Raw genomic sequence first — 144,179 nt, 5'->3', positions numbered from 1 at the left:
TGAGAGATCATCTTATAATGCTACCGTCAATCAAAGCAAGATAAGATGCATAAAAGATAAACATCACATGTAATCAATATAAGTGATATGATATGGCCATCATCATCTTGTGCTTGTGATCTCCATCTCCGAAGCACCGTCATGATCACCATCGTCACCGGCGCGACACCTTGATCTCCATCGTAGCATCGTTGTCGTCTCGCCAACTTATGCTTCTACGACTATCGCTACCGCTTAGTGATAAAGTAAAGCATTACAGGGCGATTGCATTGCATACAATAAATCGACAACAATATGGCTCCTGCCAGTTGTCGATAACTCGGTTACAAAACATGATCATCTCATACAATAAAATATAGCATCATGTCTTGACCATATCACATCACAACACGCCCTGCAAAAACAAGTTAGACGTCCTCTATTTTGTTGTTGCAAGTTTTACGTGGCTGCTACGGGCTTGAGCAAGAACCGTTCTTACCTACGCATCAAAACCACAACGATAATTCGTCAAGTTAGTGTTGTTTTAACTTTCTCAAGGACCGGGCGTAGCCACACTCGGTTCAACTAAAGATGGAGAAACTGACACCCGCCAGCCACCTGTGTGCAAAGCACGTCGGTAGAACCAGTCTCGCGTAAGCGTACACGTAATGTCGGTCCGGGCCGCTTCATCCAACAATACCGCCGAACCAAAGTATGACATGCTGGTAAGCAGTATGACTTGTATCGCCCACAACTCACTTGTGTTCTACTCGTGCATATAACATCTACTCATAAACCTGGCTCGGATGCTACTGTTGGGGAAAGTAGTAATTTCATAAAATTTCTTACGCACACACAGGGTCATGGGGATGCATAGCAACGAGAGGGGAGAGTGTGTCCACGTACCCTCGTAGACCGAAAGCGGAAGCGTTAGCACAACGCGGTTGATGTAGTCGTACGTCCTCACGATCCGACCGATCCAAGTACCGAACGTATGGCACCTCCGAGTTCAGCACACGTTCAGCTCGATGACGTCTCGCGAACTCCGATCCAGCAGAGCTTCATGGGAGAGTTCCGTCAGCACGACGGCGTGATGACGGTGATGATGTTGCTACCGACTTAGGCCTTCGCCTAAGCACCGCTACGATATGATCGAGGTGGAATATGGTGGAGGGGGGCACCGCACACGGCTAAGAGATCAAGAGATCAATTGTTGTCTAGAGGTGCCCCCTTGCCCCCGTATATAAAGGATCAGGGGGAGGAGGTCGCCGCCAGGAGGAGGGTGCGCCAGGGAGGAGTCCTACTCCCACCGGGAGTAGGACTCCCTCTTTTCCTAGTTGGAGTAGGAGGGGGAAAGGAAGGGAAGGAGAGAGGAGGAAGGAAAGGGGGCGCCGCCCCCTCCTTGTCCAATTCGGACTAGAGGGGGAGGGGGCGCGCGGCCAGCCCTAGCCGCCCCTCCTCTTCTCCACTAAGGCCCATCTTGGCCCATTAAACTCCCCCGGGGGGGGGGGGGGTCCGGTAACCCCCTGGTACTCCGGTATATGTCCGAAACTCTCCGAAACCATTCCGGTGTCCGAACATAGTCATCCAATATATCGATCTTTACGTCTCGACCATTTCGAGACTCCTCGTCATGTCCGTGATCACATCCGGGAGTCTGAACTACCTTCGGTACATCAAAACACAAAAACTCATAATACAATCGTCATCGAACTTTAAGCGTGCGGACCCTACGGGTTCGAGAACTATGTAGACATGACCGAGACACGTCTCCGGTCAATAACCAATAGCGGAACCTGGATGCTCATATTGGCTCCCACATATTCTACGAAGATCTTTATTGGTCAAACCGCATAACAACATACGTTGTTCCCTTTGTCATCAGTATGTTACTTACCAGAGATTCGATCGTCGGTATCTCAATACCTAGTTCAATCTCGTTACCGGCAAGTCTCTTTACTCGTTCCGTAACGCATCATCCTGCAACTAACTCATTAGTTACTATGCTTGCAAGGCTTATAGTGATGTGCATTACAGAGTGGGCCCAGAGATACCTCTCCGACAATCGGAGTGACAAATCCTAATCTCGAAATACGCCAACCCAACAAATACCTTCGGAGACACCTGTAGAGCACCTTTATAATCACCCAGTTACATTGTGACGTTTGGTAGCACACAAAGTGTTCCTCCGGTAAACGGGAGTTGCATAATCTCATAGTCATAGGAACATGTATAAGTCATGAAGAAAGCAATAGCAACATACTAAACGATCAAGTGCTAAGCTAACGGAATGGGTCAAGTCAATCACATCATTCTCTAATGATGTGATCCCGTTAATCAAATGACAACTCATGTCTATGGCTAGGAAACTTAACCATCTTTGATTCAACGAGCTAGTCAAGTAGAGGCATACTAGTGACACTCTGTTTGTCTATGTATCCACACATGTACTAAGTTTCCGGTTAATACAATTCTAGCATGAATAATAAACATTTATCATGAAATAAGGAAATAAATAATAACTTTATTATTGCCTCTAGGGTAGATTTCCTTCACTTGCGTGATCGTAGGAATTTTTTTGAAATACTGCGTTCACCAACAGTTGAACCATTTGATGTTTGGGTTTTGATTACATGGGACCTTTTCCTTCCTCTAACGGGTATACACATATTTTGGTTGCTGTTGATTATGTTACTAAGTGGGTAGAAGCTATTACAACTAGTAGTGCTGATCACAACACCTCTATTAAAATGCTTAAGGAAGTTATTTTCCCAAGGTTTGGAGTCCCTAGATATTTAATGACTGATGGTGGTTCACACTATATTCATGGTTCTTTCCGAAAAATGCTTGCCAAGTATGATGTTAACCATAGAATTGCATCACCTTATCATCCTCAGTCTAGTGGCCAAGTTGAACTTAGCAAGAGAGAAATAAAATTAATTTTGCAAAAGACTATCAATAGGTCCCGAAAGAATTGGTCTAAGAAATTAGATGATGCACTTTGGGCTTATAGAACAGCATATAAAAATCCTATGGGTATGTCTCCTTATAAAATGGTTTATGGAAAAGCTTGTCATTTGCCTCTTGAGTTAGAACATAAAGCTTATTGGGCAGTCAAAGAACTCAACTATGATTTCAAACTTGCTGGTGAGAAGAGGTTATTTGATATTAGCTCATTAGATGAATGGAAAACCCAAGCTTATGAAAATGCCAAGTTATTTAAAGAAAAAGTTAAAAGATGGCATGATAAAAGAACCCAAAAGCGTGAGTTCAAAGTTGGAGAATATGTTCTTTTGTACAACTCTCGTTTCAGATTCTTTGCATGAAAACTCCTCTCCAAATGGGAAGGACCCTATGTTATCGAGGAGGTTTATCAGTGTGGAGCTATCGAAATAAATAATGCCGAAGGTACTAACCCGAAGGTTGTTAATGGGCAACGAATAAAACATTATATCTCAGGTACGCCCATTAATGTTGAAAGTAATATTATCCAAACTATGACACCGGAAGAACACATAAAAGAGACCTTCCAGAACACTCCAGAATCGTAAAAAAGAGGAGGTACGTGATACGGTAAGTAAACGGACTCCGAAAAATCTGCAAAAATATTTTCTATCCATTTTGGAAAATAACAAAAATTAGGAAAATAAGAAACAACCAGGAAGGTACCTGGTGGGCACAAGACACCAGGGCGCGCCTGGCAGCCAGGCGCGCCCAGGTGGGTTGTGCCCACGTCGAGCACCTTCCGGACTCCGTTTTCTTCCGTTTGCTTGTTTCCCAAGATAAAAACCCCTTATATACCCCCCGAACCTATTGACCACTGTATCACGGAGAAATCTTCTGTTTTATTTTCTTGCTGTTTTCCTGGTAGATCCGAAAATATGTCATCCCAAGACTCTGAGGGTGAGAGCTATGTTGCTGATTTTATCGCAAACCCCAAGTCTTATGGGGATGTATAGCATTATGGCTGGACTTCGGAGGAAGAGGAAGACTATTATCCTAGGGAGAAGGAGGTGACGAGCTCAGACGAGGATGAAGCCCCATTGCCTCAACCTGGGGACAGGCATGTGGAATTCAAGAAGTCAAGCCTCCCAAACAAAGAAAAGAGGCCTAAGGTTCAGTTTATACCCTTCCACTTTTGCAGGAAAATAAGCAAGATTTATGCAAAAAGGTACTGGAGCTTGAGCAGGAGGTCGGTGAATTGAAGGAGGAAAATTCCATCCACAAGCGTAAGATGAGGAAGAAGGACAAACCCTCTACTACTTCATCACCAAAAGAAAATTGAGTATCGGGTATGGGCACTCCCCTTGGCTTCCGCTAAGCTTGGGAGAGGTGCCCCGGTATCGTATCACCCCACTATCTTTTGCCTTTACTTATCTTAGTTCGATCCATAGTTATCTTTAGCTTTAGATGAATAAAAGTTTAGTTCGATCCTTTCTTTTTGAGAGTTTGCTTTGTGATCTATTATCCTTGTAATCGTGTGCGAGATATATAATAAAGTTTAGTTTGAGTTTTTGCTTTCTTTACATTCATGTTCCAATAAAAAGAAAGGAAATAAATGAAAAAGATCATATGCTAATCTTATGGTAGGTAATCACACCACATAAGGAAAAGTATAAGTAGAAAATTTTATTAGAGATTGACAAACATAGCATTGGTCAATGATGCAACTCATGAAAGAATTAATAAGGGAAGAAAAGATTCACATGCAAATACACTATCCTGGAAATCTTTTGTGATTGTGAGCCCCCATCAAAATATTATATGCCAAAATTGTTGACGTTGGACAAGGAAGACAACGTAATGGTTTATGTTTGTTCATATTCACATAGAAGTTATATTGTCATAGATCCTTCAACATGTGGTGTTTGCCCCCCATCTTTGCTAGCCAAAAATTCCGCACCAAGTAGAGATACTACTTGCGCATCCAAAAACCCTTAAACCCAAATCTTATTTTCAAGAGTCCACCATACCTACCTAAGGATTGAGTAAGATCCTTCAATTAAGTTGTCACCAGTGCAATAAGGCAATAAAAAATGCTTCTAAAAGTGTTAGATCATTTAGTTAAGAGAAATTGAGCGTTGTACGAACTTGTGATAACAAAGAATAAAAGTGACAGACTGCATAATAAAGGCTGCTATCATAAGGGGCAATATAACGTGATGTTATTTTGCACTAAGGGGTTGAGCATACAAAAAAATAAGCCCATGGCAACCTCTGCTTCCCTCTGCGAAGGGCCTATCTTTTACTTTTATGTATTTATTTTTATGCAAGAGTCAAAGCTTTTCTTTCTATTCCTTCTTATTTTTCTCCTTTGGCAAGCATCATGTGGTGAGGAAAGATCTAGGCACATATGTCCAGTTGAATATGGGTGGCATGAGTTATTATTGTTGACATCACCGTTGAGGTGAACACGTTGGGAGGCGAAATTATAAGCCCCTATCTTTCTATGTGTCCGGTTGAAACGTTTTGCTCATTGATATGTCTCCAACGTATCTATAATTTTTGATTGTTCCATGCTATATTATATTCTGTTTTGGATGTTTAATGGACTTTATTATACACTTTTATATTATTTTTGGGACTAACCTATTAACCGGAGGCCCAGCCCAAATTGCTGTTTTTTTGCCTATTTCAGTGTTTCGCAGAAAAAGAATATCAAACGGAGTCCAAACGGAATGAAACCTTCGGGAACGTGATTTTCAGAACAAACGTGATCCAGAGGACTTGGAATCCACGTCAAGAAATCAACCAGGAGAGCACGAGGCAGGGGGGCGCGCCTACCCCCCCCAGGCGCGCCCTCCACCCTTGTGGGGCCCACGTCGCTCCACCGACGTACTTCTTCCTCCTATATATACCTACGTACCCCCAAACCATCAGAGGCATCCACGAAAACCTAATTCCACCGCCGCAACCTTCTGTACCCGTGAGATCCCATCTTGGGGCCTTTTCTGGCGTCCTGCCGGAGGGGGCATTGATCACGGAGGGCTTGTACATCAACACCATAGCCTCTCCAATGATGTGTGAGTAGTTTACCTCAGACCTTCGGGTCCATAGTTATTAGCTAGATGGCTTCTTCTCTCTCTTTGGATCTCAATACAAAGTTATCCACGATTCTCGTGGTGATCTATTTGATGTAACTCTTCTTTTGCGGTGTGTTTGTTGAGACCAATGAATTGTGGGTTTATGATCAAGATTATCTATGAACAATATTTGAATCTCCTCTGAATTCTTTTATGTATGATTGATTATCTTTGCAAGTCTCTTCGAATTATCAGTTTGGTTTGGCCTACTAGATTGATCTTTCTTGCAATGGGAGAAGTGCTTAGCTTTGGGTTCAATCTTGCGGTGTCCTTTCCCAGTGACAGCAGGGGCAGCAAGGCACGTATTGTATTGTTGCCATTGAGGATAACAAGATGGGGTTTATATCATATTGCATGAGTTTATCCCTCTACATCATGCCATCTTACTTAAAGCATTACTCTATTCTTTTGAACTTAATACTCTAGATGCATGCTGGATAGCGGTCGATGTGTGGAGTAATAGTAGTAGATGCAGAATCGTTTCGGTCTACTTGTCGCGGACGTGATGCCTATATACATGATCATACCTAGATATTCTCATAACTATGCTTAATTCTATCAATTGCTCAACAGTAATTTGTTCACCCACCGTAATACTTATGCTTTTGAGAGAAGCCACTAGTGAAACCTATGGCCCCCGGGTCTATTTTCCATCATATTAATCTTCCAACACTTAGCAATTTTTGTTGCCTTTTATTTTACTTTGCATCTTTATCATAAAAATACAAAAAATATTATCTTATCATGTCTATCAGATCTCACTTTCGTAAGTGACTGTGAAGGGATTGGCAACCCCTTTATTGTGTTGGTTGCGAGGTTCTTATTTGTTTGTGTAGGTGCGAGGGACTTGAGCGTGGCCTCCTACTGGATTGATACCTTGGTTCTCAAAACTGAGGGAAATACTTAGGCTACTTTGCTGCATGCTACCTCTTGAGCACTGCGTTGGTTTTCCTTGAAGAGGAAAGGGTGATGCAGGAAAGTAGCGTAAGTATTTCCCTCAGTTTTTGAGAACCAAGGTATCAATCCAGTAGGAGGCCACGCACAAGTCCCTCGCACCTACACAAACAAATAAATCCTCGCAACCACCGCAATAAAGGGGTTGTCAATCCCTTCACGGTCACTTACGAGAGTGAGATCTGATAGATATGATAAGATAATATTTTTGGTATTTTTATGATAAAGATGCAAAGTAAAGAAAGCAAAATAAAAACGGCGCCAGAAATAACTTGTTGTCGGGAGATTAAATATGATGGAAAACAGACCCCGGGGCCATAGGTTTCACTAGTGGCTTCTCTCAAGAGCATAAGTATTACGGTGGGTGAACAAATTACTGTTGAGCAATTGACAGAATTGAGCAGTTATGAGAATATCTAGGTATGATCATGTATATAGGCATCACGTCTGAGACAAGTAGACCGACTCCTGCCTGCATCTACTACTATTACTCCACACATCGACCGCTATCCAGCATGCATCTAGAGTATTAAGTTCATAAGAACAGAGTAATGCTTTAAGCAAGATGACATGATGTAGAGGGATAAACTCATGCAATATGATATAAACCCCATCTTGTTATCCTCGATGGAAACAATACAATACGTGCCTTGCTGCCCCTACTATCACTGGGAAAGGACACCGCAAGATTGAACCCAAAGCTAAGCACTTCTCCCATTGCAAGAAAGATCATTCTAGTAGGCCAAACCAAACTGATAATTCGAAGAGACTTGCAAAGATAACCAATCATACATAAAATAATTCAGAAGATTCAAATATTGTTCATAGATAAACTTGATCATAAACCCACAATTCATCGATCTCAACAAACACACCGCAAAAGAAGATTACATCGAATAGATCTCCACAAGAGAGGGGGAGAACATTGTATTGAGATCCAAAAAGAAAGAGGAAGCCATCTAGCTAATAACTATGGACCCGAAGGTCTGAGGTAAACTGTTCACACATCATCGGAGAGGCTATGGTGTTGATGTAGAAGCCCTCCGTGATCGATGCCCCCTCTGGCGGAGGTCCGGAAAAGGCCCCAAGATGGGATCTCACGGGTACAGAAGGATGCGGCGGTGGAATTAGGTTTTTGGCTCCGTATCTGGTAGTTTGGGGGTACGTAGGTATATATAGGAGGAAGGAGTACGTCGGTGGAGCAACATGGGGCCCATGACGATGGAGGGCACGCCCAGGGAGGGTAAGCGCGCCCCCCTACCTCGTGCCCTCCTGGTTGATGTCTTGACGTAGGGTCCAAGTCCTCTGGATCACATTCCCGAAGGTTTCATTCCGTTTGGACTCCGTTTGATATTCTTTTTCCGCGAAACTCTGAAATAGGCAAAAAACAGCAATTCTGAGCTGGGCCTCCGGTTAATAGGTTAGTCCCAAAAATAATATAAAAGTGTATAATAAAGCCCAATAATGTCCAAAACAGAATATAATATAGCATGGAATAGTAAAAATTATAGATACGTTGGAGACGTATCAAGCATCCCCAAGCTTAATTCCTGCTCGTCCTCGAGTAGGTAAATGATAAAAACAGAATTTTTGATGTGGAATGCTACTTGGCATAATTTCAATGTAATTCTTCTTAATTGTGGTATGAATATTCAGATCCAAAAGATTCAAGATAAAAGTTTAATACTGACATAAAAATAATAATACTTCAAGCATACTAACTAAGCAATTATGTCCTCTGAAAATAACATGGCCAAAGAAAGTTCATCCCTACAGAATCATATAGTTTAGTCATGCTCCATTTTCGTCACATAAGAATGCTCTCATCATGCACAACCCCGATGACAAGCCAAGCAATTGTTTCATACTTTAGTAATCTAAAACTTTTTCAACCTTCACGCAATACATGAGCGTGAGCCATGGAGATAGCACTATGGTGGAATAGAATATAATGACGGGGGTTATGTGGAGAAGACAAAAAGGGAGAAAGTCTCACACCAACGTGGCTAATAATTGAGCTATGGATATTCCCATCGATTGATGTTAATGCAAGGAGTAGGGATTGCCATGCAACGGATGCACTAGACCTATAAATATATGAAAGCTCAACAAAAGAAACTAAGTGGGTGTGCATCCAACTTGGTTGCTCACGAAGACCTAGGGCATTTGAGGAAGCCCATTGTTGGAATATACAAGCCAAGTTCTATAATGAAAAGTTCCCACTAGTATATGAAAGTGACAAAACAAGAGACTCTCTATCATGAAGATTATGGTGCTACTTTGAAGCACAAGTGTAGTAAAAAGGATAGTAACATTGTCCCTTCTCTCTTTTTCTCTCATTTTTTTGGGCCTTCTTATTTTTTATGGCCTTTCTCTTTTTTTTTCCTCACTTGGGACAATGCTCTAGAAAATGACGATCATCACACTTCTATTTATTTACAACTCAATGATTACAACTCGATACTAGAACAAAGTATGACTCTATATGAATGCCTCCGGCAGTGTACCGGGATATGCAATGAATCAAGAGTGACATGTATGAAAGAATTATGAATGGTGGCCTTGCCACAAATACTATGTCAACTACATGATCATGCAAAGCAATATGACAATGATGAACGTGTCATGATAAACGGAACGGTGGAAAGTTGCATGGCAATATATCTCGGAATGGCTATGGAAATGCCATAATAGGTAGGTATGGTGGCTGTTTTGAGGAAGATATAAGGAGGTTTATGTGTGAAAGAGCGTATCATATCACGATGTTTGGATGCACCGGCGAAGTTTGCACCAACTCTCAATGTGAGAAAGGGCAATGCACGGTACCGAAGAGTCTAGCAATGATGGAAAGGTGAGAGTGCGTATAATCCATGGACTCAACATTAGTCATAAAGAACTCACATACTTATTGCAAAAATCTACAAGTCATCAAAAACCAAGCACTACGCGCATGCTCCTAGGGGGATAGATTGGTAGGAAAAGACCATCGCTCGTCCCCGACCGCCACTCATAAGGAGGACAATCAAAGAACACCTCATGTTTGAAATTTGTTACATAACGTTTACCATACGTGGATGCTACGGGACTTGCAAACTTCAACACAAGTATTTCTCAAATTCACAACTACAAACTAGCACAACTTTAATATCACTACCTCCATATCTCAAAACAATCATCAAGCATCAAACTTCTCTTAGTATTCAACACACTCATAAGAAAGTTTTTACTAGTCTTGAATACCTAGCATATTAGGATTAAGCAAATTACCATGCTGTTTAAGACTCTAAAAATAATATAAGTGAATTATGAGAGAACAATAGTTTCTATAAAACAAAACCACCACCGTGCTCTAAAAGATATAAGTGAAGTACTAGAGCAAAAACTATATAACTCAAAAGATATAAGTGAAGCACATAGAGTATTCTAATAATTTTCGAATCATGTGTGTCTCTCTCAAAAGGTGTGTCCAGCAAAGATGATTGTGGTAAACTAAAAAGCAAAGACTCAAATCATACAAGACGCTCCAAGCAAAACACATATCATGTGGTGAATAAAAATATAGCTCCAAGTAAGTTACCGATGGAACTAGAAGAAAGAGGGGATGCCTTCCGGGGCATCCCCAAGCTTTGGCTTTTTGGTGTCCTTAGATTATCTTGGGGTGCCTTGGGCATCCCCAAGATTAGGCTCTTGCCACTCCTTGTTCCATAATCCATCAAATCTTTTACCCAAAATTTGAAAACTTCACAACACAAAACTTAACAGAAAATCTCGTGAGCTCCGTTAGCGAAAGAAAGCAAAACACCACTTCAAGGTACTGTAATGAACTAATTCTTTATTTATATTGGTGTTAAACCTACTGTATTCCAACTTCTGTATGGTTTATAAACTATTTTACTAGCCATAGAATCATCAAAATAAGCAAACAACACACGAAAAACAGAATCTGTCAAAAACAGAACAGTCTGTAGTAATCTGTAACTAACGCAAATTTCTGGAACTCCAAAACTTCATCCAAAATAGGACGACCTAGATAATTTGTTTATTGATCAGCAACAATTGGAATCAATATTTTATCACGTTCTGGTGATTTTTAACAATTATTTTTGTGAATAGAAAGTTTCTGAAATTTTCAGCAAGATCAAATAACTATCATCCAAGAAGATCCTATAGGTTTAACTTGGCACAAACACTAATTAAAACATAAAAACACATCTAACAAGAGGCTAGATCAAATATTTATTCCTAAACAGAAGCAAAAGAAAAAAAAACTAAAACTAAAATTGGGTTGCCTCCCAACAAGCGCTATCCTTTAACGCCCCTAGCTAGGCATAAAAGCAAGGATAGATCTAGGTATTGCCATCTTTGGTTGGCAATCCATAAGTGGCTCTCATGATAGATTCATATGGTAATATTATTTTCTTTCTAGGGAAGTGTTCCATGCCTTTCCTTAACAGAAATTGGAATCTAATATTTCCTTTCTTCATATCAATAATTGCACCAATAGTTCTAAGGAAAGGTCTACCAAGAATAATAGGGCATGAAGGATTGCAATCTATATCAAGAACAATAAAATCTACAGGCACATAATTCCTATTTGCAATAATAAGAACATCATTAATTCTTCCCATAGGTTTCTTAATAGTGGAATCGGCAAGGTGCAAGTTTAGAGAGCAATCATCAAAATCACGGAAACCTAGCAAATCACACAAAGTCTTTGGAATCGTGGAAACACTAGCACCCAAATCACATAAAGCATAACATTCATGATCTCTAATTTTTATTTTAATAGTAGGTTCCCACTCATCATAAAGTTTTCTAGGGATAGAAACTTCCAACTCAGGTTTTTCTTCATAAGATTGCATCAAAGCATCAACGATATGTTTAGTAAAAGCCTTATGTTGACTATAAGCATGAGGAGAATTTAGCACGGATTGCAACAAGGAAATACAATCTATCAAAGAGCACTTATCATAATTAAATTCCTTGAAATCCAAAATAGTGGGTGCATTGAGATCTAAAGTTTTAACTTCTTCAATCTTACTTTTATCAATTTTAGCATCAAGATTTAAAAACTCAGAATTTTTGGAACGCCTTCTAGGTAAAGGTGGAGCATATTCAGTCCCATCATTATCAAGATTCATATTGCAAAACAAATATTTAATAGGGGACACATCAATAACTTTTAGATCTTCATCTTTATTTTCATAGAAATTAGAAGAACACGCTTTCACAAAGCAATCTTTCTTAGCACGCATCCTAGCGGTTCTTTCTTTGCACTCATCAATGGAAATTCTCATGGCTTTGAGAGACTCATTGATATCATGCTTAGGAGGAATAGATCTAAGTTTCAAAGAATCAACATCAAGAGAAATTCTATCAACGTTCCTAGCCAATTCATCGACTTTAAGCAATTTTTCTTCAAGCAAAGCATTGAAATTCTTTTGCGAATTCATAAATTCTTTAACACTAGTCTCAAATTCAGAAGGCATCTTATTAAAATTTCCATAAGAATTGTTGTAGGAATTACCATAATTATTAGAGGAATTACTAGGGTAAGGCCTAGGGTTAAAGTTTCCTCTATACGCGTTGTTACCAAAATTATTCCTACCAACAAAATTCACATCCATAGATTCATTATTATTCTCAATCAAAGTAGACAAAGGCATATCATTAGGATCAGAAGAAACACTCTTAGTAGCAAATAATTTCATAAGTTCATCCATCTTTCCACTCAAAACATTAATTTCTTCTATTGCATGCACCTTTTTACTAGTAGATCTTTCAGTGTGCCATTGAGAATAATTAACCATAATATTATCTAGGAGTTTAGTGGCTTCTCCTAAAGTGATTTCCATAAAAGTGCCTCCCGCGGCCGAATCTAAAAGATTTCTAGAAGCAAAATTCAATCCGGCATAAAAAAATTGTATGATCATCCATAAATTCAAACCATGTGTAGGACAATTACGTATCATTAATTTCATCCTCTCCCAAGCTTGTGCAACATGTTCATGATCAAGTTGCTTAAAATTCATAATATCGTTTCTAAGATAGATGATCCTAGCGGGAGGAAAATACTTAGAGATAAAAGCATCTTTGCACTTATTCCAAGAATCAATACTATTTTTAGGCAAAGACGAAAACCAAGCTTTAGCACGATCTCTAAGCGAAAAAGGAAATAGCTTCAATTTAACAATATCATTGTCCACATCTTTCTTCTTTTGCATATCACACAAATCAACGAAGCTAATTAGATGGGTAGCGGCATCTTCACTAAGAAGGCCGGCGAATTGATCTTTCATGACAAGGTTCAACAAAGCAGCATTGATTTCACAAGATTCAGTATCGGTAAGAGGAGCAATCGGAGTGCTAAGAAAATCATTGTTGTTGGTATTGGTGAAATCACACAATTTGGTATTATCTTGAGCCATCGTGACAAGCAAGCAATCCAACACACGAGCAAAGAAGCAAGCGAAAAAGAGGCGAATGGAAAAGAGAGGGCGAATAAAACGGCAAGGGTGAAGTGGGGGAGAGGAAAACGAGAGGCAAATGGCAAATAATGTAATGCGGGAGATAAGGGTTTGTGATGGGTACTTGGTATGTTGACTTTTGCGTAGACTCCCCGGCAACGGCGCCAGAAATCCTTCTTGCTACCTCTTGAGCACTGCGTTGGTTTTCCCTTGAAGAGGAAAGGGTGATGCAGCAAAGTAGCATAAGTATTTCCCTCAGTTTTTGAGAACCAAGGTATCAATCCAGTAGGAGGCCACGCACAAGTCCCTCGCACCAACACAAACAAATAAATCCTCGCAACCAACGCAATAAAGGGGTTGTCAATCCCTTCACGGTCACTTACGAGAGTGAGATCTGATAGATATGATAAGATAATATTTTTGGTATTTTTATGATAAAGATGCAAAGTAAAGAAAGAAAATTAAAAACGGCGCCAGAAATAACTTGTTGTCGGGAGATTAAATATGATGGAAAACAGACCCCGGGGCCATAGGTTTCACTAGTGGCTTCTCTCAAGAGCATAAGTATTACGGTGGGTGAACAAATTACTGTTGAGCAATTGACAGAATTGAGCATAGTTATGAGAATATCTAGGTATGATCATGTATATAGGCATCACGTCTGAGACAAGTAGACCGACTCCTGCCTGCATCTACTACTATTACTCCACACATCGACCGCTATCCAGCATGCATCTAGAGTATTAAGTTCATAAGAACAGAGTAACGCTTTAAGCAAGATGACATGATGTAGAGGGATAAACTCATGCAATATGATATAAACCCCATCTTGTTATCCTTGATGGCAACAATACAATACGTGCCTTGCTGCCCCTACTGTCACTGGGAAAGGACACCGCAAGATTGAAACCAAAGCTAAGCACTTCTCCCATTGCAAGAAAGATCAATCTAGTAGGCCAAACCAAACTGATAATTCGAAGAGACTTGCAAAGATAACCAATCATACGTAAAAGAATTCAGAGAAGATTCAAATATTGTTCATAGATAAGCTTGATCATAAACCCACAATTCATCGGTCTCAACAAACACACCGCAAAAGAAGATTACATCGAATAGATCTCCACAAGAGAGGGGGAGAACATTGTATTGAGATCCAAAAAGAGAGAAGAAGCCACCTAGCTAATAACTATGGACCTGAAGGTCTGAGGTAAACTACTCACACATCATCGGAGAGGCTATGGTGTTGATGTAGAAGCCCTCCGTGATCGATGCCCCCTCCGGCGGAGGTCCGGAAAAGGCCCCAAGATGGGATCTCACGGGTACAGAAGGTTGCGGTGGTGGAATTAGGTTTTTGGCTCCGTATCTGGTAGTTTGGGGGTACATAGGTATATATAGGAGGAAGAAGTACGTTGGTGGAGCAATGTGGGGCCCATGAGGGTGGAGGGCGCGCCCAGGGGGGTAGGCGCGCCCCCTACCTCGTGCCCTCCTGGTTAATGTCTTGACGTAGGGCCCAAGTCCTCTGGATCACGTTCGTTCCGAAAATCACGTTCCCGAAGGTTTCCTTCCGTTTGGACTCCGTTTGATATTCTTTTTCTGCGAAACTCTGAAATAGGCAAAAAACAACAATTCTGGGCTGGGCCTCCGGTTAATAGGTTAGTCCCAAAAATAATATAAAAGTGTATAATAAAGCCTAATAATGTCCAAAACAGAATATAATATAGCATGGAACAGTCAAAAATTATAGATACGTTGGAGACGTATCACTGCATCACCCTTTCCTCTTCAAGGGAAAAACCAACGCAGTGCTCAAGAGGTAGCACTCATGTGCATCCGGTGAGTGTTAGCAATCATAGAAGAATATATGATGGTTCGGTATGTGGACTTGCCTAAAGGCTCCGATACGTGACCCTTCCTAAAAAGATGATGAATTGTAGTTGCAAAGTTGACCGAGAATATAGTTTGTTGGTTTCCAATAGAGTTTATGCTTTATACTTCGATAGTGTGATGAATGTTACTTATTCATGAGAAGTCTATGATAAAAATTTTATATTAAAGTTTGTTGCTGTTATAATAATTCACATGATGCTTCTATGTTCATATATTGTTTTATCGACACCTCTCTCTCTAAGCATGCGGACATGTTTTTTTTTGGTTTTCGCTTGAGGACAAGCGAGGTCCAAGCTTGGGGGAGTTGATACGTCCATTTTGCATCATGTTTACCTACTGTTATTTATAATGTTTTTATTCATAATACTGCTTTCTGGAGTAATTCTAATGCCTTTTCTCTCATAATATGCAAGATACACACAAAGAGGGAGAATTCCGGCAGCTGGAAATTTGGACCTGAAAAAGCTACGCCAGGCTACCTATTCTGCACAATTCCAAATGGGCTGAACCTTCACGAGGATTTTTTATGGAATAAATAAGAAATACTGGAGCAAATAACCACCGGAGGGGGGCCACCTGGTGGGTTGTGCTTAGCCCGGCCCACCTCTGGTGCCCATCTTCTGGTATATAAGTCATTTTGACCTAGAAAAAATAGGGAGAGGACTTTTGGGATGGAGCGCCGCCGTTTCAAGGCGGAACTTGGGCAGGAGCACTTTTGCCCTCCGGTGGAGCGATTCCGCCGAGGGGAACTTCGCTCCTGGAGGGGGAAATCATCATCATCATCATCATCATCACCAACAACTCTCCCATCTTGGGGAGGGCAATCTCCATCAACATATTCAACAACACCATCTCCTCTCAAACCCTAGTTCATCTCTTGTGTTCAATCTTTGTACCAGAACTATAGATTGCTGCTTGTGGGTGACTAGTAGTGTTGATTACATCTTGTAGTTGATTACTATATGGTTTATTTGGTGGAAGATTATATGTTCAGATCCAATATGCTATTTAATACCCCTTTGAGGTCACGGGAGAAATCTTGTTGCAAGTAATCATGTGAACTTGATATGTGTTCGATATTTTGATAGTGTGTATGTTGTGATTCCCTTAGTGGTGTCATGTGAACGTCAACTACATGACACTTCACCATATTTGGGCCTAAGGGAATGCATTGTGGAGTAGTTATTAGATGATGGGTTGTGAGAGTGACAGAAGCTTAAACCCTAGTTTATGCGCTATTTCGTAAGGGACCGATTGGATCCAAAAGTTTAATGCTATGGTTAGAATTCATTCTTAATACTTTTCTCATAGTTGCGGATGCTTGCGAGGGGGTTAATCATAAGTAGGAGGTTTGTTCAAGTAAGAACAACACCTAAGCATCGGTCCACCCACATATCAAATTATCAAAGTAGCGAACACGAATTGAATCAACATGATGAAAGTGACTAGATGAAATTTCCGTGTACCCTCAAGAACACTTTGCTTATTATAAGAGACTGTTTTGGCCTATCCTTTGCCTCAAAAGGATTGGGCTACCTTGCTGCACTTTTATTACTACTATCATTACTTGCTCGTTACAAATTATCTTGCTATCAAACTACTCTGTTACTTACAATTTTAGCACTTGCAGACATTACCTTGCTGAAAACCACTTGTCATTTCCTTCTGCTCCTTGTTGGGTTCGACACTCTTACTTATCGAAAAGGCTACAATTGATCCCATATACTTGTGGGTCATCAAATACCCAAATAATTTACTAGAGTCAACAATCTAGTTCACATCGCCATGTGATTAACACGCATAGTTCACATCGCCATGTGATTAATACCCGAAGAGTTTACTAGAGTCAATAATCTAGTTCACATCACCATGTGATTAACACTCCAGGAGTTCTAAGGGGAGATCTACGCACAAGTCAAGACATACCAAGTACCCTTCACAAACTCTTCTCCCTCGCATTACATTATTTTCCATTTGCCTCTCATTTTCCTCTCCCCCACTTCACCTTTGCCGTTTTATTCACCCTCTTCCATTCGCTTCCTTTTGCTTATCTTTTGTGTGTTCGCTTTTTGTGCGATTTGTTGCCATCATGTCTGAAACTGGGGAGGTTATCATTGATAAGGATAATAGTAATAACGGGGGAAACTTTGATGCTTTTTATGATCCTCATGAAGAACCTACTATTTTACACACTAAAAAGTTTCGGATTGGTAGTGGTAATATTATTGGAAAAGGAGTTATTCAAGATTTCTTTACTTGTGCCGGTGCCCTGCCCACTATGGGTGGGTCTATTCTTCATAGAACTAGTAGTCTTGCGGATGCTATATCTTTGCTCGTAGTTGAACTTGAGAGACAGTTTATTCATATGCATCCTTGCATACAAAGGATTTTTCTAGAATTTTCCAATATTGAGCATTCTTCTGTTAAGCGTGCGGCTACTATCTTTTTAGCACATGAGTTCAGATTATTAATGAAAGAGGCCAATGAAATTTTTGCGCATTGTAGGGTGGACGCTAGTCATCCTCCCATAGAAGCTATCCTTTTTAATCAAGAAGATGTAATGCGTTTACGATCTTTAGATCATGTTGCTTATAATGAAAATCTTAGAAAGAAGGTTCCTACCAATGTTCTAGTTGATAGAATCTCTGAACTTAATGATGATTTTTCTATACAGAATAATGGGTTAGGATTTCCTCTTGAACGTAGGCTCATAACTTTTTGCCAAAAGAACGCTTATAATGATGAATTAGTTGTGCAATATTAGGGGCCAAAGGAGGAAGCACTACCTCCCGAGCTTGATCTTGGGGACTTTTGCCCCATTAAATTTAGCCCTTTTGATTACTTTTGCCTGCCGCAAAGAAAGCTTGCTGCTGAACATAGGGAGTATGAGATGAGTTTTCGTGATTTGCCTTATCATTATGACAATACCTAGATCTATTCTTGTTTTTGTGCCTAGCTAGGGGCGTTAAACGATAGCGCTTGTTGGGAGGCAACCCAATTTTATTTTTGTTTCTTACTTTTGTTCCTGTTTAGTAATAAATAATTCATCTAGCCTCTGTTTATATGTGGTTTTATGTTTTAATTAGTGTTTGTGCCAAGTAAAACCTATAGGATCTTCTTGGATGATAATTATTTGATCTTGCTGAAAAAGACATAAACTTTCTACTCACGAAAACAATTGTTAAAAATCACCAGAAAGTGATAAATACTGATTCCAATTGAAGTAGATCAATAAAGAAATTATCTAGGTCTTCCTATTTTTGCAGAATTTTTGGAGTTACAGAAGTATGCGTTTGATACAGATTACTACAGACTGTTCTGTTTTTGGCAGATTCTGTTTTTCGTGTGTTGTTTGCTTATTTTAATGAATCTATGGCTAGTGTCGGGGGGTATGAACCATAGAGAAGTTGGAATACAGTAGGTTTAACACCAATATAAATAAACAATGAGTTCATTACAGTACCTTAAAGTGGTGATTTGTTTTCTTATACTAATGGAGCTCATGAGATTTTCTGTTGAGTTTTGTGTTGTGAAGTTTTCAAGTTTTTGGGTAAAGATTTGATGGATTTTGGAATAAGGAGTGGCAAGAGCCTAAGCTTGGGGATGCCCAAGGCACCCCAAGGTAAAATTCAAGGACAACCAAAAGCCTAAGCTTGGGGATGCCCCAGAAGGCATCCCCTCCTTCGTCTATGTCTATCGGTAACTTTACTTGAGGCTATATTTTTATTCAACACATGATATGTGTTTTGCTTGGAGCGTCTTGTATGATTTGAGTCTTTTGTTTTTAGTTTACCACAATCATCCTTGCTGTACATACCTTTTGGAGAGACACACATGAATCGGAATTTATTAGAATACTCTATGTGCTTCACTTATATCTTTTGAGCTATATAATTTTGCTCTAGTGCTTCACTTATATCTTTTAGAGCACGGTGGTGGTTTTATTTTATAGAAATTATTGATCTCTCATGCTTCACTTATATTATTTTGAGAGTCTTTTAGAACAACATGGTAATTTGCTTTGGCTATAAAATTAGTCCTAATATGATGGGTATCCAAGATGGGTATAATAAAAACTTCCATATATAGTGCATTGAATACCATGAGAAGTTCGATACTTGATGATTGTTTTGAGATAGGAAGATGGTAATATTAGAGTCGTGCTAGTTGAGTAATTGTGAATTTGAGAAATTCTTGTGTTGAAGTTTGCAAGTCCCGTAGCATGCACGTATGGTAACCGTTGTGTGACAAAATTGAAGCATGAGGTGTTTCTTTGATTGTCCTCCTTATGAGTGGCGGTCGGGGACAAGCGATGGTCTTTTCCTACCAATCTATCCCCATAGGAGCATGCGCGTAGTGCTTGGTTTTTGATGACTTGTAGATTTTTGCAATAAGTATGTGAGTTCTTTATGACTAATGTTGAGTCCATGGATTACACGCACTCTCACCTTCCATCATTGCTAGCCTCTTCGGTACCGTGCATTGCCCTTTCTCACCTTGAGAGTTGGTGCAAACTTCGCCGGTACATCCAAACCCCGTGATATGATATGCTCTATCACACATAAACCTCCTTATATCTTCCTCAAAACAGCCAGCATACCTACCTATTATGGCATTTCCATAGCCATTCCGAGGTATATTGCCATGCAACTTTCCACCGTTCCGTTTATTATGACACGCTTCATCATTGTCATATTGCCTTGCATGATCATGTAGTTGACATCGTATTTGTGGCAAGGCCACCATGCATAATTTTTCATACATGTCACTCTTGATTCATTGCCCATCCCGGTACACCGCCGGAGGCACTCATATAGAGTCATATTTTGTTCTTGTATTGAGTTGTAAATAAATAGAAGTGTGATGATCATCATTATTAGAGCATTGTCCCGTGTGAAAAAAAAGAGAAAGGCCAAAAAAAGGGAAGGCCCAAAAAAAGGGACAATGATACTATCCTTTTTCCACATTTTTGCTTCAAAGTAGCACCATGATCTTTATGATAGAGAGTCTCTTATTTTGTCACTTTCATATACTAGTGGGAATTTTTAATTATAGAACTTGGCTTGTATATTCCAACAATGGGCTTCCTCAAATGCCCTAGGTCTTCGTGAGCAAGCAAGTTGGATGCACACCCACTTAGTTTCTTTTTGTTGAGCTTTCATACATTTATAGGTCTAGTGCGTCCATTGCATGGCAATCCCTACTCCTCGCATTGACATCAATTGATAGGCATCTCCATAGCCCGTTGATTAACCGCGTCGATGTGAGACTTTCTCCTTTTTTGTCTTATCCACACAACCTCCATCATCATATTCTATTCCACCCATAGTGCTATGTCCATGGCTCACGCTCATATATTACGTGAAAGTTGAAAAAAGTTTGAGAATACTAAAGTATGAAACAATTGCTTGGCTTGTCATCGGGGTTGTGCAAGATGAGAGCATTTTGTGTGACGAAAATGAAACATGGCTTAATTATATGATTTTGTAGGGATGAGCTTTCTTTGGCCATGTTATTTTGAGAAGACATAATTGCTTAGTTAGTATGCTTGAAGTATTATTATTTTTATGTCAATATTAAACTTTTGTCTTGAATCTTTCGGATCTGAACATTCATGCCACAATAAAGAAAATTACATTGAAAATTATGCTAGGTAGCATTCCACATCAAAAATTCTGTTTTTATCATTTACCTACTTGAGGACGAGCAGGAATTAAGCTTGGGGATGCTTGATAAGTCTCCAACGTATCTATAATTTTTGATTGTTCCATGATATTATATTAACTATTTTGGATGTTTAATGGGCTTTAATATGCTCTTTTATATTATTTTTGGGACTAACCTATTAACCGAAGGCCCAGTGCAAATTGCTGACTTTTGCATATTTCAGTGTTTCGCAGAAAAGGAATATCCAACGGAATCCAAACGGAATGAAACCTTCGCGAGGATCTTTCTTGGAACAAACGCAACCCAGGAAACTTGGAGTGGAAGTCTGGAACTCCGCGAGGAAGCCACAAAGCAGGAGGGTGCGCCCAGGGGGGTAGGCGCGCCCCCACCCTCGTGGGCCCCTCGCAACTCCACCGACCTACTTCTTTCGCCTATATATACTCTTATTCCCTGGAAACATCCAGGGAGCCACGAAACCACTTTTCCACCGCTGTGATACGTCTCCAACGTATCTATAATTTTTGATTGCTCCATGCTATATTATCTTCTGTTTTGGACATTATTGGGCTTTATTATACAGTTTTATATTATTTTTGAGGCTAACCTATTAACCGGAGGCCTAGCCCAGAATTGCTGTTTTTTGCGTATTTCAGAGTTTCGCAGAAAAAGAATATCAAACGGAGTCCAAACGGAATGAAACCTTCGGGAACGTGATTTTCGGAATGAACATGATCCAGAGGTCTTGGACCCTACGTCAAGAAAGCTACCAGGAAGCCATGAGGTAGGGGGCGCGCCTACCCCACTAGGCGCGCCCTCCACCCTTGTGTGCCCCACGTTGCTCCACCGACGTACTCCTTCCTCCTATATATACCTACGTACCCCCAAACTACCAGATACGGAGCCAAAAACCTAATTCCACCGCCGCAACCTTCTGTACCCGTGAGATCCCATCTTGGGGCCTGTTCTGGAGCTCCGCCGGAGGGGGCATCGATCACGGAGGGCTTCTACATCAACACCATAGCCTCTCTGATGATGTGTGAGTAGTTTACTCAGACCTTCGGGTCCATAGTTATTACCTAGATGGCTTCCTCTCTCTTTTTGGATCTCAATACAATGTTGTCCCCCTCTCTTGTGGAGATCTATTCGATGTAATCTTCTTTTGCGGTGTGTTTGTTGAGACCGATGAATTGTGGGTTTATGATCAAGTTTATCTATGAACAATATTTGAATCTTCTGAATTCTTTTATGTATGATTGGTTATCTTTGCAAGTCTCTTCGAATTATCAGTTTGGTTTGTCCTACTAGATTGATCTTTCTTGCAATGGGAGAAGTGCTTAGCTTTGGGTTCAATCTTGCGGTGTCCTTTCCCAGTGACAGTAAGGGCAGCAAGGCACGTATTGTATTGTTGCCATCAAGGATAACAAGATGGGGTTTATATCATATTGCATGAGTTTATCCCTCTACATCATGTCATCTTGCTTAAAGCGTTACTCTGTTCTTATGAACTTAATACTCTAGATGCATGCTGGATAGCGGTCGATGTGTGGAGTAATAGTAGTAGATGCAGGCAGGCGTCAGTCTACTTGTCTCCGACGTGATGCCTATATACATGATCATACCTAGATATTCTCATAACTACGCTCAATTCTGTCAATTGCTCAACAGTAATTTGTTCACCCACCGTAAAATACTTATGCTCTTGAGCGAAGCCACTAGTGAAATCTATGGCCCCCGGGTCTATTTTCCATCATATTAATCTCCCGACAACAAGCTATTTCTGTCGTCGTTTTTATTACTTTCTTTACTTTGCATCTTTATCATAAAAATACCAAAATATTATCCTATCATATCTATCAGTTATCACTCTCGTAAGTGACCGTGTAGGGATTGACAACCCCTTATCGCGTTGGTTGCGAGGATTTATTTGTTTGTGTAGGTGCGAAGGACTCGTGTGTGGCCTCCTACTGGATTGATACCTTGGTTCTCAAAAACTAAGGGAAATACTTACGCTACTTTGCTGCCTCACCCTTTCCTCTTCAAGGGAAAACCAAGGCAGTGCTCAAGAGGTAGCAAGAAGGATTTCTGGCGCCGTTGTCGGGGAGGTCTACGTAAAAGTCAACATACCAAGTACCCATCACAAACCCTTATCTCCCGCATTACATTATTTGCCATTTTCCTCTCGTTTTCCTCTCCCCCACTTCACCCTTGCCGTTTTATTCGCCCTCTCTTTTCCGTTCGCCTCTTTTTCATTCGTTTGCTTGTCATTATGGCTAGTCCTCTATCTTCTCCGTTGTCTCCCGAGAATGAAGTTCTAAATTTTAAGCAAAGGGAGGGAGAAAATCTAAAAGACGCTTGGTATAGAATTTGCAATGCTCAAAATAGATCTACCAGGAAGCAATCTACTTCCGTTCTTCTTCGCAATTTTTATGTAGGCGCTACTCCTTGGTACAGATATATCCTTGATACCATTACCGGAGGGAATTTCTTGGGTAGCCATACTTTTGATTCTTATAATGCTATGATAGATTTGTTTGGCTCACCACCTCTTTTGGTTAATGGAACTATGTTAACTTTGGAGCATGTAATGCAAAGACTTGAAATTATTGAGAATTAAGTTGCTATCATAGAGTTAATTGAAAATCTGGATAAAAAGATCCACAACCAAATTACCCAATATGGATCTAAAGTAGGAGTCACTTTGAAAAATATTAAGGAGAAGGAACCCATAGTTAATGAAAGAATAAATCAAGATTCCACTAGAATCGATAAACTTGAGGGTATCATTACCAACTTGGGAACCGCTTTTTCTTCCGTAAAGAATAATCCAAGTCCTACAACTAAAATTGCCAAGCTTATGTATGTTCCTAAAAACAAGGGAGAATCCTCTAGTAAGGAAACTGCGGATCTCAAGTCTATAAGTATTCATCCCAATCTTTTTGCTATCATTAAGGAACCATTTGCTACAAATGAGTTTTTCGATTTTGTGCCTAGGAATTTGATAATTAATAAAAATAAAGAATCTCCTAAGGGTGATAGATGTCTTATTAAAGAGTTGCCTACCAAAGATGGCAATACCTAGATCTATCCTTGTTATTATGCATAGCTAGGGCGTTAAACGATAGCGCTTATTGGGAGGCAACCCAATTTTATTTTTAGTTTTTTTTTGCTTTTTGCTTCTGTTTAGGAATAAATATTTGTTCTAGCCTCTGGTTAGATGTGTTTTTATATTTTAATTAGTGTTTGTGCCAAGTTTAACCTATAGGATCTTCTTGGATGATAGTTATTTGATCTTGCAGAAAATTCCAGAAACTTTCTGTTCACGAAAATAATTGTTAAAAATCACCAGAACGTGATAAAATATTGATTCCAATTGCTGCTGATCAATAAACAAATTTTCTAGGTCGTCCTATTTTGGCTGATTTTTTGGAGTTCCAGAAGTTTGCGTTAGTTACAGATTACTACAGACTGTTCTGTTTTTGACAGATTCTGTTTTTCGTGTCTTGTTTGCTTATTTTGATGAATCTATGGCTAGTAAAATAATTTATAAACCATAGAGAAGTTGGAATACATTAGGTTTAACACCAATATAAATAAAGAATGAGTTAATTACAGTACCTTGAAGTGGTCTTTTGTTTTCTTTCGCTAACGGAGCTCACGAGATTCTCTGCTGAGTTTTGTGTTGTGAAGTTTTCAAGTTTTGGGTGAAAGATTTGATGGATTATGGAACAAGGAGTGGCAAGAGCCTAAGCTTGGGGATGCCCATCTCACCCCCAAGATAATCTAAGGACACCAAAAAGCCAAAGCTTGGGGATGCCCCGGAAGGCATCCCCTCTTTCATCTACTTCCATCGGTAACTTTACTTGGAGCTATATTTTTATTCACCACATGATATGTGTTTTGCTTGGAGCGTCTTGTATGATTTGAGTCTATGATTTTTAGTTTACCAAAATCATCTTTGATGTACACACCTTTTGAGAGAGATACACATGATTCGGAAATTATTAGAATACTCTATGTGCTTCACTTATATCTTTTGAGTTATATAGTTTTTGCTCTAGTACTTCACTTATATCTTTTAGAGTACGGTGGTGGATTTGTTTTATAGAAACTATTGATCTCTCATGCTTCACTTGGATTATTTTGAGAGTCTTAAATAGCATGGTAATTTGCTTAAATAATCATAATATGCTAGGTATTCAAGATTAGTAAAAACTTTCTTATGAGTGTTTTGAATACTAAGAGAAGTTTGATGCTTGATGATTGTTTTGAGACATGGAGGTAGTGATATTAAAGTTGTGCTAGTTGAGTAGTTGTGAATTTGAGAAATACTTGTGTTGAAGTTTTCAAGTCCCGTAGCATGCACGTATGGTAAACGTTATGTAACAAATTTGAAACATGAGGTGTTCTTTGATTGTCCTCCTTATGAGTGGCGGTCGGGGACGAGCGATGGTCTTTTCCTACCAATCTATCCCCCTAGGAGCATGCGCGTAGTGCTTGGTTTTTGATGACTTGTAGATTTTTGCAATAAGTATGTGAGTTCTTTGACTAATGTTGAGTCCATGGATTATACGCACTCTCACCTTTCCATCATTGCTAGCCTCTTCGGTACCGTGCATTGCCCTTTCTCACATTGAGAGTTGGTGCAAACTTCGCCGGTGCATCCAAACCCCGTGATATGATACGCTCTTTCACACATAAACCTCCTTATATCTTCCTCAAAACAGCCACCATACCTACCTATTATGGCATTTCCATAGCCATTCCGAATTATATTGTCATTCAACTTTCCACCGTTCCGTTTATCATGACACGTTCATCCTTGTCATATTGCTTTGCATGATCATGTAGTTCACATAGTATTTGTGGCAAAGCCACCGTTCATAATTCTTTCATACATGTCACTCTTGGTTCATTGCATATCCTAGTACACCGCCGGAGGCATTCATATAGAGTCATACTCTGTTCTAGTATCGAGTTGTAATCATTGAGTTGTAAATAAATAAAAGTGTGATGATCACCATTTTCTAGAGCATTGTCCCAAGTGAGGAATAAAAAAAAAGAGAAAGGCCATAAAAAAAGAGAAGGTCCAAAAAAATGAGAGAAAAAGAGAGAAGGGACAATGTTACTATCCTTTTACCACATTTGTGCTTCAAAATAGCACCATAATCTTCATGATAGAGAGTCTCTTGTTTTGTCACTTTCATATACTAGTGGGAATTTTTCATTATAGAACTTGGCTTGTATATTCCAACAATGGGCCTCCTCAAGTGCCCTAGGTCTTCGTGAGCAAGCAAGTTGGATGCACACCCACTTAGTTTCTTTTGTTGAGCTTTCATATATTTATAGCTCTAGTGCATCCGTTGCATGGAAATCCCTACTCCTTGCATTAACATCAATCGATGGGCATCTCCATAGCTCATTGATTAGCCTCGTTGATGTGAGACTTTCTCCTTTTTGCCTTCTCCACATAACCCCCATCATCATATTCTATCCACCCATAGTGCTATATCCATGGCTCACGCTCATGTATTGCGTGAAGGTTGAAAAAGTTTGAGATTACTAAAGTATGAAACAATTGCTTGGCTTGTCATCGGGGTTGTGCATGATGAGAGCATTCTTGTGTGACGAAAATGGAGCATGACTAAACTATATGATTTTGTAGGGATGAACTTTCTTTTGGCCATGTTATTTTGAGAGGACATAATTGCTTAGTTAGTATGCTTGAAGTATTATTATTTCTATGTCAATATTGAACTTTTATCTTGAATCTTTCGGATCTGAATATTCATACCACAATTAAGAAGAATTACATTGAAATTATGCCAAGTAGCATTCCACATCAAAAATTCTGTTTTTATCATTTACCTACCCGAGGACGGGCAGGAATTAAGCTTGGGGATGCTTGATACGTCTCGAACGTATCTATAATTTTTGATTGCTCCATGCTATATTATCTTCTGTTTTGGACATTATTGGGCTTTATTATACACTTTTATATTATTTTTGTGACTAACCTATTAACCGGAGGCCCAGCCCAGAATTGCTGTTTTTTGCCTATTTCAGAGTTTCGCGGAAAAAGAATATCAAACGGAGTCCAAACGGAAGGAAACCTTCGGGAACGTGATTTTCGGAACGAACATGATCCAGAGGACTTGGACCCTACGTCAAGAAAGCTACCAGGAAGCCACGAGGTAGGGGGCGCGCCTACCCCCTGGGCGCGCCCTCCACCGTCGTGGGCCCCACGTTGCTCCACCGACATACTCCTTCCTCCTATATATACCTACGTACCCCCAAACTACCAGATACGGAGCCAAAAACCTAATTCCACCGCCGCAACCTTCTGTACCCGTGAGATCCCATCTTGGGGCCTGTTCCGGAGCTCCGCCGAATGGGGCATCGATCACGGAGGGCTTCTACATCAAAACCATAGCCTCTCCGATGATGTGTGAGTAGTTTACCTCAGACCTTCGGGTCCATAGTTATTAGCTAGATGGCTTCCTCTCTCTTTTTGGATCTCAATACAATGTTCTCCCCTCTCTTGTGGAGATCAATTCGATGTAATCTTCTTTTGCGGTGTGTTTGTTGAGACTGATGAATTTTGGGTTTATGATCAAGTTTATCTATGAACAATATTTGAATCTTCTGAATTCTTTTATGTATGATTGGTTATCTTTGCAAGTCTCTTCGAATTATCAGTTTGGTTTGGCCTACTAGATTGATCTTTCTTGCAATGGACGAAGTGCTTAGCTTTGGGTTCAATCTTGCGGTGTCCTTTCCCAGTGACAGTAGGGGCAACAAGGCACGTATTGTATTGTTGCCATCGAGGATAACAAGATGGGGTTTATATCATATTGCATGAGTTTATCCCTCTACATCATGTCATCTTGCTTAAAGCGTTACTCTGTTCTTATGAACTTAATACTCTAGATGCATGCTGGATAGCGGTCGATGTGTGGAGTAATAGTAGTAGATGCAAGCAGGAGTCGGTCTGCTTGTCTCGGACGTGATGCCTATATGCATGATCATACCTAGATATTCTCATAACTATGCTCAATTCTGTCAATTGCTCAACAGTAATTTGTTCACCCATCGTAAAATACTTATGCTCTTGAGAGAATCCACTAGTGAAATCTATGGCCCCTGGTCTATTTTCCATCATATTAATCTCCCGACAACAAGCTATTTCTGGCGCCGTTTTTATTACTTTCTTTACTTTGCATCTTTATCATAAAAATACCAAAAATATTATCTTATCATATCTATCAGATCTCACTCTCGTAAGTGACCGTGTAGGGATTGATAACCCCTTATCGCGTTGGTTGCGAGGATTTATTTGTTTGTGTAGGTGCGAGGGACTCGTGCGTGGCCTCCTACTGGATTGATACCTTGGTTCTCAAAAACTGAGGGAAATACTTACGCTACTTTGCTGCATCACCCTTTCCTCTTCAAGGGAAAACCAACTCAGTGCTCAAGAGGTACCACGCCGCAACCTTCTCTACCCATGAGATCCCATGTTGGGGCCTTTTCCGGTGATCTACCGGAGGGGGATTCGATCACGGAGGGCTTCTACATCAACACCATAGCCTCTCCGATGATGTGTGATTAGTTTACCACAGACCTTCGAGTCCATAGTTGTTAGCTAGATGGCTTCTTCTCTCTCTTTGGTTCTCAATACAAAGTTCTCCTCGATGTTCTTGGAGATCTATTCGATGTAATACTTTTTGCGGTGTGTTTGTCGAGATCCGATGAATTGTGGGTTTATGATCAAGATTATCTATGAACAATATTTGATTCTTCTCTGAATTCTTATATGCATGATTTGATATCTTTGCAAGTCTCTTCGAATTATCAGTTCGGTTTGGTCTACTAGATTGATCTTTCTTGCAATGGGAGAAGTGCTTAGCTTTTGGTTCAATCTTGCGGTGTCCTTTCCCAGTGATAGTAGGGGCAGCAAGGCACGTATTGTATTGTTGCCATCGAGGATAAAAAGATGGGGTTTATATCATATTGCTTGAGTTTATCCCTGTGACGCCCCCGATTCAATCGTACACTAATCATACACGCAAACGTGTACGATCAAGATCAGGGACTCACGGGAAGATATCACAACAGAACTCTAAAAATAAAATAAGTCATACAAGCATCATAATACAAGCCAGGGGCCTCGAGTGCTCGAATACAAGTGCTCGATCATAGACGAGTCAGCGGAAGCAACAATATCTGAGTACAGACATAAGTTAAACAAGTTTGCCTTAAGAAGGCTAGCACAACCTGGGATACAGATCGAAAGAGGCGTAGGCCTCCTGCCTGGGATCCTCCTAAACTACTCCTGCTCGTCGTCTGCGGCCTGCATGTAGTAGTAGGCACCTCTGGTGTAGTAGGAGTTGTCATCGACGGTGGCGTCTGGCTCCTGGGCTCCAACCTCTGGTTGCGACAAGCAGGTAAAAAGGAAAGGGGGAAAGAGGGAGAAAAGCAACCGTGAGTACTCATCCAAAGTACTCGCAAGCAAGGATCTACACTACTTATGCATGGGTATCTCTATAAAGGGGCAATATCAGTGGACTGAACTGCAGAAAGCCAGAATAAGAGGGGGATAACTAATCCTATCGAAGACTACGCTTCTGGCAGCCTCCATCTTGCAGCATGTAGAAGAGAATAGATGATAAGTTCACCAAGTATCATCGCATAGCATAATCCTACCTGGCGATCCTCTCCTTGTCGACCTGTGAGAGAGCGATCACCGGGTTGTATCTGGCACTTGGAAGGGTGTGTTTTATTAAGTATCCGGTTCTAGTTGTCATAAGGTCAAGGTACAACTCCAAGTCATCCTGTTACCGAAGATCACGGCTATTCGAATAGATAAACCTCCCTGCAGGGGTGCACCACATAACCCAACACGCTTGATCCCATTTGGCCGGACACACTTTCCTGGGTCATGCCCGGCCTCGGAAGATCAACACGTCGCAGCCCTACCTAGGCACAACAACGAGGTCAGCACGCCGGTCTAAATCCTATGACGCAGGGGTCTGGGCCCATCGCCCATTGCACACCTGCACGTTGCGAGGGCAGCCGGAAGCAGACCTAGCAACCTCCATTACAAAGGAAGTCACGTTACGCGGTCCAATCTGGCGCGTGCCGCTCAGTCGCTGACGTCACGAAGGCTTCGGCTGATACCACGACGTCGAGTGCCCATATCTTTCCCACGTAGTTGGTTAGTGCGTATAGACCAAATGGCCAAACTCAGATCAAATACCAAGATCTCGTTAAGCGTGTTATTATGAAGTAACCGCGGACGCCGACCAGGGCCAGGCCCACCTCTCTCCTAGGTGGGCTCAACCTGCCCTGCCGCTCCGCCACAAAGTAACAGTCGGGGGCCGTCGGGAACCCAGGCCCACCTCTACCGGGATGGAGCCACCTGTCCCTTCAGCCCCCATCTCCGAACAGTATCATAAGTAATGTAACAGTATAAAGTATATAGCATATGCCCGTGATCACCTCCCGAAGTGATCACGGCCCAGTAGTATAGCATGGCAGACGGACAAGAGTGTAGGGCCACTGATGGAACACTAGCATCCTATACTAAGCATTAGGATAGCAGGTAAGGGTAACAACAGTAGTAGCAAGGACAGGCTATACATCAGGATTGGATTAACGGAAAGTAGTAACATGCTACACTACTCTAATGCAAGCAGTAGAGAGAAGAATAGGCGACATATGGTGATCAAGGGGGGCATGCCTGGTTGCTCTGGCAAGAGAAGGGTTCGTCGTCGATGTAGTCGATCACAAGGGTACCAGCAGCGGTCTCGGAGTCTACCGGAAAGAAGTAACAGAGGAGGGACACAATAAATAACAGAGCAATCAAAGCATCACAAAGCATAACATGGCAATACGTGGTGCTAGGGGTGACCTAACGCAGTACTAGGCGATACTGGCGAAGAGGGGAAACATCCGGGAAAGTATCCCCGGTGTTTCGCGTTTTCAGACAGACGATCCGGAGGGGGAAAGTTGCAGGTTCGCTATGCTAGGGACGCGTGGCAGACGAACGGTCTGCGTATTCGGATTCGTCTCGTCGCTCTGAGCAACTTTCATGTACAAAGTATTTTCATCCGAGTTACGGATTATTTTATATTAATTTATAAAGATTTAATCATTTTCTAGATTTCCTGGATTTAATTCAATTCGAAATTCGTTTAAATAATAAATGCTATGGGTACACAGAAGTGTACCCAAAGAGGTGCTAGTGAGGCTGACAGGTGGGGCTAGTTGACTGGGTCAACTGCCCAGTCAGGAGAGGTTGATAGTGGGGTCCAGGGGCTGAGTCAGCAGTCCAGTTAGCGGTCAACATATTGACTGTTGACTGGTCAAACTGGCTGGTGGGACCCAGCTGTCATAGAGACAGTGTAAATTAATTGTTTAATTAATTTTAACAAATTAGGTGGGGGCCACATGTCATTGACTTAGATAATTTTAAACAGGCTTTTAAAAGAAAAGGGTCCACATGTCATTTCTAGTTATTCAACTAACAGTTTTATTAGGTTCTATCTAATTACGTGGTTAGGGGATTGGTTAAACCGGGCGGGCCCACACGTCAGTGGGTCAACCCACTATTAGAACGTGCGTGTGTGCGTGCGCGTGTGCCCGTGGGTGAGTTCAGAGGACGGCGGCGCGCGCGGAGTCGGCTGCTCCGGCGACCAAAAGGGGCAGCCCGGGTGCCAAACGGATAAGTGCGAGGCGCCGCGTCGAGCTGGCTTCGTCTGTAGCTAGGAGCGGCTGAAACAGCGCCGGGGGCGACGACTATGGCGGAGCTAGCGGCAAACGGCGCTGGAGGGCACGGGGAGGAGGGGAAAAAGGCCGTGGAGGGCCGGAGGCTCACAGCGGAAGCAGCAGGGTGTTCGATGGAGCCGGTGGAGGTCGGGGTCGAGCGGATCGACGACGAGGTTAGCGGCGGCGTCCGACGGTGTCGGAGCAGGGGGCGCCTGTCGATGAGGGGACTCCGGCGAGGGGAGCATGGCAAGGGAGGCCGGATCCGCGACGAGGCCTCCGGGATCCGTCCCTCTCCGGCGAGGAGGCGGCTTGGCGCGGCACGGACGCGGAGGACCAGGCGGGTGCGGCCATGGCAGGAGCTTTTGCGTAACGGTGGCACGAGGACGACAATAGGCGGCGGATCCCCGGGCACGGGCGCGGGGACGGCGGCGGCGGTGGGGCTCCGGCGCGGTAGGGGATGAGGCGCAGGGGCCTGGTGCTGGAGAACGAGAGGGAGTGGGGTATCGGTCGGGGCAGTTGGGGTCAACCCCGATCTAGATCGGATCGGGGGAAGAGTGTAGTGGGGGGGTGCGACGGGCTAGGGTTTCTTTTGGGGGGGAGGAAGGCCAAGTAGGCTAGGAGCGTGCGGGGGTGGGCCGGCAAGCCGCTCGGCCAACTAGGCCAAGGCCCAATCGGGGGGGTGTTTTTTTTTGTGTGTGTGTGTTTTTCTATTTTGTCCTTTTTAACTTAGTTTCTATTTATTTTAGTTTTAATAAAATACGAAAATTGTACCTAATTTAGTAGAGGTAATTATGCCACTGCCACAAACATTTTGACACATTTAATACAGTAGTTTGTATTTGTTTATCATTATTTTTAAGAGCATTTAAATAATAGTTTTGCCGCTGATTTACTTATTATAGTGCAATTGAATATTCTACGGAAGTGTGGTTTCTCCACCAATAATTAGTATGGATTATTTCCCACATGCCAAACATTTTAGTTTTAATGTTTGAAAACATTTACCGTTAGACTTAATCCAAATCTGAATTTGGATCGGTTCTGAACTAACGCGAGATTAGCAACAGTAATCGAGGTGACATCGCATCATTAGCAGAGATTACTGTAGCTTAATTATCCGGGTGTCACAATCCCTCTACATCATGTCATCTTGCTTAATGTGTTACTCTGTTCTTATGAACGTAATACTCTAGATGCATGCTGGATAGCGGTCGATGTGTGGAGTAATAGTAGTAGATGCAGAATCGTTTCGGTCTACTTGGCACGGACGTGATGCCTATGTTCATGATCATGCCTAGATATTCTCATAACTATGCGCTTTTCTATCAATTGCTCGGCAGTAATTTGTTCACCCACCGTAATATATGCTATCTTGAGAGAAGCCACTAGTGAAACCTATGGCCCCCGGGTCTACTTTACATCATATTAGTTTCCCATCAACTAGCTATTTCTGTCGCCGTTTATTTTGCAATCTTTATTTTCCAATCTATATAACAAAAATACCAAAAATATTTATCTTATTATCTTTATCAGATCTCACTTTTGCAAGTGGCCGTGAAGGGATTGACAACCCCTTTATCGCGTTGGTTGCAAGGTTCTTGATTGTTTGTGCAGGTACTAGGCGATTTGCGTGTAGTCTCCTACTGGATTGATACCTCGGTTCTCAAAAACTGAGGGAAATACTTATGCTACTTTGCTGCATCACCCTTTCCTCTTCAAGGGAAAACCAACGCATGCTCAAGAGGTAGTAATCACATCATTTCTTGACCATATCACATCACAACATACCCTCCAAAAACATTAGACATCCTCTACTTTGTTGTTGCAAGTTTACGTGGCTGCTACGGGCTTCTAGCAAGAACCATTCTTACCTACGGCAAAAACCACAACGGTGATTTATCAAGTTTGCTGTTTTAACCTTCTTCAAGGACCGGCTGCAGTCAAATTTGATTCAACTAAAGTAGGAGAAACAGACACCCGCCAGCCACCTTTATCCAAAACTAGTTGCATGTCAGCCGATGGAACCGGTCTCATGTGCGTGGACATGTAAGGTTGGTCCGGTCCGCTTCATCCCACAATACCGCCGAATCAAAATAAGACGTTGGTGGTAAGCAGTATGACTATCACCGCCCACAACTCTTTGTGTTCTACTCGTGCATATCATCTACACATAGACCTGGCTCTGATGCCACTGTTGGGAATCGTTGCATGGAAAACAAAAAAAATTCTACGCACACACAATAATCTATCCATGGAGATGCATAGCAAGGAGGGGGAGAGTGTGTCTACATACCCTCGTAGACCGTAAGCGGAAGCATTTGACAATGCCGTTGATGTAGTCGAACTTCTTCGTGCTTTAACCGATCAAGTACCGAATGCACGGCACCTCCGCGTTCTGCACACGTTCAGCTCGGTGACGTCCCTCGCCTTCTTGATCCAGCAAGACGTCGAGGTAGTAGATGAGTTTCATTAGCACGACGCCGTGGTGACGGTGATGGTGAAGTTATCTCCGCAGGGCTTCGCCTAAGCACTATGAAAATATGACCAGGAGTGTAAACGGTGGAGGGGGGCGCCGCACACGGCTAACAATTGATTTCGTGTGTGCTAGGCGTACCCCTCCAACATATATATAGGTGGGAGGGAGGGAGGAGCATCCATAGGAGGCGCCCAAGTAGGAGGAATCCTACTTGGATTCCCTCCCAAGCCGCCCCCTGCCATATATACCTGAGGGGGAAGGAAAGAGGGGGGAGGGAAGGAAGTGGGAATCCTAATCCACACTTTCCTTTCCCTTCTCCCCTTTCCTTCTCCTCCTTAGGCCGGACCATATGGTGGACGCACCAGCCCCTTGTGGCTGGTGCGTTTCCCCTCTTGGCCCATAAGGCCCATATCTTTTGCCGGGGGTGCCCGGAACCCCTTTCGGTGACCCGATAAGTACCCGGTATCCCCTGAAACACTTCTGGTATCCGAATACCATCGTCCTATATATCAATCTTTACCTCTAGACCATTTTGAGACTCCTCGTTATGTCCGTGATCTCATCCGGGACTCTGAACAACATTCGGTCACCAAATCACATAACTCATATAACACTATATCGTTAACGAACGTTAAGCGTGCGAACCCTACGGGTTCGAGAACTATGTAGACATGATCGAGACACCTCTCCGGTCAATAACAAATAGCGGAACCTAGATGCCCATATTGGATCCTACACATTCTACGAAGATCTTTATCGGTCGAACCGTTATGACAACATACGTAATTCCCTTTATCCATCGGTATGTTACTTGCCCGAGATTCGATCATCGGTATCTTCATACCTAGTTCAATCTTGTTACCTGCAAGTCTCTTTACTCGTTCCGTAATACATCACCTAGTGACCAACTCCTTAGTCGTTTGCTTGCAAGCTTATGATGTGTATTACCGAGAGGGCCCAGAGATACCTCTCCGATACTCAAAGTGACAAATCCTAATCTCAATCTATGCCAACTCAACAAACACCTTCGGAGATACCAGTAGAACATCTTTATGATCATCCAGTTACGTTGTGACGTTTGATAGAACACAAGGTATTCCTCCGGTATCCGGGAGTTGCATAATCTCATAATCGAAGGAATATGTATTTGACATGAAAAAAGCAATAGCAATAAAACTGAACGATCATTATGCTAAGTTAACGGATGGGTCTTGTCCATCACATAATTCTCCCAATGATGTGATACCGTTATCAAATGACAACACATGTCTATGGTTGGGAAACCTTAACCATCTTTGATCAATAAGCTAGTCTAGTAGAGGCTCACTAGGGACACGGTATTTGTTTATGTATTCACACATGTATTTAAGTTTTTGGTCAATACAATTCTAGCACGAATAATAAACCTTTATCATGAATAAGAAAATATAATAATAACCATTTTATTATTGCCTCTAGGACATATTTCCATCAATTCTACCTACATTAAATAAATATTTTATAACTTTACATAATCAAATATAACAAGTCATATGTATTTCAGTTTTGGTTAACGTGTTAAATCTAAATATTTATGATCCACATAATCAAATCTCATTGGAATATATTGCAATCGATTCCAGCCGCAGCACGCGGGGTATCATCTTGTTTTTTATTTTCATAGAAACATAAGCTTTGTTATTGATAATATGAACATATTATAATTATGTGAAGATTTCTCTATATTTTAAACAAGAAAAAAATTTGAAAATCACATGGACATATTTTTTAAATATGCGGATTCTTTACAAAATTACACAAATGGTTTTGAAATGTATGATTTTTTACAAATTATTTACTAATTTTCATGAATTTTAAATTGCATGTTTCTTAAACCATGGTTCAAAAATGAAAATTAGAAAAAAGGAAAAAACAAGGAAAAATAGAAAAAAGGAAAGGAAACAAACATAAACCAAAAAAGAACTTTTATTTTTAAAAATTTCTATGTGTTTAAGAAAAAAGGTGGATTTTTTAAAAGAAATAAAAAAGGAAAAGAGAAGTAATAAAAAAGAACAGAAATATAAAGATAAAGAAAAAATCCAAAAGATAATGACCTAAACTGGGGGAAAATGGGAAAAGAAAATTGGTTCGAAATGAACTAGTCCCCTCTATGCATGTCGTGTGCGTTAGGGTGCTAGGATTTGTTGGGTACGTTGGCCGACCGTCGAGCGATAGAGTTTTTAACTGGGTCGTTTGCTGGAGCGAGATCGACAGACACTTGGACCTGTGGGAAGTGATGGATGCGTTGGTGGCCTCTAGATCCCAGACCTAGCCATTGACCGTTCAGGGTGACTCGGGGGTTGGTCAGTGGTGTGGCACCGACGACGACGACACGAAGTGTGCTGCATCGGTAGCTAGAGTGGGTGGGTGGCCACGGTCTATGGCGACTGTAGGGTTGACTGAATTTATGCACCATTGTCATCGCCAGCCTCTCGCACGTTGGCTCTAGAGAACGTGTGCGCGATTGAAGTTGCCAATGGCTTGGATCTCTGGTTTTTGGCCAATTCTTTATTCACAAGCTTGGATTTGGGAGCATCGTGAGTCCACGCCTGGGATATGCATGCGATTGATTGCCTCTACATGCCACAAAAAGGTGCATATTTCAGTTTTTCTATGACGATGGTGTGTATGCCACTCCATGCAACATCCACTTTGGGTAAAGGAATGGCGAAGGGCAACGAGGGTGACTTCAGTTTGGTGTTGCTTTTCAAGCATAGAGTCTCAAGCTCTCTGGTGAAACCCCTAGGTCCGAACTTCGATTATTATACCTGACAATGACAATGTTATGCACCGTGTCCAGGGCCGTAGCTAGGGGGTGGATAGGGTGGTCCATGGACCACACTGAATTTCTCCATATATATAGTTTAGTTTTTTTTAAACATTATATGATTATTGGACCACCCTGGCCCAATGAGTTGGCTATGCTACGAACCATGTCGGTGTTGAAGGGATTGCTTTGGAGTGAACTCGAACGATACTCTCTGAGGTGAAACCCAAGATTTGACCCTTCTAGTTGGATTCAGCGACAGCGTGACCTGCGCACCATTATTTTTGAAGGTGTTGCTTTAGATTACCTTTCTCGTGGTTCTTGAGTTATCAAGGACAGAAAATGATGTTGATGCTTAGCGCATGGTTAATAGTATAGCCAGCTGTTGGCTATATGAAATTGTCATGTCACCTAAAGCCATCCTGTATACTCACTTGTACAATGAGGTTGCATATAAGCTTGACTATTAGACTAGTATACTTTTTCTTATCTTCTCTCTTTCTCTATCATCTTATTTATTATTTTTGCTAGGAGCCTACTCCCATCCTTTTTTAGTCTCTTTTCTCCACATAGACACAATTGCCATTAGGCAAGCTATAAGTCCATTATTGAACTTGATCTTATATTTGTTAAATACTAGTCAATGTGTACGTGCAATGCACGTTAATTTGAAAGTATATTAAGTGCATGCGGATATTAAGTAGGATATTATTTGCATGTTATTATGTGATTAGGACTATATTTGGCATGAAATTAACTGCACGCTAAACGTGTTGAGTGCTCGACATTGAAGCAGTCTAGGTCGTTGGATTGACATGATTTGATGGCCGAGATTATTTGGATCTGCTCCTTTGGGTCTTTTTATATTGATGATATAGATAAAACTTTGTTCGCTATTTGTTCTTTCTTTTTGTCTTAATTTTTTTGCATGGTAGTACGTGTTTCATTCATATCATAAAGAACAAAGTACAAGTCACGTAAAGACCGACATGACAAAACTAAGAAGATAGCAGAACATCTCTGAGCTTGACAGCAACGCCCGTCATCTGCCTCCGGCACCACCACAGCAGCCGCCGAAAAAAAGAATGACAAATCACCTCCTCACCCGAGCTCGACGCGGCTTCATCGCTGATATGCAGCTTTACGGACCTCCAAGGTGGCTCACCAAAAGTGAAGCCCTTGCCGTTGAACGAATCAGACCGGGGCAACACCCCGGACACGCCATCAAACTCCTGATCTGGCACCCCACCACGACTAAGACGCCGAAGGAGAAACCATACCTGCCATCCACGAACCACCGTCCCCGTTTGTGAACGCTCTCCTAGCAATCACCGCCCCCATTTGTTTTATTTCCATGATGGCCGGTATCCCGTGGTCTTTATGCCGGCCGTATGTATCTTACCGCTGCCGCCAGTTGCATAATTACGGAGCGAGCGGGCGACGTGCAACAGCGAGAGCGAAGATTCCGAGCTCATCCACCGTCCTGCAAGGCCGTCTCCTCCTGGCACCAGCGGCGGCAGCATGTCTCCCCGTGTTGTCCCTTGTGTCATCCAGACGGTGGCCGTCGCCTCGCGGGAGAGCCGACGGAGGGCGGAGACGACGGCCGCGTAGGCTGCCTGTTGCCGTCACCGTGGCCGTCGACGCTCTCACATGCGCCTCGCTGCCCCGCCTTCCCCTAGCCTCCCTCCGTCACTGTGATACTGCCGCCACTGTGGCCAGTGGCGGAGCTACATGCAATGCTGAGGGGGCCGCGCCCCCCCCCCCCAGCCGTAGCGTATTTTCCGAAGGAAAAAAATGAGATCCGTAATTAAATTGATTGCAGTCATTTGGCACACCTAAACATGTATATTTTCTCTTTGCCCCCCCTTTGATTCTCCGCTAGCTCCGCCATTGACTGTGGCCATCCCTCTAAACCTCGGGCACCTTTTCTTCAACAAGCCCACACCCCCACCTGAACCGGTCAACATCCGGACTCCCCTTCACCCGCGACACAGCTGTCATGTCGTTGTCTGCTCCGCGTCGCTCTCGTCCAAGGCCTCGCCGGCGTCCCTGTGCCTCACCGTGCTGGCACCATACCATCTTGTTCCTGATTTGACTCACTCTAGTTTGAAATTAAGGCAACTTACCTGCTGCATTTAAATTTTGAGTATTTTATTTACCATTTCTGCATTGATAAAAAAATAGGCCGTAAAAAATCAGGCTTCTAGTTTTTTTTTAGATTTTACCATTTTCGTGGTGTTAATTTGTATCTCCCCTTTAGTGTGGGATGGTAGAAAGATCGGAACATAAGGTATTCATATTCTGAGTGAAATGGAACTCTCGAGTGCAAATTTCCAAGAGTTGAGGCTTTTGTGCGGGAGGCTAGGGGAAAATAGCAAATCGTACCCACTTTCGTATGTATGGTGGGTCGCTGTCGGAACGTTTACGTCGTACATTACACCCCCTTGCGTAGCGGGCTTGGCCCATTTTTTTAACTTCCAAAAAATAGTAACCAGCTGCGAAAGCTCATGTGTTGTGCTTTACTACCACTTCATGTTGTTGTTGCTGTGCGACAAAGTGCAACGCCTTCCATGGCCGGTTTCTCTTCTGTATTTTTTTATCATTTTTCTGTTTCTATTTATTTTTATTTCTTTTCCTTTTTAAATTCGCAAATCTTTTATAAAATTGTCAATTTATCTTAAATTCTTCACCTTTTCAGATTCGTGAAGATTTTTTCAAATCCATGAAGTTTTTTTAAATCCGTGAATATTTTTATAAATTCACAATCTTTTTTGAAATCCCTGAACTTTCCTCAAATGTATAAATGTTATTCAAATCCACAAACTCTTTCCCATTTATATGAAACTTTTTAGTGTTTGTGAACATTTTCTTTCTAATTTGTAAACAAAATTTTGAAAGCAAAGGAATTTTAAAAAAATGAAAAATATTTGGAAAAGAGAACATTTTTTTGGATTTGTGATTTGTTTTGGAAACGGGAACACCTTTTCAAACTCTGAACAAAATTTGACAACATGAGCATCTTTTTGAATTTATGGAACTTTTTATGAATTGTCGATTTTTTTTAAAAAAATTGAACATTTATTAATAAGTATGAACAAAAAAGTAAAACTGAGCGAAACATGGAAATATTCTGAACTCTTTTTTGAAAATATGACCAAGCTTTGGAAAACATGAAATATTTTGAAATTTTGGACACAATTTTGAAATTTATGAAAAAATAAACAAAAAATAGCAAAAGAAAAAGAATCAAGGAAAACCAAAAAGGAAAGAAAAAGAAACATAAACACGAAAATAGGAGAGAAGATAAAAAGAAAAACAAAAAGAAAAATAAAAGGAAAAAACGTTGTTCAGGAACCTCCTTGAAGGTCCCAAATAGCAACTTTTTTAGCGCACTTTTGTTTTTTGAAAATTTCGAATTTTTTCAAACCTGTGAACATTTTTTTTCAAAATCGATGAGTTTTTTCAAATGTGTGAGAGCTTGGGCTGGCCCAACAGGAGCGATCACATTAGTAGTGTACCGAATCATTAACATCTCCAAATGATCTGAGCCATCCAACGTCTCACACTGCTCAAATGATGTATCGATCACATCATTAATAATTTAAAACATGTAGTAATTGCATTAATTGTAATTTGAAAATAACATTAATTGTATTTAACACAATTAATCTTGGAATCAACATTAATTGTGATTAATATAGAAAATATATATTGCTGTCAAACTAGACGGGTGTGCATATACAATATTACTAGTTAAGGAGGTTGTGATTGTGATTCAGTAGTAGAGATAATAATAGATAATAAATGGTGTAGTGCACGCGATTAGCTATTTTTTATTGAGGAATAACAGATTTTGTTTTGGAGGGTTGTTGGAAAAAATCTTCAAACCGTCTTATAGGAAGGTGATCTCACATAGTATATGGTGTGATTTCTGAAGTCTGAATTACATAACATACGTGATTCAATTGAGTCGGCACCTGTCAAAGTAAGCAAAAAAATGAACAAGGAGGGGTGGACGAATCTATGCGGTTTTTAGTGGGAAGGGAGAAAAACCAGCATGGAGGGGGTGATGGGAGGTGTGGCGAAACTAAGCTAGAGGCGAGACTACCAACTCCTCTTTAATATAGTAGAGGTTTCATCGAACATCTAATGGGTGTTGAGGTGAATTCCGTTCTGTGTAGCTCACCTGGGTCGAGGTGGTCGCTGGTCCAGCTAGGAATGGCGTCGGGATCTTCCAAGGCAGGGGGATCCATGGGATATGGCCAAATCCGTCAGCACCATGCCGACTAAGTGTCGAGAGTCTGAAAGGAGTGGTGGTTCGACAGGTGGTCGTGGCAGCCGCTAATCGACGTCAATAGGCGACGGTGGTGTTCCGGCGACCATCTCGAGCAGCGGCGTTCTGACATTCGACAACGGCAGCAGGCGCGGAGGGCATCCCGAGCAGCGGGAATGAGCAGCGGGGCCAGGGTGGCTGAAGGAGTTATGGCAGCAGAAAAGTTTCGCCGTGGGGGTTGGGTTTCCCATGGAATCCAAATCGGTTTTGCAGCAACAACTAGTGGTGATGTATATTTGCATCGCTTGTTGCAAGATTTTGGGCATGTGATTTTTTTGCGACACCATATACCTATAGGGCATCTGTTTGGAGACCTTTTTTTCCTCTCACTAGCCAAATATACTCCCTTCGTTTTTATTTACTCTGTATATTAGAGTTGACTGAAATCAAACTTCATAAAGTTTGACCAAGTTTATAGAAAATAATATACCATAACAAATCTATATGATGTGAAAGTACATCTAATAATAAATCTAATGGTATTGATTTGTTATTCTATATGTTCATATTTTTGTTTATAAACTTTGTCAAAGTTTACAAAGCTTGACTTTGACCAAAGATAATACGCGGACTAAATAAAAACTGAGGGAGTAAGTGTTCTGGAGAGGCTAGATGCTATTAACATATATGACCATTCATGTTTTTCTTTTGAGAGAAATGACCATTCATGTGTACTAACTGTTGTTGGAGACCTCCTATTTAACGACATGCATGCGGGAGACGTGCACAACCCCCCCCCCCCCCCCCGCGCAGGATTTGGGCCGGCTCATGTGGTTGCACCCCAGTTTTTGTTCGATTGCTTCATAATGCTCAGGATTTCAACAACAACAAAAAAAATCAAATTTCATAAAACCTTCAAGAATTTTAAAAAGTATTAGATTTAACACATTTTTGCTAGATCAAAAAAATGTTCTCAAATTTAAAAAATCTTCATGCATTTGAAAAAGGCTCGTGAATTCAAATGTTTGCAAAATCAAAAAATTGAGAAATATGTTTGAGATTACGATTTTTTGTAATTTTTTCAAAAATATTCCACAAATTAGAAAAATGTTCACGATTTTCAATTTTTTTATGAGTCGAAAAATGTTCAATAATTTTAAAAAATATTGGCATGTTTAAAAAATGTTCAAGAATTCATAAAATTGAACACAAATTCAAAAAATGATTATGAATTTTTAGTCGTCAGTTGGAAAAAATGTTCACAAGTTTCCAATATAAGTTAAAAGTTTGAAAAAAATGTCTACAAATTTCGGAAATTTTCTCAAATTCATAAAATGTTCAAAAATTTGAAATTATTCGTGATTTTCATTGTGGGTTCATGATTTTAGAAATGTAATGTTTTTTAAAGTGAAAACTAATAATAAAAGAGCGAAATCCAATTTGGACCGGGAGCATGTGCTCCTGCATGCGAAAATGATTTTTAAAATGTCAAAAAAATTGCAACAAAATATTTTTGTATTCATAGTCACATCCATATGCTACCAGCAAATTCTTAGGGAAAAAGGTTAAACATTTTGGACTGTGCAAAAAAAATTGAACAACAAATGTTACCCCAAAATCTCACCCCAAGTTTGTTTTTTCACCGATGAAATACTATTGCTATTTTCGCATGAAAATTGTCAAGCATGCTTGTAACACTAACACAAACATCCAAAATAAATTCGGAATTTTTGGAAAACATTTTACTACTTTTTGAATTACTTTCATGCGGGAGCACGTGGTCCCGGGAGCCAAAACGCCTCCCCCGGAGAAAAAGAAACATAAAAGAGAAAGTGAAAAGAAAAAAGAAAAAGAAAATAAAAATGGGAAGAAAAAACAAAAACTACTTCAGAGAAGGTTCTAGAGCTTTCCAAAAGTGATGGGGAAAAAAACCCCAGAATGTGTCGGCCCATAGAGAGAACCATGCGTGCGAGGGGTATTGTGATTGATCGTTATTCGTCGATAAACCCCGGCATGGGCAGCCCAGCCCGATGACCCGGCCCGTAAAACCCGGGCCGAGCTTGACATTCGGCCGGGCTCAGGCCTTGTTTTGCAGCCCGAAAGATAGTTTTTGGGCCAGGCTCGGGCTTCACTTTTTCTGTATTTCGGGCCGGGCTTGCACGTGCGCACACTAAAAAACAGCGTTCGGGGCCGGGCTTGATTTCTGGCTAGGCTCGGGCTTGAAAACGGGGAGTATTTTAGGCTTCGGGCCGGGCTCGGGCTTGAGAAATGACGGTCGGGCTTTTACAAGCCCGGCCCAAAACCCGGCCCGGCACGCCGTTTGCCCGCGTTTATTCATCGACCTACGCAGGGAATAGGATATGCCTTGCTGTTGATATTGAACCATGGTGCTGCAAAGATACCCACAAGCTCTTTGCTTAAGCCCGACATAGTTTGTACTTCGAGGTGGTGAGGCCCATGACCTTATTCATCTTGCTTGTGGTAGTTTATATTGAACCTGCACAAGTGCCTTCTAAACATCGTTACTTCCATCTTGACCCGCTTCTTCTTTACCTCCCTCAAAACTTGCTCAAAAAGAAGAAGAAACTCCCTAAAAACAAGTTCACAGAGCTCCAACGGCCACCGAGGCGCCTCCTCCGACGGTCAGTGCAATTTACATGAAAGCGACAAGCGGCGGCGAGAGGACGCGGTTACAGACGCTCACTCCGTCGGTCTTCGTTCTTCTGCGTCTGCAGGTTGGATCTTTCGATCTACGCTTCTCTTCATTGGCGGCGGTTGTTGTTCTGGTGCGCTAATCCTATAGCGTCTTAGCACGATGACTTCCTGACGGTTACTACAAATAGGTTTGCCCGCCTCCGATGAGGGAGGGGCGATGACGGCGGCGCGTCTTCAGCTCACTCCATTGCTTGTAGTCATCGTTAGGTGGCCTACGGACCTGGATGCAATTTTTTACTTATAGTGTTCTTTGTAATATCTTGATAGTTGATGAATAGATTGAAAGTTTTCTAAAAAATAAAATAACTGTTGAAATTGGACCATAGTTCTGCAATCATAATGACAAGCTTTTTTGCTTAAGCCCAACACAGTTTCTATCGAGCATCACATTATTGGGGGCGCCTAACGGGCGCCTTCAGCGCCGGTTCCCGTTCTGGTGCCCACACACGCGCGAGCTGGGCCGACCAGCTTGCCTCGTTCGCTTGTTCCACTTCTGCTTGTTCGCTCCCCTCGCTCCCTCGTTCATTCTCCCTCGATCGCCTAGTTCGCTCCCCTAGATCAGTCAAGTATTGACTTTTGACGAAAAAAAATCGAAAAATTTGAAAAATTTCGTGAATTCAAGAATTTTCATAAAACTTGAAAGAAAGTCCAGGAACTTACAAAAAAGTTCACAAATTTGAAAAAAAGTTCATCAATAAAGAAAAATCGATTTTGAATTTTTTATTAAAAATGAAAAAGAGTTCATCGATTTTGAAAAGTTTCATCGAATTTGAGTTCATTGATTTTGAAAGAAGTTTATCAAATTTGAAAAATTTCATCAAATTTAAAGAAAATCATGAGTTTTGAAAAAGTTCATCGAATTTGAAAAAGAGTTCATCGATTTTGAAAAAAGTTCATCGAATTTGAAAAGAGTTCATCGATTTTGAAAAAAGTTCACTGAATTTTAAAAAAGGTTCATCGAATTTAAAAAAAGTTCATCGATTTTGAAAAAGAGTTCATCGATCTTGAAACACTTTCATCAAATTCAAAAAAGTTCATCAATTTTGAAAAAATTTCATCGAATTTGAAAAGAGTTCATCGATTTTGAAAAAAGTTCGCTGAATTTTTAGAAAAGTTATTCAATTTCAAAAAAAATCATCGAATTTAATAAAAGTTCATCGATTTTGAAAAACTTTCATCAAATTCAAAAAAGTTCATCGATTTTGAAAAAATTTGATCAAATTTGAAAAAAGTTCACCGACTTTAACAAAAGTTAATTCAGCTTGAAAAAAGTTGAAGACTTTGAAAAAACGTTCGCGCATTTATAAGAAAATAAAAAGAAAAGGAAAAAAGGAACCAGAAAAAAAACGCGTAGAAATCACGAAGCCGTGGAAAACTGGTTTGGGTGGCTCCCGCGGCCTACGTAATAAAAACAGGGGGAAGAAGTGAATAAAAACTTGCGGTAGGATGTCCTGCTGGTCAGTGCGCTGCTTTATCATCTGAGAGATCGCGAGTTCGATGACGCGCTTAGGAAAATCGATTTTTGCTGCAGTTTTGAACAAAGAAAGAAAGACACGGGCCGGCCCAGCGCGGTGCGAAGGGTATGCGTCCGTTTGCGGTTACTGAAGAAACGGACGCTTAAGGCGCCCGTTAGGAAATGCCCCCATTATTCGTCTTGCTGTGGTGGCTTATATTGGACCGGCCCAGGTGCCTTCTAAACACCTTTCCTTCCATCTTCGGCCCCTTGCTTCTTACCTCCGTCAAAACTCGGATCCAAAAAAAAGTTCACGAAGCTCCGACGGCCGCCGGCGCAATTTAGATGAAAGCGATGGGCGGCGGCGACGACGTTGACTGAGACACTCACTCCGAGAGAGATGGGAGGCGGGAAGTGCCGGTGCCGAGGCACCGTATAATTCGTGCCGATGCAGAAGGCATGATGTGGGAGGAGATCTACTGCCCCGTCCAAGACCAAATGAAGATCGAAATCCACATTAACGCCAAGGTAATCCCCTCTGATCACTGGGTCATTAGATGGTTAGATGAGTACTGTACTTAGAGGATGGGTTCAGGGCAGGATGCTAAAGGGTCAAATTATGTAGCATAATGGGTCTAGTTCCCTTGAAAACCAATTTTTTTGTGTGTGGAAAAGGTGGCTTTTATTCCTCAGAAACAGAATTACAGTCAGCTAGTACAACATGAGCAAAGAAAAAAAGACACGGGCCGGCCCAGCGCGGTGCGAAGGGTATGCGTCCGTTTGCGGTTACTGAAGAAACGGACGCTTAAGGCGCCCGTTACGAAATGCCCCCATTATTCGTCTTGCTGTGGTGGCTTATATTGAACCGGCCCAGGTGCCTTCTAAACACCTTTCCTTCCATCTTCGGCCCCTTGCTTCTTACCTCCGTCAAAACTCGGATCCAAAAAAAAGTTCACGAAGCTCCGACGGCCGCCGGCGCAATTTAGATGAAAGCGATGGGCGGCGGCGAGGACGTTGACTGAGACACTCACTCCGAGAGAGATGGGAGGCGGGAAGTGCCGGTGCCGAGGCACCGTATAATTCGTGCCGATGCAGAAGGCATGATGTGGGAGGAGATCTACTGCCCCGTCCAAGACCAAATGAAGATCGAAATCCACATTAACGCCAAGGTAATCCCCTCTGATCACTGGGTCATTAGATGGTTAGATGAGTACTGTACTTAGAGGATGGGTTCAGGGCAGGATGCTAAAGGGTCAAATTATGTAGCATAATGGGTCTAGTTCCCTTGAAAACCAATTTTTTTGTGTGTGGAAAAGGTGGGTTTTATTCCTCAGAAACAGAATTACAGTCAGCTAGTACAACATGAGCAACACTGTCTGGCACCCGGCGCAACCAACAAGTGGTGCTACCACCAGATCTTCCTATACTAGCTAAACTATGAGCAATTCTATTTTGATGACGCTCAATTTTCAACGGAATAAACCCACGCGACTCAAGAATTTTCTTGATTTCTAACATGAGATAACCGTATGCAGAACGGTCCAGTGAGTCATCAGTCAGTGCAGCAACAGCCATCGCGTTATCGGATTGGATCACAATTGGAAAATCCGACCATTGTATACTAATTGATAGTCCTTCAAGAATAGCACTAATCTCTGCTTCAAGTGCGTCTTTGCAGTTAAACAGGTACCGGCAAGCCGAGAAAATAACACCCCCCCCCTCGAAATCCCTAAGCACCATGCCGGACCCAGCTAGTCATGTCTCCTTCACAAATGATCCATCCGTAGATAGTGCAACCCAGCCTATGGGTGCTTTTGGCCAGGGTGCACGTTGAGCATTAACAAGAGCCGAGGTGACCACCTGTTCATCCATGGACATTTTTCCTTTAAGAATATCATCGATGCTGTACTTCTGGGCTTGATCGAATGAAGATAGATAGCTGCACAAAAAGTCTTTTGTGATCTCAAGGGGTGGAATGACTTTGTGATGCAGTTGGTCATTCCATAAGGACCATATACGCCAAAGCAACATGATTATCATGGTGCGTATCTTCTCAGTCCTATCAGCAAGCAGGGACATTAACCATTCCGGCCCCGTGTTGATTAACTTATCATTAGTTGGCAGTGGCCACACCTGTCTCATCGTATGCCATACCAAGACAGAACCTGGACAAGTTATTAACGCATGAAATGAGTCATCCTTAGCATCTCCGCACAGCCGGCAAGTTTCAGAGTCGCTGACGTGATGCTTTGCTTTGCATGGAGCAGTAGCCAGCGTGCCTACCGATACTTTCCATGCAAAAGTACGCATTTTATGTGGTACTCGGCCCTTCCACACCCAATTCCAACAGGGGCAAATGGTGCACATAATGGTTCCGATTGTCGTATCACTTTTGCTGCAGTTTTGAACAAAAAAAAAGACACGGGCCGGCCCAGCGCGGCGCGAGGGGTATGCGTCCGTTTGTGGTTACTGAAGAAACGGGCGCTTAAGGCGCCCGTTAGGAAATGCCCACATTATTCGTCTTGCTGTGGTGGCTTCTATTGGACCAGCCCCAGGTGCCTTCTAAACACCCTTCCTTCCATCTGCAGCCCCTTACTTCTTACCTTCGTCAAAACTCGGATCCAAAAAAAGTTCACGAAGCTCCTCAGGCCGCCGAGGCGCCGCCTTAGGCCGCCGGTGCAATTTAGATGAAAGCGACGGGCGGCGGCGAGGACATTGACCGAGACACTCACTCCGAGGGAGATGGGAGGCGGGAAGTGCCGGTGCCGAGGCACCGTATAATTCGTGCCGATGCAGAAGGCATGATGTGGGAGGAGATCTACTGCCCCGTCCAAGACCAAATGAAGATCGAAATCCACATTAACGCCAAGGTAATCCCCTCTGATCACTGGGTCATTAGATGGTTAGATGAGTACTGTACTTAGAGGATGGGTTCAGGGCAGGATGCTAAAGGGTCAAATTATGTAGCATAATGGGTCTAGTTCCCTTGAAAACCAATTTTTGTGTGTGTGGAAAAGGTGGGTTTTATTCCTCGGAAACAGAATTACAGTCAGCTAGTACAACATGAGCAAAGAAAAAAAGACACGGGCCGGCCCAGCGCGGTGCGAAGGGTATGCGTCCGTTTGCGGTTACTGAAGAAACGGACGCTTAAGGCGCCCGTTAGGAAATGTCCCCATTATTCGTCTTGCTGTGGTGGCTTATATTGAACCGGCCCAGGTGCCTTCTAAACACCTTTCCTTCCATCTTCGGCCCCTTGCTTCTTACCTCCGTCAAAACTCGGATCCAAAAAAAAGTTCACGAAGCTCCGCCGGCCGCCGGCACAATTTAGATGAAAGCGATGGGCGGCGGCGAGGACGTTGACTGAGACACTCACTCCGAGAGAGATGGGAGGCGGGAAGTGCCGGTGCCGAGGCACCGTATAATTCGTGCCGATGCAGAAGGCATGATGTGGGAGGAGATCTACTGCCCCGTCCAAGACCAAATGAAGATCGAAATCCACATTAACGCCAAGGTAATCCCCTCTGATCACTGGGTCATTAGATGGTTAGATGAGTACTGTACTTAGAGGATGGGTTCAGGGCAGGATGCTAAAGGGTCAAATTATGTAGCATAATGGGTCTAGTTCCCTTGAAAACCAATTTTTTTGTGTGTGGAAAAGGTGGGTTTTATTCCTCAGAAACAGAATTACAGTCAGCTAGTACAACATGAGCGACACTGTCTGGCACCCGGCGCAACCAACAAGTGGTGCTACCACCAGATCTTCCTATACTAGCTAAACTATGAGCAACTCTATTTTGATGACGCTCAATTTTCAACGGAATAAACCCACGCGACTCAAGAGTTTTCTTGATTTCTAACATGAGATAACCGTATGCAGAACGGTCCAGTGAGTCATCAGTCAGTGCAGCAACAGCCATCGCGTTATCGGATTGGATCACAATTGGAAATCCGACCATTGTATACTAATTGATAGTCCTTCAAGAATAGCACTAATCTCTGCTTCAAGTGCGTCTTTGCAGTTAAACAGGTACCGGCAAGCCGAGAAAATAACCCCCCCCCTCGGAATCCCTAAGCACCATGCCGGACCCAGCTAGTCCTGTCTCCTTCACAAATGATCCATCCGTAGATAGTGCAACCCAGCCTATGGGTGGTTTTGGCCAGGGTGCACGTTGAGCATTAACAGGAGCCGAGGTGACCACCTGTTCATCCATGGACATTTTTCCTTTAAGAATATCATCGATGCTGTACTTCTGGGCTTGATCGAATGAAGATAGATAGCTGCACAAAAAGTCTTTTGTGATCTCAAGGGGTGGAATGACTTTGTGATGCAGTTGGTCATTCCATAAGGACCATATACGCCAAAGCAACATGATTATCATGGTGCGTATCTTCTCAGTCCTATCAGCAAGCAGGGACATTAACCATTCCGGCCCCGTGTTGATTAACTTATCATTAGTTGGCAGTGGCCACACCTGTCTCATCGTATGCCATACCAAGACAGAACCTGGACAAGTTATTAACGCATGAAATGAGTCATCCTTAGCATCTCCGCACAGCCGGCAAGTTTCAGAGTCGCTGACGTGATGCTTTGCTTTGCATGGAGCAGTAGCCAGCGTGCCTACCGATACTTTCCATGCAAAAGTACGCATTTTATGTGGTACTCGGCCCTTCCACACCCAATTCCAACAGGGGCAAATGGTGCACATAATGGTTCCGATTGTCGTATCACTTTTGCTGCAGTTTTGAACAAAAAAAAAGACACGGGCCGGCCCAGCGCGGCGCGAGGGGTATGCGTCCGTTTGTGGTTACTGAAGAAACGGGCGCTTAAGGCGCCCGTTAGGAAATGCCCACATTATTCGTCTTGCTGTGGTGGCTTCTATTGGCCCAGCCCCAGGTGCCTTCTAAACACCCTTCCTTCCATCTGCAGCCCCTTACTTCTTACCTTCGTCAAAACTCGGATCCAAAAAAAGTTCACGAAGCTCCTCAGGCCGCCGAGGCGCCGCCTTAGGCCGCCGGTGCAATTTAGATGAAAGCGACGGGCGGCAGCGAGGACATTGACCGAGACGCTCACTCCGAGGGAGATGGGAGGCGGGAAGTGCCGGTGCCGAGGCACCGTATAATTCGTGCCGATGCAGAAGGCATGATGTGGGAGGAGATCTACTGCCCCGTCCAAGACCAAATGAAGATCGAAATCCACATTAACGCCAAGGTAATCCCCTCTGATCACTGGGTCATTAGATGGTTAGATGAGTACTGTACTTAGAGGATGGGTTCAGGGCAGGATGCTAAAGGGTCAAATTATGTAGCATAATGGGTCTAGTTCCCTTGAAAACCAATTTTTGTGTGTGTGGAAAAGGTGGGTTTTATTCCTCGGAAACAGAATTACAGTCAGCTAGTACAACATGAGCAAAGAAAAAAAGACACGGGCCGGCCCAGCGCGGTGCGAAGGGTATGCGTCCGTTTGCGGTTACTGAAGAAACGGGCGCCACCCGTTAGGAAATGTCCCCATTATTCGTCTTGCTGTGGTGGCTTATATTGAACCGGCCCAGGTGCCTTCTAAACACCTTTCCTTCCATCTTCGGCCCCTTGCTTCTTACCTCCGTCAAAACTCGGATCCAAAAAAAAGTTCACGAAGCTCCGACGGCCGCCGGCACAATTTAGATGAAAGCGATGGGCGGCGGCGAGGACGTTGACTGAGACACTCACTCCGAGAGAGATGGGAGGCGGGAAGTGCCGGTGCCGAGGCACCGTATAATTCGTGCCGATGCAGAAGGCATGATGTGGGAGGAGATCTACTGCCCCGTCCAAGACCAAATGAAGATCGAAATCCACATTAACGCCAAGGTAATCCCCTCTGATCACTGGGTCATTAGATGGTTAGATGAGTACTGTACTTAGAGGATGGGTTCAGGGCAGGATGCTAAAGGGTCAAATTATGTAGCATAATGGGTCTAGTTCCCTTGAAAACCAATTTTTTTGTGTGTGGAAAAGGTGGGTTTTATTCCTCAGAAACAGAATTACAGTCAGCTAGTACAACATGAGCAACACTGTCTGGCACCCGGCGCAACCAACAAGTGGTGCTACCACCAGATCTTCCTATACTAGCTAAACTATGAGCAACTCTATTTTGATGACGCTCAATTTTCAACGGAATAAACCCACGCGACTCAAGAGTTTTCTTGATTTCTAACATGAGATAACCGTATGCAGAACGGTCCAGTGAGTCATCAGTCAGTGCAGCAACAGCCATCGCGTTATCGGATTGGATCACAATTGGAAAATCCGACCATTGTATACTAATTGATAGTCCTTCAAGAATAGCACTAATCTCTGCTTCAAGTGCGTCTTTGCAGTTAAACAGGTACCGGCAAGCCGAGAAAATAACCCCCCCCTCGGAATCCCTAAGCACCATGCCGGACCCAGCTAGTCCTGTCTCCTTCACAAATGATCCATCCATAGATAGTGCAACCCAGCCTATGGGTGGTTTTGGCCAGGGTGCACGTTGAGCATTAACAGGAGCCGAGGTGACCACCTGTTCATCCATGGACATTTTTCCTTTAAGAATATCATCGATGCTGTACTTCTGGGCTTGATCGAATGAAGATAGATAGCTGCACAAAAAGTCTTTTGTGATCTCAAGGGGTGGAATGACTTTGTGATGCAGTTGGTCATTCCATAAGGACCATATACGCCAAAGCAACATGATTATCATGGTGCGTATCTTCTCAGTCCTATCAGCAAGCAGGGACATTAACCATTCCGGCCCCGTGTTGATTAACTTATCATTAGTTGGCAGTGGCCACACCTGTCTCATCGTATGCCATACCAAGACAGAACCTGGACAAGTTATTAACGCATGAAATGAGTCATCCTTAGCATCTCCGCACAGCCGGCAAGTTTCAGAGTCGCTGACGTGATGCTTTGCTTTGCATGGAGCAGTAGCCAGCGTGCGTACCGATACTTTCCATGCAAAAGTACGCATTTTATGTGGTACTCGGCCCTTCCACACCCAATTCCAACAGGGGCAAATGGTGCACATAATGGTTCCGATTGTCGTATCACTTTTGCTGCAGTTTTGAACACAAAAAAAAGACACGGGCCGGCCCAGCGCGGCGCGAGGGGTATGCGTCCGTTTGCGGTTACTGAAGAAACGGGCGCTTAAGGCGCCCGTTAGGAAATGCCCACATTATTCGTCTTGCTGTGGTGGCTTCTATTGGACCGGCCCCAGGTGCCTTCTAAACACCCTTCCTTCCATCTGCAGCCCCTTACTTCTTACCTCCGTCAAAACTCGGATCCAAAAAAAAGTTCACGAAGCTCCGACGGCCGCCGAGGCGCCTCCTCAGGCCGCCGGTGCAATTTAGATGAAAGCGACGGGCGGCGGCGAGGACATTGACCGAGACGCTCACTCCGAGGGAGATGGGAGGCGGGAAGTGCCGGTGCCGAGGCACCGTATAATTCGTGCCGATGCAGAAGGCATGATGTGGGAGGAGATCTACTGCCCCGTCCAAGACCAAATGAAGATCGAAATCCGCATTAACGCCAAGTTAATCCCCTCTGATCACTGGGCCATTAGATGGTTAGATGAGTACTGTACTTAGAGGATGGGTTCAGGGAGGATGCTAAAGGTCAAATTATGTAGCATAATGGGTCTAGTTCCCCTGAAAACCAAATTGTCTGTGCAGAGCATCAAATGGTGCACATAATGGTTCTGATTGTCGTATCACCTTTGCTGCAGTTTTGAACAAAGAAAAAAAGAGACGGGCCGGCCCAGCGCGGCACGAGGGGTATGCGTCCGTTTGCGGTTACTGAAGAAACGGGCGCTTAAGGCGCCCGTTAGGAAATGCCCACATTATTCGTCTTGCTGTGGTGGCTTATATTGGACCGGCCCAGGTGCCTTCTAAACAGCCTTCCTTCCATCTTCTGCCCCTTGCTTCTTACCTCCGTCAAAACTCGGATCCAAAAAAAGTTCACGAAGCTCCGACGGCCGCCGAGGCGCCTCCTTCGGCCGCCGGCGCAATTTAGATGAAAGCAACGGGCGGCGGCGAGGACGTTGACCGAGACGCTCACTCCGAGGGAGATGGGAGGCGGGAAGTTCCAGTGCCGAGGCACCGTATAATTCGTGCCGATGCAGAAGGCATGATATGGGAGGAGATCTACTACCCCGTCCAAGACCAAATGAAGATCAAAATCCGCATTAACACCAAGGTAATCCCCTCTGATCACTGGGCCATTAGATGGTTAGATGAGTACTGTACTTAGAGGATGGGTTCAAGGCAGGATGCTAAAGGGTCAAATTATGTAGCATAATGGGTCTAGTTCCCCTGAAAACCAAATTGTCTGTGCAAAACAGCAAATGGTGCACACATTGCTTCTGATTGTCGTATCACTTCGCTTACTTTTATCTCTCATAAGCAAGCATGATATTCAGGGAAGGACTTTCGGGATTTCGCATGTCTACTAGCAAATGTAGTAAGACTAGCATCGGTGCCTGTCCACAAACAGCCAACTCATATCCTGTACTAGATCATCATGGCGCGTTGCTGTGCCCGTCTATTATGATAGAATTTTTTATTAACTTTGTGCACTATAATGATGGAATTTCCAAAAATACATTTAAGACCTTACGGCAGAATCGGAAAGTAGTGTTATTCTTACTTCTCATCACGTCTATAGTTCATGAGAAAACAGAAACATAGGTCAAGAGAGGAACAAATGGTTATCTAACGCTTCTGCTCATTTGTGTTCTTACATTTCAACAATATTTGCATTTGGGGATACACATGCAAAGCATTAAAACATGGACTAATCGAAGTCCATATAACACTAAAATCTGGATGGTCAAAAGAACCGTTTGTCAAAAAACATGTCAGACTTATTCATAGAATAGAGATGAAAATTACAGTCTTTTCTTAGAAACTGTTGAAATACAAATATCATTTCTCACTGACCATTCCTTGCTTTTCTTTGAATGTGCCTTTGGCTTATGCATTGAGGAGCTCCTCTGATTGAAGAATTTCATATGATCTACAATAAGAAATGTTTTATTGAGGTAAAAATCACCTCCAAAGAGCTCAGTCAAGTGGTGGTAGGTTGTTAAGTAGTATCACATGCAAAAAAAACTACAGTCAGATGAAAATAAAGCAACAACATAATGTAAACAATAATATTATGGTGTATATTGATGTAGCATACAATAGCATCGCTATTCAGATAGCATATATTTTAATATCCGTAACAGAACATCACCTATCATACGTATCTAATATCAAATTTAGAAATTTAGTTTGGCCATGGAACAGCCTTACTGATTTTTTTTCAAGCTGGGAAATATAATATAGATCCACTCTCATGACATTGCTTATACATGCCCATAATAAAGTGTGGTACCTTTCCGCATTTAGCCACTTGCCTCAATACATGCAAAAAAAATTACAATAAGTGATCACAACATTAGACACATGTGGTTTTGATTTTTTTTCAAGAGAAACTGCCATAGTTTTTGTACGTGAGCGATATATAAAGTGATCATGAATAGGAACATATGGCACCTTCACTCATGTAAATGTAAGATCTTGATGTTTTGGCTTGCAGCTGCTCTGCCTACTCTTATTCCTGTTTCAACAAGCCTTGTTGCAAAGTGTTATTACTTTCCTGCAAACATGAAGAAACTTCTGAGGTGAAGCCAACAAGTGTCGGACAAGGAAAACTGAACAAATTGATGGCCGAAAAGTTACACATTTTGGTCAGCCGGCTCCAATTATGTTCCTGCTCCTTCCAATATCAACTTGAACATATGGACATAGGGCAAAAATGTTATGTAAGGTCCTAGGATACCTGCAGTATGATAAGAATCTTTGATCACCCGAGTTGTACAGATCCTCGCTAGTCAAACTAATAGCATTATTTTCTCCACAAAGCAACAACCATGATATTTCAGTTGCAAGTAAAGAATACCTGACCATAGAGAAAGGCAGCAAAACTGATCAAACCAAAAAAGACTGGTCTATATAAACATATAGAGTTTCAAATAACATAATAAATGCAACCATGGCGCCTCAAATGATAGAAGTGTATAATGCATTACTTGGCTACGTCTAGAAAGCTTAGCTTCCGTTCACGCAATAGGAAATATATAAAAAAATTGTTGTTTGAACAGAGTTTCAGAGTCCACCTTGACATCCTTTACTACATCAGAAAAGTTCTCCCTTGCATGAGTATATAGCATGATAAACAAATCCAAATACAGAGAGTGCTCATCTGACTCAGAAACTCTTTTGTACCGGGATCTCAGAAGCTTATCACACTTCTTTAGTAGAATCATTGTGAACCCTAAGAAGTCGCAGGAAACAATAGCCAAACATGTTTTTGCACAACTGGGACAGATGCCAATTAATGAATTTCGCTTTTACATTACCTAAGATTACCATGTTTTATTGAGTCATAGAATTTAACATGCTTCTGTACGAAGCAATGGAAATATGCTCATTCCGAAAACTCACGACGTGTGAGCTGTTACCTAGATGGGAAACTGCAAGAACAAAAGTATATAAATAGCACGGGAGGGAAGAAAAGTCAGGATCATTTGCTTTAATGTATCGTAACTCATAAGGTCAAATCCTCGGCAATAGCATCTGTTGTTCCTGACAGCATAAATGAAATTTAGAGTTAGCTTGCATATTGTCATTTACATTTTTTAATAGGAAGGGTTGTACGGTAATATGAATTAATGGCCAGGCATCAGACAACACGTGTGAGTTCAAATTTTATTTGGCAAAAAAGAAAATGATTGCAGATAGACAAACATCTCACCACAAAATAAATAACAGATTAGCAGTGCACACATCTTAAGATATTCTCTTATCATAGCCTGTGATGATAGCATATAAAAATGGTGTCCCTTCCAGAATCTGTGTTAACTGACACCATCAGAACGATATAAGAGAGTATAACACTTGAAGAGTGAGATTTACCTGGTGACCCAGCCTATCTCACGGTTCCCTCCCACTTCCAATTCTTTGAAGGGCGCCTAGGGTTAAAAAGGGGAGTTGAGGAGGCGCTGAAGAAACACAAAGAAGAAAGGGTCCAAACAGATTAGATCGGAGAAACAGATCATGGTGGTGAATCGAGCAAATACCAAACCTTTGAGTCGTGCGGAACTGGAAGATCGAGTCCAGCGGCTTCCATCCCATCCCTGCGACGCGAAGAGATGTTCCTCGCATCGTTGATCGAGCACGGCACTGCCTTCTTCACCTCTTTCCCGTCGCCCTACTCTCTGAGTCTTCCCTCGGCTCAGTCCCGACCCTCATCTTCCAGATCCAACCAAAGAGACGCTGGATGGTCGACGGGAGGTTGTGATGCCGCAGCCTGCCGTGGAGAGAGGATATGTCAGGAGCCGCCACACTAGGGTTTGCTCACGAAAGGACGGAGGATTTTTTTTTTGAGAACTACGAAAGGACGGAGGAGCGACGCCTTTTTAGGAAACGGATCACTTTTGATTAGACTAGCCACAATGAAGAGTAACATACACTAGTAACATACATATATCCTTAGACTATATTACTAACTTCATAGTGGGTAGTAACATAACTATAGTGTCATACAAAGATTCATTTATTAGGTTATAGACTCATATTGCATTGAGACATGTGATGTTACAGTAACTAGCTAAGTTACTGAAACTATCTCTCTCCTTATTAACTTATTGCCACATAAGCAAGTTTGCTGAGTTGGAGTCGATGTTACTGCTGAAGTTACTTCCATTGTGGCTCGTCTTAGGGAAAAAGGAGGAGCGACGCACTTCAACACAGTAGAGCGGTACTACAGAAAGCCAAATGGGCCCACTTTACACCAGACAACCGAAATTGTCATCAGAGTAGCGGCCCGCACCGTTGGCGCTCGTTCCTAGTGATCGGTTCGAACGGAGGTGGGATTGAGCGCTAATCTGACGGCCGAAAACGCCTTAAAGTGAAGATCCAACGGCTATGACCGCTAATGGCCTGTGAGGGCTGGAAAGGTGCATAGTTATAATGTTTCTAAATTTCTCCCTCGTGTTTCTTGGGTCGTGCAAGCATTACAGAGCTTGATATTAGTTTTCTTCATAATAAGTCGTCACAGCCATTACTCGTGTCCCTCGAATGTTTTATGGTAATGCTACCTCCTATCAAGCAAGGTGCCCCTGTTTGAAGGAATGCCTGTAACTTGCGCTTAAAGCACTGAATAGGAAATGCGCACCAAGTGCCTTCAAAACATCCTTCCCTTCCGTCTCTTCCCCCTTACCTACTGTCGTCGCCTCTACCCCCGTTACAGGATGCAAGCTAAAGGAGCTACCATGGTCGCTGAGCGGAGGCACTCCCCAGCTAGTCACCTGACACAATGCCGGCGCACGAGACAGGTGGCGTCGATTGGCCCGGTTCGATATGCTGACGCCGAGCCACCAGTTGGCGCCACTGAAGAAGTCGTGGAAGGAGATCTACAACCCTGTCTACGACTAGAAGAAGATCAACATACGCATGGACGTCAAGTTAACCATCCTCTGATCACATGGCATTTACACTTCTGTTATGCGTGTGATACCCTAGCTGCTGCAACAGATTGTACTGACTGCCAAAAAGAAAAGGAAGAATGCAGTTAGTGAAAGCTAGTAGCTAGTATAATCGGCCCAGTTTTCCTTGAAAAATATGATTATTTAAGAGTGTGTTGTCTAGATGGGAATTTTTCAAGTGATGATCGGTTGGATTAAATACCGATGAGTGTCTGTGTGTTCAGTTGAGCAGGATGCTGAACTCTCAAATTTACCAGTGTATTTTGTTCAGAACATTTCATTGCTCGTGCAGAATAGCATACTACCTCAATACACCGTGTTACCACAAGTACCACACAAAATGGTTCCAACTGCTGACCATTCCACTTATTTCTACCTTTTTAGTGATGAGCTTTTGGCTTCTGCATTTGCCCAATCATGGTTCACAAAGACAGCCCATGTGCTTGTACACAAATATTCAGAATCATCATTCAATCTTCATATATTTGGAGGTCAACATGACTAGTCAAAATTCCAATCTCACTTTCTATGTTGATTGTTTTTTTTTGACAAATGGTGAATTTTATTGATCAAAATGAACTATCAAGTGGCGAACAAATCCGTGATCGACAAACTACAACAATGACCATATCCACAGTAACCATTGCATGGCACTATAAGGACAACGCGATTCTTCAACAACAACACCATCAGGAAGAGAGCGGCACTCAAGCACCGCCGTCACCGAATCCTACCACCAAAGTTTGGACTCTAGGTTTTCACACTGAAAAACTAGTCTAAGCATATCTGAGCAATGCCTTCAACAAGGGAACCGCGCATAAACAGCACCATTGCCATGTATGACCACTCATGTTAGACATAGGTTTCACCTCTCGGAGGTTGATACCGGGTACTAGAGAAGTGTTTCCTTACTAAGAATTATTTTCGTTCATGATTAGAGAAACATCCAGAGGGGCTGATCGATCACGGTCTTAACTACCTAGAATTTTCTTTGGTGGTCTATTCCTGAAGTTAGCACCAATATAGTGAGCAAATACCTCTTCATTTTGTTTTCTTAAACAGTTTATGGTTGGAGGCAAATGACTCAATGGTAGTACAGAGCGTATTGCAATCATACAGAGAGAAGTAAGGGATCAATGGGTTTTCCCTTGGCAAGAACCCATTGGGATTTGGGATATTGCTCTGGAGTCGAGTACATACCATCAGCATTGATCTTTCTCTTGAAACCTACCCCTTCCTTTCTAGGGTACTTACGAAGAATTGACTTCTTAAGAACATCACAAAAGGTTTGGTGCCCTTTGAGACTCTTCAACATTCTTGTCTCAAGTAAATTATCCATCCTAGCATTTTCACCAATAAGTGTAGTGGTTTTCTTAGATGAGAGGTTGTTAACCACATTTGTAGTAGAAGATTCCGAGAAAATATTCTCCGAGACATTTGATGTTTAGCAGAGGAAATGGCATTCTTAGGATTTATGCATTGAGCAAGGTGGAACAAACTCCTTTTGTGAAGCACTATTTTGCTGGGCGGGGAGAGAATCATTTTCCATACTAACATCATCATGAGCCACCCACAGTGATTCGAGCTCTTGTTTCCTTTCGAGAAACTCATATGTAATTTCTCATGATCGGTTGAGAGAGATTCATGATGACGGGATAAATCCTCAAATTTTAACTAAAGACGCGAATGCTCATTTGTCAAAAATTGTTTTTTCTCCATCTCCTTAACCAACATGTTCTTCCTTAACAAGAGTTCTTTGATGTTTATTCACAGAGTCTTATTGTTTAGATGCAATTTTAGCAAGTTTAGCATGGCTGGTTTTTTCACAATTTCCTCAGAGAGAGAACCATCACTCAAGTTAGCATGAGATTTTCAAGAAGATACCTTTGAGGCTCTCGCCATGAACTAGTATGGAGGAGCAGGAGCTTCATCGTCCTTATCATCATTGTCGAAGAAGGAACTCAACACAAGTGTAGAAGCGCGGACAATACAAGCCATGCCACGGTCAGAATCATTTGCAGAGGATTCTTCTTTGGGGGCATCAGACTCAGAAACTTCTTCTTCAGAATCCATTTCTTTTCCAATATAAGCCTTGGACTTGTGAGAAGTCCTTTTCCTGTATGAATTTGACTTCAAGGATGATTTCATGGAAGAACTCTCTTTCTTCTTGAAATGCTACTTTTTATTCTTAACTTCATCATAATCTTAGCTCTTGCTCTTGCTACTTTTGCTGCTCTTACTGCCCATGTTGAACTTGCCACCATCCCTAGCTTCAGTTTCCCTTAGAGGACAACCTACGATGAAATGACCGAAGATTCTGCACTTGAACCAGGAATTGTCACTCGAGAACTGCGAGCTTGAGGCAGATTTTGAGTTATTATTTGAATTCTTTGTCGGGAAGGGAATCTTCTTTTTAAAACGATTGAAGTGTTTCATGATTAGTACGTGGTATTTGCCAATTCTTTCAAGATTTTCAGAATTTCCATCAGCATTTTCCTCTTGTTTCGGGAAAGAATCAACAACAGCTTCGAGAAAATGGCTTTTCGATAGCCGAGACAATACAATTCTCTCTTTTCCTCTTATTGCAACTCATGGGTATTAAGTCTCTCAATAACATCTACAGGGTCGAAACTTTTGTAATCTGGGCGTTCCTTGATCATCAGAACCAAAGTATCAAATGTGCTATCCAGAGACCGAAGCAACTTCACCACTTCATGATCAGTATAATCAGTTGCACCAAGTCCTTGAAGTTTACCAGAGATATCACACAGACGCTCATATATTTTTGAACATACTCATTGCCAAGTCTCTTGAAGCGATTGAAGTGCCTTTGAAGATTATTGAACGAGATTCTTTCTAAGAGGAAACACCCTCATTCACCTTCTCAAGTATATCACATATTTCCTTCAATGCCTTCAAAGAACTAACCTAACCAAATTGCACCATAGAGAGATGATTACAGATAACGTCATTAACCTAAGAATCAAGTTGCTTGTATGTTCTCACTGTAGGAGTGATATAGGGAGGGTCCTCAGTGACATAAGCATATTTCACAATTTTCCAGATATCTTCATCAATGGCATTTAAGCGGATGCACATCTTGTTTTTTCAGAAGCGATAGTCTTTCCAATCGAAGACATGTATCTTCTCGTCAGACTTGTAATTCACTGTAGTCGACATTCTCAAAACTACAGGTGGTTATACCAAAATGTGCAAAGACAAGGGATTGCATTGCTGCGATACCAATTGTAGAATCAGAAACCAACTAGAGGGGGGTGAATAGGAGATTTAAAATTCTTCCAAGAAATAAATTATATCAAAGAAGCACAACCTAAATCCTCTCTAAGATAGAAACTATGCAGTGATGAAACTGAAGAAGTAACATACTTAGAGGAAAAACTAAAGAACATATTGGGAAATATCTAATCGAACACACGAAGAGAAGAATAACTAAGTTGAAAGGGATAAACATCATGCGAGCATACAAACATAATATCATAAGTACTACGAGAGATAATACAAATCCTAGTATGGTAAGCAACACAGACAAAAATGCAATCGGTTTCGAAGAACTGAACACAAAAAAGTAATTCGAGGTAGAGGAATAACTCAGATGGAGAAAAACTAAAGCTAATGCAGGCAGCGAGGAAACTTGTGGTGCTCGATGTCGATAGGTGATTTGTTCGACCAGTTCACACTTCTGCCAAAGTTCTACGTTTAGTTGGAGGGACTTGTGACTGCACCCGGGAGCAAACCTCCCTTCGTCCTATTCTCCTCGATGTGAGATTCCTCGAACTCCAGTTAATTTACTCTTGGTAGATTCTTTGAAGGCAGTCTCTAAACCTTCACATACTCATCCATGGCAAACCACAATGACTCTTGTTGCTCAGACCAATGCATAATCGTCTAGTGGGTGTTCAACCCCACAAGAGTAATATGCACAAGCTTCATATCAATCTAGTTCTTCATGATGCTCAATCACTACATATAGTTTAGCTCTGGGATTTTCCCTCTTAGGATCTAGCAGTTCTCTTGTTGGATGGGTTACTCAGACAAACTCTCATCGGTTCAAATGTAGTAGCCAACCATTGAAGGTTGGGTTGGGGTGGTTATTTATAGAAGGAGCAATGCCAAAGTGTGAAATGGTCAATTGGGGCATGCGCCACTCAACGATCAACTGACACGTGGCATAATAGTCGTTTCAAACACACACGGCGACTTTACTTGAGGATCAAGTCAAGCCGACTCAATTGCCAGTCATTCTTTCTCTAAGTCTCGAAGAACTTCGTCTCGGACTCAGAGAATAATCACTCTGCACGAAGAGATTTCTCTCGCCTTCACTCGAAGAAATAGGTTTATGATTGAGCACACAATAAATACCTAAATCTCTACAAACTTGGACCCTCCTTAATTGTATGGTTTGCCCTATGACTCAATAGAGAAAAATGAAACTAGAGAAAACAACTACGTCTTCTCGCCATCTTCATTCTTCTCATAGCAGTCAATTGTTCCTCGAATAGCATACTGAGATAATTGTTCTTCCCAACAATTTTTAGGGGTTGTCTCCCACAAGTATAGCAAACTCCTCGAGAGCTCTGGCAATCTTCTCAATAGCTCAGGAAATCTTCTCAGAAGATTAAGCAATCTTATCTATACTCCTCAGGGACTTTACTTCCCGTGTGCACTCGTAAACACATTAGTCCCTTAATTGTTTTGTCCAAAAATCTTCAAAACACTACAGGGGGTATTAGATGTACCTACATGCAACTTATACCCCATCGGTGACCTGTATTTTATATTTATATAAAAAACTAGTGACCAAGGTGAATATATGACTCAAGTTCAGCGACTGTAGATGTATGTTACTTATTTAAATCGGTGCCCAAGCCCTCGTCCACTCATGCCCACTGATGGCACCGCTGCCCACACGTCAACACTAGGAACAAACCACACACTTTCAGTTAACTATAGCAGAGCAGCGAGATCTTCAGAACCACATGAGATATTGTGGCAAAAACCTCCAAGAAATGAGTAAAGGTTGAATGTAGATGCTATCGTGGAATTGTCACGGCAGATGTTCTTAGTGTCAGGACTTAGTCGCGAGGCCAACGCATCTATGCGGTAGCTTGAGAGGGGTTGGGCGGAATCAAGAGACACAACACAAGACAGGGATTTAGACAGCTTCGGGCCCCGGGAAACATCATCCGGTAATAACCCTACATGCTGTTTGAGGCTAGGTCTCATTATGATCATGAGTGAATCGCCGGCTCGGCCGGCTCTTTGTGTCTAGCCCTAAAAATTGTTTCTTGTCCCTTCTTTGGGGTGCCCTGCCCCTCCTTATATAAGTTAGAGGGGCGGGTTACATGTGGAGTCCTAGTAGGACTAGTACTAGTCTATCTTTTCTTACAAGTTGAATACAAGTCCGGGTCTTGCTTCCTCGTAAAGGAAATATTCGTCATCCCTTTGTTCTTAAGCCGGCCCATCATAAACGTGAGCCGGCCTTCTGGGCCTTGGGCCTTGTCTTCTATCTGACCCACCATCGGGGCCATCCATGAATCGTCAGGCTTGTGAGTCGTCAGTCCTCCGGCGGGTCATCGGTGAAGCGCCAAGTCCGGCCAGGTCATACTTCCGGCCGGGTCATACCGCGGGGTATATCCCCGACATTAGCCCCCGGTTTAATTTTGGATTTATCCATGTTAAACTGCTCCTGTAAAACAAACACAAGAACAAATTTGACAGGTTGTGCTTCGGGTTAAATATTCTTGTAAGCCGGCACCTGATCATCCTTAAGTCCTTGACATTTTCTCCTGGAAAATCCGAGTCAATAGGCCAGCTTCATAATCCATTTGCTGACATTGGCTCGATTTATGATTGCCAAAATTGCCGGGTTATAAATAAATGATGCCGGGTCATGATTGTTGCAGACACTGAGTTAATCTGGTCTGCTCCAAACCGAGAATTTAAATTTTTTTCTCTCTTATATGCATATCACCTGTAGCCCCCAAGTGCCGGATTGTCATGCTTGCAGCAACCTGGGACTTGTAATTGCCTTATACTCATCAAAACTTCAACCAGTGTAGCCCCCCAAGATGAAAGATCGAGGATGTCGCCTAGGGGGGGTGAATAGGCGCTTTAAAATAATTACGGTTTAGGCTTGAACAAATGCGGAATAAACCTAGCGGTTAATTTGACAAGCACAAAACCTACAACAACTAGGCTCACCTATGTGCACCAACAACTTATGCTAAGCAAGATAAACAACTAAGTGATAGCAAGATACATGACAAGAAACAATATGGCTATCACAAAAGTAAAGTGCATAAGTAAAGGGTTCGGCTAAGAGATAACCGAGGCACGCGGAGACGACGATGTATCCCAAAGTACACACCCTTGCGGATGCTAATCTCCGTTTGGAGCGGTGTGGAGGCACAATGCTCCCCAAGAAGCCACTAGGGCCACCGTAATCTCCTCACGCCCTCGCACAATGCAAGATGCCGTGATTCCACTAAGGGACCCTTGAGGGCGGTCACCGAACCCGTACAAATGGCAACCCTTGGGGGCGGTCACCGAACCCGTACACTTTGGCAACCCTTGGGGGCGGTCACCGGTACCCGTCAAATTGCTCGGGGCGATCTCCACAACCTAATTGGAGACCCCGACGCTTGCCCGGAGCTTTACACCACAATGATTGAGCTCCGAACACCACCAACCGTCTAGGGCGCCCAAGCACCCAAGAGGAACAAGCTCAAGGGCACCAAGCACCCAAGAGTAATAAGCTTCTCAACTTGTAACTTCCACGTATCACCGTGGAGAACTCAAACCGATGCACCAAATGCAATGGCAAGGGCACACGGAGTGCCCAAGTCCTTCTCTCTCAAATCCCACCGAAGCAACTAATGCTAGGGAGGAAAAAGAGAGGAAGAACAAGAAGGAGAACACCAAGAACTCCAAGATCTAGATCCAAGGGGTTCCCCTCACAAAGAGGAGAAAGTGATTGGTGGAAATGTGGATCTAGATCTCCTCTCTCTTTTCCCTCAAAAACTAGCAAGAATCCATGGAGGGATTGAGAGTTAGCAAGCTCGAAGAAGGTCAACAATGGGGGAAGAACACGAGCTCAAAGGATGAGGTTCATTGGGGAAGAAGACCTCCTTATATAGTGGGGGGAACAATCCAACCGTTACCCCCCACACCAGCCCCGCAGAGAGCAGTACTACCGCTTGGCCAGCGGTACTACCGCTCCCCCCCGCGGTACTGCCGCTGGGGCCAGAGCGGTACTACCGCGGTGGTCAGGGCGGTACTACCGCATACGAGCGGTACTATGGCCCCCACTGCCGCGGCTAGTACCGTAAAACCCGACACGAAAAAAAGACCCCTCGAATCGAGGCGGTACTAGCACGAGACCGCAGCGGTACTACGGCTGGGGGCTACCAGCGGTACTACCGCTCTGGAGCGGTACTACCGCTTGTAGCACCCAAGCGGTACTACCGCTCCGGCCCGTGGTACTACCGCTGGGACCAAAACTGCCATAACTTCTGCATATGAGCTCCGAATTGAGCAAACTCAAGCTTGTTGGATACAAGACGACGAGTAGCATCAAAACAGCGACTGGTTAGAGTAAGAAGAGGCAAGGAAGGTATGCCAACAAATAGAGGAGTGAAACCTCCAACCGAGAAGAACCGGCATAACCTTCCAACATCGAAAACATCATAGGAGATGCGAGTGAACTCCGTTTTCGATGAACTCGAGCTTGTCATCAAGATGACCATAAGCTCCAAAACTCACAAAGAGAAAAACCAAACAAGAACCAAGAAAGATGATGCAAGGATGCAATGGTTTGAGCTCTCTACGAATGATACGATCAAGCTACTCATCGAGAGCCCCCCTTGATAGTACGGCAATCGATCCTATAACCCGGTCTCCCAACTACCATCATGAGACCGGTAAAATAGAAAACCTATCAAGGGCAAACCTTTGCCTTGCACATGGTCCACTTGAGCTAGATGATGACGATCTTGACTCCCTCAAGTTGGACCACCTTTCTTGGTTGCGTTGGCTCGATGAAGACTAGTTGATTGCTCCCCCATACTCCACTATGGGTGAGCCACTCTTCCGCACATCTTCACAAGTCCATTGTCACCACAATGGACGGCAAGCTTCAAGCATTTGATCTCTTCATGATGCTTCACTTGAACTTGCACACCGCAACATCTTCACAAGTCCATTGTCACCACAATGGACGGCAAGCTTCAAGCATTTGATCTCTTCATGATGCTTCACTTGAACTTGCACACCGCAACCTAACCCCACAAAGAACTCTCACGAAGATCATGGGTTAGTACACAAAGCGTAATTGACAATGCTTACCACACCATGGGATCGCTTGATCCCTCTCGGTACATCTTCTACGCTTTGTGAGTTGATCAAGTTGATTCACTCTTGACTTAGTCTTGATCAACCATGAATCTTTTCAACTCTCTTCATTTGGATGATGTCTTGAAGATATACATGAATGATCACACAATCTTCTTCTCCAAGACATGCTTGCAATAAGCTCAACTCTCACATGACCAATCTTTGGATAATTCCTTAATAACACCTTGGTCACCACATAAACTCCTTGAAACCAACACATGAACTTCAAGAAATGCCTATGGACAAATCCTTCAAATATAACTCAAGGCAACCATTAGTCCATAGAGATTGTCATCAATTACCAAAACCAAACATGGGGGCACCGCATGTTCTTTCAATCTCCCCCATTTTGGTAATTGATGACAATCACTTTCAAGAGAGTTTATATAAGGAATTATGCATCACCATGTAATGCAACAACCAATAATGCATGCGTATGAGATGCAAATGCTTAGGAACAAAACCAAAGCAAGGAGAAAACTCTGAAGACTTCTCCACAAAACTCTCTGAAACTTCTCCCCCATTGGCATCGATTGCCAAAATGGGCGAAAAGCTTAGAAGGCCAATATAAAAAGTGTTCCTCCATAAATTGTGTATTTCTCAACAAGAGAGTGGAATGCAATACACATGTCCAACGGTAAATACTTGGAGGAAGACAAACTATATTGAGGCCCAAAGATTGCACAAGATTGATATGCCACAAAGACATAACAAAGAGAGAAACAAGCAATCAAGCAATCAAAAGATACCAATTGAAGCAAGCAATCAACGGATATCAATTGAGCCAACTAGACCAATGATCCTACATGCCACATGAATGAAATAAATTATGATATGAGCAAAGGAGTGTTCTAGAGAAACTAGAGAAGCTCCCCATGATTTGTGCACAATTTAGTTTTGTAATTGGATACAACGAGCACAAAATAGGATCGTCACTCCCCCAAGATCAATAGAACCTCACGACAAGTGCAAGAGAGCAACATAGTGTTCTAAAGACACTAGTGAAGCTCTCCATGATTTGTGCACTCCTTACAATATTTGCATTAGGATACTAAGTGCACAAAATCGGATCATCACTCCCCGAAAATCAATAGAAACTCACAACAAGTGCAAGTGAGCATGTAGGAAACAAAGCCTAGCACTTGCAACAAACAAATGGTTGAGCAACATATAAAAGAGGCAACTTAAGAGTAGGCTCAACCAAAATGATGTGTGTGAGTCATGGCAAAGCACTTGAGAAGACTAATGTACGAATGAGCATTAAGCATCAACATAGTCTTGGATAGTGGAGATACAAGGTGCATGACATGTCCTCCCCACACACACCAAGCAAAAGGGTTCACAAGCACACTTAAAATGCAAAATGAATAATCAACACTTGTGACAACCCATGGTGAAGATAGAAGATGAAAGCCTCATCAAGACGAGGGATACCAATTAAGATGGCAAAAGCCTCGTAGAGATAAGCATGAGGAAAATAATCTTCACCACACAGGAGTGCATCAAGATGCAACGAGATAAGACATGCACTCAAGGCAAAAGCTTTCACGGAGCCACCAAAGAAATAACAAGAAAGACAAGGTGGACGTGAAAGAAAGGATATCATCTAGAGATGTAATTTCTCTCAAGTGTATAAGGTTCTAGGTAGACGAGATCATGATGATATATATCTACAAAGAAGGATGTACACCCGAAATAGTTACAACACGAAGGAACAAGATATCCAAAAGGAAGTCATAGATATACCAATAAGATATTTGCTTGAAAGCATAGCACATGGCTAGATATGGTCTTATTGTACATAAATGAATTCCTACCACACAACCATCAAAGACATCACAACTAGCAACAAGAGATCATTGTTGGGATGCTTTGAGAAAGGAAACAAGTATCACAAGAGAGAATGAATAACATGCCATGATACAACCTACACAAGGTTGATTCAAGAAATGTGTGCATGAAGTATATGAAGATACTTGTTACCGAGTTAACATTGGAAGGATGTAGTAGATACCAATTGAAGGTACAAAGTAGTTCATTGATCATCCTAGCTTGACTCCAAAAAGCACATGGTGACAGCACCTTCCTTGTGAGTAGCCGAGCATCCATTGCATCTCCAATTGTTCCTAGAACAACAACACAAACAAAATGGTTCCCAAACTCATTGGGACCAAAGAGTTAGAAACACCAACAATACATAGGACAAACTCCACATAATTATGTGCATATAGATATGGAAATGAAATTCATGCACATCTCATCCAATTTGAGACTTGGTGGAGTTTTCCCTATATATTGGGTCAAAGAGAGAAAGCATATCAAGGAAACTACATGAAGTTAATATGCATGCTCAAGACTTTCAAGAACCGATACCAAAATACAAGGAAATACCTAGTGAAAAGAATACCAAATGGAGAAATCATCACTTGGAAGATATCATTAAAAGATACATCAAGGAATGAGATATCCATTGGAACCCACAAAATGATATCAAACTCCCAAAAGAGAGGATGGTTCCAAACAAACCAAGCTCTCTACAAAGTTTCATGATGGCACAAGTACCAAAAAGAAACGGCTTGCCGTCCACCAACACACACTTGATAAGGATCGCAAGATGAGTGTTTTATAGAAAATAGGATAGCTCCCCCAAGACTAGTGCATTATAGAGAATTTGCATTTGAATACAAAAGGCACAAGGTGGGATCACCACTTTCACTATATATAGAAAACACTAGACATGATCAAGAAATTAACAAGATCCACAAGTGGTATGGAAGACAAAGGGAATTGATACATTCCTAGGCAAGAGAAAAAAAGCAAATAAAAGCAAAGGCCAATGTAAAGATGATCAATAATTTCTACCACACATAAGTGAGTACCAATTGTCAAAAGACAAGAAGTATTTGGAAATAATTCCCGGTGGTAGATAGCAAGGATATCCGACATCATCTTCACACCAAACAAAAAGCAAATTGCAACTTGTAGAGCTAACATGCCACCTAGGAACAAAATAATTTACAATATCAATTCTAGGTGACAATATCTCAAATGTACACATTTTCTAGGCTAGTAATATACACATAGCATATTACTCCCCATAATGTGATACCAATTAAAGATAAACAAGAGGCAAAAAAACGATCCAACAAGAGATAATTAATGGACAATTTAGAATTTGAATTTCTCATGAGAAGACATACCACATAGCGACTAGATAATCTTGAAATATCAATACTAGATGGTATTACTCATGTACACACATTTATAGGATTGTGAGGTGCACAAAGCACATCACTCCCCCATAATGGGATATTCCATTAATCTCTCACAAGAGCCAACTAAGATACAAACAAGATGCACAACGGCTCAACGAACGACACACATGTACATGAAGTGCAAACCAACATACCTATACTTGATTACTCAAGATAAGCAATTTGGAGACACAATCATATACAACCACATGCAAGGAACGAAACCAAACATGCAACGGGGGCAAGTAACTTTCAATGTAAGCAATTTAAGTACAAGTTACCGCAAGGAGGAACATTGGATATAAGATAGAAACTTGATAATCCGAATGACTTGGCTTGAGACAATTAGAATGATGAAGTCCCCTTAATTCTTCATAAAGTAGCCAAGTCTCCAATGCCCTCCAACAACACCTATTGATCAAGTTTGAGCTAGTTGGTCCCCAACCAAGTTGGGTCCTAAGAGGTTAGTCACAATAGGCTTGGCTACCCAAATGGTTCTTTACTTCAAACCACTTTGAGTACCAACAAACTTGGCAACCACATTGCCAACCTTATCCTTCCCAAGAGAATAGACATCATCAATGATAATTGGGTTGGATAAGTTACCACTAGTGCATGAAGAAGCGACGTGACCTTTTTCACGACATAGGTAGCAACGCCTACTCTTTACTTTCTTCTCACTTGATTTCTCAACTTGAGAAGCATTAGCTTGAGTTTTCTTGGGAAGAGGCCTTTCTTCAACTTGAGGTTGAGAATGAGAGTGAACTTGTGGCCGCTTCCCTTGTTGCTTATCACTAATGGCCTTCTTCTTCAATGGGCAAGATCTAACATGATGCCCTTCTACTTTGCACTTGAAGCAAACAATCTTGGCCGAATTCTTGACTTGTTCTTGGCCCTTCTTTTTGTTCATCTTGGACTTCTTCTTCTTGTTGGAGTTGAATCCAAGTCCACCTTTGTCATTGGGGGATTTTTGCACTCTCAAGATGTTGTTGAGTGTAAATTTCCCTTCATGACTCTTTTCCAAGTCTTTCTTCAAAGAAGTGACTTGGGCCTTGAGCTCTTTGATTTCCTCTACATGGTTAGTCTCAACACAAGCACTAGAGGAAGTATAAGCTTCATCGTTAGAGCAACAAGGCAAGGAAAGCAATTCATCACAAGATGTACCAACATTGTGAGTAGATGAATTACAAGGACTAGCACATGGCAATATAGCATTTTGACTAGAAGTAGTGCTAGTATCCACATGAGGCTCACTAGATGTTACCTTAGAAATCATGGCCTCATGAGCTATCTTTAGCACATTATGGGATACTAGAAGATCATCATGAGAGCTTGAGAGCTTTTCATGGCTTTCTTCCAATTTCTCATAATTGCTAGATAGCAACTCAAGTTGAGCCCGAAGCTCAACATTCTCCTTCAAAATGGATGCTTCACAAGTAATAGAGTTAGTAGCACAAGCATCATCAATAATAGCAAGAGGAGAAGGCAACTTTACAAGCTCTTTTGAATATGAAGCTTTAAGTTGAGCATGAGACTCGGTGAGTTTGATGAGCTCACTCTCAATGACCCTTGAGCCATTTTCGAGGTGCTCAAAGTCCTCAAGGAGTTTAGCATGCACAACTTCAAGCTCCTCATTTTTAGTTTCAAAATCATTGGCCACCTCAAGAGCTCTATCACGAGATTCCCTCACTCTAGATAATTCTAGAGCAAAAGTCTCCTCAAGAGATTCCTTGGTGGTTTGTTCAAGTTCAAGAGCTTGAGAGAGGTCCGCAATCTCATTAGCGTAATCACGCTCATGACCTTCCATTTTATCAATGGCGACCTCATGCTCGTCAAGACGAGATTCCAACTCATCAATATATTTCTTGCCCTCAATAGCAATAGACATGATTTCCATGAAGTTGGAACGAGCAATTTTATTCTTAAGAAGAGCTTTAAAAATTATTTCCCCCTTAACTTTTAAGGAGGCAACATCATCATTCTCTTCATCATAATCGACATCATCATCACTCTTGCCATCATCAATATCATCACAAGATATATTGGGATTCAAAGTGGGAGATACCTTTGAAGACTTAGCCATAAGGCAAAAAGCAATCGATGATGATGTAGGATCCCTTGAAGCACCGTTCAAGACCACATCTTGTTCCAAGGGGTGTTGGGTTTCCTCTACATTGTTAGCACAACAACTCGAGGAAATAGATACATTTTTATCATGGCAACAAGACATAACAAGCATATCATCATGAGATTTGAGCAAGCAATTTCTACATGATATGCAAGGACTACCAACACGAGCATGTGAAACATGTAAGGTGCTCGAAGTGTTAAAGTCCAAAGATGAAGCATCGCAACAAGAAAGTGATGAAGGATTATCAAAACTAAGCCCACTATCATCATTGCAATGAACACCACTACTCACCATGTCATTACCTTGTGGCAAACCACATGTAGGTGAAGTAGAAGAAGTTGAGAAGACAACACGATCGGAGGTGGAGGGAGAACAATCATCCCCACAAAACTTGGACACGCCATATTTATCTTGAAGCTTTGTCCACAACTCATGAGCATCCCGGAAAGGCATGAGTTGAAATATAACTACATTGCTCAAAGCATCAAAAAGCACATCAGAAGCTTGAGCATTGAAATAAGAGTTTTTCTCATCCTCTAAAGATAATCTTTGTGGATCCTTTGGAGGAGAAAAACCCATATCTACAATTCGCTCTAAATTTGGGTCCATGACCCTAAAGAGATTAAGCATGCGAATTACCCAAACATCAAAATTTGTGCCATCAAAACTAAGAGTGTCAGAGAATCCTAAACCCCTAGTCGACATCCTTACTCTCTAGGCGGTTAAGCCCTATAAAGAGAGACGAGGCTCTGATACCAATTGAAAGATCGAGGATGTCGCCTAGAGGGGGGGGTGAATAGGCGCTTTAAAATAATTACGGTTTAGGCTTGAACAAATGCGGAATAAACCTAGCGGTTAATTTGACAAGCACAAAACCTACAACAACTAGGCTCACCTATGTGCACCAACAACTTATGCTAAGCAAGATAAACAACTAAGTGATAGCAAGATATATGACAAGAAACAATATGGCTATCACAAAGTAAAGTGCATAAGTAAAGGGTTCGGGTAAGAGATAACCGAGGCACGCGGAGACGACGATGTATCCCGAAGTTCACACCCTTGCGGATGCTAATCTCCGTTTGGAGCGGTGTGGAGGCACAATGCTCCCCGAGAAGCCACTAGGGCCACCATAATCTCCTCACGCCCTCGCACAATGCAAGATGCCGTGATTCCACTAAGGGACCCTTGAGGGCGGTCACCGAACCCGTACAAATGGCAACCCTTGGGGGCGGTCACCGAACCCGTACACTTTGGCAACCCTTGGGGGCGGTCACCGGTACCCGTCAAATTGCTCGGGGCGATCTCCACAACCTAATTGGAGACCCCGACGCTTGCCCGGAGCTTTACACCATAATGATTGAGCTCCGAACACCACCAACCGTCTAGGGCGCCCAAGCACCCAAGAGGAACAAGCTCAAGGGCACCAAGCACCCAAGAGTAATAAGCTTCTCAACTTGTAACTTCCACGTATCACCGTGGAGAACTCAAATCGATACACCAAATGCAATGGCAAGGGCACACGGAGTGCCCAAGTCCTTCTCTCTCAAATCCCACCGAAGCAACTAATGCTAGGGAGGAAAAAGAGAGGAAGAAAAAGAAGGAGAACACCAAGAACTCCAAGATCTAGATCCAAGGGGTTCCCCTCACAAAGAGGAGAAAGTGATTGGTGGAAATGTGGATCTAGATCTCCTCTCTCTTTTCCCTCAAAAACTAGCAAGAATCCATGGAGGGATTGAGAGTTAGCAAGCTCGAAGAAGGTCAACAATGGGGGAAGAACACGAGCTCAAAGGATGAGGTTCATTGGGGAAGAAGACCTCCTTATATAGTGGGGGGAACAATCCAACCGTTACCCCCCACACCAGCCCCGCAGAGAGCGGTACTACCGCTTGGCCAGCGGTACTACCGCTCCCCCCCGCGGTACTGCCGCTGGGGCCAGAGCGGTACTACCGCGGTGGTCAGGGCGGTACTACCGCATACGAGCGGTACTATGGCCCCCACTGCCGCGGCTAGTACCGTAAAACCCGACATGAAAAAAAGACCCCTCGAATCGAGGCGGTACTAGCACGAGACCGCAGCGGTACTACGGCTGGGGGCTACCAGCGGTACTACCGCTCTGGAGCGGTACTACCGCTTGTAGCACCCAAGCGGTACTACCGCTCCGGCCCGCGGTACTACCGCTGGGACCAAAACTGCCATAACTTCTGCATATGAGCTCCGAATTGAGCAAACTCAAGCTTGTTGGATACAAGACGACGAGTAGCATCAAAACAGCGACTGGTTAGAGTAAGAAGAGGCAAGGAAGGTATGCCAACAAATAGAGGAGTGAAACCTCCAACCGAGAAGAACCGGCATAACCTTCCAACATCGAAAACATCATAGGAGATGCGAGTGAACTCCGTTTTCGATGAACTCGAGCTTGTCATCAAGATGACCATAAGCTCCAAAACTCACAAAGAGAAAAACCAAACAAGAACCAAGAAAGATGATGCAAGGATGCAATGGTTTGAGCTCTCTACGAATGATACGATCAAGCTACTCATCGAGAGCCCCCCTTGATAGTACGGCAATCGATCCTATAACCCGGTCTCCCAACTACCATCATGAGACCGGTAAAATAGAAAACCTATCAAGGGCAAACCTTTGCCTTGCACATGGTCCACTTGAGCTAGATGATGACGATCTTGACTCCCTCAAGTTGGACCACCTTTCTTGGTTGCGTTGGCTCGATGAAGACTAGTTGATTGCTGCCCCATACTCCACCATGGGTGAGCCACTCTTCCGCACATCTTCACAAGTCCATTGTCACCACAATGGACGGCAAGCTTCAAGCATTTGATCTCTTCATGATGCTTCACTTGAACTTGCACACCGCAACATCTTCACAAGTCCATTGTCACCACAATGGATGGCAAGCTTCAAGCATTTGATCTCTTCATGATGCTTCACTTGAACTTGCACACCGCAACCTAACCCCACAAAGAACTCTCACGAAGATCATGGGTTAGTACACAAAGCGTAATTGACAATGCTTACCACACCATGGGATCGCCTGATCCCTCTCGGTACATCTTCTACGCTTTGTGAGTTGATCAAGTTGATTCACTCTTGACTTAGTCTTGATCAACCATGAATCTTTTCAACTCTCTTCATTTGGATGATGTCTTGAAGACATACATGAATGATCACACAATCTTCTTCTCCAAGACATGCTTGCAATAAGCTCAACTCTCACATGACCAATCTTTGGATAATTCCTTAATAACACCTTGATCACCACATAAACTCCTTGAAACCAACACATGAACTTCAAGAAATGCCTATGGACAAATCCTTCAAATATAACTCAAGGCAACCATTAGTCCATAGAGATTGTCATCAATTACCAAAACCAAACATGGGGGCACCGCATGTTCTTTCACAAGGGCCGGGTCATTATGCAATAATGAGCAGGGACTTTGTAAATATGATCATGTAAACTTGACCAGCAACATGTAGCCCCCAAGGGCCGGGTCAGTAAGATATTACCGAGCTGGGACCTTGTATATGATTCATTGATAATAACAGCATATGATGTAATCTCCACCATGGGGCTTGAACCCACGTCCACAAGGTTAACAGCTTTGTACCCTACCAACTGAGTAGTGGATCTTTCAATATAACGGATTAAGGCTTGTGTACCTTGAATTTTCGACAGGAGCAATTGGTAGCCCCCAAGGGCCGGCTCATTTAGAATGTGATGAGGAGGGTCTTCAATAAGTTGAGAAAAAAATGACTTTGCATTAGTCCCCAAGTGCCATGGTATAGGCTGGCAGTAACACAGCGAGCCAATTAGCTCCAGTCGGCCTACAGCTGGCCGACAGGACCCAATCAGCCCACAGTGGGCCGACAGGGGCCAGTCGGCCAGCTGTAGGCCGACTGGAGTCCAATCGGCTTGCTGTGGGCCGACTAGGCCCAGTCGGCCTGCAGTGGGCCGACGGTGTATTATTTTAGAATTTTTTTTATCCAGCGTAATATTTATGAAAATTAATTAAAAAAATGTATTATTTAAAAAAAATAGCCTCGATTCTGGTGGAGGGTCTGGGCTGCTCACAGGTTATCATCAAATCAGATTCATTGGAACTTATTCAGGCATGCAATGACATCATTGAGGTTTGGAGTCCTTACACTGCCATTTTAGCATACTGTTTTCAGAAGGAACAAAGAATTTGAGCTATCTCCTTTTAGCACCGTCAAAGGGAAGCCAATATGGTGGCACACAATCTGGCGAGACACGCCTATGATACAAATGCTGATTTTTTTGGGGATTCAAACCCCCTGGCTTTATTATTCCTGATGTAATGAACGGCATTTCTGGAAACCCACGACAGACGCTCCTTTGGTCGCTCCTGCGGGCGGCCTGGGAGCGAACCCAGCCGGCGCCGCCAGCGGCACAGCCCCCGTCCATCCTCTTCTCGCCGCCGCCGGAGGGCGTCGCTGGGCAAAGCCCGGGCAGCGTCGGCGGCGGCGGGGCCCTTCCCTCCTCTCGCTCGGGTTTGGGTGGTGCGGGCCGCTCGATTCAGCAGGGATTCACGCTCTGGCTAGGGCGCTCGCGCTCGAGGCATCGCGGCGAGGCAGCGCCAGCCGGCGCGGTGCGTGCGAAGGGGGTCGCGGTGGCCTGGTCGGCACGGAGGTGTGGGTGCGCGACGCTGGCAAGTGGAGGTCCGAGGCGAGGCCCGTGCGGCGGATCTGGCTGCCCCGGCGACGGCTTTGGGCGCCGGTGGGGCGTGGTGGTCGGGGCGCCGCAGTGGTGCGGCTGCGCGGGGCCGGCGAGTGGAGGTCTGTAGAGCAGCGGATGCAAAGGGCAGCTGGGGGTGGATCTGGCACGGCCGGGCGCGGATCTGGCGCGGCCGGGCGCATCAAGGGGCATGGCGGCGCGGGGAAGGGCTCGCGGCGACCGCGAGCAGCGCGGGCTCGGCAGGGGCGCGGCGTGTGCGGCTATCGGTAGCTGCACGCGGTGAGGATGTGGTGCTGCTGGAGGCTGCGCGGATGTGGTGCTGCAGGGGCTGAGCAGGGGCGGAGCCAGAAAATCGAGGCAATGGGTTCATGACTGATTTATTGTGAAAATTTAGTATGACATAATTAAGTACAATGTCCATTTTCACACTATCATATAAGGAGAGGCTAGCACCCAAATGCAAATATGATAGCACTTATATTTTATACATTGAAAACAAAACAGTATAACATTTGCAAAGGAAAACAGCAAAACATACCAGTTGGATGATACTATAAAAATCCCTTGTTTACATATTGTGAATAGAGTAATTCCAAAAATAACTTCATAGCTTCAGGTGCAGCTTATCCTTCCCGAAGACAGGTAAAATAGTCAAGTTACATTGAAAGTGTATAATACCATAAATCAAAAGAAGCATGTACAGTCACTCACATTAGAATGTGCTCCCTTTCGACCATTCCAGTCAATTAATTACCAATGCATCGCTCACAAATTGCCCCTCGTTATGATCTGTGAAAAGGGCGGCAACACAAATAATAGATGGATCATCTTAATATCAGTTCTCTGTATAGATGGATTTTTATTTTTTTGAAATCTGTAAGAGTACTTACATCAACTACGTTTGATGCATTTTACCTGCATCTAACAGGTGGCCTTGAAGTGCCTACATCATAATCTGAATCTGGTGATTGGTTTCTCTTTGAGAAATATTGCTCCACCGCCGAGATCAATCAAAGTTCAGAAAAAGTTAATTAGAAAATTAGGGCAAAGGCTAGGCTAAATATATAGAACATGTTTGGCCGTATGCATCGTTCTGATGCAGAGGCCGGGGAGTCCCCCCTTTTTCGAAAAAAGAAATATATAGAACATGTATAAGAAGAAGAATATGTGGTGATGTATTAGAGCAACTCTAGCAGACCTGGCAAAACGTCCGGCCCGCAAAAATTCCGGCGAGTATGGGGCTCGGGCCAATTTTTCGGCCAGAACAGAGCCCGCATACTCGCCCGGCCTGTAATTTTTTTGCCGCAGCCCGCAAACTGCACGCCCCGAGCACTATAAGTGCGGTTCCGCGACCCTTTTGCGGGTCCAAACCCTATTCCCCGCCGCCGCGAGCCACCCGATTCCCCTTTCTCCTCTACCAATTTCTCGCCGCCGGCGACCCTCCGCCCCGCCTCCAGCCGCCATGTGGGGGCGAATGTGGAGCTCCGGACGCAGCTCCGGCAGTAGATCCGGCCGTGAGAGGGACCCGGAGCGCGAGCGGCGCGAGGAAGCGCGGCGCTCGGAAGTGGATCAACCACGGGCTTTCGCTGCCGGCGAGCTTCGGCCGCCGCGAGATGGAGGAGTACGACCGCCGGCGCGCGTCATTCTCCTCCGCGCGGTCTTCCTACACCGGATCCTCCTCCTCCTCCGCCGCGGGCTTCCTCCCCGCGAAGAGGGAGTGGTCGGACGAGGAGGAGGAGCCGGAGCCGCCGGCGCCGTTCGCCTTCGTCCCGGTGAAGGAGGAGCCCGAAGAGCCCACTCCGCTCGGCCGCCGCGGAGTCGTCGGACCCGAGGACTACGTCGCGGAGTTTGACGCCATCGCCGCCGCCATCGCCGAGCGGAGCGTGCACGAGGAGGAGGAGCGCCAGCGCCACGCCGAGGAGCTCGAAGCCCTCGAGTGGCGGCAGGCGGTCGCCGCCAACGTCGCCGCCAACGAGAAGGCTGACGAGTGGCGCCGCATCCGCGCGGAGCAGGCAGAGAAGTACGTCGATCTCTGCAGCTCCGGCGAGGAGGATTGAGCGTCCGGCTCCTCCACGGCGTCATCCAGTTGCCGCGACCTCGCCGCCGTCAGATCCGACCCCCTAGTACTAGTTTAACGTAGTATGTAGTATAACTATGCTTGTAGTTTGTGATGAACTATGTAGTATGCGGTGAACAATGTAGTATGTGATGAACTATGTTTGTGCAATTTCTCCCATGAAAGTATTTTTTCAAATTATGTAGGTTTAGATACGGGGTCTGCTCGGCCGTGCATGTTTTTGACTCGCAAATGCGATCATCGTGAAACCGCAAACACGTTTTGCGGGTCGTATTTTTGCGGGGTCTGCTAGAGTTGCTCTTAATATCTTGAATTTGTATTGCATGCTGACCTGCTGTTGCTTCCTTGGGGCTGGCTGGCGAAGACTAGGCGATGCGCCGTCGCCGTGATGGGCGAACAAGATGGGGAGAGGCGGAGTAGAGGGAAGACCTTGGTAAGTCTTGGCGAGCGAGAGTCGTCTATTCACAACACACTAGATCGGATTCGCGCCTCGGCGCGAGGGTGTCGGTCATAATGTTTTGACAAAGCGTGTACAAATTGTATGTAGGAAACCAGGTATAGCATGTGCAGGCAACTATTTGTGTTAGAAGCATAACATAATGGATCTGAAGATGACAATCACATTATAAGACAGAATCAAGCTTGATGCTTTCATACGATGAGAGATAGAACACATGACCATTTTTTACGACAGAGAGATAGGAACACATGACCATTTTGTACAACTATTTACAACGGCGGACTTCCTGCTACCGGCCACTTCGCCGGCCAAGCGGCACTGCTCCGCGCATTTAGGAGCAACTCAGTCACTGCGCCGAGGCTGCTACACTCCAGCAACATCACCAAAAATCACCATCGTCATGCGCGCAATAACAACATATCAGATCAGAAACCCTAGGCCAAAGGGAATGAAACCGCGGAAAGCAAAGAGGCGAGAAGGGGCAAGAGGGGTGAGGGGGATGGGAAGGGATCTCACCATGGCCGGGATCTAGCAAGGAGGTCGCACCAGCGACGCGGTAGGAGCGCTAGGCGAGCTCGTCGCTGCCGCTGCTGAGGGCCAGGTGAACTCGTCGCTTTGCCGGCTAGAATGCAAAGGTTTTAAAAGTCAAAGACTAATGCAATGTAGAATTCATGTTTCTAGCACAACCAACCATTATTTATAAGATAGGACATGCACTTCTTATCACCAAGTAATCTTATATGTCACAGGAGGCTATATTAGAGTTTTACCTTCATTCTCATCGATGCACATCGGATCAGTGCTCCTTGACCCTTTCATAATGTGGTTATTGCTGGTTCCCTGGGATGAGTGAAACTGCATTAGTATTTGTATCTACGCTTGTTCAGAAACAATTTGACTGTAATCAATCTGAAGAATATAAGGACTGTTATTCCTTGTTTGAAAATGGCAAAATCTACATGGCATAAAAGAGTCAGTATCCAGCCCGGTAATACTTGTATAGAACATATACAATTGTGCTCCCGATAATACCTAATATACATATTTGAAGTACCCATATATCAAAAGCATCAGCAAAGCAAAATCAAGAAGACAATCGATATCAACTATAACCACAAGCATTGAATATATACTTATCCATTCATTGGTAACATGTTTCAGGCTGTACATTTACATAGGGCAAGATTCAGTACAAAATGACGACTTGCAGGAGCTGAAACTACTGAAACTCTTATACCTATGGAAATAGCGCTACACGAAGGTGAGTCGGCAGCAATAAGGAGAAACAGGGCAGCAGTGTAGCAATGCACTCTTCCGGCCTCCCTTGCACTTCCACAATTTCAAGGCGACCTCCCATTTTGTCCCTCCCACAAGCTGTGGCACATACACATGCTGATCTGTATGTCGAGGTGTAGAAAATGGAATAAGGTCATTCGTAGATAAAAACATTGGTCATGCAAGGCAGATTCAATTCCTTCTGTACTTGGAATAAGATAACTCCATACTCATAATACATAATACCATCGAAGACAAAAGATTACATCTACCATAACAATAATCTAATATCACCTCCTCCTTTAAGTCATGAGAAGGGAAATCAAATGGCATAAAACGGGCTTCTCCGAAGCTCAGTTATATAAGTGAAATAAAGGAGACCACATCACCCAACAAAAGATATATTCGCCCTTGCATTAGATATTAGCTCACATATATGTATTAGTGGCAGATCCAACTTCCAAAGCTCAATGAAAAATTGATAGCATATCATTTGATGTTGCGGTCAAAGGTTATCAAGTGTTTATTTCCACAATCAAAAGATACTTCTGCATTAAAACTGGAACACGCTAAAGTTTCTAGTTACTCACTCTGTTGCAGAACTGGAAATAATCACATACTGGTTCATGCAAGAACCACATCAGTTATAATATCATGGACCAAAACATCATCCTCTTCTTTACCAAAATATAAAGTAGCAGCCTACTCTATAAAATCAAATTAAGTATACTTAACAATGCAACATATCACATTGTGTGGAACTGCAGAACTGGAACGGATAAGCAAGGACATATACACCATATACTCTGCACTCTAACATGCCTGAGGTAAAGACATTACAGGTTAGAAAAAATAGGTAGAAAATTATAGCCTTACAGGGAATAAACTTAATGTAACTATAATACTCAATCCAAATATGGTGCCAATCCATTTATGCTGGCCAGGTTAATTCTCTAAGAAATACACAAATGAATTGATACTTAATTCCTGAATCTAGTTAGCAATCTAAATCAACCTACAATCTCCAGCCCCAAAAAATACAAAAGCAGCGCATAAATCACTATTTAAAAGGATCCTGAGAATAATGACACCAGAATAAATTAGAACAGAGATTAGGGATCGACCTAACCTAGGCCACAACTCATAGAAGTGACGTTGAGGTGTAAGTACCCAGCATGTGGAACGGGAGGCTTCAGTACATCACAACAGTGTTGTTGGGGAGAGCCGCTCTTGTAAATGAAGCATCCCTTTCCAGGAGACGACCTTCTAGGTCTTCATGTTCATATACAGAGAATGCAACTATTGCCGCCTCATCCCTGTACATATTTATGAACTAAAAGAATCAGACTTAACCAAGAGAGCCCTGTTCAAAGAGTTTCACTGGGTAAAGAAAAACAGAGGATAAAAAAGCTTGCATATTTATTAGGAACGAGTGAGTGGTACTGCATACTTACTTGAAATGTTTTATCATTTGCAAGCCTGGAACACTACAACAGCATGTGAATGTAAATGAAAAGTAACATCGACACATTGTTACATACTGTCATGTCCAGTGTCTCGTATTTAGAAAACAGAAGCTATTTAAAATATGATGGTTGGGACATATCTCGAGGGAAGTTCAAAAGCTAAATCTGACTAAACACGCCTTTTTTTGCCTGAATACTTGGAAATCAGCGACTTACTATAGAGCATGTCTCCAACAATACAGTTCAGGTTGAAATGAACCGAGCATTTAATGTTTATTAAATAATAGAAGATATACAAAACTAATCCTTCAAGAACAACCTGCAATGGAAAGCATTTTAGAACACATGTGTTTTTTCTTAGTGCCTGAAACAAATGCATGTTTACATGAGAGGAAAGGTCACTAAACGCTACTCTGTATCATGTTGGCAAGCTGACTGGCTACTTGGCATGGAAGAATGCTTTCACCAGGCAGAGCTAGCTAAAATTAGAAGAAAAAATCAAGCAGACTTGACAACAGGAGCATACAGACCTTCGTCGATGTCGTTGTCATCTTCGATTTAATAGAGAAACCAGAATAGCTTGAATACCATGTCTTTTCTTTACCTGAATACACATATACAACTAATGTTTGTCAGTTCCAAAATCCAGCCAAAACTGAAGTTATGCATGGGCATGATCCATTGAAAGTTGATTTTGTACAGAGGGCAATGGATTTCTAAGTTGATTTGCAAGGAAAATTGATGTAATTATGTGCCAATAGGATACATTCAGAATGCTAGAAACCTATGGAGAGGAAAAGCAAGTACATATTTATAGAGGTCAAGACTCAACTTGAATCTAGAATAGCAGATGTAGTTTCACCGTGATCAATTTAGACAATACTGAAATTGGGGTGACTGTGATTTGCATATCAGTATTAGGTCAATTCTTAGTCTGCTCACAGAATGTTGATCAAGAGTTCTACGGCCATATGCATTATTTATTGGAACCATTTAGTAGTAGGTTTTGGGTCTACATCAAATGTGTTCACAGAAACAAATAACATCCAGCATCATAAAGGAAATATGTGGGGTGGCATTAATGGAGATGAACTTACCTGACAGTAACCAACTTTCTACCAATGTGCAAAAGAACAGATACCCCATGATAAAAGAACACAAACCACGTGTGCATCCACGATTTCAAGATAACCTTAATTGGGGTCAGTATCCAAAATAGTCACAAATTCAGTTGCAAACTACCATACAACAAATCCAGAACTATTTCCCACAGTTTATCTTAACCACATTAGATCAAGGACCAACAACAAACAATAAAAGATCAAGAACAACTTATATGCAATAAAGGTATGAGAGAGAAGAAATATTTACATAAGACAGCTATAAACACTGGAGCATAAATAAGCAACACCTTTAAATACAAATAAAAAGGGTTCAGGGTTCAATGCATAGTGGGCTCAGACTTGCCTTTCCTCGATCATATAATCTACCCCCATCATCTCTTATCACCAGATCAATCTGTTTATACTGTGAAGCTGCCCTGGTTATCACTCAACAAGAATGACCATCCAAGGACAGAACAATAAGTATCACCGGATCAAAAAGGATTCTAGAGACAAGAGGGAGGATCCAACTTGATACCCACAGGTGCCTTAATTGCTCAAAGGCACACTTATTTCAGCCACGGCTAATCATCATCGCCCATATGTGTGCGAGGAGCGACGGCTAGGTCACACCCATATGCCGTGATTGGATATTTTTTCACCCATGTGAAATGACCAAAATGCCCTCGGCGGCCACCCAATTTTACGCGCGGTGGCACGACCGGGAGGTAACTGCTCATTCAACCATGCTACAGGGGGACGAGATTTGATCCGACGGACGAGGTCTTCCAGCGGCTCGATCCGACGGCCGGTATCGCATCAAGCAAACTGATCGGACGGTCAGAATGCTCTAATCGCCGAGGAGGCTTGTAGGGACGTTCGTCTCATGTTTCTGGATAGATACCCACAAGTGCCTCGATTGCTCGAGAGCATGCCTATATCATCCATAACTGATCATCATAGCCCTGGCCATGTCCCATGTAGTAGCCGAAGCAGAGCAGGGGAAGATGGAGCTTACCGAGGGAGGTTGTAACCAAGGCAGTACTCAGTGGGCACCGGGGTTGCACCTGAACGCCATCCAACCGGCGAGGAACCACGTCGGAGTTGCGCCTTGCACCATCCCGCCGACGAGCACGAACGCCACTGGCACCGAAGCGGCCAAGGAGGCAATGTGTAGCACGTCTAGGAGCACCATCAGGGGTGGAGATGACTGGGGCCTAGTCAGTTCTCTTTTAGCTGCAATCAAGGATAAGATTTTTTAGAACATTATTGTGGTGCATAGGTCAACTCCATCAGAGGAGAGGAGTTCAGGTGCAAACAAGGTACAAATATTTTGATCTCACTTAACAAATTGACAATGTGTGCCACAGTAGAGCAATATGGATCCCTGCTAGTTAACCTGGACTAATACTATGTACAAGAGGGTTGACCAAAAGGGGCTCCTACAAAGAATAGACCAGTCGGCAGCAAAACAAGTGTCAAGATCCTGGCTCAACTGAAGCAGACGGTGAAAACCAGGTCAAAACGAGGCTTACCCATAGATTGATGAGTGCGACAACCAATCTGGCCCAACGACCACAAGAATAAAGATCTGCAGGCAACAGAAATCCAAAATCAATTAACCAGGGCCAATCCAATTGAGAGAAAGCACAAGCGACGTGGGGAATGGCTCACCTGACAGTCGTCGGAATGGCGCCCCTGAATCATCACGTACGAGATGCTCGAGTTAGGCCATGGCCGCCGCCGTGCTCAGAGCTCGGCCCCGACCCCCGCCGCGCTCACCAACGCACCCACACGCCTGGGCTCGAGCTCGGCCATGGCCGCCATCACGCCCTGATCCGGATCCAGAGCGCCCTTCCACCCCTCAGCGCGCGTTGCTCGCCGCCGGGCATCACGGATGTGGTCGCCGCCCGGCCATCTTTGAATCCGGCCACCGCGGCCCGACCGGCGGGCAGGTGATTCGGGCGACGGAAGGGGAGGGGAGGGGAGGAGGCGGAGCACGGGAGATGAAGGGTGGCGGCAGCGGCGAGTGCGGGGATGGTGGGGGCGACTGGGAGGACGAAGAGGCGAGGCAGACGCCCTCCCTCGTCTCATCCATTGACGGGCCGCGGTCATCGGCGAAGGCCACGGCGAGCGGGACTGGCGTGGCGGCCCGTTGCTCCCCCGTCGAGCTCGAGCTCGTCCATGGCCGCCGCGGCGGGTAGGGCGGGACGGTGGGGCCGCGGTCATCGGCCACGGCCACGGCGAGCGGGACGGGCGGGGCGGGGCGGGGCAGGACCCAGGGCCGGGGCAGGGCGTTAGGGTTTGGGCGGCGCCAGATCAAGGGGCGGAAGGAGGAGGCCAGGCGAAGGCGGGGAAGGAGGAGAGGGAGGCACTGGTGGGGAGGAGGAGGCGGCGCGAGCGGGAGAGAAGCCGGCCGGAGGGGTGGAAGGAGGAGGCCGGGCGGCGGCGGGGAAGGAGGAGAGGAGGCGCGCGGGAGGGGAGCCCGCTAGGGTTGTCTCCACGAGAGCCGCCTCCTTTTTATACCCCTGTTGGTGAAATGATGGAAATGCCCTTGGTGGGGCAGCGGAATTACGCGCGGTGGCACGAGACGACGGTAACTATTCATTGTAGCAGTGTTAGTTTTCGATCCGACGGCCAGGATCTTCCAGGAGCGACATCCAACGGTCAAAATCGCATCAAAAAACCGATCCGACGGTCGAGAGTCGCTCAGCTCTGAGAAGCCTCATGTTCTCCCAAGTAACGTATATCTGGATCCGACCTGATGCATTACGAGTCATCTAACGCACGCACGGGACAGTAGCAGTTTACGTATGGGCCTTAGCTGGGCTACTCCCGTGAAGATTTCTGGCCTAAAAGGTTTTCGCTTGTGAATTCCAAATTATGATGGGTGCAGCCGTGATTTTCTAATGGGTTCACGCACACGATAACCCTACATACGCGTACATGGCAGCAGAAAATCGTTGGGTTCACTTGAACCCAACGCCTCAACGCTGGCTCCGCCCCTGGGGCTGAGGCTGGACGCCGGGGCGATGGCCCCGGAGCTTGGGCGTCGTTCCTGCTGGGCGACACGGTGGTGTTGGCTGCGGACCGGAGCGCGGCGGGTCGTGGGGCTTGGCCCTCAGATCTGAGTCAGCGTGGGTACTCAGGCTCTGGCCTGGGTGAAGGAGAGGCGACCGACGAGGCATCCCATCCTGCTGTGGCGATGGGGATGCAAGTTTCGGCTGTCGGGGTGGCTGATGCGTGGAGGTGCAGCGAGGGTAGGTCCGAAGGTGGGCTGACGGATTGGCTGTCGACTAGAGGATTTCGAGGGCTGGGTGAAAACCCGTTTCTGGCCATGGCTGGAGCCTGTGACGGCGGCGTCCGTGGACGCCGTGACCTTCCTGAAGGCGTCGACGGGATGCTCTCTTTTCCTTTGCGAGGGAAACTCCAGACCCGAGGGTCGGTCGTTGGCGGCGTGTTGACGTCGTTCCCCTCTTGAGGGCATTGATTTTGAAGGTTAATCCAGTCAGAGGGACCAGTGGGTGTGTTGGGAGGTTGGGTGGTGGAAGGCGTTGATGTGGCGTCGAGACTTCTGTGGCAACGATGATGGGGCGAGTGAAGTCGGAGGCGTTGCGGTGGTTGCGGTAGTCGGCTCTTCTCCGACGTGTCCGTGAGATTACCTCGGTTTGTTTGTTGCGGTGAAGTCGGAGCTGCGGCGGCGGGGCCCATGACAGGCAGCAGGTGGTCCATTCGGTGGTCTTCCACGGCGCCAGCCTGGCATAGTTCTTCTTTGGATCTCTCCTTTAGAGTCGGAGCTGTGCTACCCTCGACGTGGGTGGCTGAGTTCTGGCACGGTCTATATGTGCCGCTGAACGGTTTGTGACGGTTTTAGCCCGGTTCTTCGTTAATTAACCGGACAATTCTCTTCTGCTTAATTAATGGATGAGGCAAAGCTTTTGCCTCCGTTTGAAAAAAAAGACATTTCTATCCTCAAATTGAAATAAAGTGTGCCAGTAGGCTTTCCCAAAAAACAAAACGATAGGAACAAACCAGGTAGCCAATTTCGATCCCACCAACACGATCATGCACAAAGAAAGGACAAACAAGACCGCTTAACATGGGCAAAATATATAGATGCTGCATTATGGTTACGAAACGATGGAAATATTTATGTAGGTGGTTTCTGTTCTGCCCCCTCTGCATCGAAGGCGCGAACAACCAAACAGGCCTCCTGGATATCATCCAAGGGGGAAGTTCTTTATTGAATCCTAGGGGCTTAGATTGAGAAGACGAGTAAGTTGTGTTACTTTATAGCTGGCGAGTGGCGACTAGTACCTGCTAAGCATCGTACGAGAGAGAATAAAACAAAGCGTATAATATGGGCCTATGTGCTGGTTCATTGTATGTGAACCTTCACAGGCACCTGCTACGATTAGTGTAAGCTTGCGTTGTTCATATACGAGGTGTCAGACACCTGCTTATCTGTATCCGGGTCCTATGAAACCATAAAAGATGCAAGCGCAGTAATGCTAGATCAGAGTGTGTGCTTACACTAATGGCTTATCGTTGCTGCCGGGGCTATTTTCGTCCTGTCCATCTGCATGCATGCACATGGAGTGCCGCATATATGCATGAGCCTTTCCATATGTATATGTACTTCATGTGCTAGATTCGGTGAGCCATTGCCATCCAGCTATATATACGTGGCATCCTTCCATATCATCACTTTATATAGTACCCGGCAAAAGATAATACAAAAAAAAAGTGCGGTTTACAACTTTACATACGTACATATGTACGGTTATGATAGCCATGTCCTTTTGAATGGCGTTTACATACGTACACATATCTATACGGTTATGATAACCGTCCTTTTAAATGGCGTTTACATACATATTCACTCCGTTTCAAAATAAGTGTCGTACTTTTAGTTCAAATTTATTCTGTGAAAGCTGCAAATCCATCGCTCGACCATCATCCGAAATTTAAAGTGCGCTATATAGAGCTTCCGATCGACAGCACAAGGAAATACTCCTACGATGAACTTGTTGACCATGCATGCATATGATAGGGTTGCACTAGTTAAAGTAATAAGAAGAGAGATTGACCGCCGATGGATACGGAGAGGTACGTCGCGGTGACGCCCAAGTTCTCTGTCGTATCCAGCCGCCCTACGTCAACATTTGCATCTGTGCATTCCACCTGATGGATGGAGAAGTTTATCAGGCCTAGCTACTGGCCTAGTGACTCTTAGTATTTCATCAGTTTCTGTCGTTATAAGTCAAAGCTTGTCTGCCGTCTGTGCGGCTTGATTAAGCTTCTCCGCTCCCCCCCTTGGATCTCGTCTCCTCGCTGAGTTATATAAGGTACTGTACACTTTACGTAGATGCTAAACATGGAACTAAACCACCTACAGATGGAGCTACCTACCTATGATGGCTTCCACTGCTACCACGGCTACTCCATTTCTTTCGCATCAAATGCACACTACACGCATCATCAGCCTGCTCCTCAAGCTCAAGCTCATGATGACACGGGGATCGACCACCAGTTGTTCTCCTTCTCCTTCCCCATGGAGGCCACCTCCACCTCCTTCACTACACCTCCCGCGGCCTCAGGCGCCTGGGAGGAGATCATGACGGCGCCTGTCGCTTCACCGTCGTTGTTACCGCAGGGGAGCTCCAGTAGTTCACGCGATACACCGGACTCGCCACTCATCGGGGTGCGGAAGCGGCCGTGGGGCAAGTACGCGGCGGAGATCCGGGACTCCACCCGCAATGGCGCCCGAGTTTGGCTTGGTACCTTCGACACCCCACAAGCCGCCGCACTCGCCTACGACCAGGCCGCCTTCTCCGTGCGCGGCCCGGCCGCCGTGCTCAACTTCCCGGTCAAGCTCGTGCAGGAGTCGCTGCGCACGCTGGACATCGGCTGCGCCGCCGCGGGGGACTCGCCTGCTCTCGCGCTCAAGCGGCGGCACTGCATCCGAAAGAGAAGACCCAACAAAAAGAGGATGTCCAGAGCCACGGCGACGGCAGCACAGGCGACGAGGCAGGAGGCAGCCACTACATCGTCGTTGTCAACGTGCGTGTTGGAGCTGGAGGACCTTGGAGCGGACTACCTCGACGAGCTGCTCGCCTTGTCCGAGCTGTGAGCCACCCAACCGCTCCTGCTATGGTGAACCAGCAGCTCCTGCAGCCACCGCTCCAAATCCATTTCCTTCCATGAGAGTGACGCCGTCTCGCGCAGCAGCGCTGAGTAAAAGAGGCTGGCCCGTGGTCGATGTCCATGATTGTAGATGATCCGTTTCTAATTTTTTACTTAAACCACGGCATGCAACACAGTTTTTAGGTGTGTCGTTTTTGGGTCATTCTTGGGCCTTCTTGCTAATACGGTCGGATGCACTAAGATTAAAGTGAAATCGGGTAGCGTGGAGGTGATGGATGCATTTATCCTAGGCTACTCTTCTTCAGTCGGTTCATCAATTATAGATGACTATTATTTCATATCATTAGACTTTTCCCATGTCATTTATGATCATTGTAATAGAGAGCGCAATGAAGTAGCTCATGAACTAGTAAGGTTAGTTAAGTTTTCTCCTCCGAGTGATTGGATGGATGATGCCCCCTGATGGGGTTATCCCTCTAATTGTAAACGATGCTACATTATTTATGAATGAATAAAGGAGAAGTTTGTAAAAGAAAACAGGTATCATACTCCGTCCGTCCCTAAAAGACTGCACGCCTACACTCCACCACTTCTCCGAAAATAAGTGTAGGTCTGGCTTCTAAGCGGTAATTTTGCGTTCGCCCCCTTGGTCTATGCCTCGAGGTAACCGCAGCTAGCAAGATGCATGCACAACTGTATATGTGAATCGAAGCAACACTATTGCTGCCAGTAGCTTAAATGAGGGAGGAAGGGGTTTCTGCAAAAAAAAGTTAATTTGTCATAGAATAGCCAGACCCCCACTCTTATGCGGACAAAGGAAGTATGGTTTTGTGGCCTGTCATCTGTCGACCTAAAAGCCTAGGAGGGGGGTGGGGGGCTCGGAGTTCTTAACTCCAAATTCATAAACATTGTCCTTGTCCAATTACAAAACTCTTTCCAAACTATGGGCGAATCTTCTTAAGCCAAGTACGTCCTAACTCCTTCAAATCCACATTTTTTGAATGGGCTCCAATGATGCTTGGCATGGTAATGAACCTATATGGAAGCGGTTAGAATCGTCGTATGCCCTCATGGTTTTACAGACATTTTGGTGGCCAAGGTGAAGACCAGTAGCCTTGGGCCATCACATTTCATCGAAACATTTGCCCAACAGAGTCCAATAGTTGGGATCTATTAGTTGTGGAGGTGGCAGCCGACCGAGAAATCCTGGCACCTTAATGTGTTGGGGGCTCTTCGGTAAGTCGTTATATGCAAAGTTGGCGGAAGGGCCACACGTTGGTTGTTATGACCGGTTTAGCTTATAAACGGAGGAGGCCCATCAGGCAGTAGTTAGGGGCTTGGCCCACAAGTTATCTTAGATTAATTATTATGCAAGTTATCTAGGTTATAAGTATAGGCTGTAAGACTCTTTTCAGAATTAAGCAATGAAGATATTTTCTATCCCTATTGCCCGGCTCCCAGAGGAGCCGGAACCCTAGCCGCCGCCAGCCCTAACCGCCGCCGCCCTCCTCTTCCCTCGCGACGGCGCCGACGCGCCGGAGCGCGCGCCCTCGCCCCCAACCTCCGCGGTTCTGCCCTTATAACCTAAGGAGTAGAGACGGTAGGAACCCTAGTCCTACCAATTTGGTAATCGGAGACCAAGTTCCGATCATGTCGCTGCCACCACCACCGCCGGCGCTTTCCAGCGGCTCCACCGTGCCGATGACGACGGCGCCGCCCCTCACCGTGCCGATGACGACGGCGCCGCCCCTCACCGCGCCGATGACGTCCGCCGCCGGGACAACCGCGCTGGCAGGCCTCGTCTCCACCGCGGCCCCGGCTGCGCCGCCATCCCCGGTGCCCTCTGCGCCACCGCCGTCCGCCGTCTTCACACCGGAGCAGGTCACGGCTACCCTGCGGGACCTCATCACCGCCGTCCAGGGCCTCCACCTGCAGCAGCAGCAGTACGCGGCCGGGCCGTACATGCACCTGCCAACGGCGCCCGCTGTTGGGGAACGTAGCAATAATTCAAAATTTTCCTACGTGTCACCAAGACCAATCTAGGAGATGCTAGCAACGAGAGAGAGGGAGTGCATCTTCATACCCTTGAAGATCGCTAAGCGGAAGCGTTACAAGAACGCGGTTGATGGAGTCGTACTCGCAGCGATTCAAATCGCGGAAGATCCGATCTAGCGCCGAACGGACGGCGCCTCCGCGTTCAACACACGTACAGCCCGGGGACGTCTCCTCCTTCTTGATCCAGCAAGGGGAGAGGAGAAGTTGAGGGAGAACTCCAGCAGCACGACGGCGTGGTGGCAATGGAGCTCGTGGTTCTCCGGCAGAGCTTCGCTAAGCACTACAGAGGAGGAGGAGGAGGAGTATGAGGAGGGAGGGCTGCGCCAGGGAAGAGGTGCGGCTGCCCTCCCACCCCTCCACTATATATAGGGGCAAGGGGAGAGGGGGAGGCGCCCTAGGGTTTCCCCTAGGGGCGGCGGCCAGGCAGATTGGATCTCCCTAGGGAAAATCCTAGGGAGACTTGCCCCCCAAGCCAAGCAGGTGGAGGCTTGCCTCCCAAGCCAGGTGGAGGCGCCCCACCTCCCCAAGTAACGTGGGAAAGGGTGTGGGGGGCGCACCCCCCCTTAGTGGGCTGGTTTGCCCCTTCCCCTTTGGCCCATGAGGCCCTCCAACACTTGCCGGGGCTCCCGAAACACCTTTCGGTCATGCTGGCCATAGCCTGGTACCCCCGGAACACTTCCAGACTCCAATACCCTTCGTCCAATATATCGATCTTCACCGCCGGACCATTCCGGAACTCCTCGTGATGTCCGGGATCTCATCCGGGACTCCGAACAACCTTCGGTAACCACATACTATTTCCCATAACAACTCTAGCGTCACCGAACCTTAAGTGTGTAGACCCTACGGGTTCGGGAACCATGCAGACATGACCGAGACACCTCTCCGGCCAATAACCAATAGCGGGATCTGGATACCCATATTGGCTCCCACATGTTCCACGATGATCTCATCGGATGAACCACGATGTCGGGGATTCAATCAATCCCGTATACAATTCCCTTTGTCTATCGGTATGTTACTTGCCCGAGATTCGATCGTCGGTATCCCAATACCTCGTTCAATCTCGTTACCGGCAAGTCACTTTACTCCTTCTGTAACGCATGATCCCGTGGCTAACTCATTAGTCACATTGAGCTCATTATGATGATGCATTACCGAGTGGGCCCAGAGATACCTCTCCGTCATACGGAGTGACAAATCCCAGTCTCGATTCGTGCCAACCCAGCAGACACTTTCGGAGATACCTGTAGTGCACCTTTATAGCCACCCAGTTACGTTGTGACGTTTGATACACCCAAAGCATTCCTACGGTATCTGGGAGTTGCACAATCTCATGGTCTAAGGAAATGATACTTGACATTAGAAAAGCTCTAGCAAACGAACTACACGATCTTGTGCTATGCTTAGGATTGGGTCTTGTCCATCACATCATTCTCCTAATGATGTGAACCCGTTATCAATGACATCCAATGTCCATGGTCAGGAAACCATAACCATCTGTTGATCAACGATCTAGTCAACTAGAGGCTTACTAGGGACATGTTGTGGTCTATGTATTCACACATGTATTACGGTTTCCAGTTAATACAATTATAGCATTAACCATTTTATTATTGCCTCTAGGGCATATTTCCAACACCCGCTGCCGCCTACGACCACCCGCCATGGCCGCCCTAGGGCGTCTCCCCGTACGGTGCCCCTCTGATGTTGTCGTTCCAGGCGGCTCCACCGGGCGGCCCTCCGGCTGCCGCGGCGCCCCTCTGGCCCTTGGTGCCGACGCCGTCATCGGGCCCTTGGCCGCTCCAGCAGATGCCGCAGGCGGCGGCCACCGGACCGCTGCATCCTTTCTCCGCGCCGCCTTGCACCGGGCAGCCGCTGCTGCCGTTCCAGGCGAGACACCCCGGCAGGACCACGCCGGCCGCGGCCCCTCTGTGGTACTTGTAGCCACCCTCCCCCGCGGCCACCGATGCCCCCGCCCACTCCCCGCCACCGACGCTACAACCACCCGCACCGCCCCTGCCTAGCTCGGGGGCACCCCCGCCGACCGGCCTCCCGCTTCATCAGGTCATGTTCCCGCCCTCCCCGTCGCCACATCCAGCGTGGGCGGCTGGGTCTTCGCCTTCGCCGGTCTACACCACGGCCCCCGAACAGCCGACCCCGTTCCCGCAGTTCGGGGGGCCATCGGGTTCCGCCGGTCCCTACCCGGAGTACTCCGACCAGGCGCCACCCGCCTCGCTGCTCCGCACCTCCGAGCCAGCTCGACACGGTGTTCCCTCCCAGGCACCGCCGCGGTTCGCCAAGATCGACTTCGCCACTTATGACGGCACGGAGGTGTTGGGGAACGTAGTAATTTCAAAAAAATTCCTATGCACACGCAAGATCATGGTGATGCATAGCAACGAGAGGGGAGAGTGTTGTCCACGTACCCTCGTAGACCAACAGCGGAAGCGTTGTCACAACGCGGTTGATGTAGTCGTACGTCTTCACGATCCGACCGATCAAGTACCGAACGTATGACACCTCCGAGTTCTACACACGTTCAGCTCGATGACGTCCCTCGAACTCCGATCCAGCCGAGTGTTGAGGGAGAGTTTCGTCAGCACGACGGCGTGGTGACAATGATAATGTTCCACCGACGCAGGGCTTCGCCTAAGCTCCGCAACGGTATTATCGAGGTGTGATATGGTGGAGGGGGGCACCACACACGGCTAAGAGATCTCAAGGATCAATTGTTGTGTCTCTGGGGTGCCCCCCTGCCCCCGTATATAAAGGAGCAAGGGGGAGGCAGCCGGCCAAGGGGAGAGGCGCGCCATAGGGGGGAGTCCTACTCCCACCGGGAGTAGGACTCCTCCTTTCCTTGTGGGAGTAGGAGAAGGGAAGGGGGAAGGAGAAAGAAGGAAGGGTGCGCCCCCCTTCCCTAGTCCAATTCGGACAGACCATGGGGAGGGGTGCGGCCACCTTTTGAGGCCTTTCTCTCCTTTCCCGTATGGCCCATTAAGGCCCAATACGAATTCCCGTAACTCTCCGGTACTCCGAAAAATACCCGAATCACTCGGAACCTTTCCGAAGTCCGAATATAGTCGTCCAATATATCGATCTTTACGTCTCGACCATTTCGAGACTTCTCGTCATATCCCCGATCTCATCCGGGACTCCGAACTCCTTCGGTACATCAAAACTCAATAAAACTGTCATCGTAACGTTAAGCGTGCGGACCCTACGGGTTCGAGAACTATGTAGACATGACCGAGACACGTCTCCGGTCAATAACCAATAGCGGGACCTGGATGCCCATATTGGCTCCCACATATTCTATGAAGATCTTTATCGGTCAGACCGCATAACAACATACGTTGTTCCCTTTGTCACCGGTATGTTACTTGCCCGAGATTTGATCGTCGGTATCTCGATACCTAGTTCAATCTCGTTACCGGCAAGTCTCTTTACTCGTTCCGTAATACATCATCCCGCAACTAACTCATTAGTCACAATGCTTGCAAGGCTTATAGTGATGTGCATTACCGAGTGGGCCCAGAGATACCTCTCCGATAATCGGAGTGACAAATCCTAATCTCGAAATACGCCAACCCAACAAGTACCTTTGGAGACACCTGTAGAGCACCTTTATAATCACCCATTTACGTTGTGACGTTTGGTAGCACACAAAGTGTTCCTCCGGTAAACGGGAGTTGCATAATCTCATAGTCATAGGAACATGTATAAGTCATGAAGAAAGCAATAGCAACATACTAAACGATCGAGTGCTAAGCTAACGGAATGGGTCAAGTCAATCACGTCATTTTCCTAATGAGGTGATCTCGTTAATCAAATGACAACTTATGTCTATGGCTAGGAAACATAACCATCTTTGATTAACGAGCTAGTCAAGTAGAGGCATACTAGTGACACTCTGTTTGTCTATATATTCACACATGTATTATGTTTCCGGTTAATACAATTCTAGCATGAATAATAAACATTTATCATGATACAAGGAAATAAATAATACTTTATTATTGCCTCTAGGGCATATTTCCTTCAGTCTCCCACTTGCACTAGAGTCAATAATCTAGATTACACAGCAATGATTCTTACACCCATGGAGCCTTGGTGCTGATCATGTTTTGCTCGTGGAAGAGGCTTAGTCAACGGGTCTGCAACATTCAGATCCGTATGTATCTTGCAAATTTCTATGTCTCCCACCTGGACTAAATCCCGGATGGAATTGAAGCGTCTTTTGATGTGCTTGGTTCTCTTGTGAAATCTGGATTCCTTTGCCAAGGCAATTGCACCAGTATTGTCACAAAAGATTTTCATAGGACCCGATGCACTAGGTATGACACCTAGATCGGGTATGAACTCCTTCATCCAGACTCCTTCATTTGCTGCTTCCGAAGCAGCTATGTATTCCGCTTCACATGTAGATCCCGCCACGACGCTTTGTTTAGAACTGCACCAACTGACAGCTCCACCGTTCAATGTAAATACGTATCCGGTTTGAGATTTAGAATCCTCCGGATCAGTGTCAAAGCTTGCATCAACATAACCATTTACGATGAGCTCTTTGTCACCTCCATATACGAGAAACATATCCTTAGTCCTTTTCAGGTATTTCAGGATGTTCTTGACCGCTGTCCAGTGATCCACTCCTGGATTACTTTGGTACCTTCCTGCTAGACTTATAGCAAGGCATACATCAGGTCTGGTACACAGCATTGCATACATGATAGAGCCTATGGCTGAAGCATAGGGGACATCTTTCATCTTCTCTCTATCTTCTGCAGTGGTCGGGCATTGAGTCTTACTCAACTTCACACCTTGCAACACAGGCAAGAATCCTTTCTTTGCTTGATCCATTTTGAACTTCTTCAAAACTTTGTCAAGGTATGTGCTTTGTGAAAGTCCAATTAAGCGTCTTGATCTATCTCTATAGATCTTGATGCCCAATATATACGCAGCTTCACCGAGGTATTTCATTGAAAAACTCTTATTCAAGTATCCCTTTATGCTATCCAGAAATTCTATATCATTTCCAATCAGTAATATGTCATCCACATATAATATCAGAAATGCTACAGAGCTCCCACTCACTTTCTTGTAAATACAGGCTTCTCCAAAAGTCTGTATAAAACCAAATGCTTTGATCACACTATCAAAGCTTTTATTCCAACTCCGAGAGGCTTGCACCAGTCCATAAATGGATCGCTGGAGCTTGCACACTTTGTTAGCTCCCTTTGGATCGACAAAACCTTCTGGTTGCATCATATACAACTCTTCTTCCAGAAATCCATTCAGGAATGCAGTTTTGACATCCATTTACCAAATTTCATAATCATAAAATGCGGCAATTGCTAACATGATTCGGACAGACTTAAGCATCGCTACGGGTGAGAAGGTCTCATCGTAGTCAATCCCTTGAACTTGTCGAAAACCTTTCGCAACAAGTCGAGCTTTATAGACAGTAACATTACCATCAGCGTCAGTCTTCTTCTTGAAGATCCATTTATTTTCAATGGCTTGCCGATCATTGGGCAAGTCAACCAAAGTCCATACTTTGTTCTCATACATGGATCCCATCTCAGATTTCATGGCCTCAAGCCATTTTGCGGAATCTGGGCTCACCATCGCTTCTTCATAGTTCGTAGGTTCGTCATGGTCTAGTAACATAACTTCTAGAACAGGATTACCGTACCACTCTGGTGCGGATCTTACTCTGGTTGATCTACGAGGTTCAGTAATAACTTGATCTAAAGTTTCATGATCATTATCATTAACTTCCTCACTAATTGGTGTAGGTGTCACAGGAACAGATTTCTGTGATGAACTACTTTCCAATAAGGGAGCAGGTACAGTTACCTCATCAAGTTCTACTTTCCTCCCACTCACTTCTTTTGAGAGAAACTCCTTCTCTAGAAAGGATCCATACTAAGCAACAAAGGTCTTGCCTTCGGATCTGTGATAGAAGGTGTACCCAACTGTCTCCTTTGGGTATCCTATGAAGACACATTTCTCCGATTTGGGTTTGAGCTTTATCAGGATGAAACTTTTTCACATAAGCATCGCAACCCCAAACTTTAAGAAACGACAACTTTGGTTTCTTGCCAAACCACAGTTCATAAGGCGTCGTCTCAACGGATTTTGATGGTGCCCTATTTAACGTGAATGTAGCTGTCTCTAATGCATAACCCCAAAACGATAGTTGTAAATTGGTAAGAGACATCATAGATTGCACTATATCCAATAAAGTACGGTTATGACGTTCGGACACACCATTATGCTGTGGTGTTCCAGGTGGCGTGAGTAGTGAAACTATTTCACATTGTTTTAACTGAAGGCCAAACTCGTAACTAAAATACTCTTCTCCACGATCAAATCGTAGAAACTTTATTTTCTTGTTACGATGATTTTCGCTTCACTCTGAAATTATATGAACTTTTCAAATGTTTCAGACTTCTGTTTCATTAAGTAGATATACCCATATCTGCTCAAATCATCTGTGAAGGTCAGAAAATAATGATACCTGCTACGAGCCTCAATATTTATCGGACCACATACATCTGTATGTATGATTTCCAACAAATCTGTTGCTCTCTCCATAGTTCCGGAGAACGGCGTTTTAGTCATCTTGCCCATGAGGCACGGTTCGCAAGCATCAAGTGATTCATAATCAAGTGATTCCAAAATCCCATCAGTATGGAGTTTCTTCATGCGCTTTACACCAATATGACCTAAACGGCAGTGCCACAAATAAGTTGCACTATCATTATTAACTTTGCATCTTTTGGCTTCATTATTATGAATATTTGTATCACTACGATCGAGATCCAACAAACCATTTTCGTTGGTGTGTATGACCATAGAAGGTTTTTATTCATGTAAACAAAACAACAATTGTTCTCTAACTTAAATGAATAACCGTATTGCAATAAACATGATCAAATCATATTCCTGCTCAACGCAAACACCAAATAACACTTATTTAGTTTCAACACTAATCCCGAAAGTATAGGGAGTGTGCGATGATGATCATATCAATCTTGGAACTACTTCCAACACACATCGTCACCTCTCCTTTTACTAGTCTCTGTTTATTCTGCAACTCCCGTTTCGAGTTACTACTCTTAGCAACTGAACCAATATCAAATACCGAGGGGTTGCTATAAACACTAGTAAAGTACACATCAATAACATGTATATCCAATATACCTTTGTTCACTTTGTCATCCTTCTTATCCACCAAATAGTTGGGGTAGTTCTGCTTCCAGTGACCAGTCCCTTTGCAGTAGAAGCACTTAGTCTCAGGCTTAGGACCAGACTTAGGCTTCTTCACTTGAGCAGCAACTTGCTTGCCGTTCTTCTTGAAGTTCCCCTTCTATCCCTTTGCCCTTTTCTTGAAACTAGTGGTCTTGTTAACCATCAACACTTGATGTTTTTCTTGATTTCTACCTTCGTCGATTTCAGCATCACGAAGAGCTCGGGAATTACTTTCGTCATCCCTTGCATATTTTAGTTCATCACGAAGTTCTACTAACTTGGTGATGGTGACTAGAGAATTCTGTCAATCACTATTTTATCTGGAAGATTAACTCCCACTTGATTCAAGCGATTGTAGTACCCAGACAATCTGAGCACATGCTCACTAGTTGAGCGATTCTCCTCCATCTTTTAGCTATAGAACTTGTTGGAGACTTCATATCTCTCAACTCGGGTATTTGCTTGCAAAATTAACTTCAACTCCTGGAACATCTCATATGGTCCATGACGTTCAAAACGTCTTTGAAGTCCCGATTCTAAGCCGTTAAGCATGGTGCACTAAACTATCAAGTAGTCATCATATTGAGCTAGCCAAACGTTCATAACGTCTGCATCTGCTCCTGCAATAGGTCTGTCACCTAGCGGTGCATCAAGGACATAATTTTACTGTGCAGCAATGAGGATAATCCTCAGATCACTGATCCAATCCGCATCTTTGCTACTAACATCTTTCAACTTTGCTTTCTCAAGAAACGCATTAAAATTCAACGGATCAACAGCACGGGCCATCTATCTACAATTAACATAGACAAGCAAAATACTATCAGGTACTAAGTTCATGATAAATTCAAGTTCAATTAATCATATTACTTAAGAACTCCCACTTAGATAGACATCCCTCTAATCCTCCAAGTGATCACGTGATCCATATCAACTAAACCATGTCCGATCATCACGTGAGATGGAGTAGTTTCAATGGTGAACATCACTATGTTGATCATATCTACTATATGATTCATGCTCGACCTTTCGGTCTCCGTGTTCCGAGGCCATATCTGTTATATGCTAGGCTCGTCAAGTTTAACCTGAGTATTCCGCGTGTGCAACTGTTTTGCACCCGTTGTATTTGAACGTAGAGCCTATCACACCCGATCATCACGTGGTGTCTCAGCACGAAGAACTTTCGCAACGGTGCATACTCAGGGAGAACACTTATACTTTGATAATTTAGTGAAGGATCATCTTATGATGCTACCGTCAAACAAAGCAAGATAAGATGCATAAAGGATTAACATCACATGCAATCAATATAAGTGATATGATATGGCCATCATCATCTTGTGCTTGTGATCTCCATCTCCGAAGCACCGTGCTTGTGATCTCCATCTCCGAAGCACCGTCATGATCACCATCGTCACCGGCGCGACACCTTCATCTCCATCGTAGCATCGTTGTCGTCTCGCCAACTTATTGCTTTTACGACTATCGCTACCGCTTAGTGATAAAGTAAAACTATTACATGGCGATTGCATCTCATACAATAAAGCGACAACCATATGGCTCCTGCCAGTTGCCGATAACTCGGTTACAAAACATGATCATCTCATACAACACATTATATCACATCATGTCTTGACCATATCACATCACAACATGCCCTGCAAAAACAAGTTAGACGTCCTCTACTTTGTTGTTGCATATTTTACGTGGCTGCTACGGGCTTAGCAAGAACCGTTCTTACCTACGCATCAAAACCACAATGATAGTTTGTCAAGTTGGTGCTGTTTTAACCTTCGCAAGGACCGGGCGTAGCCACACTCGGTTCAACTAAAGTGAGAGAGACAGACACTCGCCGGTCACCTTTAAGCAACGAGTGCTCGCAACGGTGAAACCAGTCTCGCGTAAGCGTACGCGTAATGCCGGTCCGGGCCGCTTCATCTCACAATACCGCTGAACCAAAGTATGACATGCTGGTAAGCAGTATGACTTATATCGCCCACAACTCACTTGTGTTCTACTCGTGCATTGTTGGGAATCGTAGCATAATTTAAAATTTTCCTACGCTCACCAAGATGCATCTATGGAGTCTACTAGCAACGAGGGGAAAGGAGTGCATCTACATACCCTTGTAGATCGCGAGCGGAAGCGTTCCAATGAACGTGGATGACGGAGTCGTACTCGCCGTGATCCAAATCACCGATGACCGAGTGCCGAACGGACGGCACCTCCGCGTTCAACACACGTACGGTGCAGCGACGTCTCCTCCTTCTTGATCCAGCAAGGGGGAAGGAGAGGTTGATGGAGATCCAGCAGCACGACGGCGTGGTGGTGGATGTAGCGGGTCTCCGGCAGGGCTTCACCAAGCTTCTGCGAGAGAGAGAGAGAGGTGTTGCAGGGGAGGAGGGAGGCGCCCAAAGGCTGTAGGTTGCTGCCCTCCCTCCCCCCCCCACTATTTATAGGACCCCTGGGGGGGCGCCAGCCCTTGGGAGATCAGATCTCCAAGGGGGGCGGCGGCCAAGTGGGGGGGAAGGGGTGCCTTGCCCCCCAAGGCAAGGGGGAAGCTCCCCCCTAGGGTTCCCAACCCTAGGCGCATGGGGGGAGGCCCAAGGGGGGCGCCCCAGCCCACTAAGGGCTGGTTCCCTTCCACTTTCAGCCCACGGGGCCCTCCGGGGTAGGTGGCCCCACCCGGTGGACCCCTGGGACCCTTCCGGTGGTCCCGGTACAATACCGGTAACCCCCGAAACTTTCCCGGTGGCCGAAACTTGACTTCCTATATATAATTCTTCACCTCCGGACCATTCCGGAACCTCTCGTGATGTCCGGGATCTCATCCGAGACTCCGAACAACTTTCGGGTTTCCGCATACATATATCTCTACAACCCTAGCGTCACCGGACCTTAAGTGTGTAGACCCTACGGGTTCGGGAGACATGCAGACATGACCGAGACGCCTCTCCGGTCAATAACTAACAGCGGGATCTGGATACCCATGTTGGCTCCCACATGTTCCACGATGATCTCATCGGATGAACCACGATGTCGAGGATTCAGTCAATCCCGTATGCAATTCCCTTTGTCAATCGGTATGTTACTTGCCCGAGATTCGATCGTCGGTATCCCAATACCTTGTTCAATCTCGTTACCGGCAAGTCTCTTTACTCGTACCGCAATGCATGATCCCGTGACTAACGCCTTAGTCACATTGAGCTCATTATGATGATGCATTACCGAGTGGGCCCAGAGATACCTCTCCGTCACACGGAGTGACAAATCCCAGTCTCGATCCATGCCAACCCAACAGACACTTTCGGAGATACCCGTAGTGCACCTTTATAGTCACCCAGTTACGTTGTGATGTTTGGCACACCCAAAGCACTCTTACGGTATCCGGGAGTTGCACGATCTCATGGTCTAAGGAAAAGATACTTGACACTGGAAAAGCTCTAGCAAACGAAACTACACGATCTTTTATGCTATGCTTAGGATTGGGTCTTGTCCATCACATCATTCTCCTAATGATGTGATCCCGTTATCAATGACATCCAATGTCCATAGTCAGGAAACCATGACTATCTGTTGATCAACGAGCTAGTCAACTAGAGGCTTACTAGGGACAGGTTGTGGTCTATGTATTCACACATGTATTACGATTTCCGGACAATACAATTATAGCATGAATAATAGACAATTACCATGAACAAAGAAATATAATAATAACCATTTATTATTGCCTCTAGGGCATATTTCCAATAGTCTCCCACTTGCACTAGAGTCAATAATCTAGTTCACATCACCATGTGATTAACACTCACTGGTCACATCACCATGTGACCAACATCTAAAGAGTTTACTAGAGTCAACAATCTAGTTCACATCACTATGTGATTATCACTCAATGTGTTCTGGTTTGGTCATGTTATGCTTGTGAGAGAGGTTATTAGTCAACGGGTCTGAACCTTTCAGAATTGTGTGCTTTACGAATATCTATGTCATCTTTGTGGATGCTACCACGCGCTATTTGGAGCCATTTTAAATAATTGCTCTACTATACGAATCCGGTTTACTACTCAGAGTCATCCGGATTAGTGTCACAGTTCGCATCGACGTAACCCTTTACGACGAACTCCTTTCCACCTCCATAATCGAGAAAATTCCTTAATCCACTAGGTACTAAGGATAAGTTCGACCGCTGTCATGAGATCCTTTCCCGGATCACCATTGTACCCTCTTGACCAACTCATGGCAAGGCACACTACATGTGCGGTACACAGCATAGCATACTATAGAGCCTACGTCTAAAGCATAGGGGACGACCTTCGTCCTTTCTCTATCTTCTGCTGTGGTCAGGTCTTGAGTCTCACTCAATACTCACACCTTGTAACACAGCCAAGAACTCCTTCTTTGCTGATCTATTTTGAACTCTTTCAAAATCATGTCACAATACCGCTGAACCAAAGTATGACATGCTGGTAAGCAGTATGACTTATATCGCCCACAACTCACTTGTGTTCTACTCGTGCATAGCATCAACGCACAAAACCAGGCTCTGATGCCACTGTTGGGGAACGTAGTAATTTCAAAAATATTCCTACGCACACGCAAGATCATGGTGATGCATAGCAACGAGAGGGGAGAGTGTTGTCCACGTACCCTCGTAGACCGACAGGGGAAGCGTTGTCACAACGCGGTTGATGTAGTCGTACGTCTTCACGATCCGACCGATCAAGTACCGAACGTACGGCACCTCCGAGTTCTACACACGTTCAGCTCGATGACGTCCCTCGAACTCCGATCCAGCCGAGTGTTGAGGCAGAGTTTCGTCAGCACGACGGCGTGGTGACGATGATGATGTTCCACCGACGCAGGGCTTCGCCTAAGCTCCGCAACGGTATTATCGAGGTGTAATATGGTGGAAGGGGGCACCGCACACGGCTAAGAGATCTCAAGGATCAATTGTTGTGTCTCTGGGGTGCCCCCTGCCCCCGTATATAAAGGAGCAAGGGGGAGGCAGCCGGCCAAGGGGAGAGGCGCGCCATAGGGGGGAGTCCTACTCCCACCGGGAGTAGGACTCCTCCTTTCCTTGTGGGAGTAGGAGAAGGGAAGGGGGAAGGAGAAAGAAGGAAGGGTGCGCCCCCCTTCCCTAGTCCAATTCGGACCAGACCATGGGGAGGGGTGCGGCCACCTTTTGAGGCCTTTCTCTCCTTTCCCGTATGGCCCATTAAGGCCCAATACAAATCCCGTAACTCTCCGGTACTCTGAAAAATACCCGAATCACTCGGAACCTTTCCGAAGTCCGAATATAGTCGTCCAATATATCGATCTTTACGTCTCGACCATTTTGAGACTTCTCGTCATATCCCCGATCTCATCCGGGACTCCGAACTCCTTCGGTACATCAAAACTCAATAAAACTGTCATCGTAACGTTAAGCGTGCGGACCCTACGGGTTCGAGAACTATGTAGACATGACCGAGACACGTCTCCGGTCAATAACCAATAGCGGGACCTGGATGCCCATATTGGCTCCCACATATTCTACGAAGATCTTTATCGGTCAGACCGCATAACAACATACGTTGTTCCCTTTGTCACCGGTATGTTACTTGCCCGAGATTTGATCGTCGGTATCTCGATACCTAGTTCAATCTCGTTATCGGCAAGTCTCTTTACTTGTTCCGTAATACATCATCCCGCAACTAACTCATTAGTCACAATGCTTGCAAGGCTTATAGTGATGTGCATTACCGAGTGGGCCCAGAGATACCTCTCCGACAATTGGAGTGACAAATCCTAATCTCGAAATACGCCAACCCAACAAGTACCTTTGAAGACACCTGTAGAGCACCTTTATAATCACCCATTTACGTTGTGACGTTTGGTAGCACACAAAGTGTTCCTCCGGTAAACGGGAGTTGCATAATCTCATAGTCATAGAAACATGTATAAGTCATGAAGAAAGCAATAGCAACATACTAAACGATCGAGTGCTAAGCTAACGGAATGGGTCAAGTCAATCACGTCATTTTCCTAATGAGGTGATCTCGTTAATCAAATGACAACTTATGTCTATGGCTAGTAAACATAACCATCTTTGATTAACGAGCTAGTCAAGTAGAGGCATACTAGTGACACTCTGTTTGTCTATATATTCACACATGTATTATGTTTCCGGTTAATACAATTCTAGCATGAATAATAAACATTTATCATGATACAAGGAAATAAATAATACTTTATTATTGCCTCTAGGGCATATTTCCTTCAGGAGGACCCCCTCAACTGGCTCAACCAGTGCGACCAGTTCTTCCGCGGGCAGCGCACACTCGCTTCGGAGCGGACCTGGCTTGCCTCTTATCACCTCCGCGGCACGGCACAGACGTGGTACTATGCTCTCGAGCAGGACGAGGGTGCCATGCCTACTTGGGAGCGCTTCCACGAGCTCTACCTCCTCCGCTTTGGGCCCCCGGTTCGCGGGAGCCGCCTGTCGGAGCTCGGCCGCCTTCCCTTCACCTCTACGGTGCAGGACTTCGCCGACCGCTTCCAGGCCTTGGCGTGCCATGCATCGGGCGTGACGGCGCAGCAGCGCGCCGACCTCTTTGTTGGTGGCCTTCCGGATCACATTCGCGTCGACGTGGAGCTTCGCGGCCCTCAGGATCTCCAGACGGCCATGTATTACGCCTGGGCCTTCGAGGCTCGCGCCTAGGCCATGCTGCCGGCTACCCCGGCCCGAGGAGGCCGGCAGACCAGCCGCCCGCCACCTGCACCAGGCCGGCCGCCCCTGGCCACACCGGCACCCACTACCTCGGCCACGACGCGCCCCTTTCGGCGTCTTTCTCCGGTGGAGCAGATGGAGCGGCAGCGCCAGGGCCTCTGCTTTAACTGTGACGAGCCCTATACGCCGACCCATGTGTGCCCACGCCTCTTCTACTTGGAGACGGTCGATTTCACCGAGGAGGACGCTTTGGCCGATGAGGCCGCGGCACTACCACCCCCAGCGGCGGCTGAGGGCGCACCCGCGGCTGCCCCGGCGACGGCCCTCGTGGTCTCTCTCCACGCGCTGGCCGGGATCCGTGACGAGCGGACCATGCTCTTGCCGGTGACGATCCACGGCGTGCTCTTGGTGGCCTTGGTGGATACAGGCTCCACCCATAACTTCCTACCCGCGGCTACCATGCGTCGCTTAGCGCTTCAGCCGACGGGCGGGGAGCAACTTCGGGTTACGGTGGCCAACGGCGATCGCCTCCGGTGCCATGGCCTCGCACGGGACGTACCCATCACCATCGGCGGGGAACACTTCTCCATCACCTGTGAGGGCTTCGACTTGGGCTGCTTCGACTTCATCCTTGGTGTCGACTTCCTGCGGACACTCGGTCCCATTCTTTGGGACTTCGACGCGCTGACGATGACCTTCTGGCGCCTGGGCCGCCGCATTCGGTGGGACGGCATTGGGGGCGCCACGCCCGTACCACCTCAGCTTCAGCTGGCCGCGGCCACCTCTGAGGTCGAGCATCCGCTCTTGGAGAACCTTCTGCAGCAACACGGCGACCTCTTCACTGAGCCACAGGGTCTTCCGCCCACCTGCACATATGATCACCGTATACATCTCTTGCCAGGCTCCGCACCGGTGGCGGTGCGTCCTTACCGTTACCCGCAGCTGCAGAAGGATGAGTTGGAGCGGCAGTGTGCGCTCATGCTCGCGGCAGGCATCATCCGGATCTCCACCTCGCCGTTTACCGCGCCAGTGCTTCTTGTCCGCAAGTCGGACGGCACGTGGCGTTTCTGCATCGACTGCCATGCCCTTAATGCTGTTACGCTTAAGGACAAGTTCCCTATTCCGGTGGTTGATGAGCTCCTGGATGAGCTACACGGGGCGCGCTTCTTCACCAAGCTCGATCTCCGGTCGGGGTACCACCAGGTGCGCATGCACCCAGATGACATCGCCAAGACGGCGTTTGGGACTCACCATGGCCACTTCGAGTTCTTGGTGATGCCCTTCGGCCTCACCAACGCCCCGGCGACCTTCCAGGCCCTGATGAATGACGTCCTCCAGCCCTACTTACGTCGGTTTGTGCTCGTTTTCTTTGATGATATTCTGATCTACAGCGCCTCTTGGGCAGAGCACCTCCAGCACGTCGCCATCGTCTTCAACGAGCTTCGGGCGCACCATCTTCATCTTAAGCGCTCAAAGTGCTCGTTCGGGACGCCTTCCGTCGCCTACCTCGGCCATGTCATCTCGGCCGACGGGGTGGCTATGGACGCCGACAAGGTGGCGGCCGTTGCAGCCTGGCCGACGCTGCACTCACCGCGGGCTCTTCGCGGTTTTCTCGGCCTCGCCGGATACTACCGAAAGTTCATTCGGGAGTTCGGCCTCATTGCGTCGCCACTCACGCGGTTGTTGCACCACGACGCCTTCGCCTGGGACGAGGAGGCGACAGCAGCATTCGAGGCCCTCAAGGGGGCCCTCACGACGGGGCCCGTTCTTCAGATGCCGAATTTTGACCGCCCCTTCGTGGTGGACTGTGACGCCTCGGGTGCGGGGTTCGGCGCCGTGCTTCATTAGGGTGATGGTCCTCTCGCCTTCTTCAGCCGGCCCTTCGCTCCGCGCCATCTTAAGCTCGCGGCGTACGGGCGGGAGCTCATTGGCTTGGTGCAGGCCGTGCGCCATTGGCGGCCCTATCTGTGGGGCCGGTCTTTCCAGATTCACACGGACCACTACAGTCTCAAGTTCTTGCTGGACCAGAGGCTCTTGACCGTGTCGCAGCACCAGTGGATTAGCAAGCTCTTTGGCTTCAACTTCTCCGTCGAGTACCGCCCGGGTCGTCTTAATACTGTGGCCGACGCCTTGTCGCGCCGCGACGCCGACCTCGACTCCACCGTCGGCGCCGCCGAGGGGACGGCGCTGTGCATCCGCTCCGGGCCCACCTTCGGCCTCTTCGCCGAGATTCGCCGGGCGACGGCGACCGCTGCCGACGCGGTCCTCCTTCGGCAGCAGCTGGCTACCGGCGACCTGGAGGAGCCTTGGCGCTTCACGGACGGCCTGCTCCTCCATGGGCGCCGCATTTTTGTTCCGGCACATGATGATCTTCGTCACCAGGTCCTGTTGCTGGCCCACTCGACTGGTCATGAGGGTGTGCAGAAAACCCTCCATCGTCTATGCGCCGACTTCTACATTCCTGGCGATCGTGCCTTAGTCCGTGACTGGGTGCGATCTTGCATGACATGCCAGCGCAACAAGACGGAGACATTACAGCCGGCTGGTCTGCTTCAGCCTTTGGACGTGCCATCTCAGGTCTGGGCAGATATCTCCATGGACTTCATCGAGGGCCTTCCCAAGGTGGGCGGCAAATCAGTCATTCTCACTGTGGTCGACCGCTTCTCCAAGTATGCCCACTTCATCACGCTGGGGCATCCATATACTGCCGCATCCGTGGCCCGTGCCTTCTTCGAGGGTATCATTCGTCTTCACGGGTTCCCCTCTTCGATCGTCAGTGATCGGGACCCGGTGCTCACAGACCATGTTTGGCGTGACCTCTTCAGGATGGCGGGCGTCAAGCTCCGCCTAAGCACGGCCTTCCACCCACAGACGGATGGCCAATCCGAGGTGGTTAACAAGGTGATTGCCATGTATTTGCGCTGTGTTACAGGTGATCGCCCTCGGGCTTGGGTGGATTGGCTCGCGTGGGCGGAGTACTGCTACAACACCTCCTATCACTCCGCCCTGCGTGCTACACCATTTGAGGTGGTCTACGGTCGGCCGCCTCCGCCTATCTTGCCGGTGGACCCGGCGACGGCGCGGACGGAGGCCGCCGGAGAGCTTATTCGCACCCGTGATGAGATGCTCGCTGAGGTCTGTCAGCGTCTCCTCCAGGCCTAGCAGCTGGCCAAGCATTACTACGACGGCAACCATCGCGAGGCAGAGTTCGCGGTGGGTGATTGGGTGTGGCTGCGTCTTCTCCACCGCTCTACGCAGTCACTCGACCAGCGCGTGAAGCGCAAGCTCGGCCCTCACTACGCCGGGCCCTTCGCCGTCTTGGAGCGCATTGGGCAGGTGGCCTATCGCCTTCAGCTTCCGGCCGGTGCTCGCATCCACGACATTTTCCATGTGGGGCTGCTCAAGCCTTTTCGTGGAGAGCCACCGACCGCTCCACCTGCGCTTCCTCCGACTGCCGACGGACGTCTTCTTCCGGAGCCAGAGAAGGTGTTGCGGGCGCAGCTCCGTCGCGGGGTGTGGTTCGTTCTGATCCAGTGGGCGGGCCTTCCGGAGGAGGAGGCTACTTGGGAGCAGCGTGACGACTTCCGCCAACACTATCCAGACTTTTAGCTCGAGGACGAGCTGTTTGCGCAGGCGGGGAGAGATGTTATGACCGGTTTAGCTTATAACCGGAGGAGGCCCACCGGGCAGTAGTTAGGGGCTTGGCCCACAAGTTATCTTAGGTTAATTATTATGCAAGTTATCTAGGTTATAAGTATAGGCTGTAAGACTCTTTTCGGAATTAAGCAATAAAGATATTTTCTATCCCTATTGCCCGGCTCCTCTGCTCCCAGAGGAGCCGGAACCCTAGCCGCCGCCAGCCCTAACCGCCGCCGCCCTCCTCTTCCCTCGCGACGGCGCCGACGCGACGGAGCGCGCGCCCTCGCCCCCAACCTCCGCGGTTCTGCCCTATAACCTAAGGAGTAGAGACGGTAGGAACCCTAGTCCTAGCATTGGTCATGCTAAGAAGCTTTGGGGAGCTGCAATACCAGTTAAGATGACGATTCTTCATTGTGGCAACTCTTGCATAATAAATTTCCCTCCTCTCTAAACGTGGCCAAACGGACATGAACCTACGGCTGAGAGGCGATTACTTCTTCATGCAGCCGAGTTGCAGCCTGCAATCCAAACTGAGGATGGGTTTCTGGAGTTAGATCACCCTCACAAGATCTCAACCCTTTCGCCCACCCATCATAGCACGTGTGTCGCCCAGGCCATAAGGGGCGCCCTGGAAGACTAGGGCATAATCCGATGAATCTCCAGGGTAGTTCCTTTAGTTTGAGTATGGGTACTCTTTGCAAGTCACGTCACTATAATATTGAACTGTTTATCCTTTAAGCCTACTAGGTTCTGGGGCCACCACTTTTGAACCACCCACGGCTGTGTCACCTTGGCCTTCCTTCTACGTATAGCTTGCCATTCCTCCATGTGGCTCACAATGGACATCATTATCCCATATGCTTCCGCAATTTGCTTTCCCTCTCTCGTGCCATTCCTCACCATCCACAACGCATACAGTCACCAAATTGGTGTCGTTTCGCATTCTTACTCAAATTGGTGTGCTTTCGCACGCAATGACCAATTGGCATGCTACTTGGTCTGAATCTGTTTCTTCCACTTTATATTACGTTTTCCTAGTTCATTCATGTCTGTTGTTGGTTTTTGTTCGTTGTTTCTCACGTAGCATTTCAATAACTTTTCTCCTGGTTCCTGTTTCTCAGGCAACAATTTCAAGCACGAGAAAAACCTTCTATTGGGGCAACAAACAGTTTTGAGAAAGATTGAAGAAAGTTTGAAAGTATTAAACTCAAAATTGTCTATGTTTCTATTTCCAAGTCAACAAAATAGTTTTAAACCTAAAAAAAATTTCAATTTCGAAAAATATTCTACGATTCAAATTTTGTTCAAAAAATTTCATAGAAAATCCAAGATTCAAATTTTGTTCTAACATTCTAAAGTTGTTCATGGATTCAAAATGTCCTTGGAATTCAAATATATGTTCAGGGCACTCAAAAATATGTTCTAGCATTCCAATTTTGTTCTAAAATTCGAAAAATGTTCTCGGATTCAAAACATGTTCTTGCAATTCAAAAATATGTTCATTGCACTCAATAATATGTTCAAGCATTCAAAATTTTCTCTAAAAATCCAAACATATTATTGGAATTCAAAAAAATGTTCAAGGCGTTCAAAATATATTCAAGCATTCCAGTTTTGTTCTAACCTTTAAAAATTGTTCTTGTAATTCAAAATATGATCAATTCATTCAATATATGTTCAAGGCATTCAAAATATGCTCTACAATTCAAATTTTGTTCTACTTTCAAAAATATGTTATAGGATTCTAGAAATGTTTTAGTTATTCAATGTTTGAAAATATGTGGGAGGCGTTCAAAAATATGTTCTAGAATTCAAATTTTATTCTAAAATTCAGAAAATGTTTTTGGAATTCAGGAAATGTTCTTCCAATTCAAAACATGTTCAAGCCATTCAAAGAATGCTCTACTATTCAAATTTGGTTCTAAAATACAAAAACTGTTTGTGGATACAAAAACTATTCAAAGCATTTGAAATATGTACTAGGACTCAAAATTTGTTCAAAATAATTAGAATTGTGTTCTGTAATCCAAATTATAAATTTTAAATAAGTTTTTGGAATTTGAAATATGTTGTAGGCTTTCATTTGTTCTAAAATCAAAAAATGTTCTTTAAATTAAAAATGTTCAAGGCGTCCAAAATAACTTTCTAGGATTTAAATAATGTTCTTCCATATAATAAAATATTCAAAATAATTCAAAATATGCTCTACATTTCAAATTTTGTTCTAAAATTCAAAAAAATGGTTTTTGAATTCAAAATATGTTCAAGGAATTAAAACATTTGTTTGAGGATCCCCGTTTTTTTGTAAAATAAAAATTGTTCTTGAGAATGTTCAGGGCATTCAAAATATGTTTATAGGATTCAAAAAAGTTCTTGAAATTCAAAAAAAAATCAAATATTTCAAAATATGCTCTATAATTCAAATTGTGTTCTACTCCCTCCGTTCCTAAATATAGGGTGTATAGTTTTTGGCACGGAAATTAAAGAACACATATAGAGGGAAAATTTCACAAGTTTTGGACGAGATTACACCTGACTAATTGACATGAGAAAATAGGCGAGCTTGCCAGATATAAGGAAATGTAATCAAATCCCTAAAAAAATTTATCCAAACGAGTGGTGCAATGCAATACACCATATATTTCGGACTTTTTCTCAAAAATCTATACACCTTATATCAAGGAACGGAGGGAGTAATATTCAAAACATGTTTCTGGAATGCAAAAAATGTTCTAGGATTGCATTTTTGTTCTGAAGTAAAAAAACAATGTTCTTGAAATTTAAAAAAATTGGATTCAAACAATGTTCAAGGTGTTTAAAATATGTTTTTGGATTAAAATAAGATTAAAAAATAAATTTTAAATTCCATTTAATCAGTTTGTTGGATTGCACAATGTTCTAGTACTGAAAGTGTGTTCCATGATTCAAAAAAAGTAGAAAAACCATTTATCCCACACTGTTCCTAAGGCGCTGCTTGAAATATTGTTAGTACTTAGGTTCCATATACATTCCATTAGTACTCATCTTATACGAAAATTATCATCGTGTTGTTGAAAGATAGTTAGGCATGAACAATTTTTAATACAGATGAAAAAATATAAAAATTTCTGAACACACAGATAAAAACACATGAACTTTCAAAATATATTGTTCAGAAGAAAATGTTTGTTTGTGAAGCAATATTGTAGTGTGAGGCACACAGGAAAGCAACGAGAAAACGAACATAGAGCCAGATTAGTGGCATGAGCGAGCAACAACTCTCATGTTTGGTGAGGTTCCTAGTTTTTTCGCTTGGTGATTTACTATTGTCAAGAACACAAGCCCTTGTTATGCAGTGTCCAGCACCATGATGCAGTGCAGCAGTGCGTCTTGATCCCATTCAATAAGAGAGTGTTGGTACCCATTATCAGCAAGGACGCCAAAGTAAGCATCTATGAATCTTTAGTACAACCTGAATGGCATAAAAATTAAAGTGTACAAAGAAAGCGCCATTGCAGTTTGCATGCTAATTAGCTTTCTCACATCCAATTCTAAAACCAGCAGCATCGCTTGAGTCTCAGCAACAGAAAGATATAATTGTATAAGCGCATGTAGAAACGACACGTCAACTGAATATTAGACACATCCATGATAGTCAATGATGTACCGACCAACCCATCAATCTCTGACAAAATGATGAACCTTTCAGATTGTGTAGGCCCCACAAAATTGTCCCAAAGATGAAGATACATACAGCCTGGTCATTTCTTTTAGGAGCATACAAACTGATCATTAATGCACAAGGCAATGGAACATACATTAAAAAAACCTTAAAAAGTAACTCTCTTGTTTGGTGAGAAGAAGGAGCATTTTATCAAGATGATGTGAACTTAAAAATTAGCAACAATGAAAAATGACCTGTACTTAAATTTGAACAAAAGTGCAGAACTAGTGCATGAAAGAAGACACCTAGATAAAGCTATACACCTAGTTCAAGACAAACAAAACATTAAGCACCACAACTTAATAAGAGTTATACCCATTGCTACTCTAACTTATGCCCAAAACGAAATGAAAAGCACAGCTAAAACAGTTGAAGTAGAAGCACTATAAGTTTTAGTACCACAATATCACTATATGAAAACACTAGAACTAACAATTCTACTATATGAAAGCACCATACATGAAACAATTGAACAACAAGCATTACGCATTTTAGCACCAAATTCCAATACTTGTACAAGCATGAGACCTACAAAACTGAAGCGCACGACAATATATGTACCAGTATGACAAAGTATCATTTGTGTGCAGTTTGCAAACAAGAACTAGCATTCTTTGAACGCTAAATATTTAAACAAGTTTGAATACATGATTTATGTCAATTTTATGTTGAGATTTACTGATTTACATCGGAGCAAAACATTCATGAGGGTGATTCAACTCCCTAATAAGTTTCATTGGAAACAAATATGAGTGCGCCGATCCATAATATGTACTGCTGAAAATGAGACAAGTAACTTTAGTTAGGTACTAGCTGTCACTACAACACAGTTCAACAAGAACGCAGATGTTTAATTTCCAGCTAACACTGTATTACAAATCATATTGTTTTTCCCCAAAAGAAGAAAAGAATTGATTAAATATTGAACAACCCAGCGTATAAGCAATTTGCAAAGCTAAAACATGAGTTGAAGATAATGAAAGACTGTTTCAACATTTTACCTCACCATATAGGATTCAAAATCAACATCTCATCTGTTAGATCTGAATCGGACATGCACATATGATGGAAAACATCATAGGACGGATGGATAGCATTGGGATGGATCCCAAAAAAAGAAGAGAATGAGCATCACCCTAGAGTGGCACCAACGGCTCTCACGAACCAATAGCAGCTATCACAAATCATCAGCAATATCAGTTGTGATTAACATGCCCCACATGATCTGCAATTATACAAGGATAAATAATCTATCATTTCCCTTAAGAGAGGAAACATGGGACCACTGGGTAGAAAAGAATCACCACTCCATTTGGAACCCTCAAAGTGCTAGTTATCGACCAGAGGGGGGTGAATGAGATATTTTTATGGAAGTCTTCAAAACAAGCAATGTCTTCGAAGACGCGGAGCAAAACAGAAGAAAAGCTACTCTAAGCATGCAATCAATTAGAAGCTAAAGACATTAGCACTAGAAACACCAGGAAAGCTAAGTAGTAGTAAATATAAAACAGGTTAACGTACAAGCAAACAACCTTCAGAAGTGTGCGGACTTCGTGCATGCTCTTCCTGAGATTCGACATCACCAATGCTCTCGACTTTCTTTGTATTGATGAGGTGCACGTGGATTCATTTGAGATCAAGGATATGAAGACACTCCGAGGAGAGCATCTGTCGCACGCTATCGTGGAAAGGAGGCAAGACCAAATGCACCATGGAGAAGTCAACCCTAACACCATAGTTATCACCAACGCGAAGATCCATATACTTAGGTCCTATGTTGGGATCAAGTCTGCTCGAGGGATGGTGTGCAGCCTCATCCTAGGGTCCCCTGCCAGCAAGACCCACTCTAAGATGAGGGCTATATCTGCTAGCATGGCTGGAAGGTACTGTATTAGAGAACTTTATTTGCTATTGTACTTATGAATAACATAGTTGGATCTTGATGAGATCTGCTATGATATATCCCTTCCTTGTTGTGTGCAAACTTCGTAATTGTCATCGCATCAATATTAATTACTTGAATTAACTATCAGATTCACTATTTAAGTAGGAAGTTTTGCTCCCTCCCTTCTGGTTTATAATACCCATTGGTATACTTAGATCGTCAATTTGATGAACATAATTTTTTTTGCGAGAAAATTTGATGAACATAATACAAGTTATAATTAGAAGAAAGAAATACCATTACAAATATCTTTGGAATATGAATTTAATGATACACTTTTTGTGACATATAATTCATATACATCGTTGATTGGCGAAAAGGTGAAAGTTCAAAGAACTAAGGCACGGCCTCTGTTCCTGCATGAATAATTACTAGATCGGGATCGCGCCTTGGCGCGAGGGTGCCGGTCCCAACGTGTTGGTCAAGCAGGTAATACTAAGTCAGTAGTAATCCAAGTTTAGCATATGCATTCATATAAGATAATAACAATAAAGTGAAGAAAAAACATTCAATTGTGATAGAGTGAGACATAGTGGTGGTCAATATCGGCATAGATAGAAAGCACGCCTTGGCGCGCGTTGCCCAGTCCAGGCACGAAATCCAACACAAAAGGCAATGCATCAAACATAAGTAAACATTGCTGAGTAGACCAATATGATTGAAATGCATCAAAGTATTTCACAGAGATCTCATCATAAAAGGCTATAATTAATTTGCCCAGATTTCATCATAAAAAATCGCAACTCCATACAGCTATATCTGATTTGCTGAAATTCGAACCTATTCAACCAACATGTTTTCTCTTTGTACCATACCGACCATGGTGGCCATCGACAACAGCCCCTTTCTCCCATTGTCATGGCCATGGCATGTGCTAAAAAAGCTCTTTCAATAGTAGTTGCCTAAAGTGTCATGCAAAAGCTTGTAAAAAAGCCACCATCACAAGTTGTATGCAAATATGTGGAGCAAAAAGATCATGTTTAGTCAGAACATTGCATCTTTGACATCATCAGCACATGATCCTTTTTTTGCATTATCCTTCATACCATACTCAAATATCATGTACTGATACAATCATAATACAGATAAGGAGACATTCAAAATTAATTTTAACAACGGGAAGTTTGGTGCCGCACAAACGCGTGTGCATAAATCAATAAAACAGGAATGGTAAACACATAACACACATTTCAAGCCACATGGTGCAATAAGTACGGAGTCCTTCCATAGAGAGCCTTCCCAATGCATCCATACAACCAAGCACAATGTTTTGCTTGTTTGTAACCAAAATGATGTGACCCTGGGAAAATAAGTTCCAAACGAACATCAGAGAAGCGCATACAACATAGAGCAGCAGATAAGAATACCAAGCATCACATAAACACACCAGATGGGTAGACTGCCTCGCCCACCAGCACCTAGTCTAGAGCTTGGGCCCTTTGTTTGGAAAGTGCAGTTCCTCTTCTTCCACTGCTGTTTAATTTCTTTTGCTTCAAGGACAAAGAATACCAGTGGATTCAACAACAAACACACGGGTTATAGAAATGAAAGCACCTCAGATCAGCATCCATCTCCTCATCCAAGACATTGTGATCAACAACCTAGGCTACAGTCTTCTGGAAGACTCATTGTGTTGTGACATATACATATAGCTGGTAGATACTACTTTAACTGGAAGCTAGACCTACAGTCGTCTGCTCTCTCTGAGTTTAAAGTAGCATGGCTCAAGTCATGTAAGGCAAACAACACATCAGTTAAAAGATATTAGGAACAGGGACTCGAGTGTAGTTTAAACTGAAACAACTGTATTCCGCTTCTAGCTCGCTGAAAATACATAACTGCGCTTGTCCCCCAACTCATTTTGTGGTAACAGATTATTGATTCTAAGCTCACTTTGTGATAACATATCACCATATGGATGATTTTAGTTATTAAAACACGACTCTTGTGTTTCGCGGGTAAGCTGTAAGGTTGTTGATTTGGTCTAATAGCATAAACATATGATGATCGTATGCAGAGAACAAATTTAGAAAGAAGCAAAAAAACTCAGCAGAACACACGCTACGGAACCTTTCAAGCAATTTGTTGATATTCCCATTTGCTCGAAGGTGATTAAAAACTAAACCTATGGATATGCTATTGAGAAACTTAAAAAGGGAATGCACTCACAGGGGCTTGGGAGCATTGGTGTGACGAAAGGTCTGTGTCCTAGAGGTGCATAAATGGATGGATAGAAAGAGTCACAGGAAAGAAAAAAGAAACTCAACTTATAAGAATGGAATGACTATGCACAACAACAACAAAATAGAAATAACCAACATATGTTTGCAGCAAATCAAGTATGCCAAGTCCAAAATGATGTCTATGCCAACAAATAGTACAGAATAGCCAAGTAAAAACAGATAGCTTCCCTACAAAGACGAAAATTGTGTATTTAACCATTTTAAACCATCACAAAGATTCTTGGTTGTAAGCCATGTTTTTAAATATAATTAAGCTTAGAACCAAACCAGAACTGGTTAGCCATGAGGTGTGTTTCCCAGTGCAATCCGCAAAGTTAAAATGATACAACGTACAACATAGCCAGAGGAAACTTATACCAAAAGCAAGGGACTGTTGTTGCGCAAGATAACTGATCTGTGCAAATTCACTATAGAGCATAAGATGAAGAGGAGCAGGCCAAACTTATATGTTTCAGATCCCGAGATCCGAATATAAACTATATGTTGTTACTCGTCAATAGCTATTTAAGAAAACGTAAAACAGGGAATGTGCAGCCTTCCTACATTTATATATAGTAAACAAAACTAAACAGAACATGCAGCAGTAAAATCTAGAGAACACGGTATTTATAAAAAAATAAACTAAAACATAAGTAAACAGAGTAAACAAAACTAAACAGAATCGACTTCATATGTTGTAGCAATTGACATTTTCACTGCCCATTCACCCGGAAGAACACACATTTTTTTCCACACGATAGCAGGCAAGTGTGAAAACGAACAACAATGTATCCATTCATTTCACGGGCTCATAATAGTAGCAAGCAAGAACAAAAACCACAAATGCATGAGCTATTAAATCAATAGTGGGACATGCTCATGGTATAGGTTAGCAGGTAAGAACAACAACCAGTAACAATGCATTAGCTGTTAAATAAACAGTAGAAAAGGTACAAGAAGCGACGACCAACGACTAACTGAAGGCTTGCCGTCAGATCCCGGGCGCGCTGCAGCAGGACAAACGTGGTCAGGCAGTACATCACTAGGATGAGAAGGAGCATGGAGGTGAAGAAAGGAAACGCGGGAAAGAGCACCTGAGGCAAGGCGAGCAGCCTAGAGGCGAGCATTGCACCTCCAAATCTTGTTGAGCGTCGGGGACGACGGTCTGGCGCTCCTCTAGCAAATGTCAGCGCCTCCAGGCAGAGCTGCTACTCGTCCCGGTAATGAACACCCGATGGAGGATCAGGAGGAGTGACGGGGCTCCTGCGAGTGGGTGGTGGTGGAGGCGGCCAGAGTTGACCGGGGGCGGTGACCTCTCTCACGAGGGCCGGCGGCGAGCCGCGCTCCTCCTGATGAGCACCAAGGGGGCGTGGAGTAGGAGATGACGCGAGGGCGAGTAGTGGCGGCGGCGCGGCAGGATGCGTATCAAGCCTAACAAATGGAACACGACTTAGAAAAACTCATCACATACAGTAGTCGTTGTAGGTACATAGCTACATGATCAGTGGGATCACAAAATGAAACAAATGTATTTACCCTTTTCCTTTATTCGCGCACTCACCTACAATAAACTCCATTGAAATCCTTTAAAGCATCCAATTGCTGCAATAGACCAAGAGGAAATAGTCAAATTAACTCACCCACTCAAGGGGCAAGAGAGGTGGTGCGCTGGCCAGCACCCTCTTCCAGCTAAATGCAATGCCTACAAAGCAATGTAAACCCTTCTAAAAATAAGGAACTGGTACATCTCAAGATCGACTACAAGAATCTTGTTAATCCATGACAGGTTCAATCTGTCATGGACCAATACAAAACCGTCATGAAGGGAGGGCCATGACGGATTTAGAATCCGTCATGTATATCGCGTCATAATTTGACAACTGTACCACCATGACAGCTCCTGATCGTCACCGATCTGTCCCAAGCCCACCCAGGCCCGGTCCTTTGTGACAGACTAGTCCGTCATGCATTGACATGCCATTGTACCAATATGGACCTGACGTGGCATCTACATGGCACCATCATGGATTTTACGTGGCATCTCAAGTAGCCTTTGGCCCAATTATGTATGGCGGTTTTGCCCATTTATTTTAACCCAACCCATGATATTCATCCAAACAGCTATGGCACGACACATTACACAATCAAACAAGTTTTCACAACGTAATTAATTTCCACTGAATAGACCATATTTTGGCCCATTTCATAGATTTCTATTCAATTGTTTCACTGAGTAAATGCCTTTTAAAATGTGCCCCAGAACACATCCAACATCAGTTCACATGCTCTCAATAACAATTACAATAGATTACATCAACAAATAAACAATATTGTACAGACCCTCTTAATCATCAACTTCACCTCTATAGCTCAAACTTCCTTTGCGGCTCTCACCGAAGGAAACCTGTAACAAACAATATGCTTCTATTACATAATGGAAAGTGGATTACAACAACAACAATAGTGGTTATTATCATCTGAACCATCATTTTTTTCCAGGTGATTTGAACGTCACTCATGAGGAATAGGTAAACCAATATAGTACAGTATCAAGAACAGCCAAGTGGACACTATGTTACAAAAAAATATTTTACGGTGAATCTAATGAAACTAATTCTATGGTATAGACGTTCCTATAAACTTGGTCAAATTCAGCTAATTTGGAATTGAGGAAGCAGATTATAAATGGTAGAGAAAGGAAATAATCCCAAAGTACAGCATGAGTACTAGAAATAGCAAACAAGAACTTTGGACACCACTTAGGAAATCAGAACAAACATTAAAAATAATGCACTAATATATACACTTTGCATCAATAAAGAAATATGTCTGACAAGGAACACTGTTTCCACAATACAGTTAGAGAAAATGCTACTGTGGAACTTAAAACGACATCCAGTAACACATAAAGTGTAACTCTCTTTTCTTGACATATAAAGAAACCTTCTGGAAGTGGTTGAAACGCTACTACAGTCCCTTTTTTTAGCCAGTAAGAAGAGGTACTATTGTCCTTCTCGTTTGGTTCTAGAAAGATACAAAAATGCACAGCAGATATGATTTTGCACTCTGGAGTACATAAGTCAAAAACAACGGCATCACTAACAAACAATATCCATGATGCGGAGAACTACAAATTTAATTTGTTACATGGCTTATCTAATTAGTTAATGGTTATTAAGGTACACGCCGAATCAAAACACATGAACACCAGGAGATGGTTGCATCAAAACAGATAAGCAAATAGATTCATTATATTCAACATAGCAATTGATATGCAAAGACTTAGATAACAAAATTTGAGTTTAATATAGCAACCTATCAGCCAGAAATGTTACATTCGCCAAAAAAATCCCGTCCACCGGCTACAGAACTAAAACCTGAGAAATGACAAAGTGTTAGGCAACAGTGCATGAAGTTCAGTACAAAATGGCTAACAGAGGTCAGAGATGTTGCGAACATGAGACTTGCTAAGATAAGTATGATAACAAAATAATTTATCATACTTTTCCAGTTTCAAGATCAATCTTTCACAGAGATAACTGTTGAACATAACAGATGGAGATACATATACTTGGTGATTATGAGAATCGGTTAACAATACAAGAAGAAAGAAACACACACAACATTTAGCATAAAAGAATTATCCATTAATCATCCTTTTGGGGTCCAAGATCATGTTACAGGTTCTCAAAATAACTCAGAATAGTTGCCACTTGAGAGTCATGATTACCAACAACAGTCAACTAAAACTACATCTACTTGATTGCCACTGTCATTTAAATCAAACCAAGCAGGGGAGGGAGGCAGAGGTAGCAGTGCTCACCGGATAGGTTTGTAGGCAATGCAGCGGTCGCAATGCAGTTCAGACAACATCGTCGCGTAACAGAGGAGGTTGCCACAAGATGCACACCATGCCGGAGACGTGGAAGAGGGGTTTGGGGTCGTCGCCGTCCAGCCCAACGCGCGCGAGCACCATCCAAGAGGCAGAGAGGGAGCGAGATGTACAACGGAGAGGAGCCATCGAAGACGCGTCCGCGACAGACACGACCCCGCAGCCAAAAACCTAGCCACTAGCATACAAATGTTAAGGCATAATCATCCAAATAAGTGTAGTGCATACAAATGTTAAGTAGACAAGTGCATACAGAAGCCACTCTATCTTACCATCATATTGATATAGATCCAGCAAGCCATTGATTAAAAAGGCATAATCATCTAAAAATCCTGGTGCATTTGCTAGGCCATTGCATAACTATGAAGCAGCCTTTTTGAGCTTGCATCATAGAGTTTTTCCTTTATAAAGTTTGTTGCCTTTTCTGCAACTTGAAGATATTCTACTGGCTGCAAAAATATCCAGAAATATGGATGGTCAAGGAACAGATTTACATGACACAAATAAACACATTGATGTAAAGCAGGTGAAGACAAAAATCTAGTAATTTTTGTATGACTTTCTAATATAAAAGACTAGGAAAATCTCCTACATTCATTCAATGTTCAAAAGAGACAAAAAATCTAGCCCACGGCTTCCTCCACGACACATGAAGGGGAGATAGCCTTTTAGACACACAACATTGTGGTGTTCGCGTTAACATAATGGATAGTTCATTTTAACAATTTTAAACAAATGCAGGGGCCTGCATTCCCAGAACTTGTGTACAAAACAACTTGGCAAGAAGAATGAGCACAACAAACTACATAGTACAGACCTGCCATGGCTCTCCAGTGTTTATGGTGTGGTTAGAACTTATAACTAGTCAAAAGAGTAAATAGGTGCCACGAATATCTGAACTTATCAGTTTGAAAACTGTTCCAATTTGTTACTTTCACCCATTATTTTTCATCTGATTTCAACTGCACATAGTTCAGTTTATTAGATGACTATAATGCTTGATAGGTGCTGAAATTGAACAGATGAACAATTCAATACTAAGGATAACTCTAGTATACTATATCCATATATCTGATTATAGCACGAATAATTCAGCAACAAGAGATAAAATAGAATAAGAACAGGATGCCATAGAGGAGGGAGGGAGAGGTACAAGTGCTCATGTTCGTAGGCGATGCAGTGGTCGCAGTGTTGATCGGCCATCGTCGTCGCGCGATAGAGCGGGTTGCCACGGGATGCATGGCAGTGACGAAGATGTGGCAGAGGAGGTCGGGGTCGCCGCCGTCCAGCTGTCAGGCCTGAACCTGCAAGTGTCGATAAGATTCAGTTATCCAACGGCTGAGATGCCTCCTCGCCTTACCGCTTCGTCGAGAGCCGTTGATTTACTAAATGTACCGTTATACAGTAGTTACTGTTACTTTTCACCTTGTCGGTCACTTTCGCCTATATAACCAGCCGGGATGTGGCTGGCGTGACCTATCTTTCTTTCCAGAACTCGCCTCGATGGCTTACGGGATACTCCAAAGTTAAATCAATAGCAAATACATCCAGATCTGAGAACTCCCCTATCCCAAATTCCCTTGATTTGCTTGCTAAATTCGTATAGGTCTAGATCGGTCTTGACAAATGGTATCATGAGCCATAGTTCTTCGGCAGAAACACGCTCCGATGGGGAAACTTTTTCTAGATCGGTGGTTCCCACCCTTCTTCATGAGCAACGATGGCGGTAGGCTTTTTTGGCGGCGTTGGTGGCGGGGAGCGGTTGGTTGGTGCTGGCGGCAGCGAGAATTCGGGCACAGATCAGCCGAGCGGAAACGGTTGTTCGAGCACATTGCTCGAGCGGTAAAATTCTATGTTCCAGCGTTGATCTGTGTGCTAGGGAGGCGTGGATCGCGGCGGCGGCAGGATTCGAGGTTTGGGAAGGGTTCCTGGTGATCCAGAGGTAAAATTCGGTACCCACACCTCGGATCAAGGAGATGGGGCGAGCCAAGGCTATCGATGATGCACATCTGCAAGAGATGCTGGCAATTCGTGACGATTTTGCAGTTTTACAGAAGGATAGCATGGAGATGCAAGCTCAGGTCTCCAAGTTGCAAGACGAGGTGCATTCCATAGGCTCTAAGCAAGGAGAAATTGCAAAAACAGTGGGCACAGTGGAAAAAGTGGTCTTGGATCTTGGTAAGCAGTTATCTGCCATTAGTAATGTTCTGACATCTCTGGTGAAATCAAAGCAAGCAACAACACACCTTGATCGACCATCCAGTTCAGCAGATATAGTGAGGTCTCCTACACTTCATCAGGAACAAAATCAGGAACATGAAGCGATAATGGAGCACCTGAGGAAACAGCTAGCAGCAGAAAAGGAAAAAATCAAAGCAGTTAGAAGATATGCAGCTACACAACATACCTCCTATCAGGACTAGTAGACCAGCAGCTCCTCCTGGATTTCATAAGCAGGGCAGACAAGATGCAGCTAGTCAGATGGGAACTCCAGTAACAGGTAGAAACAAAGAGTATACTCCTGCATTCAATCAAATATATCAGCAGAATAGGGATAGGCAGTTATGGCAGGGGTATTATAAAACATATGAACAGGACATGCAAGCACAGTTCATGAAATCTATTACTAGAGGACCCAAGTTGGATTTCCCTAGATTTTCTGGTACAGACCCTGTGGGGTGGATAAGGCAATGTAACAAATATTTTCAAATGTCTGGGGCACCTGAAGAATATAAAGTATCTCTAGCTCAAATGTACATTATTTATGAAGCAGATACTTGGTTGAGAAGGTCTGGTCTCTTAAAGAAACAGTTGAACTGGAAGCAATTTGGAGCCGAAGTGGTTAAAAGGTTTTCTGAACAGGGTACTTACGATCTAACAGAGAAGTTTACTAGTCTGAAGCAACTCAACAGTATAGTATCAGCTTATACTAAGGAATTTGAGGATTTGATGGCAGAAGTACAAGAAGAAAATCCTGAGCTAGGAGAGATGTGGTTTGTCAGATGTTATGTGAATGGTCCAAGTGATGGAATTAAGTTTCAAATCAGACCATTAAGACCACAATCACTCACAGATGCTTACTGTTTAGCAAGAGAGGTAGAACCTAATCATCCACGTGTATCTGCAGCTGTGAAGAAACAAGTTTTTACTTACACCAACTATTATCAGAAAAATAGTGGGGGAAGTACCAACAAAGAAAACACTGCTTCTGTTCGTGTGCGGCAACTTACAGTAAATCACAATACTGAAAATTCTGCAGGCAATGTTCAGAAACAGAGAAAGGTGGGTTAATGCTGGAGATGTGGAGATAGATGGGTACATGACCACAAGTGCAAACTTACACCAAATGTTCATCTCGTACAACAAGAAGCACCAGAAGAAATATAGTTAAACTCTGAAGAAAATCTATTGCAGGAGCAAGAAGAAACAACAGAGGCACCAGAACAAGTTATGTTTATTTCTGCTTTTGCTATGGGGCAGCAGATAGCAGTTAAAACTCCTACTGTCCTCATTCACATTAATGGCAAGAGAGTTGTAGCATTGTTAGATTCTGGCAGTTCTTGTTCTTTCATCAATCAAGAATTTGCAGTTAATGCAAATTGTCAGCTATTGCTAGTTAAACCCAGAGCTATTGCAGTAGCAGGGGGAAGCAAATTGTTGTCCACAGCAATAGTGCCTGACTATGAATTCCAATTGGCCAAAAACAAACTCAAGCATAACTTTAGAACACTATCACTGCCTAGCCATAACGTGATTTTAGGGTATGACTAGTTTACAGCAATGAGTCCTATTGCTTTTCATATACCAAGAAATACTTTCAGTTTCACACAGGGAGACAAACAAACAGTTACAACAGCTATATATAATGATGTGGAAAATATAAAAGAAATTCCAGCTGAGAAAATGCACAAGTTGCTGGACAAGGGTGTGGAAGGATTTTTGTTGCAAGTGGAAACTATACTCAAGGAAGTACCTGAGAAAGTTCCAATTCCTCCTCAAATACAAAAGTTGTTGTTGGAATATGTAGATTTAGTTGAGGAACCAACTACTCTTCCTCCTCACAAAGAGTTGGACCACACTATTTCATTAATACCAGGAGCAGCACCCCCTCAACTGAGACCTTACAGAGTGCCACAACATCAAAAGAAAGAAATGGAGGAACATATTAAAAAGCTATTGGCTGCTCACTTAATCAGACACAGTCAGAGCCCTTATGCAGCACCTGTGATTTTGGTGAAGAAGAACGATTCTTCTATGAGATTATGCACTGATTTCAGAAAACTAAACTCTCTCACAGTCAAAAATAAATTTCCCATTCCTGTGATTGAAGACCTGCTGGATGAGTTACATGGAGCAAAATTCCTCTCCAAACTTGACCTGAGATCTGGTTATCACCAGATCAGAATGCATCCTGAAGACATACATAAAACTGCTTCCAGAACCTTCCTTATCCATTTTGAATATTTGGTTATGCCCTTTGGCTTGTCTAATGCACCAGGTACCTTCCAGGCACTAATGAACAAAATATTCAGTCCATATCTGAGGGTGTTCGTGTTGGTTTTCTTTGATGACATATTCATATATAGCAAGACCTTGAAAGAGCATGAAGAGCATATCAAGATTGTGCTACAAGTGCTCAGAGAAAATCAGTTGTTTGTTAAACTCTCTAAATGTGTATTTGCTGAGAAACAAGTGAAATATCTTGGACATATTATTTCTGCTGAGGGAGTGGATACAGATCCCAAGAAAATCTCTACAATTGTTGAATGGCGAATACTTGATAATGTCACTAAGCTCAGAAGTTTCTTGGGATTGGCTGGCTATTACAGGAGATTCATTAAAAACTATGGATTGATCTGTAGGCCATTGCATGACTTATTGAAAAAAGGAAATTTCCTATGGACAACGGTACATACAACAGCATTCTCTAAGCTAAAACAAGCACTTATATCAGCTCCAGTTCTAGCCTTGCCAAACTTTTCTCACCCCTTTGTGTTAGAGACTGATGCTTCTGGTAAAGGGATTGGAGCTGTACTTATGCAACAAGGAAGGCCTCTAGCTTACTATAGTTCAGCTCTCTACCCTAGAAATGCAGCTATGTCCACTTATGAGAAAGAAGCCCTGGCCATACTGGAAGCTTTAAAGAAAAGGAGACATTATCTGTTGGGAAATGAAGTCATAATTAAAATAGACCAGCAATCCTTGAAGTTTATAACAGATCAGAAGCTTACTGAAGGAGTTCAGCACAAGTTAATGATGAAATTGCTAGAATTCAATTTTACAATCCAGTATAAAACAGGTGCAGAAAACAGAGTAGCAGATGCACTATCTAGACTGCTACCTAAGTGCATGGCAATATCTTCTCCTGTACTAGCTTGGGCTGAAGAGCTAGTGGATAGTTATCTGAAAGACCTTACAAGCAAAGTACTTCAAGAGAAGTTGTTACTACATAAAGACCAGACTGTGGATGATTATACCATAACATCTGATATTATCAGGTTTAAAGGAAAAATTCTAGTAGGCAAGGTACCTGAACTGAGAACCGAGTTGCTCACAGCTCTCCATAGCTCTCCTGTAGGGGGCCATTCTGGTGTAAGAGCTACTTACCACAGAGTTAAAGGGTTTTTCTATTGGCCTAGGTTAAAAGCTGATGTAGAAAGTTTCATTGCTTCTTGTCCTACTTGTCAAAGAGCTAAAAACGAACACTGCTTGCAAGCAAGATTGTTGGAACCTTTGCCTGTTGCTGACATGGCCTGGGAGCACATATCAATGGATTTCATCGAAGGATTGCCAAGTTCTGGAGGCAAGGAAGTGATACTAGTAGTGGTGGATAGATTCACCAAACATGCCCATTTCATTCCTTTATCTCATCCTTACTCAGTGCTGACAGTAGGTCAAGCAGTGGTGGACAACATAATCAAATTACATGGTCCACCTAAAATGATCATCTCTGACAGAGATAGGATTTTCACTAGCAAGCTATGGAAGGACATCTTTGCAGCTTTGAAAGTGGAGTTAAGATACAGTTCAGCTTATCACCCCCAAACTGATGGACAGACTGAGAGGGTTAATCAATGTTTGGAAACTTATCTTAGGTGCATGACAACTCAGGAACCAAAGAAATGGAGTGCTTGGTTGCCTTTAGCTGAGTACTGGTACAACTCCACTTACCACACAGCTATCAAGATGTCTCCCTTTCAGGCATTGTATGGTTTCCCTGCTCCAATGATTGCTGAGCTGGCAATACCAGGACCTGAGGATGAAGAGGCTCGGGATTTCCTCACTGCCAAACAGAGTATGCTGGACCAACTCAAGACAAATATGTCCCAAGCCCAGAACAGGATGAAATGATTTGCTGACATGAAAAGAGTGGAAAGAAGTTTTGAAACTGGGGATTTGGTATATCTCAAAATGGCGCCCTACAGACTAGCGGCTTTTGGTTTCAGAGGAGTAATCAAATTACACAACAAACACTACTACAGGATGCTGCTAACGCGACACTACGATCAGAGACCCTTCGAGAAACTGTGTGCGATGCAATAATCGCAAACGGTGCTGTATGAAAACCGTCAGAAATGTATAAAACATTTGCGATGACGGATGCATCAAACACGGTTCAGGTTTTAGTTGCCTGTGCGATGAAGGGCATACGGTTCAGTTCAATTAACTGTTTGCGATGAGGAGGACTAAAAGAAACAGGCAGCCAGATGAAGGCGTGTGTGATACACATACGGTTCACTCGGATGAACTGTTTGTGATTAGGCAACACAAAAGAAACGGTCAGCCAGATCAAGGTGTGTGTGATTGAGGGCATACGCTTCAGAAGGATTAACTGTTTGCGATTAGGCAACAGAACAGAAACGAGTCAGCCAGATCAAAGTGTCTGCGACTGATGGCATACACTTCACATGGATGAACTGTTTGCGATTAGCCACAACAAACCGAAACAGTTAGATAGATCAACGTGTGTGTGCTAGACGGGCACACACATTCTAATTAAAAGAACCGTGCGCGATGGTGCTGATATTGCCTATTGTGGTGCACCCTATGGTGCAAACGCCACGTACGCGGCCGAGAAGGCGTACGTGCCCACGTTACGCCTTCCGAGAATAGTGCCGCACTTGTAACCGTTAGTAAATTTTGAGCATGCGTCCCATCACAATTTTTTTTAGAAGAACAGGGAGGCCGTGTCTCGTCACATTCCAAATTGCAAACCTATTCACATCGATCAAAACCTAAACGGTTTCCCACTTAGGAGCGTATTACTACTCGGTTATAAATACTACTACTCCAAGATGACTGCACATTCCTCCTCAACTCCTCATCCACAAAAACAAACAAGTCATTCATCATCGTTCCCTTGCGTCTGCCATGGCCAGCGTGAGTTCTGGTTCGAGAGATTGCCACCACGGAGAGGCGAGCCTGGAAGCGGAAGCACGAGAGATGTCCCGCCTCGCCGCGAAAGCAGCCAACATGTCCCGCCGTGCGGCCGTAGCAGCAGAGAGGTCCCGTCGCGCCGCCGAAGCATCACGGAGGTCCCGTCATGCCGTCGATGCAGCAGACTGGTCCGGTCGCGCCGCGGAAGCAGAAGAGATGCCCATCGCGCCGCGAATGCAGCAGAGATGTCCTCCCATGCCGCGGCGGCCTGGGAAAATGTCTCGCGGGCAGGCGAGGACTCTTACAGGCACATGCGTGCCCTCGTCCTTGGGCAGATGGATCAGATCTCCAGGTGGGCGAGGTTGCAGGATGAACTGAAAGCCTCGTTTGAACAGTCTACCGGTGCCATCCAACAACTAAATGAGAACAATGCGAAGCTCCAGGCCGAGCGCGACCTACTGAGGGCGAAGATCATCGGAAGTGCGGGGCAGCAGGAGCAGACCACTGCCTTGTTGGAGAGGACCGGCGTCATCGTTGAGAAACTTATGGACGAGAATGCCATGCTACGCATCGAGCGCACAAGGCTGGTGGAGGAATCCATGGATGCTCTCAAGCAGCATCTTGAGGACAAGAAAGAGCTCATCGCCGCTCGCCGCGGAGACTAGTTCCCGCGGCCTGCAGCAACGCATCAACAAAGTAGAGATCAGCGAGCCAGATCGTTGTCTTCCTTCTTCTTTTGCCCTTGTGTATTTCGGGCATTGCCGCATGTGGCTTTTTTTAATTATGTTCCTAAATATGTAAGACAATTATTATCCAATGTCATCGTCCTTATATCCATCATGCTTGCTATAAGTCGCAGTCGATGCTATATAGGTCCGTCGGATCTTACATCAAGATCTGTACAAAACTTTCTTTTCAGATTTTCATTTTTCTTTCTTAAATCTCAGTCCAGTGAGACATATAGCCACGCTGTAGAACAAGTGCTCAGGCGCCATTAATGGGGACGTTGGGAGGGAGGTGCGCGGCGGGTAGCGGTGAAAGGGCTCTCCTCCCGATGAGCACGTGCAGGGGTCTGATCGCACGCTTCCCGTACTCAAATAGCTACCCCGCACGGATGGCACGTATAGGGGTCTGATCGCACGCACGCCTCCTAGAAAAAGGGGACGTGTGGCGGCACGTAATTGGTAAGTAGAACGCCCACGGTTTCAATAATACATGTGTTTCCGATTTGTAACATGACAGCTCTTGTTCCAAAATGACTTTGTTGATTGTTATTGTGTGCGCCTTGGCAAATCGGACAGAAAAATTACCACAGCATGTTGGTGCCATGTCATGACACGGTGCCAAGTTTCCTGATTTTCAGGCGTGTTTTGGATTTACAGGAATTAAAAAACCAAGTTTCTCAATCTTTCCGGCCGAGCCACGACGCCCAGATGTTTGAATTTCATTCCCATCTCTTGCATGGGACCTAGAAATTCACCCAAGGACACACATGTGGTTTTTCAAACAACTTTGGTGCACTGGAGCCTGTGCTTGTAGTTCAAATTTGAATTATGCACATTAAATGTGCATAAACTCAATTAATGCATAAAAATTCCAAGCGAATCTGGAATAATTCCAAATTTTAGCACGATACTTATATTTGGTCTAATCTGCCAGTGAAAAAAAATTAAGGCGGGAGAAGGCAGTGTACGTATGTCGTTTCGCACACGGAGGTGGCACGTTCCCTCTCATAACCACGAGCCTTCTTGATGGAAGCTCCGGTTTGCAAGAAGCTTACACCAAAGCTTGTCCCAATTTGGCCAAAAAATTACCGCGGCATGTTGGTGCCATGTCATGACACCATGCCAAGTTTCAAGATTTTCAGGCTTGTTTTGGATTTACAGGAATTGAAAAACCAAGTTTCTCAATCTTTCTTGCGAGCCACGACGCCCAGATGTTTGAATTTCATTCCCATCTCTTGCATGGGACCTAGAAATTCACCCAAGGACACACATGTGGTTTTTCAAACAACTTTGGTGCACTGGAGCCTGTGCTTGTAGTTCAAATTTGAATTATGCACATTAAATGCGCATAAACTCAATTAATGCATAAAAATTCCAAGCGAAACTGGAATAATTCCAAATTTTAGCACGATACTTATATTTGGTCTAATCTGCCAGTGAAAAAAATTAAGGCGGGAGAAGGCAGTGTACGTATGTCGTTTCGCACACGGAGGTGGCACGTTCCCTCTCATAACCACGAGCCTTCTTGATGGAAGCTCCGGTTTGCAAGAAGCTTACACCAAAGCTTGTCCCAATTCGGCCAAAAAAACTACCGCGGCATGTTGGTGCCATGTCATGACACCATGCCAAGTTTCAAGATTTTCAGGCTTGTTTTGGATTTACAGGAATTGAAAAACCAAGTTTCTCAATCTTTCTTGTGAGCCACGACGCCCAGATGTTTGAATTTCATTCCCATCTCTTGCATGGGACCTAGAAATTCACCCAAGGACACACATGTGATTTTTCAAACAACTTTGCTGGATTGGAGCCTGTGCTTATAGTTCAAATTTGAATTATTCACATTAAATATGCATAAACTGAATTAATGCATAAAAATGCCAAACGAACCCGGAATAATTCCAAAATATAGCACGATACTTATATTTGGTCTAATCTGCCTGTGTAAAAAAATTAAGGCGGGAGAAGGCAGTGTACGTATGTCGTTTCACACACGGAGGTGGCACGTTCCCTCTCGGAACCACGAGCCTTCTTGACGGAAGCTCCGGTTTGCAAGAAGCTTACACCAAAGCTTGTCCCAATTCGGCCAAAATAATTACCGCATCATGTTGATGCCATGTCATGACACCATGCCAAGTTTCATGATTTTCAGGCGTGTTTTGGATTTACAGGAATTAAAAAACCAAGTTTCTCAATCTTTCCGGGCGAGCCACGACGCCCAGATGTTTGAATTTCATTCCCATCTCTTGCATGGGACCTAGAAATTCACCCAAGGACACACATGTGGTTTTTCAAACAACTTTGGTGCACTGGAGCCTGTGCTTGTAGTTCAAATTTGAATTGTGCACATTAAATGCGCATAAACTCAATTAATGCATAAAAATGCCAAATGAACCCGGAATAATTCCAAATTTTAGCACGATACTTATATTTGGTCTAATCTGCCTGTGTAAAAAATTAAGGCGGGAGAAGGCAGTGTACGTATGTCGTTTCGCACACGGAGGTGGCACGTTCCCTCTCGGAATCACGAGCCTTCTTGGCGGAAGCTCCGGTTTGCAAGAAGCTTACACCAAAGCTTGTCCCAATTCGGCCAAAAAAACTACCGCGGCATGTTGGTGCCATGTCATGACACCATGCCAAGTTTCAAGATTTTCAGGCTTGTTTTGGATTTACAGGAATTGAAAAACCAAGTTTCTCAATCTTTCTTGCGAGCCACGACGCCCAGATGTTTGAATTTCATTCCCATCTCTTGCATGGGACCTAGAAATTCACCCAAAGACACACATATGATTTTTCAAACAACTTTGGTGGATTGGAGCCTGTGCTTGTAGTTCAAATTTGAATTATTCACATTAAATATGCATAAACTGAATTAATGCATAAAAATGCCAAACGAACCCGGAATAATTCCAAAATATAGCACGATACTTATATTTGGTCTAATCTGCCTGTGTAAAAAAATTAAGGCGGGAGAAGGCAGTGTACGTATGTCGTTTCACACACGGAGGTGGCACGTTCCCTCTCGGAACCACGAGCCTTCTTGACGGAAGCTCCGGTTTGCAAGAAGCTTACACCAAAGCTTGTCCCAATTCGGCCAAAATAATTACCGCATCATGTTGATGCCATGTCATGACACCATGCCAAGTTTCATGATTTTCAGGCGTGTTTTGGATTTACAGGAATTAAAAAACCAAGTTTCTCAATCTTTCCGGGCGAGCCACGACGCCCAGATGTTTGAATTTCATTCCCATCTCTTGCATGGGACCTAGAAATTCACCCAAGGACACACATGTGGTTTTTCAAACAACTTTGGTGCACTGGAGCCTGTGCTTGTAGTTCAAATTTGAATTATGCACATTAAATGCGCATAAACTCAATTAATGCATAAAAATGCCAAATGAACCCGGAATAATTCCAAATTTTAGCACGATACTTATATTTGGTCTAATCTGCCTGTGTAAAAAATTAAGGCGGGAGAAGGCAGTGTACGTATGTCGTTTCGCACACGGAGGTGGCACGTTCCCTCTCGGAATCACGAGCCTTCTTGGCGGAAGCACCGGTTTGCAAGAAGCTTACACCAAAGCTTGTCCCTATTCGGCGAAAAAAATTACCTCAACATGTTGGTGCCATGTCTTGACACCATGCCAAATTCATGATTTTCAGGCGTGTTCTGGATTTACAGGAATTAAAAAACCAAGTTTCTCAATCTTTCCGGCCGAGCCACGACGCCCAAATGTTTGAATTTCATTCCCATCTCTTGCATGGGACCTAAAATTCACCCAGGGACACACATGTGGTTTTTCAAACAACTTTGGTGCACTGGAGCCTGTGCTTGCAGTTCAAATTTGAATTATTCACATTAAATATGCATAAACTGAATTAATGCATAAAAATGCCAAACGAACCCGGAATAATTCCAAAATTTAGCACGATACTTATATTTGGTCTAATCTGCCTGTGTAAAAAAATTAAGGCGGGAGAAGGCAGTGTACGTATGTCGTTTCACACATGGAGGTGGCACGTTCCCTCTCGGAACCACGAGCCTTCTTGACGGAAGCTCCGGTTTGCAAGAAGCTTACACCAAAGCTTGTCCCAATTCGGCCAAAATAATTACCGCATCATGTTGGTGCCATGTCATGACACCATGCCAACTTTCATGATTTTTAGGCGTGTTTTGGATTTACAGGAATTAAAAAACCAAGTTTCTCAATTTTTTCGGGCGAGCCACGACGCCCAGATGTTTGAATTTCATTCCCATCTCTTGCATGGGACCTAGAAATTCACCCAAGGACACACATGTGGTTTTTCAAACAACTTTGGTGCACTGGAGCCTGTGCTTGTAGTTCAAATTTGAATTATGCACATTAAATGCGCATAAACTCAATTAATGCATAAAAATTCCAAGCGAAACTGGAATAATTCCAAATTTTAGCACGATACTTATATTTGGTCTAATCTGCCAGTGAAAAAAATTAAGGCGGGAGAAGGCAGTGTACGTATGTCGTTTCGCACACGGAGGTGGCACGTTCCCTCTCATAACCACGAGCCTTCTTGATGGAAGCTCCGGTTTGCAAGAAGCTTACACCAAAGCTTGTCCCAATTCGGCCAAAAAAATTACCGCGGCATGTTGGTGCCATGTCATGACACCATGCCAAGTTTCAAGATTTTCAGGCTTGTTTTGGATTTACAGGAATTGAAAAACCAAGTTTCTCAATCTTTCTTGCGAGCCACGACGCCCAGATGTTTGAATTTCATTCCCATCTCTTGCATGGGACCTAAAATTCACCCAAGGACACACATATGATTTTTCAAAGAACTTTGGTGGATTGGAGCCTGTGCTTGTAGTTCAAATTTGAATTATTCACATTAAATATGCATAAACTGAATTAATGCATAAAAATGCCAAACGAACCCGGAATAATTCCAAAATTTAGCACGATACTTATATTTGGTCTAATCTGCCTGTGTAAAAAATTTAAGGCGGGAGAAGGCAGTGTACGTATGTCGTTTCACACACGGAGGTGGCACGTTCCCTCTCGGAACCACGAGCCTTCTTGACGGAAGCTCCGGTTTGCAAGAAGCTTACACCAAAGCTTGTCCCAATTCGGCCAAAATAATTACCGCATCATGTTGGTGCCATGTCATGACACGGTGCCAAGTTTCATGATTTTCAGGCGTGTTTTGGATTTACAGGAATTAAAAAACCAAGTTTCTCAATCTTTCCGGCCGAGCCACGACGCCCAGATGTTTGAATTTCATTCCCATCTCTTGCATGGGACCTAGAAATTCACCCAAGGACACACATGTGGTTTTTCAAACAACTTTGGTGCACTGGAGCCTGTGCTTGTAGTTCAAATTTGAATTATGCACATTAAATGTGCATAAACTCAATTAATGCATAAAAATTCCAAGCGAATATGGAATAATTCCAAATTTTAGCACGATACTTATATTTGGTCTAATCTGCCAGTGAAAAAAAATTAAGGCGGGAGAAGGCAGTGTATGTATGTCGTTTCGCACACGGAGGTGGCACGTTCCCTCTCATAACCACGAGCCTTCTTGATGGAAGCTCCGGTTTGCAAGAAGCTTACACCAAAGCTTGTCCCAATTCGGCCAAAAAAACTACCGCGGCATGCTGGTGCCATGTCATGACACCATGCCAAGTTTCAAGATTTTCAGGCTTGTTTTGGATTTACAGGAATTGAAAAACCAAGTTTCTCAATCTTTCTTGTGAGCCACGACGCCCAGATGTTTGAATTTCATTCCCATCTCTTGCATGGGACCTAGAAATTCACCCAAGGACACACATGTGATTTTTCAAACAACTTTGGTGGATTGGAGCCTGTGCTTATAGTTCAAATTTGAATTATTCACATTAAATATGCATAAACTGAATTAATGCATAAAAATGCCAAACGAACCCGGAATAATTCCAAAATTTAGCACGATACTTATATCTGGTCTAATCTGCCTGTGTAAAAAAATTAAGGCGGGAGAAGGCAGTGTACGTATGTCGTTTCACACACGGAGGTGGCACGTTCCCTCTCGGAACCACGAGCCTTCTTGACGGAAGCTCCGGTTTGCAAGAAGCTTGCACCAAAGCTTCTCCCAATTCGGCCAAAATAATTACCGCATCATGTTGGTGCCATGTCATGACACCATGCCAAGTTTCATGATTTTCAGGCGTGTTTTGGATTTACAGGAATTAAAAAACCAAGTTTCTCAATCTTTCCGGGCGAGCCACGACGCCCAGATGTTTGAATTTCATTCCCATCTCTTGCATGGGACCTAGAAATTCACCCAAGGACACACATGTGGTTTTTCAAACAACTTTGGTGCACTGGAGCCTGTGCTTGTAGTTCAAATTTGAATTATGCACATTAAATGCGCATAAACTCAATTAATGCATAAAAATTCCAAGCGAATCTGGAATAATTCCAAAATTTAGCACGATACTTATATTTGGTCTAATCTGCCAGTGAAAAAAATTATGGCGGGAGAAGGCAGTGTACGTATGTCGTTTCGCACACGGAGGTGGCACGTTCCCTCTCATAACCACGAGTCTTCTTGATGGAAGCTCCGGTTTGCAAGAAGCTTACACCAAAGCTTGTCCCAATTCGGCCAAAAAAATTACCGCGGCATGTTGGTGCCATGTCATGACACCATGCCAAGTTTCAAGATTTTCAGGCTTGTTTTGGATTTACAGGAATTGAAAAACCAAGTTTCTCAATCTTTCTTGCGAGCCACGATGCCCAGATGTTTGAATTTCATTCCCATCTCTTGCATGGGACCTAGAAATTCACCCAAGGACACACATGTGATTTTTCAAACAACTTTGGTGGATTGGAGCCTGTGCTTGTAGTTCAAATTTGAATTATTCACATTAAATATGCATAAACTGAATTAATGCATAAAAATGCCAAACGAACCCGGAATAATTCCAAAATTTAGCACGATACTTATATTTGGTCTAATCTGCCTGTGTAAAAAAATTAAGGCGGGAGAAGGCAGTGTACGTATGTCGTTTCACACACGGAGGTGGCACGTTCCCTCTCGGAACCACGAGCCTTCTTGACGGAAGCTCCGGTTTGCAAGAAGCTTACACCAAAGCTTGTCCCAATTCGGCCAAAATAATTACCGCATCATGTTGGTGCCATGTCATGACACCATGCCAAGTTTCATGATTTTCAGGCGTGTTTTGGATTTACAGGAATTAAAAAACCAAGTTTCTCAATCTTGCATGGGACCTAGAAATTCCCATCTCTTGCATGGGACCTAGAAATTCACCCAAGGACACACATGTGGTTTTTCAAACAACTTTGGTGCACTGGAGCCTGTGCTTGTAGTTCAAATTTGAATTATGCACATTAAATGCGCATAAACTCAATTAATGCATAAAAATGCCAAATGAACCCGGAATAATTCCAAATTTTAGCACGATACTTATATTTGGTCTAATCTGCCTGTGTAAAAAATTAAGGCGGGAGAAGGCAGTGTACGTATGTCGTTTCGCACACGGAGGTGGCACGTTCCCATCTTGGCGGAAGCACCGGTTTGCAAGAAGCTTACACCAAAGCTTGTCCCTATTCGGCTAAAAAAAATACCTCAACATGTTGGTGCCATGTCTTGACACCATGCCAAATTCATGATTTTCAGGCGTGTTCTGGATTTACAGGAATTAAAAAACCAAGTTTCTCAATCTTTCCGGCCGAGCCACGACGCCCAAATGTTTGAATTTCATTCCCATCTCTTGCATGGGACCTAGAAATTCACCCAGGGACAAACATGTGGTTTTTCAAACAACTTTGGTGCACTGGAGCCTGTGCTTGTAGTTCAAATTTGAATTATTCACATTAAATATGCATAAACTGAATTAATGCATAAAAATGCCAAACGACCCGGAATAATTCCAAAATTTAGCACGATACTTATATTTGGTCTAATCTGCCTGTGTAAAAAAATTAAGGCGGGAGAAGGCAGTGTACGTATGTCGTTTCACACACGGAGGTGGCACGTTCCCTCTCGGAACCACGAGCCTTCTTGACGGAAGCTCCGGTTTGCAAGAAGCTTACACCAAAGCTTGTCCCAATTCGGCCAAAATAATTACCGCATCATGTTGGTGCCATGTCATGACACCATGCCAACTTTCATGATTTTTAGGCGTGTTTTGGATTTACAGGAATTAAAAAACCAAGTTTCTCAATTTTTCCGGGCGAGCCACGACGCCCATATGTTTGAATTTCATTCCCATCTCTTGCATGGGACCTAGAAATTCACCCAAGGACACACATGTGGTTTTTTAAACAACTTTGGTGCACTGGAGCCTGTGCTTGTAGTTAAAATTTGAATTATGCACATTCAACGCGCATAAACTCAATTAATGCATAAAAATGCCAAACGAACCCGGAATAATTCCAAAATTTAGCACGATACTTATATTTGGTCTAATCTTCTTGTGTAAAAAATTAAGGCGGGAGAAGGCAGTGTACGTATGTCATTTCGCACACGGAGGTGGCACGTTCCCTCTCGGAATCACGAGCCTTCTTGGCGGAAGCTCCGGTTTGCAAGAAGCTTACACCAAAGCTTGTCCCTATTCGGCTAAAAAAATTACCTCAGCATGTTGGTGCCATGTCTTGACACCATGCCAAATTCATGATTTTCAGGCGTGTTCTGGATTTACAGGAATTAAAAAACCAAGTTTCTCAATCTTTCCGGCCGAGCCACGACGCCCAAATGTTTGAATTTCATTCCCATCTCTTGCATGGGACCTAGAAATTCACCCAGGGACACACATGTGGTTTTTCAAACAACTTTGGTGCACTGGAACATGTGCTTGTAGTTCAAATTTGAATTATGCATATTAAATGCCTAGGAACTCAATTAATGCATAAAAATGCCAAATGAACCCGGAATAATTCCAAAATTTAGCACGATACTTCTATTTGGTCTAATCTGCGTGTGTAAAAAAATTAAGGCGGGAGAAGGCAGTATACGTATCTCGTTTCGCACACGGTGGTGACACGTTTCCTCTCGAACCACGATACTTCTTGAGGGAAGCTCCGGTTTGCAAGAAGCTTACACCAAAGGTTGTCCCAATTCGGCCAAAAAAATTACCGCAACATGTTGGTGCCATGTCATGACACCATGCGAAGTTTCATGATTTTCACGCGTGTTTTGGATCTACAGGAATTAAAAACCAAGTTTCTCAATCTTTCCAGGCGAGCCACGACGCCCAGATGTTTGAATTTCATTCCCATCTCTTGCATTGAACCTATAAATTCACCAAAGGACACACATGTGATTTTTCAAACAACTTTGGTACACTGGAGCATGTGCTTGTAGTTCAAGTTTGAATTATGCACATTAAACGACCAAAAAATCAATTAATGCATAAAAATGCCAAACGAACCCGTAATAATTCCAAAATTTAGCACGGTATTTCTATTTGGTCTAATCTGCCAGTGTAAAAAAATTAAGGCGGGAGAAGGCAGTGTATGTATGTCGTTTCGCACACGGAGGTGGCACGTTCCCTCTCGAAACCACGAGCCTTCTTGACGGAAGCTCCGGTTTGTAAGAAGCTTACACTAAAGCTTGTCCCAATTCGGCCAAAACAATTACTCAAACATGTCGGTGCCATGTCATGACACCATGCCAAGTTCATGATTTTCAGCCATCTTTTGGATTTATAGGAATTAAAAAACCAAGTTTCTCAATCATTCCGGCCGAGCCACGATGCCCAGATGTTTGAATTTCATTCCCATTTCTTGCATGGGACCTATAAATTCACCCGAAGACACACATGTGATTTTTCAACAAACTTTGGTGCATTGGAGCATGTGCTTGTAGTTCAAATTTGAATTATGCACATTAAATGCCCAGAAACTCAATTAATGCATAAAAATGCCAAACGAACCTGGAATAATTCCAAATTTAGACACGACACTCATGTACTAGTTGCATGTTCACTGTACGTAAATGTTCTAGCAATTCAAACACCATCGTTTCCCTCCGTAACACCATTTAGTCTTTAAAAACATAATGAAAAAAATCAGGTATACTACAAACAGTTTACTAGAAAGAATCGTGTGGGATGCGATATAAAATATCTTGGCGCACTGTCTTGTCTGGCTTACGCAGGAAGCTTCGTCATCTACAGTCCATCGCCCCCGCTTGAACCACACTTGCGCGCCAGTTTCTCGCGGCACCGAGCGAAATTTTTTTGCCACCGCGGAAATATCTATCTCCCCGCCCCCTCCCTCCTACCAAAAGTCACATTTCCACTGTTCCTCCTTGCTTTTCCAAGTTCAAACCTTCACTGCTGCTTACTGGCAGCTCAGCCTCCTTGCCGGCGACCCTTCTTCTTGCAGTGTCGCCTCCTCGCCGGCTACCTTTCTTCTTGCAGCGCCGCCTCCTCGCCGGCGACCCTTCTTCTTGCAGCGCCGCCTGCTCGCCGGCGACCCTTCTTCTTGCTGCGCGGCCTCCTCGCCGCTGACCCTTCTTCTTGCTGCGCGGCCTCGTCGATATGGTCAGGTAATCCACACCCCACCCACACCATCCTCCTCCTTTCCCGTCCCACATGCCCCGACTGATGGAGCAACACCTTCCACCGAAATCATTGCCCCCTACTCCAATTAAGTGCCGCCCACAGCCATTTTGCACGCAGTATAACGTGTAGCTCAATAGCATGCGACCGCACGCGTGAACGAGGTCGCTATGGCTGCCATGCGTGTCGACCGGCAGATCTTGGAGGAGCACCTCATCTTCGAGGCCACCATCGACACCGCCATGCGGTTGTCTACTTTAAAATACAGTTCGTGATGTTTTCTCAAGGCCACCACCAGTGCCTTCTAGTGATTTGTCCTCTGTAATGTTAATATGAAATCAGATGTTCAGTTAACAGTTTGGTCCTCTGAAATGTAATGTTCAGTTAACACTTTGGTCCAACAATTGCTACATTTTGTAGTTCTGTTCTCAAGCATTCTTTGTTTTGTTAACTATCTTATCTTATCATACATGCTTCTACTCTGCAATGTCGTGATCAGTTAACTATTCTGTTCATTTGGTCTGCTGTCCATTTAACTGTTTGGTTCAGTTATGCAATTTGGCTATACTCAATACATATTCTACTGATAGTATGGCAACTCTCAGTTAACCTGATCAAGATCTTCCTTATGTGTGTTGCAGGGAAACAATGGGAGACACTGCGGTTTACCATCGAGGTTTGTTCAAGAAGGGTCCTTTGGCTAATAGCACATTATTGTGCAGTTGCAGGAATCATTCTAATATTTAGGTTTCTTACAATTTGGTCTTGCACATGTAGGTCCTGATGTCAGAGGCTTAGACCCACTGTTCGACCCATTTTGCATATGGGGAATGAGATCTCCATGAATATCAGTCAAGTCAAGAAACTCAGAAAGATTGTTAGGATGAAGAAACTTGCGACGAATAACAGCAAGATCTTTGTTTGCACAATGAATAAGACATCAGTCAACTATAGGATGGTACCAACTCTTTTACCTTGTTTTTACCCCTTGCACCATTTCAAAATATACAACAACGAGTTATGCATAGCTTTGTTTTCAGTACTTTTCAAAGCAGTTCACTGATGATTACCTCTCAAACCACCTGCATGGTCAAGAGGCGAGGAAGGTATTCATTCAACACCCACAGTACAATATTGAAGTCTTGCTGAAGAGGACGAAGGTTGGGCGGGCAATTATCCATAGCCACTGGCCTAAAGTTGCAAGGACATTCAACATCACTAAATGCTCAATATTTGCCTTCCGCTTCTGCAGTTTCCCAGATGAGATTCATCTGTCTATTTACCGTGTATGATGCTACTTTCCAAAGGTTTTTGATGCTGCATGTGAAACTTGGTGCTGTTGTGTAATGGCGTAACTGAGTGCCAAAGCTATCTGATGTATTTCGATTATGAAATTCTGGTTGCTTTTATACGGATATGAAATATCTGGCGTGTTTTATAAGAAATATCAGTTTGATTAGTACATGGATTATCAATAATAGGCTAATTACCCTGCTTATTGGGGTTTTCTATTGCAAACGGTTACTCAGACAGCACCATGGGCGATGAACTCAAAGAACCCGCACGGTTTCTAGAAAGTAGGCATGTTCGATCAACTAACAATCACACATGGCTTCCGGCAGCGAACTGTTTGCCTTAGGCCACCTTGCACAAACGTTTCCACACAAAGAACTGTGTGGGATGTACATACCTACGGAAATGATTTTCTTGGATTCACCATGTGGGATGTACATACCTACAGAAATGATTTCTAGGATTCACCGTGTGGGATGTACATGCCTAAGGAAATGATTTCTGGGATTCACCGTGTGGGATGTACATACCTACGGAAATGGTTTCTGGGATTCACCGTGTGGGATGTACATACCTACGGAAATGATTTGGTTTCGATGCCTCGCCTGATCGCACACGGCAGCAGCCTGGGTCCCAGGAGGGCCTATCCCTGAAGATTTCTGGGTCGTGTGGGAAGGACCCCCCCCCCATCGCCCACACTCACTTGGCAACTCAAAAAGTGGGCATGTCATTTCTTAGACGAGGGCAATGTCAGGCCTAAACCTGCATGTGTCGATAAGATTCAGTTATCCAATGGCTGAGATGCCTCCTCACCTTACCGCTTCGTCGAGAGCCGTTGATTTACTAAATGTACCGTTATACAGTAGTAACTGTTACTTTTCACCTTGTCGGTCACTTTCACCTATATAACCAGCCGGGATGTGGCTGGCGTGATCTATCTTTCTTTCCAGAACTCGCCTCGATGGCTTACGGGATACTCCAAAGTTAAATCAATACCAAATACATCCAGATCCGAGAATTCCCCTATCCCAAATTCCCTTGATTTATTTGCTAAATTCATATAGGTCTAGATCAGTTCTGAAACCATCCCAAAATGCGCGAACGCACCGATTTAGGGGGCATCACCCAGGAGGCGGAGAGGGAGCGAGGGGGCGCGGGTTGCGACGAAGAGAAGCCGTTGAAGACGCACCGGAGATGTACGCGACGCTGCAAAAGAAACCCTAGCCACGGGCTAGGGGTCGTGGGCCAGCGCCGGAGACCGGGAGCGGCTGATCGACCCGGACTGGAGGACGGAGGGGTCGGAGCCCAGCTCGTCGGCGTGCTGAGCGATGGCGGATGTCATCGGAATCGGCAGGCGTTGGTCGCTGTGCCAGGGGCCGCACGAGAGAGGGATGGATGGGTGGGGTTTGGCGGATCTGATAGCTGCCGGAGCTGTGAGGCGAGGTGAGAGGAGGGGAGCGAGATGGCCGACGAGGAATTGTGGGACACGGGAGGAGAAGAGGTGGTGGGTGGCGGCGATGGGGATTCGGGAGGGAGCTGTGCGGAGGAGAGGCGGAAAAGTGAAGGAGGCGATGGTGTTAGGGTTAGCCCTTTTATACGATGAACGGTTAGGTAGGCTTAGGCGGGTCTGCAGAGCTGTACCAGGCCGGCCATGACGGTTTCCGAAAATGTCATGGTGAATCCGTCATGGATTAACAGGTTTCTTGTAGTGATCCTATTTAAAGAAGTAACATGTCAAAGCAAGAAAATTTATTTAGTCCGGGTGTTTGTGTAAAAAAGAACTAAAATGTGTGTAAAATAGGATTTAGGTTCTGGTACAACATTCTACCTTAGTGGTGTGAAAGTTTGTGCACATAGAATAGATTATAAAAGAAAAATAAATGGAGAATTTAGTAAATAACACAACATCGAAAGAGTACCAAAATAATTCTAAATGTTTAGAGTAAGGTAGTTATGTCAAATCAGATGAATGCCACATATACATGTTTTCCAGCTATAACTCAAACATATAGTCTAAAAGCAGAGCAAGTCAGGGTAGACTGACCTGAAACAAGAGAAGCAGCCCCATATATTACGCCTACAGGTGCAGCGGCATGAAGATTTTCTGCATATGGAAACACATCAGAGATCCATGTATTTTGACAAAATAGTGTTTGATGGATGGACATATTACCGTGCTAGCCGACAACATATACCTTTTTCAGTTTGATATAGAAGCACATTTCCAGTTTAGCATGAAGCAAATTAAAGTATGCCTTGCTGCCATGAAACGATATTTCTTGTGCTTTCTCACAAAGCCATTGCCTTATTATAAGTGTTTTTTCTTTTCTTTTTCTCAAATCCCTACAAAAGAACGGATATCCGAGCATATCCTATGAAACTTAAAATGGGACCATATAATGTCGGCGTTCTGGGAACGGGCATACCCAGACTTGCCTGCCTGCGGCCCATGGCGTGGCTCCATCAACGGCCCGGTACGGCCCAACTTCAGCAACAACAACCCAAGACCATCGCGAGGGTCCAAGCCTCGCGAGACGGACGACGCCAAGACCTCCCTGGGGGGGGGGTGGCCTCACCAGGCTGGCTCCCGAGGAGCGGAGATATCTATGCAAGCTGCACCTCGCGAGGTTCATATGGCGTGAGCCATGAGGACCAACGCCAGGCAGGCGCCAGCGGGTGCAGTGTACCAGTTTCCTCTTTGGTGCTAAGGAGGCAAGCGCAGGCGCGGAGTCCTGAGGAATCAAGCAAAGGTTTCCATTTCGGTGCAACAAGACCAATACCGCCAGGACGGCAGGACGAAGGTCATCACCGAGCCCACGACGGCGTCACGACCAGAAGCTTTTGCAGGCAAAGACTACTTTTGTCAGGATAGCATGTACTAGCTGCCCCCCTTTGAATTTGGCCATTGTGGGATCCCTTCCCGCCTTACATTTGGGAAGAGGACCAAGGCCACTATAAATAGGACTTAGCCACCACCATAGAGGGGGGCGGATCAGACGGATCAGACGTATCATTCGGATCATTCACACACCCACCAGCTCATCCGAGCCCAAGAACACCTCTCCTCCTGAGGCTGTTCAACCACTGTACTAGTTCATCCTCAGCCCCTCGAGGCAATCCACCACAAAGCAGGAGTAGGGTTTTACACCGCAAGGTTGCCCGAACCTAGGTAAACTCCCGTGTCCATTTTCCATTCGGTTCGTCGAGCTAGGCCGTGAGATTAGTGAGTAGGTAGACTGGGGAGGACGAGTTCTTCGCACACACCCCAGAGTTCGAACCTCTCAAGGGTCTGCAGAACCCCGAATCCGACATTTTGTACGCCAGGTAGGGGTGCGTCGGAGCCTCTCTTCCGCCGGTCGACTCGCCACCACTCCACCGCTTCCATGGCTGACATTCGTCGAGCCCGTGCTGAGCGTCGGGCCGCCCTCGCTGCCTGCGTCGCCTAGACGGTGCCTGCGATGGGGCGCGAGCAGCAAAGCCTCATCGCTGCACCCCTTCGTGCGGCGTGATGGGCGCAGAGCCACCCTGTCTCTGACTCCGGCTGGTTCGTCGTCTCACGCTCGTCACGGCCCGACGAACGCGCAGGCTGCGTTGCTCATGGCGCGCGAGCTCCTGCGCTACCGCCCCGTCGACGACTTCTACGAAGACTAGTTGGACCACATCGCCGAGCTAGTCAGCGCCGCGGGGGGCTCTCCTGCACCATCTATTTCAC

At 44.3% G+C, this 144,179-nt stretch overlaps 1 protein-coding gene, 2 long non-coding RNA genes and 1 pseudogene across 17 annotated transcripts; 2 read left to right on the top strand and 2 right to left on the bottom strand.

The window, feature by feature from the left end:
• Positions 1-54,229: 54,229 nt before the first annotated feature.
• LOC123100403 (uncharacterized) lies at positions 54,230-56,941 on the bottom strand. 4 transcript variants are annotated; one of them, XR_006448397.1, is made up of 4 exons: positions 56,664-56,941; positions 55,261-56,580; positions 55,073-55,175; positions 54,230-54,548 (listed from the first exon to the last, which is right to left on the bottom strand). It is a non-coding gene; the product is annotated as an uncharacterized lncRNA (long non-coding RNA). The 4 variants fall into 4 exon arrangements; XR_006448396.1 differs by having other exon boundaries at positions 54,230-55,175; positions 55,261-56,164; positions 56,495-56,580; XR_006448395.1 differs by having other exon boundaries at positions 54,230-55,175; positions 55,261-55,358; positions 56,495-56,580.
• Positions 56,942-57,940: 999 nt separating this feature from the next.
• LOC123097095 (RNA-binding protein pno1-like) lies at positions 57,941-122,478 on the top strand (annotated as a pseudogene).
• LOC123098780 (uncharacterized) lies at positions 79,222-85,429 on the bottom strand. 12 transcript variants are annotated; one of them, XR_006447976.1, is made up of 9 exons: positions 84,635-85,429; positions 84,496-84,551; positions 82,955-84,196; positions 82,388-82,461; positions 81,521-81,707; positions 80,354-80,513; positions 79,887-79,956; positions 79,633-79,738; positions 79,257-79,479 (listed from the first exon to the last, which is right to left on the bottom strand). It is a non-coding gene; the product is annotated as an uncharacterized lncRNA (long non-coding RNA). The 12 variants fall into 12 exon arrangements; XR_006447975.1 differs by adding an exon at positions 84,304-84,402 and having other exon boundaries at positions 79,222-79,479; positions 81,521-84,196; XR_006447977.1 differs by adding an exon at positions 84,309-84,402 and having other exon boundaries at positions 79,222-79,479; positions 81,521-84,196.
• LOC123098779 (ethylene-response factor C3-like) lies at positions 88,338-89,505 on the top strand. Its single transcript, XM_044520856.1, has 3 exons — positions 88,338-89,080; positions 89,291-89,375; positions 89,455-89,505. Exons 1-3 carry the CDS (start codon positions 88,338-88,340, stop codon positions 89,503-89,505), a joined length of 879 nt encoding a protein of 292 aa, XP_044376791.1.
• Positions 122,479-144,179: the final 21,701 nt, after the last annotated feature.

The sequence above is a fragment of the Triticum aestivum genome, chromosome 4D, assembly GCF_018294505.1.
Source record: "Triticum aestivum cultivar Chinese Spring chromosome 4D, IWGSC CS RefSeq v2.1, whole genome shotgun sequence".
Taxonomy (NCBI): Eukaryota; Viridiplantae; Streptophyta; class Magnoliopsida; order Poales; family Poaceae; genus Triticum; species Triticum aestivum.
The sequence above is the reverse complement of the archived record's forward strand: the minus strand, read 5'-3'. Positions and strand labels throughout refer to the sequence as shown.

Bases quoted from the DNA above. Each gene is read 5' to 3' on its own strand.
- LOC123098779 (XM_044520856.1), top strand. From the start codon at position 88,338: ATGGAACTAAACCACCTACAGATGGAGCTACCTACCTATGATGGCTTC. The intron at 89,081-89,290 runs GTCCGAGCTGTG...CACAGTTTTTAG, and splicing joins CTCGACGAGCTGCTCGCCTT to GTGTGTCGTTTTTGGGTCAT. The intron at 89,376-89,454 runs GTGATGGATGCA...TCATATCATTAG, and splicing joins TGAAATCGGGTAGCGTGGAG to ACTTTTCCCATGTCATTTAT.